At 39.9% G+C, this 118936-nt stretch overlaps 1 protein-coding gene across 1 annotated transcript; it reads right to left on the bottom strand.

The window, feature by feature from the left end:
• Positions 1 to 23405: 23405 nt before the first annotated feature.
• On the bottom strand, positions 23406 to 97779 carry suclg2 (succinate-CoA ligase GDP-forming subunit beta). The gene is made up of 11 exons (XM_068315334.1): positions 97690 to 97779; positions 81958 to 82099; positions 70486 to 70585; positions 69581 to 69671; positions 67450 to 67602; positions 65322 to 65411; positions 64381 to 64477; positions 60840 to 61001; positions 58354 to 58496; positions 31235 to 31355; positions 23406 to 24228 (listed from the first exon to the last, which is right to left on the bottom strand). Exons 1-11 carry the CDS (start codon positions 97771 to 97773, stop codon positions 24116 to 24118), a joined length of 1296 nt encoding a protein of 431 aa, XP_068171435.1. The 5' UTR covers positions 97774 to 97779; the 3' UTR covers positions 23406 to 24115.
• Between the last annotated feature and the right edge of the window lie 21157 nt (positions 97780 to 118936).

Genomic DNA, 118936 nt, shown 5'->3' with positions numbered 1-118936 from the left:
TTTCACTTCTTTCCATGCTTTTTTGGGGGGGGGGTGGGGGCAAAGGGTTACAAATTACATATATTGTGATATTGCATGATTTAAGGTAACACAAATCAACTTGACTAATTTGGGACATACAAAATGCAAATTGACCTTTAATCTCCACTGTCTGCACCACTACTGCTATTTAAGGGAAAGGCACCTGTGTTTTTTGGGGGGGGATTTTTGTGGACTGACTCTTTATGATCGGAGAGATTTCATTTTTTTCCCCTGCACTGTAATAATAAATACACTCCCGTGTTAAGCACCATTGAAGAGATCAAGTGGCCCTAATGGCCTGGAACCATCATCCATTTTGAAGCAATATTTAAAAACCACACGTACAATATTATATGCTGGGGTGTGTAGCTGTGTAAGTGTGTGAGTGAAAGCATGCATGCATTTCCCGTGGTGTGTGTGTGTGTGTGTGTGTGTGTTTGCCTGACGGTGGGGCAATGAGTCTTTGTCCTTCCCGCTCTGCCCCTGCAGATGAGATAACTGATTCTGGGATACGGGGGCTCTTCCCTCACTCTGTGTCATTTCCAGGCCAGCTTCCCCCCGGGGACCGTCCATGATGTTCCCAACCCAGCAACCCCTAGAGCCCCCAGGGCCGATGACACACACATAACACATTGGCTCTGTCACCACCACAGCTTATTTTAGAGCAGCCTCCTTGGCTGCTGGGAGAACTTTAACTTTATGTAAATCATATTAATAAATTTGCCGGAGCCAGGGGAGGGACGCTGGTGAAGAGGATTCAGCACACATGCCAGCGCCAGAAGGTGAGCGAGACGGTGACAGTAAGTCGACAGATGAAGGAAAAGGTGGAGGAGGAGGAGAGATTGCATACAATATGGTCCGATAAATATTGTGCCGCTACTGCTGCTGGAGAAACGGAGCGAAAGGAGGTCAAGGGAGAAATGATTTACTGTAACCTTCAGGTAGGGATTGTTATGAGCGGTGCATGTGAAGATTAAAAAAATAAAATTAAGCTGAACACCTACGCATACGCTGATTGTGGACTTTAATAGAAAATGGAACTAACTTTTGGAGCAAAACAGAAGAAAAAAATCTGATTTACAATAAATTTAGTGGATTGAATACAATGAAAGAGTGACATAATGTGCAACTTTCTGCTTCATACAGCTTAGTCAGGCTAATTCAGTGTGTATCTGTGCGTGTCTTTGCATATCGCCATTCATCCTGTGATAGAATTGCATTCAGTCTGGCAACGGGGGACTGAGATGCCACAGCGCTTCTGTGTGTTCAATTCACACGCCGCTGTTTGCTGTGTGTGAGCTCATCTCCTTCATTTCATCCAACACCCACCTCCTTGTTACACCCAAGGGGGAAACAAGATGGGGGCAAATTATTTCTCACCTGAGTTAGACGGTCACGATAACTCCTGACCTTGTTTGTGTCTCCCCTGAATGCTGAAGAAAATCAAGTTAAAACTATGTATATATATGTACAATATATATGGATATGATTCATATTTCCCTTTAGTACCAAGTGATTGCATGTTTATTAAAGGTATATCTGAAATAATGTTTAAAGGGATAATAAAAGCTGCACAGGTGTGGAATTCTGTGAGGCGAGGTGAAATCCTGCATGGCGAGCACAGTTCAGGACGACACAGCGAGCCATTGATCGGTCAGGAGAAGATACTGAACCAATCAATGCAACACAGTGATTGACAGTGTTTGCAGGAAGTCAAAGCCATCATCTTCCTCTCCCACGTTACTTGACATCGCATCAGGGAAGCAGGCTGGAGACCGAGGGGAGAAGAAGTCTGGATGAGCTGCTCTTAGCTTACCTCTGACAGACAGCTTAACTTTATTTACTCCGGCTGATATATAATGAGCACGGCGCGTGTTGTGCTGGCCCGACAGAGCATTAGTGTTCTGACAGTGGACACGCGTCAGAGGTAAGAAGAAGGCTGGAAAAAAAGGGATTCTGGGTGGTTTCACTTCTGCAAGATTCCAAGTTGGTGCAGTCTGTCACTATTTTCAGTTTGGTTTTGTTGGGTTTTTTTTACTTTTAAGCTCACATTTATACGAAAACGCTGCTGGAAAAAACATTTAACTTCCAATGATGACATACAGTATATTCTGATCACTATATTCAGGATTACTGGCAGTAAGGGTAAAAATAAAAAGTGATGACAACTCCATTCAAACGTGGGCTGTTCTGACACCTGATGGCGTAGACTCGAAATAAGCTGCAGAGCACATAATCATCACAATGAAGGAGCTCGTCATCCTCAGTGGTGCATCTTATGGCGCGTGATTTGTTAAACAATAAGAAAACTAAAAATAAAGCAGCGTCATAAAATAAGATGTCTGTGTATCAACGAGAAGGGAAGATTTTCCTGATTGTTTTTAGGTTTAATCTTCATCTTTATTATCTTTCTGGATAATACCCACTTATTGTGGACTATTTAAGACACACACACAGGCAGACACACACACACACACACACACACCCCTGTGCGGCTTTTAATTACATGCAGCCTTTGGCAGGGCGGGAATGAAGGCGGGCGGTGTGAGGAGGCGGAGGGGCCTGTGTGCACCCAGAGGGTCACTGTCACACTGCTTTCAGTTTCCTGACAACCACAGACGAATACTGATCACATCTTACTCATTGGAGGCATTAACACTGGCAGAGAAAAAAAGAGACATCGGGGTCGCCAGTGAAATTAATTAGCTTCAAAATGCTGTTTGGGTCAGCTCTATTCCAATGATAACTGTAGGATGGGATTTGTGTCGGTGGCGTCGAAGCTGAAAGGATAATTCAGACTTTGTTTTGTTTTTTTTCCTCCACATTACAAATCAGATTTCATTTATCTCCTTTGAAGGAACTTCCTAGTTTTCCTTCAATGTCTGACTCATTTGTCTTGATATGTGTTTGTGTGTGTGTGTGTGTGTGTGATTTGGACACACTTGTCATTGTATCCCTTGAACCACAGCGAACAGCAGTGCCTTCAGTGTAGCAACAGTCTCTCAGCCCATGTGTTGGTTTACGAGACCCAGGACAAATACATATGTTCGCTGTCCTTCTGGCTCGACTCGATACAGGCTGGTCACATGCTTTACTAATCATTTCAACGGCTCAGGCTCTCCAGGGACTCAAGCCAAACTTTGACACCGACTTGTCAACATGATGGCATCAACAGCCTTAGAAATGTGAGGATGATTGGAGAGGAAGACAAACAGTACAGTCTGCTGCCTGCCGTCAAAGGAGTGCGTCTAAACTAATTAATCATTTCATATATTTCTATAACACTGTGAATGGATTGGACTTTTATAGATATACTAAGGGACAAAGTAGATGTAATTACAGGATGACAACCTTTATTTCCTGAGCCACAGCCTCACCTTTTGAGGAATGTCCTTGAAAGTTTCCTGAAGGCCAGATCAGACGGTTAAATCGGTTGTTTTTATCATACAGTACTGGTAATGCTGTCAATCATGTTGCTTTACATACTTTTGAAATGTCTGGATTCTTTTTACAAGTTTTATGTACTGTTTTTTTTTTGTAAGTAGCTCCATTTGCTTACATCTAGTCACTACAGCTTTAATTTGTTTGGTGGTGTGAGGAGAAATCTTTTTTTTTCTCTACAGCTTCATGGGAATAAATATTTGTCTGCTGACTGATGAGCCCATGATGCTTTGTTTAAAATGAGAGATTCCTACTACTAAACTGTTTTCATTCTGCTCAGAGTTTCTTTGAATTTACCCATGCAGGGACACAATAATTCAGATTGCTGTGAAACCTTTTTGTTAAATCTTAAGAAAAATAGAAATGTATGTTTGATTTGCTTTGCTTGTTTCTTACCTGCAAATGAGAAGAAGAAAAAAAATTTGTTCTCATTGCTGTTTTATCTCTTTGTTACTGTGTGTAATCACTGTGTAATCACTGTCCCCACGCTAAGCATCGGGCGTAATTTCCTTAATTGAGAGAAATCACACAGCAAATATAAGATCAGCTGAAACCTCAAACCAAATTATTTTAAAGCACGTTAAAATCATGACTCCTTTAGTACATCTAGCGAGGCTCTCTCACGTAGATCTCTCTTAAATGTGTTCCAGCTGATGAATAAAACTAATAATAGTGTAACATTCATGTTACCCTTCTGGGTCGAGAGTAGAGCGAAACCACTGCTGCATTTCAATTACTGGATGGTAGCATTTTAGCACCACGGGCTCTTTTTGCACTTCTAATTTAGCCGTATTGTATGCAAGTGGAAAAGAACACGTCACATGTGATCATGTGCAGTAACAATCAAGGCTCAAGCGTGTGGTAGAAAACGTGTAAGTGTGTGTGTGTGTGTGTGTGTGTGTGTGTGTGTGTGTGTGTGTGTGTGTGTGTGTGTGTGTGTGTGTGTGTGTGTGACATTTCTGGCCTCTGTGGTGTAAAACTGAGGGGGCAAAGTGTTCAATCAAATTCACCCTGTCAGCACAAAGACAAAGATCTGCCTCCAAGCAACCAAAGCTGCTCTATCTTTCTCTCTCTCTCTCTCTGTCACACACACACACACACACACACACACACACACACACACACACACACACACACACACACACACACACACACACACACACACACACACACACGCATGCACTCAAGTGCAATCATGTCAACCAAAGGCAGAAATGAGAAAAGTATGAATACTTATTCAAGATCTGATCTGATGTCACCCGGAACACATGTGGGGCTGTTTAAAGGTTGGGTGATGCAGAACTGTTGCCATGGAAGCAAAGGAAAATAGCTAAAGTGACCAAAGATGTTAGTTCCAGACAGGTGGACATAGCGGTGGTTATAACAACTTGAATGGGACTCAGAGGAAGAACAGATCTGGTTTCTCAGCGGAACCTTCATGGAGGAATGAAAGAGGAATAAAACATGAAGCTCTGGGTGGGCCGGAGTGTTGGTTCTTCCTTCCGTGTCCCTTCGCTCCATTCGTCTTGCCTTCCCTGTGTGTTTTCACAGAATACAACACATGAATATCTGATGTTCTACCTTGTCATAAATGATACACGTACAAATACCAATACAACAAACACTACTACTAGAATTGCTAATACTACTACTCCTACTATTACTGGTTTTACCACTAGTACTAGTTCTACTCCTACTACTTCTACTCCTGCTATTGATACTACTACTACTACTATGATTAGAAGTAGTAGTACGAGAATATATACTACAACTACCACTACTAGTTCTTATATTGCTACTAGTATTACTACTACGATAATACTAGTTCAATGATTACTACTAATACCACTAGAATGTCTACTACAACAACCACTACTAGTTCATGTACTGCCACTACAACCGCAGCTACTACAAATACTATTACTACTACTACCACTGAAACTACAGTAGTAGGGAGAGCCTTACCCGAACCCTACTTCAAATAAGACAATCATCCATAAATGTCTCTAAATTGTCGATGCATCACTATGACTGGGAGTCCCTGATTATCCAATCGGAGGAGAAGAAAGTAGAAAATAATTTTTTGGACATGTTAACCTATTCTTTACAAAACACTAATTAACATGTGTTAGATATCTCACCTATGCTTGCAGAACAAAGGCAGACTATTTGAAACCACACCATCGATCTGGCCTTGTATTTTCCAGGGAACAAAGACCTCGTAGACAAGGGACAAACTTGGAAATTCAGAATCTGAGTGAATTTATAAACCAGTTCTGTCAGTTCTGTTGCGGTGGTTTGAGCTGAACCATTGTCCAGATAAGCCAATGGCACTACTTGAGTCACACACACACACACACAAATGACCAAATTGTCTTTAGGAATTGATTATTTTCAATCATCCTCGTACAAAAGTAATGTCTACTTTAAAAAAATAAAATTAATTTGAAATACTGATAAAGTCCATGTGTGTTGCCCTGGCAGTGCCCATATGTGTCCCACAGTGTGCTGATGAACCATTACCATAAACCTCAAACCTACTGAGGTCCTTCCAAGGTTACTGGCTTTTGCAAGCCCACACTTACTCCCTGCCAACTTCTTAAGATCCTCACCTCTGGGATAAGAAAAAGTAACGCAAATGGAGCAGTTTGAATTTAACACCAAAAGCCACAGAAATTCATGGCTTTACTGAGGTGCATAAAGCTGAGACAGAAAGAAAGATCAGGACTATCGAAGAATTGATTGAGCAACAATATAAGAGGAAACAACCATTCTCCCTTAGGCAGTTTAGGAAATCTCCAATTTCACCTCAAAACTTCTGAAGCTCCACACCACAAACTCACACTCTAGTATTAGTCCTGCACACACGCCTCAAATCTAATTACTGAAATATTTTCTCCAGTTGCAGTCAACTCAAGTCTTATTTTATTTTAATGTTGATGTCTAACTTTAGAGGATGAAAAGTGGACTTGAAGTTCTGTTGAGGGAAAAAATAAACCCCCACAGCTGTCACAGGTTTCCTGATGGAGCTGATATACTCCCAGTTTCAGATGCTGCTCCAATTTAATTGTTCCTGCAATTATATCCACAGGGCAGAAAGGTGGTGGTGCAGTAGTGCTGTCTTCTTACAACAGGAAGGTTATTAATGTAATACCACATTCAGAACAACAGAATAAACAGCACAGAAGCTGAAATGCTCTCAAAAGTTGTACCGCTTCATTTATTACATGTACGCTGCGTTTATACATTAAAAGTTTGAAAAAGCTACCCTTTTAATACATGACCTACCCTGTCCAGGTGATGACAAGTTTCTTTTCCTCCACAAATTCATTAACAGCCCTGGTGGAACCCTTGTCTCTTCCTCCAGCTAAATCATAGCAGCAAATCTTTGAACTCAGCAGAAAGTCAACTGAACTGCATGTTCTCTCTTGAAACAAAGCAACTAATTTCAGTGCTGCCTAATGTTCACTTCATATTCGCTAACACAGATGATATCACAATCTTGGTTACGTTGTGTCATCACGGCCTAACACCACTGGCTGCCATTGTCTTACCCTTTGGTTGTCTTCATCGAGTTGATCTTTTGCAACAAGCTGGTTTTCAACTTCCTGTTTCTGTAGGAGTAGAAAGTCAGTCTCACTCGGGGTACTCACCCCTCCCAGAGACAAACCCTGTAGCATCCCACAGCAACTCTTCCTCTGTCAGATGCAGGCAGCTGATGATCTTCCTTGTCAATGATTTTTGAGTGGGTTTCTTCCTCACCCAGAGACACGCTTCAGCTGAAATCAGAACTAGAACTGCATGAACCAGAAATCTGGAAGATGTCAGGTCAGGGCCAGTGAAAGTTGGCTTTCCTACTAAAATTCTGGATCTCTCCAATATTCAAACAATTCAAATGAATATGTGAGGAAAGATTATCTCTGATAATGTGAGCCAGGAGTCGGTATTTCATCTGCACCCCTGATCCTGTGGCAGTCTTGGCGGTCTATTGTCTGTGGGACAATAGTGTCCTGAGGAAGAAGCATCCTGGGTGGATCTACGTCCACAGCCATGTACACACGCCAGCTCCAGCAGAATAGACTGACATGACACAACTTCTTCAAACACACTCAGGATGCGTTCACACTTTTAGTTTGGTCCGGATCAGAATGTACTCCCCAGAAACATATTTCTATAAAAAAGACATTATTACATCCTGAAATATTAATATTGAGCAGTGCCTACATATACACACACATACACACGCACACACACACACACACACACACACACACACACACACACACACACACACACACACACATGCGCACACACACACGCACAGCATGACTGCGGCTGGTTGAGGTGCCCTTGGCTTGATCTTCAGGCCCGGCCACTGCTAATGGACACATTGGCTATACACCACACTCTTTAAACACACACACACACACACACACACACACACACACACACACACACACACACACACACACACACACACACACACACACACACACACACACACACACACACACACAAACACACTTTCATTGTGTCTCACCATTCGCTAACCTTTCTTGTCCATCCCAACCCCTACCTGGGGGGCTCCAATGCCCTGTCACACTGCTGTGACATCACCACCTGTCTCCTGCTGGGTAATTGGAGTTGGGGGCACCGGAGTGTTTGTGTTGAGGTGGTGGAAACCAGGTCGTGGATCATGTCACATCTCCCTCAGCAGCGTACAACCAATATAGTCTCCATTCCACTTCTCTTTTCTGTCTCTCATCCCTCTTTATATGCTCCTTTCCAAACAGATACTTGCAGGATTGAGGGGGGAGGGGGGGGTAAGAGTGTCAGACTGACCCGGTGACTTATATGTTGGTTTGGCTGCATAATTCATAAAGCTGCTGGGCAAGTAACATGATCACACACTACTACTCACTCGGAGGAGTAGCAGTGACGGCACAGCGAAGGGTATGAGGAGGAGGAGGAGCTGTTCAAAGGTGAGAAACAAACATGTCCTCACCTTTGAGGAGTCTTTACCTTTCCTGTGTGGTTTCACTGCATCTTGGCAGCAGTACCTTCTTCTCGTTTTCTATATTCATTTGTTGTATTCTCCTGTCAGCTCCTGACTGTTGTTGGATTGAATCTGTCTCTTATCCATGTCTTGTGTTTCTGGGAAGGGTTCTCACTGGGAACGTTGGGGTCGTGCCACATGACTGGGTCGTATCTGAAACCGTGCTGGTTCATATTTCTACTCCTGTGCGCATAAGGTCCACCCATATGCATCAACACGTGTGTGTGTGTGTAGTAAATAACCTGATTGTGTGTGCACGACCTCACCTCCCTCTACTTCCCACTATACTGAGGTATTTCTGGCCAAAGTAGAGCCCATCTAGAGTCGGGGGACCTGCCCTCTGCCCCCTCCTCCTGTTCCTGTTTGATTTCCAATATGTCCTCCCATCATCATAGATTGCTTCAAAGGAAACATTTCCTCAGTCGATGGTTCTTGTGGGGCCCTTGGGCTCCCCAGCCTGATAGGGAGAAGAAACAGGAGAATAAAGTAATAGAATATTTGATTGACTCTGATGGGGACACTGGGAAGACTGCCATAGTAATTTGTCGGTGCTTGGCTGAAAAGGTGCATTTTGTCCTTTCAAGCACTCCCACCCTCCTCGTATTTCTCATCTTCATCAAGCTGCGGCTTGTGTTTCATCAATATTTGCTACTTCGAGCCGCAGTCCACGGGTTCAGGGGTCCAGAAACAGGAGTCCAGCATTTCTTGTTGGCTTGCAAAAAAAAACAAAACAGTGACAAATGTTTGTCCGGTTTGTAAAAAAAATCTGAAAGACTATTAGTGTTGGTGTCTGTGATGAAATGAATGGTTTCACCTGGGCTGAAAATGGGACTGAATCTATTTAAAGAGTCTAGATGAAGGTATGTTATTATAAATTGGAACCGTATTAAAGTATGTTTACCTAGCGTGGGGTAGTAGATAGGATTTTTTTGCATTTTTATATCAAAAATCTACTATTTTATAGCTGGAAAAAAGAAAGACTGCAGGGAGAAGCAGGTGAAATCACAGGCGGATAATAAAGTGATGATAATTATACGGGTACAACAGGAACCATTTAACTACGAAAAAGAAAATCCAGACACAGTATTTTACAAGCGAGGGAGTCAAGCCTCCCTGAAGGTCTGATCATAGAATAACCCCCTGTTAAGGAGACCGTCAGCAGCTCTGGCTTCTCTTTACTGGATGTGAAATCTCCAGCAACCACAGCCAGCCTTACCCTGAGAAAGTGTTCATCTGCTAAACACATGGCTGATTGCTCATCATCTCCTTTGGTGATTTTTTTTAAACTCCCATAACATTAACAGTATTCGTATTTTCTTTTCTTTTTTTTCAGTTGAGCTTTTAAAGTTAGCGCTAATTGTGATAAATCTGTCAGCAGTCATTAAGAGTGTTAGCGCTGAATGCATAAAAATTGCTGAATTAGTCTTTTTGGCAATTCAACTGTTCTTCCTAGTTAAAGACAAGAAGATCCGGAAGACAGAAACTAGCGTAAGTGAAGCATTTTGAGTAAATAACTAAAAAAAAAATAAAATAAAAAAAATTACAAAAAGAAGAGATAAATGAGAGAAAAAGAAATCCCATAGCTACCCGCCATCATCTGCAACCTCTTCTGCAGAGACAGGTGCACAAAAGCCATCCGTGAGCAGGGACAGGTGTAACCAATCATGTCTTTTTAAACCGACCAGACATTTACCTTCATTTCCCAGGTGGACGAGTAGTAATTGCCAGGCGCAACTTTACCCACCTGGCGACCTGCCTTTGGAGGTGAAGAGGCAGGCAGGAGTCCCACCCAGGGGAGGCGAGGAATGCGATGCTTTGGTGGAGCTAACAGACGGTAGAGGACCAGCGTGGAGAGGTGTGGATGAGCAAACCAGATGACTCATCAGAGACGCGCAGTATGACGCACCTAATTCCATTGTTAAGTCGCTGTCTTGTCTTCACTCCACGCTGCGTTTGGCTCGTGGCACTCCCCCCCACCCCCTGTAAACATCCTGTTTTGTAGCTCTGCTATACCGGGCCACTCCAGTGATTGTCATTATGCTGCCTCAGCACTGCAGTGCCCCGAAGAGAAGAGCAATCATGCTGGTGGAAGATTTTAAATTTCACACTCGTTCTGTGGGAGGGAATGGGACATGGGGGGGCTTTGGACAAGGTGCTAATTGAGGAAGCGATACACCACCTGTGTGTGTGTTCCAAGGCGAGCATTCATCCAAATAGCTGATGCAGGGGCTTCAAACTAGGCGGTGAAGCGAGGCGTTGGCTTCACTTCTGTCCTCGCCCATGAGGATGCTGAGAGAAGCTATTCTGAATGGGGCCCCAGATATATTTCAAAATCCTTCTTAACTGCACTTGAATGTGGAAAACAACCGGTTTATTGTTTTTTTTTTTTTCCTGTCTGTGTGGGTGTAGAACACCAAAGGTATGATTGTTTTTCATTGCACAGGCATTACTTAAGCCTTCACTATTTTGAAAAAAACAAAAAAAAACAGACCAAGGTGAGCACTTTGAGCTGTAAGACCTGCCAATAGTTGTTGCGTTGAATGGCAGAGGGTCCGATTCAGATGTTCGCCCAGTTGTTGAGGCTGTCAGACAGGCTGGTTGGTTTAAAATGGAGCAAAGCTGAAAACTTGCTCCTCCTGTCATCAATCACCTGCCTGGAGCCTGTGTAGACGGTCCGCCCAGGCCTCCGGGCACCCAGGATTCATCATTGGGGACAAGGCCTGACATCCAGAAAAATGAGTTCAACCCTCCACACATCAGGACAGATCAGAGCCCAATGTCACCGGCTTGTGAAAATGAGAGATCTCCGTTCAAAAGAGATAGCAGATACCAGATATGACTGATATTTTAAAGGCATCATATTATACTCTTATGAATTAATTTAACACATCTGTCCAACTTCATACACTAGATGTGAAATGGGTTGTCCCAAACTGATCTGTAGTCTTTAATGTCTGCTATTGAAAAAAGTGCTGAAATGAGCTCCCTGGCGAATGCTTTGTTTGTCTGGGCTGGACATTAAATGTTAAATGCTCCCTCTGTCAACGCCTGCTACACACCCCCACTGACGTGGCGCGCACAAGCCACCGTGCATGCACACTTATGCGCCAACTCTAGTGCTTATACTTTTAGCAACTTTGTTACTACGTGTTTCTCTCTTAGTTGTCTCTTGTTTTTCCACTATTTTTTTTCTTTTTTACTACTGTTAATAAAATTTTTGTTGTAATCATGAGCTTCTTTCTCAGTCAGCCGAACGTAACTCGCTTGGTGGCGTTGTGTAGGAAGGACCACTATGTACATGTAGAGACCTGAAAAAAATGTGTTTTTTAATAATAGGCCCCCTAGGTTTAACCATACAATGTCTTCTCGTGTTTTTCTTCACATTCTGACAACTGGTCCCTCATGATTGGTCTTGTCATTCCTATAATGAGGAATTGTGGCCCTGCATATGTGCATGGGTGTGCATGTCGCTCACTCACTGCTCTCTCCTACACACTCACACACACACACACACACACACACGGTTGTGGGGATGAAGGGGATAGTCATCAGGCTGAAAATGATTAATACCCCTTTTTGTCCATCCTGGCATCTGCAGCACATCTGCCCCGCTGGGAGCAGAACAGATATGGTACCCTCTTCAGGGATTAAGCTGCCCTTCGCCCTCTCTCTTGAGAATTTGGGTAGGGTTTCCTTCTTTGCAGACAGCACTGGCCCCCGCCACACAAAAAAACCCCCCAAACCCTTAGGATAGCTTAGTGTCAGCCCACCTCAGAGCTCAACACATTAAGCAGGAATTATATTTATGATGTGGAAATGGCCTGCTATTTATTCAGCATGCAGAGGAGTCATAGTCACCCGGACTCAGAGTCAGTTTTCAATTCAATTCTTCTCTTCTGTATTTAATTTTCTTCTCTTCCTGTATTTCATCTTCAGGATTTTCTTTTCTCTTTATTTTGAAATAGTCCCCCCCGCACATTTAAATCTCAGGGATATGATATATGTTCAAAAACATGAAATGTGTATTTGTTTCATTTCATTTCATTTCGTTTCATTTCTGTTTAGAGAAATATATCACCCAAATATGGAATGACTTGATATAACATGCATCTAATTTATCATGGTGTGGAAAACATTTTCTTTTTGTCATTATTGCGGTACGATGTTGTTGTGTGACGCACAGTATGATGCAATATCCTGCAAGGAATGGATGTAAGAAGTGATGCATGAGGTCACCATGGAGCACTATTTTCCAGGAACTTATTGCCCCCTAATGGAGTCTAAATGATCTCGGTTCATATTTTCAGTGCAACCGGTGCCTGTGTGTGGATGGATATAAATACACCAAAATAAATAGAAACATAATGCAGAAGCCAAGCCCACAGGATACACAGGACACCAATAACACATCAATACCCCCAATACCACATCATGGGCTCTGTAACCACTTTGGATAGTATTTTTTATCCTGGTTGACACACACACACACACACACACACACACACACACACACACACGGACTACCCAGGCGGCGGAGGGGAAAAAAAAGGAAAGCCTGTGAGAGAGTGTGTGAGAGTATGACAGGGGATCAATAGTTGTGTTTGTGGCGGTGCTCCCCCAGGAGTGCAGCACTATATGAAAAGCTGTTGCTGATGGCTGAAGGTCCTCTCAGAACATTCCCTGTGTGTTTAGCCCTGAGCCAAGGTTAAACCCAGCACAAAGATGCCACAAAACCTCAGCTTGGCTCCCGGGACTACACACACTCACACAGGCCGGGGCTGATGGGAGCCTTTCTTCTTTCTGTCTGTGTGTGTGTGTGTGTTTACATGTTTTTGGTGATGCCAAATGTTGACTATCCTGACGCAACCACCAGCTCTTCACCTCGTCGATGCGATTGTTGGTGTGTTCTTCCAGTAACTGCGGCAACGTTAAAGCTGATAATAAATAGATGTAAAGATGCTTTCCTGTGGTTTTCGGTTAAATATGACAAGAGGAAAGGTCGCTCGGTTTGCCTGCTAAATTATCTCACTGACAAACATTCTCCTTGTTTTTGAGCACTGCTGCGAAAGAAAAATAGGAGGCTTGTCAAGCTGGCCACATTAATAATGGCACACTCTGTCAAGCAGCTCTCAAGGTGTTGGCGTTCCTTCAGTTTGGCCATCCCCGTCGCACACGGGGCAGTAACTATCTCCGATGTGCCTCGACAGGCCGTCACTGCCACAGGAGGACTGTCGGAATACTAATTAGTGTACCACTACTTGAATTATTCATACATCTTAATTAGGGGAAAGATTTCCCATTAGGCTTTAAGATGTGACTTAAGAGTTTTGCCTAGATGGGACGGATGAGCTGCCACGTGTTGCATACACGCGTAAGCTCGGAATTCAAATTGAATATCACTCAACGGAAAACGTAAAATGAACGCAAAGAAAAGTTCCCTGGCGGCCGATCAAATGCGCCGCGACCTATAATTTATCGCAGATGCAAAAATTTTTTTAACGAAGCTGTCAAATTTCCACAACCCCCCCCCCCCCCTCTTAAAAACTGCTTGAATAATAAATAACAGGCGCATCTCTGCAAAGCTGCCCTGCTCTCAGGTTCACAGATTGACTAATGCGCTACAGCGACGGTAGCATGCAGCGGCTAGTGGTGCGTGGCGATCCTCTCCATCTCTGCGCCTTGGCTCCAACGGCGAAGCGCTGAGCGCCGGCCGAGTCGAGCCGCAGCCACGTCCATCTGCTGCAATTTAGCGAGGAGATTAGGTACTCAATGTAGCACATTTGTTTAAGTAATTGGAAATTAATTAATAACCTGAAAATATTATAATGTGAACAGCAGTGGTTTTCTTTTTTTTCCCCCCAAATATTCAGGGCCTGCCTGTGCATGTGTGTGTGTGTGTGTGTGTGTGTGTGTGTGTGTGTGTGTGTGAGAGAGAGAGACAGAGAATTTAGGAGCGAGATAAATAGGAATGACATTTTCAAGGGGACAGGGGTAAGACAACAAATGTTGATACACAGGTGAGGCGTCAACAAGGTGTCCTACATGACATAGGCTTCCGACGCAGGGCTTTAATTGGCTGGCGACGGAGAAGCGTCGGTTCCCGTGACCACAGAGCGAGGACGACGGCGAAACAGGAGCCCAAGGATTAGCCTGACATTAAACCTCTAATTACACCGTTTGGAGATGTTTTTTTTTTATAATTTCATAAATATTTGATGAAATGTCATCTGGCGCTCCGAGGTGGTGGGAGAGGGGTGTGAAGAGGGCTGGTGTGGACTCAGGTTTCACACACACACACACACACGCACGCATGCACACACACACACACACACACACACACACACACACACTTTGGGATTGATGCCTGTATGACTGAACTTCACTACCGAGTTTGTTAGGTGTCCTTGAAGGTGTTTGTCAAGGGCGTTGGATGAACGTGGAAGAGGGGGGGGATCTCTCTGCGTCTTGTAGTTTCACCAAGACAGTAAATTGACAGCTGTTCCACTGCTTGAGAGAGAGAGAGAGAGAGAGAGAGAGAGAGAGAGAGAGAGAGAGAGATTCGTTTTCAAATTCCTATTTTCTGCCTCTGTTGAACCTCAGTTAAACGCCTCATGTGGGAGATGCAGATTTGTTGATTCAGAGATTTGATGAGGAAAATCAGGCGCTTTTCCTGTCTGGTCTGAGTGTCTGTAAAATCATTTAATGTGGGCTTTAGGGTGAACGCCAATGCACTTCGATGTACTGCATTATTTCATTTTGTAGTGTATCTAATTTAATGTAATCTATGCTGGACTAATTACCTCCTAACTGACATCTATTGGATTGAAGCTCAATATTCCATGACTGATTTCTTTGCAGTCTCTTCATGCATTTCTACAAGAAATAGACAAGAATAATAAAAAATAAATAAATAAAAAATTAAGAGATTATGGCCAACAATTAGACGTGTAAATGTAATACTTCGTTAAAGCGTCACATTTTCCTGATTCTTGCTTTAGGTATATAAATAGTTACACTGTATTTCAATAATTTCCCTTTTAACTGAAGTCCGAATGGTGAAAATGAGATCAAGTTGCATGAAACATTAACATCTTGTCCTTCATGTCACATTTTTATTAGTATTGAGCAAATGTTATTTGTCTTGTCCAGAGCTAAAGCCTTATTCACACAGCACTCAACACCAAAACATCAAAACTATGACCCTTTGGTAAATTGTGACATCATAACAGGCAAATCCACCAAATGAGTCAATACAGAAACAATGTGTTATGGGAGTACAGCCATGAACCTGTATTTATGCGTGTTTACCATTATGGATTATAGTAACCACGTTATTACTGGGTTACTGAGGATGTGGATCTAATCTGAAATGCACCATTTTGCATAATGCATACCTTTAAGTATAGATTATGCTCATACTTATGTCCTTTTGGTGAAGTACACACTCCATTGCAGGATGGCATGAGCATTTCTGCATTGTGGTTTTTCTGCTTTTACTGAAACACAGGAGCCGAGGACTTCATCCACTAAGCCACGTTAATGATTTACACAAAAACAAAAGCATGGGAACTGAATTTATTTAAGGTCAGCTAAGATTAATTTAGTTGTTTAAGGGAACAAATTGCATCGCTGTGAGGAAACACGCGCGTAGATGGAGGATGATTCTGTTACAGCCGAGCCGGGCCTGGCCAATTGTAGCGCTCGAAAAGCAACGCAAATCAAACATCTGCAAGAGAAGCTCTGGGATGCATTTTACATGCACACACACACACACACACTCACAGACACACACACACACACACACACAAACACACATACGCATTCTTCTCTAACTCCAACAAGCTTTATGAACCTCTGCCGGCCACAGTGGAGATCCCACAGAGTCATCTGATTTGACGTGAAATACTAATCCTCCCTATCGATCCAGATAAGATCATCGGTGGCAGGAGACGACATAAATATGTACACTTTATTATGAAGCCATATCCCGAGGCTGCAGTGGCGCCTGCACCTGATATTTGCCAGAGCAAGTAACTGAAGTCCCAGCGAGAGGAATCAGCGTTGTACAGAGAATTATGTGGGATGTGTGTCTGTTTACACCGACCTTGATAGCAGCAATGTGACTTTACTCGCCTTCACACACACACACGCACACACACACACACACACACACACACACACACACACACACACACACACACACACACACACACACACACACACACACACACACACACACACACACACACACACACACACACACACACACACACACTCAATCTCTAAAGATGAGCCTGCCAACACTTACATAAAGACTTTTTTCCTGTGTCTCAGTAAAATGACCTTTTCAGCTGACCAGAACTCATTACAGCGGAAAGCGGCAGTGGAATCTGTAGAAATGAAAAGCAGACATGACCCTCAGATTGTTGGAGCTGACATGAAAGGCAGCGTAGCTGTAAAGGTGGGGAACAGATCAATGCATAAAATTCAGATGCCAACTGGTTTGTAATGATTTAAGGTTAATGAGGAAACAACACGAGATAAAATCTCTCAGTTGTTTTTTTTATTTTTTATTTTTATTTTTTTTACGGCAGCCAGCTTTGCTGATGTGCCAGACCGCTTTTTCATTAAAAAGTCATCAGAAGCGGCTTTAATGACCTGAAAATTCATCAGAGTTTCATTTCATATTAAATCACAAACATGGAGAGGAGACTGTATTTCCTTTTTCAAAGAGATGTTGGGTCTTATATCACTCCGATGGATCAGATAAGCAAATGTGTTGTAACGTTTAAAAACCCTTTACCCATCCGATATTTTAAATGTTGTAAATCAAAGCTTGTGGTCTGAAACATTACACACACAAGTAATACTGACGTGATGATGGAAAAAAAGGACAAAGTTATTCCTGAATGGAAATTATTAGAAGATACAGAACTAGAATCCATCACTTGACAGGATGAGACAGAAAGTCCATAACAACATGTGTTCTTAACAAATCACCAAGCAGTAAAAACACACTCAGTGTGTGTACAGACGTGTGTGTTGTGTCATAAATAAAGGTGTGACTCAGCCGGAGACACAACCTTTTGTCGTCTTTCTGTCGGTTATCCTACCAAAGGTAATTGGACAGAGGAATACACCAATCCCCATCAAAACATGTCTCCTCAGCTCAACCCCCCAGCCCCCTCCGCCCCCCAGCGCCTAATCACACCTCCATTTGCATGAAGAGCCGCGGGAATCAGCCTCAATAACGCCGCGCTGCTTTGAAAGATGAGTTTTTAATCTGCGAGAGGAGATGAGTTTCTGACCCACACCTGTTTGTTTCCGAGTCTCCTTTCCTTGTCGTGCAGAAGTGACCTGAGGTAAATTTGCAGAGGCAGGATGGCTGCTCGGCTCCCTAAGTACTGTCATTGCGCATTCATTAATATCCCCCATATCTGACATGGCGGGGAAAATGGCTCTTGGCAAAAAGGGTACTTGTCGTGGTTGGTGAGACTCTCTAACAGGCAATCAGATGGACTGACAGCGAGTGTCAGCCACTGTACTGTGTGTGTGTGTGTGTGTGTGTGTGCGTGTGTGTATGTGTGTAGCGAAAGAGAAGGCTGCCATCTTTGGGAGAAGTGTGCGTGTTTATTCTTCTCCGATTGCCCTCTATTGACCCAGGTAATAGAGAATTTTACAAGACATACGTGTTTGAAATATCCTTTGGATGTAGCTAATGTTTGATCTCTCTGAACTCGCCTCGCTCTTCTTCTCTTTCATTCATGAAGCTTATGTAGCATTCATGTCGTCTGTATCAGTTCAGCATTATTATACCGTTGTCTAGAGATTAAGATTAATAAAAAATAAAATAAAGATGCGATTGTCTTTATGAGTTTTATTAAAGAAGAAATCATTTCTGCAGAAAGGTTAAAGGTCAAGACCAGCCTAGTTTTATTAACAGTGTGTTAATGTCATATGCAGTGCGTAACAGAACAGACTTGTTATTCCACATACAATAATCCCTTGCGCATTCGCGCATCAACACGCGTGACTTCACCTCATCGCGGATTTTTGGTAAGTAGTCACGTGATACCGTATGCGCATTCTATTGGTTGACGGCATCCGGAAGTGCGCAGAGGCAGAGCACTTCTGTGAGACACAAAAGTGCTTTAAACAGTCGATAAGAGTGTGGGAAAAGGTAACACAGATAGAAGGTGGTTTAATGTCAGTATAGGGAGAGTTCATGAAAGTTTAAATTACCGTAAATAATAAAATAAATAGCTTGTTGCTGTATCACAGAATTCGTTATTCGCGTGTGGTTCCTGGAACGCATTAACCGCGAGGAACGAGGGAGCACTGTACATCATCTCTAACAACACATGAGAAGCTGTACAGACCAACTATTAAACCATTAAACCCACTGAGAGCTTGTGATATTCACCCTCTCATGATGTGTGTGTGTGTGTGTGTGTGGGGGGGGTCCCAGTTGGCAGAGACCCTGCATCTTGAATAGAAATACTCTCGGTGTTGACACAGAGGAGGAGATGTGACGACTTTGCAGAGTTGTAAAATCCACGAGTAATAACTCTTGTTTAGTGTCGTTGGTGTCAGAGATCTTACAAACTCTTCGATTATCAATTCAGACTGATGAGATTCAAGGTGGCCCAGATAAACACCGACGCGACCCAATACCATCAGTGTGTGTGTGTGTTAAGAAGGCCTTTAATCCTCACCGTGGCTTCTCAACAGCCAGCAGAGGAAGAGGAGGGCTGTGTGTGTGCCTGTGTGTGTGTGTGTGTGTGTGTGTGCGTCTGCAGTATACTGAGGCTCCCACTAATGAATGTATGATACAGTCCAAACACAATGATTCTGTTTGCTCAGCAAAACTACTGCAGGCAAACAAAGGTAATACAAAGTTTCCAATTAGTCACTGTTCTGTCTGGTGTATTCATTCACGCGCCGCTCGGAATACAAACAAACCTTCAAGCGCATTTCACCACACAGAGAGATGATTGTACATCCTACAGAATCAACAGAACACACACTGAGATGCAGTGGCCTAAAATACACACACACCATCTCTGATTACCCACAGCTCCCACATGAAAAAAAATGAAAAAAAGATCTCCAACAAGGCAGATGTTAGCACAAATGCTAAACTTCATCACCTTGTTTATTTTTGTGTGTTTAGAGCTGTGATGTGCGGGGGGTCCTCCGACGCCACGGCAACCTTCATTTTGCCATTACTGTTCGGCTTTATATCGTTTCCAAAATCACAGGTGACAGACCACTTTTCCCTGGCGCCGGGGCTCAAACACTCCTCTCCACACACGCTGCAGGCAGTCATTTGACGGCAATGGTACCCGACACGCAGGTTTCATATATTCAGTATGAGAAGGGTAGAGGAAGAAAAGAAGGCAACAAAATCTACCTTCATCGCTGTCAAGTGTCAAAGTCACCTTCACCCCGAGGCTCAGGCCCAGAGGAAGACACAAAGCAAACACGTCCTCATTCATATGTCCCAGCCAGCACGAGTCATTATGTTAATGAATGAAGTCACGGAATGTATGTTAACTACAAGCCTGGTGTAAAAATAAAACATCATCCATGTGATAAAAAAAGAAATCATTTGTAAATGACAGAAGGAAAAAAAACCAAACGTGTGATTCCAACAGTTAATGGACTGTATCACAACCCCAAGAGGAAGAAGAAGAAGCTGCAGGATGAACAAAACACATCTGGAATCCTCCAAACAGAAAACGAATGGATTGATGAAAGAATGATTGGCAGAAAATTGGAGAGGTGATGAAGGAAGGAAGAGAAGGATGGAAAAGAAGCTTAGAGGAGAGATGGGAGAGAAGTTGACAGTGAAGCCCAAGGACACAAAGATTTGATTCTTAAAGATCGGAAGTGACAAAATCTTGGACTCATTCAGCAGCACTTTGGTTTTCATTAAATACTGCTTTTTTTATTTTAATTAAAACTGTTCAATAGCTGCTCACTCCGATGAGCTTTAAAGTTTCTAAAGAATGAGATAAGCAGAAAGGCAAAAAAGAAAACGAAAAAAGGAAATGACAAAAACAAATTTCATTTGTCATTATATATTATGATGTTCAGAAAGGAATCACCAAAGTCATGAGGATTCCTCTTCTGGGGACCATGAACATCTAAAGGACTTCAAACAGATGGACCAACATGAAATCCCTGAAGCCACGTTGCTAACAGCTAATATAGTTAAGAAAGTAAGAGGTGGGATGTGTGAAAGTGTCAGAAAAATGTTATAGGAATGATCACATCAGAAGAGCAAAGCATGATGGGAAGCTTTCACAGAATAGTTGTATTAGAAACATCCCACAATGCTTTTAGAATAAACTTCTGTTCAAACTTAACTCTGGAAACTGAGTGAGTCGTCAGTTCATATTGATCGCGGAGCTGCCTGGAGACGGACTGAAAGCAGGACGTCGCCGTGGATAAAGGAAGATTCGGGACGTCTCCTCTTTATTACAACTTTGTAAATCTGCCCCGTCTTCGCTCGGTTTCTGCAGACAGTCAAGGTAATTCAAATCGATTCAAAGTCCTTCAATTACTGACACAATAACAGTTTACTGAGAGGAAAATGGATTTTTATTTTCATTTTTTTTTCTCATGTGGGGCAAGGCCAAATCGGAGAACTCCAATGGAAGCACGGTAACAAAATGCTCCACCGACGGCCTCGGCTGCACCATCACGTTTTACCTTCCTCTCACACTGTGTTGCTTTTCCCCCATAAAAGCTGTCAGCAACTATTTTTTATGATTTGTGGTTGAGATGAGAGACAATAGCAGCAGTGAGGAGGTGAGGCTGGACCTGCTCTCACTTTTCATTCCTTTGGATGAGAAAAGGGAAGCGAACAATGCTTCAGTGTTTTGGATGATCCCACGGGGAGGGAATTGTTTCCCGTCCTCACATGAAACTCTCTAGAACTTAAGCATGAACACGCACACACACACACACACACACACACACACACGGCCCTTATCTATCCACCATCTATCTGACAGATGCACAGGAAGAAAATTGCAAATATTGAGCAAACCAACGTCACTGAAAGTTGGGGTAAAATAGCTTCCGGCAATCGTTGCCAATATAACTTTATTACCAACTAATATGTTCGTCGTCGTCACTTTAAAGTGGTTCAATAAATATCCAATACTTCCTGAGAGATAGGCTTGACCCTGTTGTCTGGAAGAGAGCTACTCTTCTGCTCCGGCTATTTCAAAATACTTAAACACTGAAGGCAGATTCCTAAAGTGGCAATTACTGTTTTGACATCCATTCAAAACCCTATAAAAAACCTGCCGTGTTCGGAAAAAGCAAAGTGGGCAATTACAGACAAATAAAGTGAGCCACCCGGGTGAAAAAATAAAACTCCCACGGCATAATAATTCAGCTTAATTAAAGGTGCAAACCTGCCCAGAGGATTGTCTTAAAACAACAGCCATCTCTCACCTCCAGGGGTATTAGCCGCATTAAAAGCAGCAGGTTACATGATAGAAGTCTTCAAGCTGACCTCCAAAGCCTCTTTCCTTGCCTCATCTATATTTATATGAAGGAGCGGCACTAATTTTGCCCAGTAAATCAGTGTGCACATTTCGTTGTGACCTCCAGCTTGACACTGAATTAAACAATATCAGGGCCTGAGAAGCCTGCTTTAACAAGCTTTAAATTCCTCTGTCCAATCCATCAGCGGGGATATTTCTGACACTCAGAGGGAAGAGCATGAAATAAGGCAATTATCGAACCCTTCAGCCCATTTCTACGGCTCGACTGGCTGACACGGTGCAGAGGCAGAGACCTCGTCTTCAGATGACTCTTTTGCGATTGGGACGCTTAAAAAATAGATAGCAAGCAACTTCACATGATATCTCTATACTTTGTGTCAAGGTTGGAAGATCAGCAATATGCCACTTTGCAAAGGAAGATATTTAGGAGCTGAAGTGTTAACCAAAAGGCCCCGTCTGGAGGCCCCTTGACTTTGCCTGATAAAAAAAACAGCTCCGATGAGAAAATATATTAAATACAGAATAAGCTGTCAGTCTCTATTTCCCTTTCTGGTGCACAGTGAAGGAAAAACTGCTTTGTGTATGTATATTTCCAGAAGGTAGAAGTCGATCCGGTGCGTCTGGGCGTCCTCTCAGATTGCCTGACAGATAATCCATCACACAGTCAGGGTGTCTGACAGGAAGAGGTCTCAGTCAACTTTCTGTCTTTCCAAACTGCTCACGCAGGACCTATAAAGGACAGTCGCTCCTCTAAAGTCTCTCCTGGGATGATGCACAATCGAGTTTCATTAGGAGGCTGAAGGTAATTTGAGTCTCTGCAGCGTGTGTGTGTGTGTGTGTGTGTCTTTGTGTGTACTGATGTACAGACAAAATGCTAGGCGGAGGGTGTAAATACATATTTTCTGTACACCGTTTTTGATTAAAATGTCTGGAGAGTGAAAGAGAAAAATCCATGGATGCATCGCTACCAAGTGCAAGAATGTACCAGACCAACCCCCCCACCCCCCCACGCATTCATCTTTGCTCATTTAACAGTTTCTGGCACCGTTTTTATTTTGCACATCTAATAAAGTTTGGTACAATGTGTGTGAGAGAAAGTGTGTTAATGAATATCTCACTCAAAAGGTGTCAGGAGTTGCCTCCTATTCCAACACGTAACATGATAAGCAGAAAAGTTTTATTTATCAATTAATTTAAAGTCTTATTCTAGGAAATTTTCAAAGTTTCCAAAAGAATGTTCTGTATTACTTTTCTACCGTGACAGGCTGTTAATTGTATAAATATAACAGACTTAATTAACAAACCTGATTTCTGATGTTTCATAGTTTGATCTTTCAAGAAACTAACATGAACAAACAAAACCGTAATATTTGAAATATTTGCCTTTATTTTCAGATAGCTTTCACACCCAAAGACATCCGGTCAATATACAATCATTCAGTCTACTTTTTGATTTGGCTTTCTTGACACATTTCTGTATGAAAATACAATTTACAAAAACTCTCGCTTTAGCATTCAAGAAAGGTACAGATCCAAACAATTCATATATTGATAATTTAAAGAGCACTTTACAAGACATATTATAAAAACTTCACAGTGAGAGAATTTTCACCTAATCTGAGGTACAGACAAGGTGATGGATGGATTAGCAGGATTATGTAATAATAATAATGACATGTTGAAATATGGGAGACCGTCATCGACTTCACTTTTGTACGCTTTTCTGGGGATGATGTCCTAAAGTCAAACCTAGAGGTACAAAAGGATGTTAAACCTAATTTTGGACACTAAAGTTTTAATAAGACTCCGCTGATGTTAGAAATAAAAAAACCAAACAAAAACAAAACAAATCTAAGTGATTTATCTCAATTATTATGTAATTAATAGTAGATTTGGAATGCACAGGTCAGGGTGTAATTTTACTTCCGTTTATAAAACCTGATTTAAACTGATTTGATAAATGATTTAGAAGAGTGTTTGATTACAAGCGCCTGATGTTTCTACAGGTATGAATCTGGTGGTGATGTTGTGGGGTGCCTATGAATGTGGTGGACGGCTGAACAGAATGTGTTTTCTATTTCTTGACAGAGGCGACCACTTTCATGGCAGCATCGTCCAGGTTTTCTGCCGCTGTGATTGGCAGGCCGCTCTCTCTCAGAATCCTCTTGGCTTCTTGAACGTTGGTTCCTAATAGACACAGAAAAACACTATTAAGGACGGTTGAAGTGAGAAAAAGGAAGTTGAGCCTGATCTGCCATCTGCACCAATGTAAAAACCACATCGTGTGAAAGGCAAAGAGTTCCTTTGGAGGAATCAATGTGCATGACGACAGATGGACGGAGTTGCAGGTGAGCAACGGCAAAATTCAACCACTGATCCGAATGCAGTTCTCTTTCGAACAATGTCAAGCAAGAGGGTAATTTGGTTGAAGAAAGGTCAGGGGGGAGCAGGTGCTGGATGTTACGACGGCGTCCATGCCCCGATAGACCCGTAACCAACCAGAGACACGGCAGCCCCCGGGGCTCTGCACACAGACCTGGCTGCCTCCCAGCGCCACACATGGCGCAACCAAACACCAGCCTGAAACGCCTGTCACAACACAGGGCAGGGGGACGCCTCGGTGGACGGAAGGACACGGAGAGGGGGGAGAACAAAGGTGGTGGGAGTGTGAGAAAGGGCAATGAAGGAAAAGGGTCAAAGGAAGCAGAGTCGCCCACGCTGCTGAAACAAAAGCCAGCTGTTAGTGTGACATTTACTGATTTCACACATGAAGACATGACGACAACAAAATGAGTATTTAAACAATTCTCTACGCAGACTCTGTATCTGTTTTTACGACATTTTAATTCTATTTTTAATTTTGTATTTTGTGTGATCAATCTATCTTTTTCATCTTATTAAATTTCTATTTCTTTTTTTTTTTTTATATATAACTTTTTTAACTTTGCTGTTCTCCTGCAAAAGAGAGAACAGCAATATGAAATAGGCCCAACCTATTTCATATAGTCAGCGGGGTCGTCACACACCACTGAAGAAGTCAGATGGTAAAATGTAATACAATTTACTTGGTGGTCTAATAACCTTACACAGGCCTGCATGCACAGTATGTGATGTATGTTTGTGATTAAAGATGTTTGATGTGACAATAACTGTGTCTCTGTGTTCCATCAAATCTGTGGTGTTATATGGGTGAAGCTCTATCTCTCTCTGTGTGCGTATGTTTGTGTGTCTGTGTGCACAAACACTTGCAGATTGACCTTAGCTCTTCTGGCCAGCTTGTAATTAAGACTGCATAATATGTGAATTCACTAGAGGCCTTGCAGCCCTGATCAATAGACCTTTCATGAGGAATTCTATTACTAGCTCCACTTAACGCCTAATATTTCATCTCTTTTGTCCAGCCAGATAATAAGTCATTCCAAACACTTTTCTGCAGGCTAACACTCCAAACAATCAATTTCTTGATGTAATTAATTAGAATAAGAGCAGGAAGAGACTTTCCGCCGGCACATAAACAGGGGATTGTGTATCCCAAGTCATCTTGTGATCAAATAGCATAGAACAGTCTCTCGCTGTGTCCATGGGCAACCGATAAGCACTACAACTCATCGCGAGGAAAAGGATGTACTGTAAGTTTCACATTCAGCCTGGTGAACTCTGAACCCCTTCGGGATTGACAGATCCATGTTGTCATATTGAAAGTCTTTCCTGACAGATGATTAAAAATAATAAGTTACTGCACAACAAACTTAAAACACTAGGAGATAAAACTGTGGGAGAAGCAGCCATATGTGCCCAGAGCAAATACATAATGCAGGAGGTAAACTGAACAAGAAATATATGCCTATAGATGCTGAAATAAACTAAACAACACATGCATTTTTGTTTTTATTACATACATATTCATGACTAGCGATGGTGTGTGCATCATTGGTTGGTTTAGACACTGTCTGTTTTATCCTTCGTGTAATGAGAGAGGAGGGGGTGTTCACACATCTGTGGAAGGGCCATGTGTTTACGTGGGTGTGTGTCTCTGCCTGTGTGAACGTGAGCTGCCTGCAGTTCCACTGTGAGCAGTAGGGAGCACTGATGGCTCACAGCAGCTGAGGCAAGGACAGAACCCAGCTGGATTCAGCACCACCAGGTCCGTGTGTGTGTGTATATGCAGAGTAGCGCAAGTCCTTGAATGTTTGTGCTCACCTGCAGCCACTAGGTGCTGCCAGAGATCTACTTACAGCCTGAACGCAGAGACAACCTGTATTGACTAGAATGCACAAACTCCTGGTTGGACTAAATGAAATATCGTGACTGGCTGTAAAAAATGGCACAAAAAGGAGTCAAATAACGTCTGATTACAATATATGTTCAGGAATTTAAAGTCTTATTCACCAGAGCTACTGCTGTCTGGCTTTCAAACCGTTTTCTAACAAGCATCTATCAGAATTCAACTTTGATCCCAAGCCACGCTCCTATCAATGTTACCCAGAATGCCACAGGGTTCCAAGCTGCTGAACAACTCACCGACCAATCAGCTCAGTAATACGTCTCTGAACACAAATCGAGGACCCGAAACAACAAGAACAACAAAGCAGAGATATGTATTTTTCCATGCAATATGTTTCTTCTTTGCGACACATTTCTATCACACCGCCACTCTAATGAGCAAGCCTGAAGGTGATAATTGTGCCAATGTATATTTAAAGTGTGAATCAATTAGAGGCCACCATATTTCAACAAGCTAATAAGAATCGAGACTCTGACATAGATTTCTGCCAGTTTTCCTAGCGTTATTGTCCTGAATAGAAATTTATTTTTTCCAGTTTGAGCCTTTCTGAAATTTGGAGCTCTGCAATCTGAGTCTAAATCTCTTTCTGATATTTAACTCAGAAGTCATTTGTCCCAAATATTGCTTTTAAATTTGAAGCAACACTATGCAACAAACAACGGCAAAAGGATGTGAACTCACAAGTTTTTAGATCCATTCTACTCAGTTCACAGCTGACATTACAAGCTTGTGTTGCAACAGCCTTACTCGCTCTTGTGTGCCTCTTAGCTAGCAGTGACAAATTAATGCTTTATTTTAAACATTGCTATGTAACTGACATTAGAATGTCAGCCTCCTAGCTTAAGAAGTCTTATCCATTTGTGCAACAATTATCAATAACATTAATTAAAAAGTTCCAGTCAGCCCTGCTGCGGCAGCCACATTCCAAATTCCATGGAAACATATGTGTTAACAAAAGTCAATAATACCATGAAATTCCAGCTAAGCAAAGATATTAAGAAAAAAATCAATATCTGATGATGCTTATATAAAGTACAAAGGCACACTTGACTATTGACCAAAGTGGAATTAGCAGCCAGTCTTCAACCTAAGTAAACTAAATGTGTGTGAACACAGTTATTGCACATTAAGTATTTAAGCACCAGTAGCAGCAGTTCTTGCTGTACTACGTAGAGCAGACCGCATTGGTGTCACTGTGTTATGGGATGTTTTTCAGTTTTTTTTATGTGTATTGAGAAGCCTGAAGGTCTGCTGATAAAAAAACAAAACAAAAAACAGTCCTTATGTCTGATGTTGTGCAGACTCCTGTGCATGTTACGCTTGCAGGGAACAGTCAGTGTGCTGGCCAGGGCCTCCATGATGATTCCATAAGCACCGCCGGAAAGTGTCTGGGAGCCTGATGCTGAAGAACAGCTCAGCCGTCTCCGCTGTTTAGTGTCGACATTTGCAGCTGCGAGCAAAACAGTTCCTGCACCAGACTGAGATGCAGCACCTTAGCTTAGAGGTTAGCGAGGATACTATTGTCATGCCATCAGCGCAAACTAGTGGTATGTTGTCTTGCTAGTCACTGACCTTGCATGAGAGGTGTCAAGCACTGAATGTCGTCATACTTGTGTTTTTGACTGCATAATCCATAATGGATGAGCCCCAGGGGTCCTTCCTTCATCCTGTATGTCAAACATCAAATAATTTTCACCCAAAAGCGGAACAGGACACCCCCGAACAGCACCGACACCTTTACTTTGATGTGGTCCTCATTTATTGATCAAAAAGTTTTTTGTTTTTTTTTCAGGTTGTGTCAACCCGTTTTTAATAGAAATATACAAAATGAAGTCTACTAGATGTAAAGAGCATATTCGGCATTGATGATTTTTAAACCCCATCTAGTGTTTTAGGTTTTCACCCATTTGACTGGGCTTTTGAAATTCTGATTTGATTAAATTGGGCTGGCAGTGATCAGGCCTGGGTATGTCTGGGTGCAGCCAGCGATCGATGCAGTTTGTCGGGTTTCCTCGGCTTAGTTGCGGGCAGATAGATTTTCACGCTGGTGATTTAGGTATCAGATAAACTTTTTAACTGTTTAAATTATTTAGAACTTGCATTTGCATTTACTTAAGCTGCCTTGGTTTTATGTTAAATAAAGACCCAAGATAGTCAAACAAATACTCAAAAATAGATATCTGTGTGTATCTATCTGTGTGTGTGCACATACACAAGTGATTGTGTGTACGGCTGCAGCAGATGGCTATTAAAGGTGTAAATGACACTGTCAGGAAAAGAAAGGTCATGTAATCTGTACCTGGGCATCACATCTCTATTTAATTGAATGGGAAAAAATGTCTGATTTCCTTTTGAACCTCGGCAGCATCAAGTGTTTTACAGACAGTTGGGGAATGGTTCTATAAATCAATGGATGGGGAAAAGGGTTAAACGAACACAGTCACCTTGTTCCCAGGTCTCTGAGGTGAGCAGCATCCTCATGGAGGAACATGTTTATGTTCATGTATGTGACAACAGGGGTCAGGACTGGTCTTCCTATAAATACCTTAAGTATTTGTATGTACAATGTAACTTTGTACACATTCCATGCTGTATAACACAAGTGCTAACAGTCCTACACATGGACTCGTCTTCTTTTAGCCGCGCAGACGATGCTTCACAGAATTCCAATTCCGTTCCACCTCTACTTAGACCACATGGTCCATCTCCTCCAGCTATGAGGACATCACCAATTAACTGCATGCCATTTAATCCATTCCGATCCTGCTCCATTCTCATTCGCAGCAGTTAGCCAAGCAAGATGGGTTTATTGATCCCGAACCAATCAAGTCCATGAGGCTGTAAGCCCTGGTCAAGAAGACCCACAACCCAAGTTTGGCTGAGAAAAACTGATGCAGGTGTAAACGTGTAACTGCACCTCTTTTGATCGAGAAGAAGTAGTTTATGTGTTAACATAAATTTAAATGAATTAATATTCCACACTGTACTGTGCTATGAGTTCTCCTTACAGGACATTACCTCTGTGGACAGACAGGTGGGTTCTATATTCATAGAACTGCTCCTACACCCTCACCTGCAAACCATATGAACACAGGGGTTGAGGACATACAGTATGCATTGACTTTTTTTCTCTCTTTCACACACACACACACACACACGCACACACACATTCCCTTGCTCTCTGCTCTGGACGCACCACTCAGCAGGATCTTGACAATTAAACTAACCACCAACTGGCCCCGTGCCTCCAAGAGTCACCGCTGCCTACTCAAATCCCAACACACACAGTAATACACACACACACGCACATGCATGCACACACACAGAACAATTTTCATTAGCATACACAGGTGAAAGGTGAGCCAATCAGTGCTGTCTCTACTGTTCTTCAGGCTGGCGCTAATGACGGGTGCGGCAAAATGTGACATGTGTGAGAAATGCACTGCTGTGCTTTCTGGGACATCGCGCCACAATGAAGATGGATGGGCTCCAGCGGGTACAGTAGAAATAATAAAACAGCTCCAAAGTTTACACCTTGAATTGCAGCACACATTCATACACTAAAAAAAAATCTGTTTAGTAAATAAATAAGTAATTTTTTGGTGAAACATGAAGTTATCTCTAATTTGAAACAGTGTCCAGTGAGTAATTTCCAAGGAGAAGTATTCCATTTTTGTTTTGGGAACATTTGTGCAGAGTACTGATAGAGAGCTTCCTCACATGGCCTTAAAACAATCACCTGAAGCTGAGCATCAACAAAACCAATGAGCTGTGGTGACGACTGCTGTTTGCCCATTAGTGTAAGCAAGTTCACAGACAGAAAGAAAAACTCCTACAAGTTCACAAAACAGATTCCGACAGAACATGAAGAAGCTACAAATTGCAAAACGTGGACGCTTCAAATACATCACCATCCTCGTGGCACGGAAGATTTATACAACCACCGCACTTTCAAGGTGGGCAGGATTATTGTCATCAATTCTGAATGTGGCCAAAACACATTCTCACCTACTGCTCCAGAGTTATGACACTGAAGAACGACTGGAAGTAGTTTTGCAGAACATTACGATGTCTTATCAAATGTGGCCTTTGACCTTTTGGACATAAAATGTCACCACTTTATCGTCTGATACTTTTATAAATACTTGTGTGAAAGTTTGTCATTATTATTTACTGTTACATTACATTCAAAAGAACAGGATGAATGAATACTCTGAGGACATCAGACTATATGTCCCTGCCCATAAGCTTGCCTCTGGCCTGAGCTATTACCAGCACAGAAGCATAAGGAGGTGCAATAAATCCTTCTGCCCATAGGCTATTAACCAATTACACTAAAAAGGCTATAAAGACATTTGTAACTATGAAAATTGTAAATGATTGAAATTAGATGGGGCTAATAACTATACATGATTCGATTAGTGGGCTGTTTTTGTATTCTATTTAAGCTGAAGATGTGAGTTGTGACTATGAGGCTAACAATAAGATCACATGAATAACAAGATATACAGTATAGGGGGAAAAAACAACATAGGGATTAAAAAAAGGTCTTAAAATTCTAACGGAGACGAGCCGAGTCACTCTTTCGCCACGATGCATTAGCTGATATTACAGATGCTGTTTGCCTCAGCCTCAAGATGTTTACCAAGGCAAACATCTCATCAACATGAGGGATGAGTGCTGGAGGTTTAAATCCAGTTTTACATCATAGCATTACAACCAGAGCCGTGGAATCCTCATTAAGGTCAAGCGCTATCAATGAGGGTGAGGTAGTTTGAACGGAATGATGTACATGATACACTATCAGGGTCTCAGTGGTATGTGAAGGGTCAGACAGTCCAAGCCTTGATTTTTGCGCGCGCCTGTGTGTGTGTTTGTCTTTGTAAAATCATGTGTGTTGGTTCCCACCTTCAAGCCTGACCACCAGCGGCACCCTCAGCTCGAGCTCTCTGCAAGCCTTGGTGATACCGTTGGCGATGATGGCACAGTTAACAATCCCTCCAAAGATGTTCACAAGGATGGCCTCAACCTGTGAAAGACGAGAATGAATTAAAGATTAAATGTGACCCTAGAGACATACCCGGGGTTACGACAGCCAATCAGCGCTGAGTGACTGGAGTCAGCAGAACGTCGCTCAAGTTGGGGATTTTTCTTCTTGGGCACGGAATGAATTTCCACCCTTTCCCTGGAGCGATTTTTTCAAGCAATTTCTCATATGAATTGAATTTGTATGTAAACTCGTAAAAAAAAAAAGAAGAAAAAAAAGAAAAAGGAAGTCCAATCTGAACACAGCTGTAGTTGAAAAACCATCCATCAGAACTCCATCAACAACCAGCTTTTAATCCTCCGTTACTGCTGAGCCATGAGGCGCACACACAGGGACAGTCTATGACTCAGTAACCATCATGATGAACACTTATAATTAAAAATAAATTGTGACCGCTTGCAATTTAAAATCACAGCATTTTAATGTTTCCCCGACGGGTATCAAGAACAAGTCATTGAGTTCTTAGCGTGTTAAAATTTACCAAACAATGCCACTCTCCGTTTCATCCTCACTTTAGCTGTCTTGCAGTTTTCTTTGCAAATGATATCTCCAACGTACAAAATAAGCATGAAACTGATACCACTAAGTAGTGAAGCAGGGCAGCTAGTGTGAATTGTGTGTGTGTGTGTGTGTGTGTGTGTGTGTGTGTGTGTGTGTGTGATTACACTAACAATCTAGAACTTGGTAATTACCCAGGCTAGCTCAGTGGAAAAGTAGACAGAGCACACAGGATTAATCCTCCGTGTTTGTTTATAATCACTGCTAATCTGTCAGTGCCGATTTGGATGAGCAGCTTGTATGTATGTGTGTTTGTGTCTCTCCGTTGTGGATGTGCATGTTTTCCTTGTGTGGTAATGATGTTTATAGGGGGAAAAGATCAAGGACTTGGATAGCTATCAGAGCAACAGCCATGGCATTGTCCTCTACGCGTTATCCAAATGAGCATCTCCTTCTAAACAGCAGAGGATGACACAAGACCAGCAGAGAGCTCCAAAACAAACACACGTATTCAGACACACAAAGACTTACACGCTTCGAAAAGACAGTGAGCAAGCTGTTTGGTCAACACAGTGCGCCATTTCACGCCAATGCAAAAGAGACAAACACAGTATAATGCATTTCATAATTGCTCTTCTATACACCTGAAATAAAAGACAACATCAGACTATGTTTGAAAGCTGTTTAGAGTGCTCCATCAACAATGTCACATTCGCCTCTGCTCACAAGTTTCTTCAAACATATAAGTGTCTCTCTCTATTTAAAGGGACAAGTCAAACTTCAGATTGTTATTTTCCGCCTTTAGGACTGCTACTTCACGACGTATTGGAATCTACTTCCCACTTTCGCCACACACTACTGTGGATGTGAACTAGTACATACTGAGAGATAGGTGTGAGTGTGGGCGTTTTAGCTTGCATTTGTGGTCAGATACACTTAGGGATGCATGGATTAGTACAGATATTCAATCACCAGTTATACATGTGTGGTTGTTCACAGACAATTTAAAGAAGCCTCCTATATTCAATGATTTCTGTGGATGTAAATGTGTGAAGAGTGGCTGACAGAGAAAAGCCTGCAGCGCAAGGAGGTCAGACGGACAGAAAAAGGTGCGAGGTGATACCAACTTGCCATTTCACAAACCTCAGCTGTGTATCAAACATTTCTTCCGACAGCCTGCAAAGTGTGACCTGCAGTTCACACGATGTATGTGTGTACGTGTGTATGTGTGTGTGTGTGTGTGTGTGTGTGTGTGTGTGTATGTGTCTATATTCTGTATTCAGTGTGTCCCCTTCTCTGCTGTGGCCCATGGCAAGGGCATGAGGTCAACATTGAGCTTGTCTCTAATTGTATACAGCCAATTAAAAAACAGCAGGAGAAATTCAGTCGCAAACAAATTGGTTCTGTGAATGTAAAATAAATGTAGGCCCTCATGAATTCATAGTGCCTTAAAGAGCGCCACACATTCAGAAATAAAAGCATGAAGCAAATATAGTGCGATGAAATGACCAGAAGTGTGTGTGTGTGTGTGAGTGTGTGTGTGAGAAATGACAGCTGGTGTCACACTCCTTGTGATGGATGGCACACGCTGAGCCAAAGCAGTGTGGAACATCACTTTATGATATCAATGTCTTTACATATCAGAGGCTTCGACACAGGGTCTGACATGCACGCACACGCATTCACACACGCACACACATACGGCTCTATCTGGCCCCACTGGGGGGCAGCAGAGATTAAGTGCCTTTTCTCTCCGTTTATGCAGCCCATTTTTCAACTCTGACTCTTTTGGGAAGAACCATATTTCTTCTATTCAGGCGTCCACTATTGACACACATGTATATTAATGATACATAAAAGATGATTTATGTAGCTCGAAACAAAAGTAAATGCAGTTCTGTAGAAAAATGGATGTGGTGAATATTGAGTTGCACTTTGCTGGGGGGGTTATTTATTTATTTATTTTGCATTTGCCTGTTTTTGTTTAAAAGTAGCTGTAAAGTGAATGAATGCTATTTCAACTGTACTAACACACAGGCACATTCAAGAAGAAATTTGATATATAACTTCTCTCACATTGTCAGGTCTGAGCTACAACACAAAACACACAACCATAATCACTGTCATTTCAACAGTTCGTTTGATAGGAGTTCCCAGCTATAAATTGAAAAAGCACTGGAGGCAAAGGAGCAAAAAAAAAAAACCCCAAGAAACCCCATAAAACCATAAAGTATAAATATAGTCCTTTATTTGACTCCTCCTTGCATATTGGGCTCGGTATCATTTGTGTGCATTGGATAAAAAATGTCAACAGTGATGAACTAATGAAGACGAATGGGAGTAAACCAAAGGATCAATCTCTTTGGTTGGATGTCCTCTCCAATCAAATATCTAACACTGGTCTGCTACAGCTAAAAATCTAAGCTGCGCAGCCCAATCGGTTTAAATTTTCCAAAATCACTGCAGTACTTTACACCCGCTGTCGCAGAACCAAGTACAGCCACTTTTTGCAAAGGCTTTCATTTAAGGTGAGGGAACTTGGAAGAGGGCTGGATTCCTTTCATCAGAACTCAGCATAAAGGCACCAGGTGAAATGTGCCAAGTTGCTCTTTTTAGGGAATCTCTGTGCTTTCTTTCAGGCAGTGTTCAGCACCTTCTACGGCGTTACGCTGAAACAATTCAGATTTGACAAAATAGGATCGTTTCCTTCTGGTATTACGATACCCTGCCAAGGCTTTTGTTGCGCCAAAGTCAAAGAAGGGCCTTCACAGGAGAAACAGGCTTTTCTGCCTCCTATTATACAACCCAGAAACTGTATTTAGGGTAAGTTAGAGGAGGAAAAAAACAATGTGTCATGCTTCAATGTCCTGTATTGATTTTTTCCTCATAAAATGTGCCTTGAAAGCATGAATGCAAAATACATGCGTGTTATAATTGACACAGTTATTTATTATTACATTATAGATCAACTATTTTCTGGACTAAACTGTGAAGACCGGATGAGAAGTCAACATCACATTTTCAGAAAGCCTTAATATTCCTTCCATGGATTGATAAATAGTAAGCAAACATGATGTACTTTCCTTCTCCGAGTTTCAACCCAGGGGGGAATAAAAAGCATTGTGTTCCTCCTCTTTTTGCAAGGCTGGTTGTCATAAGGTTTTTGTGCGTTGCTGAATTATCACTCAAATACACATTTTCATGCCCATATCCCTGTTAAGAACCACTAATCTCTCTGCAGGAAAGAAAAGAAATGGAAAGCATCTTGTTTCTTTTGTTAGCAGCAAGCAGATAGCAGTAGAAACAGGCAGGGTTGGAGATGGGTGTGTGTCTCTCTGTGGCCTATTAAGGCCCATTGTTCTGTCTTATCTACTGGAGACAGCCTGTACTGTCGCCGCCTTCGCTGGCATGCTATTTTTATTTGTTTCTGAGCTGCTTGGGTCCATTCTCGGCCCTGGGGCCACAGGTTAACATGAATGGCTTCTGCATCAAGACATGCTGGCTTGGTCTAATCACATCTTAGAATGATGAAGCCACTGCTGGTGAGAAGCAATTACTTAATTTCTGTCCACATATGAAGTAAAACAGGAATTAAAAAGGCAGTATAGCAGTTTCTTACAAGGTCATTTTGTTCTTCAGGATTAATTCAAATCTGCGTTATTTTGGAATCATGTCACGGCTTCTCACCTCTCATGTACATATAATGTAATGATGGTCTATACCATTGGAATAAGAACTGGCATAAAATATTTAAAATGTACAAACAACAGATTGAAGAGGTCAATAGTGAGTCACATGATTAGAGCTCTGAGAAACCATTTTCAACATTGAACAGAATTGCGTGAAAGGTTTTCCCAGGAGATGTGAATAATTCCATTTTTGTGTAGAGATATGGAAAAAGGTAACCTTATATGCCCCCAGCAGCAGAAGCATAAAAATGAAACCCTCCCCAACAGTGAAAATTACATCACCATCCAGCATTTGATTTTTAAAGTTGAATTCTTAAACCTGTTTCTCAGAATCTTTTCATTCCTTTAAATTCCCCAAAAACCATAATCTTGCTTCATGTTGCAGCAAAAGGTAAGTCTGTTAGAACGAATGGAACAGTGTGATTTCATGTGCTCATGTGCATAGAGAGCATCGAATAAATGTTTTAGTCTATGTTTACTAGCCTGAACATAAATTCTGTTGCAGTGGGGAGCTATCTTGTCTGTGCAAATCTATTCTTAGAGGGATCGAGAACAAGAAAGAGAGAATGACACAAAAGCAGAGTAAGGGAAAAGAGGGCCTGGAAGTCAAAGAGTGAGGCGAAGTGAAACAGATGGAGGAAGAGAGATGGAGAAGAAAAGAGACAGCGAGGTGATGGGAAGCGGTAAGGCCCCTGGCTTCTATTGAAGGCTAGGATTGGCTCTGGCAATGAAGGATAAGAAGGAAATAATTATCCGATCTGCTGGAGCATGACAGCCCCTTCTTGGGACCGTGGAGAGACAGTCTGAGCGTTATGTCAAAGATTGGCCATGTCACCGACGAGACACTCCTTGACAGACCATGGCATCTGAAATTTCACTTGACGGTAAGTAACCCACAGGAATCTGGAGATACCTGCCGAATCAATACCTGGTAGAGACATGGAACAGTTGAAGAGATGTACAAAAAAATATGCAAAGTGCCGGAAACACAAAGATGCTGCAGAAATACCTAGAATTTTTTTTTTCAGAGGAAGACTGAGTGTTGGAGCGTTTGGATTTCATGGTATGAAAAAGATTGAAATATATTAGTCTGCTCTTTCAACATGCAATCCATCAAAAATCTACAAATACATTGTAGATTTTTGTACTGATTTATACTGTGAAGCTCAAATAAGCAATAAAAAGTCCACCACAGGTACACTCTACAGATCCTATATTTTATCATCTCAACTAACTTTCTGTAAATGCAGATTCAAGTTCATGGCTTGTGCAAAGATGTGGATGTAAGAGGAAGGTGTGAAGCAAATGAGGAAAAGTGGACTCTCCTGTATGTTCCTATATATCCAGGGACTCCTGGAGAGGCCTGAATCAGCCAGGGGTTTACCATCTCTTGTAAATGAGCAGCTAGGTCATATACTACAGCTTTGCAGTCAGAGAATTATTCACTTTCAAACTAAATCTCTAGCTTAACCTAAAAACAAATGTAATTTAGAAGGTGAACAGACCTTATGATTTTTGGGACACCAGCAATGATGCTTTGAGTTTAATGACTGATTGCAATGAGGTCATATCTGTGTCAGTCAGAACCAGCTGGCGGACAGTTATGAAACAAAATTGTAAGGCATCTGGTGTTTAATGATTCCAATCATTCCCCCTGATCAGTCACATGATCAGCATAATTCACACTGGTGAATGAAAAATGTCTGTAAAAATAGCGTTAGACCATGCCTCTAATTTTATCCAAGCTAAATTTCTTCTCCCCCCAATTCTGTGACAAAGGCTCCATTGTATTAAATGCTTTACACACTATACTGATTATTTCATCAGATGGGCCAATAACTACTACAGTCTTATTTAGAGGCTGAAACCAGTTCCTTTTTCCAGTAATCCAAAGTTGAATTTTCAAACAATGCCACAGTTGCAAAAGTCAAGACATACAATTTGGCAAGAGGATCAAATTGTGACACTGAGATAAACTGACTTGAGTCTTCAGTTGAATTAAGCACAGTCACTATACTAGATTTAGAATTGCAGAAACTTTGTGGTTATCCCTGAAGTTTGGAGGTTGTTCAACTTTAAGTACCTGTACTTATTTGCATTTAACTGATGGCACTCTCACTGTTGGGTAGCAGAACCATAGGGAAGCTTTTATTATGAAGTAGTTAAATTAAATTACCGGTAAATACAGCAGCAAAAACAACAAACAATAGTGAACAAATTAGATAAGTGTACAACAGCTGCGGGTGACAGGCGGCATGTAGTTGTGTGAGCAGCAAATGTGCAGCACATCAAAAATATTACCATAACTTTATACCATTACATCTCACTGTACAGAACTATTAGCACACCACAATAGCTAATTGCAGCTGTTCACTGTATGCAAACATTAGTCACAAAGGGCTCAGTTAATGCTTTAGGAAAATTTGACAGTGTTGGGAATATCTTAATGCTACCAGTAGACAATGCTCAAGTAAACATGAATTCATGGTGCTCAATCTGCTATCATCGTGTCAACAATCCTGCACTTGTTTGGAAGGCATTTCCACCCATCATCATCATGGTTAATTTCCTCATTCAGCACTCAATCCCTTACTTCTACGGTCATGGATTTTTGATGTCACGGTTCATTTGTGTGGATTCTTTCTTTCTTTGGTATCGTCAAGCACAAAATGCCAAGTAAAAGTTCAGCAACTGATCACACTTGACATGACAAGATCAAAAACAAGAGCAATCTTCAGGAAAGAAAAATGCCCAAAACATTGTGCTGACAGTGAAATCAATAGGATTGACATTTTAAAATAAGCTTTCATTTTGACAAAGTTGTAATTTAAGACCAACTATTTGTTGCCTTGGGCCAAACTGAATATATTTATGAATTGTTTAGTAATGCAGTTCATTTTGCCCCTACTGTTGCCTTTAATTTTCATGGGGAACTCAAAGTTTTAGGCAATCCTTATGGTAAATGCTCTTACATCAGTCTTGGCACTTGACTGATAATGTACATATTTAACCAACATAAAAACTTTACACTGCTGTGATGTCACTGATGACAAACATTCACAATATAGCATATAAAGGCATGTATGGTTCATGAAACTCTGAAAGGTACATTTGAAGGCCAGCTCTAAGAAACATGATGATAAAGGCATGACAAATGCTAAACATGACTACTATCATGCTACTTATTACAGCTGGAGCACCAGAGAGAGAAAGTAATTACAATACAGATACATTTCCATTTTGCTTGCTTTTTGTTTTTCTTAAATAAAAAAAAAGCAGCAGAACCAGTACTTCTAATTCTATTAAACAAGCAACTGATTTGCATTGTATTTAGAATGTAGAAAACATGTTACAATCAACTCAAAACAATCAACACCTAGAAGTCTCAGAATAGAAATTCCAGAACCCTCGATATGAGGACCTACTTTTTAGCTTATACATTATTAACTTACCAATATTCTGTAATAATGTTATCTGTCAAACATACGCTGATGACATGATCAATTCTGTATTAGCTAAATCCCCTTGTGCAGCAGAGACATTCATAAATGAAATGGAGGGTGTATCCAAATGGTGCAAAAGGAAATAAAGATGAGTAAGTTTGGACATCTACAATTTGAAATCAACATGCAAACTATAAAAATTTAAATTAGTTTTTTAATTCCACTATGTAGAATAGGAAGGACGACCAGTACAAGTATTAGACAGACACTTTGCATGAGAAAGACTCTGAAGGACATACACCAACCACTGTGGTGAGTGGGAGGCTTGTCAGATGTCAGTGAGGGGTGTAAAACCCATATTCTGTTGCTCACCTCAGGGTACCAGAATGCCCCTGAACTTGCACATATTGCATACACACATTTAACAGCTATCACAAGACACATACACACACACACACACACACACACACACACACACACACACACACACACACACACACACACACACACACACACACACACACACACACACACACACACACCACATTGCAGCGAATTGAACTAAACAACTTGAGCCAGTGCAGGACAGGCATATTATTCATGCCTAGAGGATGTCATGTCACAACTGACAGGAAGACATAAATATTCCACAACCTCTCCACCAAGGGTTAATGGCTGTCGATCATGCAGCACTGAGATGTGCAGGGCAGCATAGGCTTGGGAACACACATATGTATGGCAATTGCAGTAGCAATCGCGATGGAATTTCATTTATTTGGGACAATTCATTGCTGCAAAATCTAAAGTTTCACACGAAATACTTATATGAAACATGAATGAAGATGAGAAGACATAAGCTCAGACGTAAGCTCAGAATATGCTTTATTTATTTATTCATTTTTGTACACTATGGTAATCCCCAAAGGGAAATAAAGTGCAAACTCTAGTTTCAAACAAACACATGTATGTACAGACCCCTGTAACACACACTAACACACAAAAGAGGGCCTGTAAGCATGCAGGTGGAGGTAGAGTGGCGGGCAGCTCCTACATGGTGCGCCCCAAATGAGCAACTTCAAAAGGGGGACGGCGCCTTGCTCAAGGGCGCATCGGCAGTGTTTGGGAGGTGAGCTGAAACCTCCCACTGTCAACTCACACTCCAGGCAGCTGGGCAGGAGCGTGAATCGATCCACCGATCTTGGAGCATCCAACAACCTACTCTACCGCTTTACCGCAGAGCCACTGTAGCCATATTTCACAAGTCTGTAGGTCGGATGATAGAAATGTACAATTTGTGTCATCTGCACCTGAATGGGAGAAAATCTTTGTCTGAATAATAATATCAAAGAAGAGCACACAGAGATTGAAGAATACTGGTCAGAGGACAGACTTTTGGAGGAAAATACCCATTGAAATGTGAAATTTCCTTCCGTTCATGTAGGATGAAAACCAGCTAAGCCGACTGATTCATGTAGTAATGATTTACAATGTCAAACAATACTATCAAAAGCAATCTATACTAAAATTGAGGTTTTTTTCTGATGTGGTTAGTTGCATAGCCCAGTTAATATGTACTGGAGTTGAACAATTTTCATCTATTACAACTACTGTATATGTTAAAGTATTTTGGATAAAAAGAGAAGGCAGGAAATTGTGATTTAATTATTGATTACTGGTGGATGTGTGGTGTTTTCATTTACAGAAGCAAGATTATGTCACACCTGTGGAAAGACAATGGGATCCTGAAGTGACCCATGAATAATATTTTCCAGGTCAATTGAAAAGCAATTAAAAAATTGATGAGAAAGTTTTTTTTGGAAATATCATCCAGAAAGGAGCAGTGGGCCTGTAGGTATGAAATGAACATTTGTAATATGGGAGACTATTTCCCGAAAGAAAACTGCAAATTCCTTACATCTCCTCTCAAACAGAACCTTTAGAAGGATACGCGCAGAGAATAATTACTTTATGAATTTAATAAATTAAGAATGATGCCCTGTATTGTTTGTTAATTAGTTTAAATCTTTCTACTATTTAAAAGCTTTTTAAAGATCTTGAAAATGTCTGTGTATGATCTGCATCTATTTTCATTCATCTTTACAGCAGACTGTTTTAGAAATCCTAACTTTTTCACTGTCTACAAAATAGTTTTAGTCATCATTGTTCATGACAGGCTTCTTTCATAGTACTGTACTAGCAAAGTCACTTATGAGCATGGAAAAAACGGAAGACTGTTTCAGCATATTTTTACATCACACAGATAAAGAGATTATATATAAAAGTCTACCCACACACCTGTAATCTCCACAGCAATTTCAATTAAAATACGCCCACACAGAATTTAAGAAGACCGATGCTATATCTAAAAAGTTCTGCATGGCTCCGTGTCTAAGTGTGCTGTGCTCTGCACTGCTCAAAGCGAGAATTATTTTACTAAACTGAGGAAATGCATGATAGTCGGGGAATGGCATACATAATCACCTCAGAGACCGGGTACAACAACCCAGTAACTGAATATAAAAGAGGCAACATTTCCCACTTTGTTCCTAATGCTCCATGGCCAATCAAAATTAATTTATTCTAATGTATGCACACAGAAGGTTAATTATCCAAATGATTCCAGTTGAGGTTGCACCTGGTCTTGGGAGCCAATGAGCCATCGAAGGGGCAGATGGGTGTGCTTTGCAAGGCAAATCATTGCCCTATCCCTGTTTTTAGTCACCTCCCCACCATTTGCACATCCAAATGTGCAGACCATCCACTCATCTTTAGACAAATGCATTCAACACAAATGGATACTTTTTTTTAACATTTATTATGCTTTATTAATCCCTCAGTGGAGAAATTCTTTCTCCAGTCTAGTATATCACACACAGACACAGACACAGACACAGACACAGACACAGACACACACACACACACACACACACACACACACACACACACACACACACACACACACACACACACACACACACACACACACGCCATAGTCCTGCAATTGTGAAGGAAGATGGAGTGAGGGGCAGCCACATGGTGACACCCTGATTGCCCATTGGTGCCTTGCTCAAGGGCACCTCTACAGGAACCAGTCCACACTCTGTACTGTGGTCCACGCTGGTCTTGACTCAGCCCTCTGGTTCCCAAGCCAAGTCCTTCCAACCTGAGCTACTATTGCCCCCTTATATTTAACTCGTATTTAACCTGTGAACAAGCAGTCACACATGAAGTAGCTACAGGGCATATTGATGTTTTATCTGGAATCCTCATGCCTCTCCAGTGACTTCCAGTGCAACCTGGGTGTGGTATTTCAGTTCTTTTACTCGTAAGGTTCTTTTAAACAGTCCCTTCAAGGCAGGACTATAACACCTTTATTATTCCATGTTATGTTATGGGATAATCTTTTTTGTCAAGGGAATACTGATGAATCAATATTTGTATAAAGATGTGATCTGGCAAAGGGACAGGATAAAGACATCGGGTCGAGGACAGTGTAGTGACTAATCAAGAAAGGGAGGACAAATGTTCATGTACAACAAAAAGACATTGGAGAAGTGAAAAAAAGTTACTGTATATAACAACCTCACAGATGAATAAGTTTTTACCTTCTTTTCTGTCGCTTTGAATTTATCGTTTCACAATCTCCTGAAACCCTAGAACATACGGAAGTATGTAGGCGCTGACAAAGACTGGTTGTGTACAGCTGTGTTGATTTACGTATATAGAGGGAGCACAAGTGGGCTGGATATTCAATGAGTGCAGTCTTCATTGTTAATTGCTTAATGTCACACCAGAGGCCAATGGTGCTATTGTTTCAAATTGTGCCCATCGTGTTTAGTGGTGGTATGTCAGCATGCTGTCTAAAATTACACAATGCGTCAGCACGATACCACCGTGTTCTTCGCGGTATTTCTACAGTACATGCTATCTGTGCAAACAAGTCTCAACTCTCTCCCTGCAAGCAACCCTTTGTTTCTTTGGTGTCATTAGTTCCTCCATTTTCCCTTTATTTTTTAGTAAAATTTTCAGCATTTCCAACTCTATGCTTGTGACACCACTGACTAACATCTCATTTCATTCAATACATGTACAGTAATGACAGTAAGTGTCAATGCAAAGAAAATCAGAGTTCTGAACATACAGTATGTTTGAACATACAGATGAGCTTTTTCCGAGCTGTGACAGAAGGCAGCTAACTAACCAAGAGCATGAACATAATACAGTAATGGTATGCGTCAGAGTTACCTGAAGTCAGCCACATTTATGGAACAATGATATACATCTTCATCGTTAACAGATATGGGGAAAAAAAACATTGTAATGGTAAACGAGTGTCAGTAGAAAAGCAATATGTCACCAAGATTTCACAACACCAAGACAAAATGAGAGTGGAAAGAATTAGTGGATGTTTTGCTTTATAGGAAATTTGGCAGGGTTGTAGTAACTTCAGAGAGCAGAAACCTTTGATGAATTAGAGTTTTCCATAATACGGCAGTCTCCACTTCTGGTGGCTCCTACTAGACCTTCCTATATTGGCCTCTACTCACAAAACCAGCAAATAGATTTCCGTTGTTCCGTTGTAAATGATCAAGTAACGGCAGGAGCTGATGCTACTTAGCTCGTGCAGAACAAGTCAACTAAAAAGTGATAGAATAGATATATTTCACTCTGCACTTTAGCAGTCTCTCCTTCCCTTGCATTGCCCCCTGGGGTTCCTGTGAGGTCTTGCTAAATTGCCAGAAACTGCCAAACCGAGTTGAAACAGATTGGGACAATCAGGAATTCATTTTCCAAGAGCAAGACATGGACACATACACTGATTGGGCGTGTTTGCATGCTTATCCCGTATGTTCATGCCATAAAAGACGCTGGGACATCAAATTTTCTCATGTCTCCAAGCCTCATCAAATAGAGAAATTGGCTACCTTTATATGCAAATGTGAAGGGTTTTTGTAGTCTTTATGAGGGGGGAGGCGGCCACTGGCCCCAAGCCTGACATTTTGGCCTGCAGACTTTTGATGGAGCTCTGGGGAACAGAGCAGCATATCAATTAGTCATTAAGGGTTTGCTCAGGTATTACAGGGATCAGAGTAACCAATAAAAAGAGAAAAAAAGATGAGGCAGAGTAGACGATCGATAAAGGTCTCATTCAAGGGCTTGCACCTTGTCAAGAAGGGCAAATAAGGTGGAGAGATAATGAGAGCCATGAACTACAGGCACAGGCTATTATCATAACAATAAAATCATAGACCTTTAGTTATTAAATGCTTCCTTCTAGAAATCTGACAGATGTTCATCTGAGAATGAATGAGACGAGAATGAAGACGGGACTATGTACAAACCAGTTTAGTCCCAGAGAGATAAGCCATCCTGTCATTTCTAAATCTATATCTCCGTACTTGGGCTGTTTTCACAAAACACATTCACCTACTATCAAAACAGACCATTTTGACAGTCAAAAATAGAATATCAAAAATAAAATATCTCAAGGTTTATCTAATTAACATATTTTCTCTTCAGGTTGGTTTGCAAAATTCTACCTAACCATGCCCTGTGTAATGAAATGAGGTGATATGAGTGATTTTTTTTGTTAAAGAAGCATGGAATTATATACTATCTTCAACTGGAAATAAAAAAGTTTAATCTACCACAAATGCTGGAAATTGTAAAAAAAACATTTACTGTGCATGGGCTGTGTCACACAGGAATTTGGAGGTCTGTGATGGATGTAAGTGGTTGTTCACAGCTGGATGAAAACATCTTAATATGGGCTTGATTTGAATTCCAAGCAACCAACTCTATATGATGTCTCACTCCTCTAACACACTCAATAATACTGCAAGAGTAAAAGTAGGGTTAAGGGAGTTTTCAGTCGTATATCTCATTCGTTCTGCCACCCGCCGTAGTAAAACTCCACTTAATTCATTTTTTCCAGTCCATAAACCACACCTCCAGCTAAAATCACCGGCATGTTCTCCACTCCTGCCTTCAGTGAACCAGGGAGTAAGGTCCCACAACCGCCTCCATTCCTTACCTCTGCAGATAAGATCTTTCAGTTCCATAACAATAAACAGGAACACCCCCATTTCACCACCCTGTCAACTCACTGTCCCAGATACCACTCATCGGATGGCTTTGACAAGCCTGATTTTGTGTGTGTGTGTGTGTGTGTGTGTGTGTGTGTGTGTGTGTGTGTGTGTGTGTGTGTGTGTGTGTGTGTGTGTGTACATGGATGCATGTGTGGCAGAGAGTGAATGGAAGTCTTCCTTGGCGAGATGAGCTTCAGTGATTACAGCCTGAGACAGTTTTCTAATTATTCTGTCAACCATCAATCCTGTAGGCTGATGCAGGCCATCCAGTGGACTGACGGACAATGTAATCACTGCTAGAAACACCTCCCTCCCCACTCATTTCAGTCATTTTAGCACTCTCTACAACCCTTTCCACCTTCTCATCCCTCCTCTTTCCTACCTTCATCATTTTTTTCTCAACACAACTCTTTCAGTATTTCTCTCCGTGTTTTCCTTCTTCACACATGTTTGAGCTATATTTGATTGTTGTAAACAACAATACAACTGCTTGTAGGAATGATGAAAAAACACAATACAGTACAAAAAGGAAAGCAAGATAACTAGAATAAGGAGAGGAAGAAATAAATAAATTAAAGTTTAAAGTGCTGCAAAAAGAGTCACATGGGAACCCTATGTTCAGAGTGATTGCAAACACCAAAACTATCAATGAACTCATTGCGACCACCTCTTGAGAGGACTAATTGTTTAACTAATCGAGTATTTCCATTTACAAATTGGAGGAAAAACAGTTTTACCTTGAGGTTGCTTGGTTAACAAGCTTAGTCCAAGCTTGTGTCTCTAATATTTATGCTGTATAAACATTTACTCTTTCTATCATTCTGCTGAAAAAAGGAATAGAGAATGTCTTCAAAAAAAAAAAAAGGCAAAACGTTTGTAAAATTAACAACACAGTAATGTGGTTTTCTGATTTGGGAAAGATAGCTACCTAGCAACATTGTAGCCTTGTCTAATTATTGAAAGATAGCTACTAAAAAAGTTGAGGAGAAATAAATCCTATTATTTCAACACCTTAAAAGTACAGAATCTAGACTTTCAGGGTGAATGTGAAGGTAAGATTACTCTTTTTGAAAGAGATGAGACAACTACCTGCCTCCTGAGTATCTGATTCTATAATGAATAAATAAGAAATGTACAATTTTGTTGAAAGAACATTTGGTCAACAAAACAATTTTAAAGAAACAGAAGCAACATCACTGCTTCTACAGTTATACTGGTTTCGGAAAGCTGAAACAGGACTGTCATGTACTTTGTTACTTCAAGAAAAATGTATTTGAAAGCACCATCATTTGGAATAATACATAACCCCTTATCAAAATCACGCCATCTTGTTGCAGTGTCAGATACTTGCTGTTCTGTCGAATCCAAATTGCTTTGCACCATCACGTTGCAGCAAAATAGGACTGAAGCAGTTTAAAAAAAACCCAAACTAGTACATTTTTGGTTTAACAAAAGCATCAACCAAGATCCACTAAAAGCTCGTCAAGTTGAAAGGTTTTAGCACATAGTCCACATTTCTGTCATGGCCATGGGAGTTCTTTAAGTGGATCATGAATTTTCTGATAATCATGAGTAGTAATATTGTTTCTTTCATTGTTTATAATTAGTCTCAGGCCAAATGCTACCTCCTTTTTATTGTGTTGACAAATTAGGATTTGTAAATATGCAAAATGTCTCATTATGAAAACTCCCTCTGCATCACCACCTTCTCCCTTCATTTACAGCACTTTTCAGTTTTGCCACAGCAAATCTCTTGCCCATCTGTGTCCTCTGGCAGTAGCTGATATTGACTGAGATAATAGTGTAGGAGAGCCATGTACTACATCGCCTCTGCTGCTCAGAGAACAAGGCAGACTTCGACAGCAACAGACAGTCATGTCAAACTGAACAGTGCGCTGAGGGCTGAACTGGATCAAGCAATCTGATACCAAATGCTTCCCTCCGGCTGTCAATTATCAAGAACGCAGGGACAATGAGATCTAAATAACGGAAATGTGAGCTGGTACATAATTCAGAAGTATTAACTGAAAAAAAATCTCTGCATGCTCATGAATGTTTAAAGTACAGAGTCCTGCATGCAGATCGTTAAAAAAAGCTGATGTTCATTTTCAGGATTAAAGAAAAGTATTCAAATTTTTCAGCAGTATATACGTGATGCACTTTATGTCTTTTCATGTGTATATACTTATGGTGTGAGGGCCCCATGTAAACACTGACTTGTGCTCTGATCTACTTTCATTGATCAAAGCTCTAGCTTTGACCTGTGGTCTTACTCACATAGGCCTTCTCCCTCGTCTTTCTATTTTATTCGGTTCCTGAGTGTACAAAAGTTGAAATTTGACCTTGACAGACGGACGAGCACTGACAATTCCAATACATCACCGCTTTGAAGCGGGATGTAAAAAAGAAATGGGTGTTTTCTCAGGAGACACAATAAGTCAAATGTTTCATGTGAGTCTCAACATCTATTCATTAGACTCCATAATATAGAAGTGCATGGATCAGGGAAAAGGCTCATATCAAATCAGGGCTGGAAAAGGCAATTACAATGACAATAATCTCTCACTGTACTGCTGCAGGCATGCCTCGCCATATGAAGTAACAAATACCTGAAACAAAATGAGCAAGGAGAGAGGGGGAACTGTGGACGGATACGAAATACGATAAAAAAAACACTAGCGAACGCATATTCATTAAGCTAAACAGTTGGTAGGGAAGTAGCGTCTGTCTATGATTTTAGATTTGTGGCGTTTGCCAACTGCCAGCTGAAGGATACAGAATTTGCTACTTTAAGTTACGGGATCTTAATTTGAATGTTAGGAAGTTTTTTGAAGGAAGTTATAGTATTAGATGAAGCCAAAAACTTCTGCTGTCCTTGCAAGTGTCATGCCGACTGTGTAGGCAGTGGATCGCAACGAGGGGCTGGGGGAGAGATGCTGGCATTTCAAACTACGACCCTGCCCAACACCCAGGAGGCATAAACAAACCAGGTCAAAAGGGCTGTTGGACTTGAGAGCTTGGGCTGACTAATATCAGGTCAATGTGAGTTGTTAGAAGCCGAGGGCCTTACTGGGATGAACAAACCCAGGTTCAGACAGTATGGGCCCAGTTCCACCTCTTCTTTTTAACCCCACCCCTCATTTCCCTGTGCTTCTCATGTTTTGACTTACCCTTAAGGCAGAATTACAAGGATTAGTCAGTAGGGGGAGGCTATGGGACCTCATTGTCACATTATCAGTAGATAGGTTACGCCATGACAAAGAAAATTATCACATACATGTATACATACATTACATTACATTACATTACTTTGTTCACAAACATTGCTGGGACTGACCACTATTACCTCCTGTGCAATGCTCAAGCAGTAAGACACTCAGTTCCTGACTTATTGTCATGTTCAAAATCCTAATCAATTCCAGACTTTCATGACAGTTTAGAAATTATAGCATAATAAAGAAGTTATAGCATACAACTGGCTGTTAAAAGCATTTATATTATTGGTCTGGATGTAATAATATGGTCAGATCTGTGCTGTAGTATCCACAAAGGACACAGTGAAGATTTATCTTGGAAGATATTAGCACTTTGCTGCAGCTTTCCATCTATTATTTGGGAGTGTCATCAACCACCACTAAGGCTGACTGACAGTCTGATTGTCTTTAATATTTTTCAATAAATACTTCACTGATTTTAAATGCAAAATTCAGTTCACCCAGACACTGAAAAACTTTGGTTGACTGTATATTTGCATTACTGGCAGGGGCTGTTATTAACGATTGTTTGATCCTGCCACACAAAATGCAAACCTTTAGTTTAATGTGATGCTCTGTTTCCTACAGAACAACAGTCCTGTTGTGAAATGCTTTTTATTCTTACAGCTTTTACAGATTCTATTTACATGTGAGCCAGAGGAAGCAAAGAGCTCAAAAGTTGTGATGTCATGTTTACGTACAGTGTAACTATCTGATAATATACAGCATGTCGGTATTACAGCCTGGTTCAATATAAGTCCTCAATGACTAATAAGTCTCACTGTCAGTTAAAACCAAGTGTAACCAAGTGATGCGTTTTGGAGACATCATCATAGCTGTGATTTCTTTTCCTGATATGTACAGTATAAAATCAGATAATTTTATTTTCATTTCATGCCACCCAGTCCATGATAAAAATATCTATTCAAATGGAAACAAATATACTGTATAAGCAAATTGATAAACATTTTTTTTCTTTTTTTAATTTGTCAGAAGGTTCATAAAATACTCTAGTTTAAAAAAATAGATTTAAAAATTCTTTCATTGTTCAGGCTTTACATGGATAAGTGTGAGATGCACTTTGACATCCTCCAGTTAAGCAGTGAAAAAAACAACAACAACAACACACTTTGGTCATGTAGTAAAGGAGGCTGTATATCATCTTTTACTCTGCTTGTTAATTTACAACAGCATTCAGCAGCTTTTACTGCAATTAATCTGTGTTCCAATGATGCAGGCCAAACACTGACAAACAAATTCAGAAATATTACTACCATTATTAGTCCTGGAGGACAGCAAAGGGCACAGTGTTTGTGGTGTCAGTACATGGCTCAGAGAGCACGAATTAGCTCATCAACTGGGTGTTTAAATGGCCTCCCATAATCCCCCAGCATGTGCACACATAAGAGCTAGGGGAGCATGAAATGAGGAAGGTCTAACAGTTCCGCTTCTGCTGCAATGTCTCCCAGCACTGGACATGACAGTCTGTGATGGTGATACTCCCCAAAGTTTTGAAACATTGACAGATGGAGAGACGGAGAACTGGAAGGGTGGTAAAGGGTGCAGCAGTGATAGCAGATGGTTTGGATAGAAGGAATCTTCTTTTAAATATTTCGGAATGCACAAAGCACTTTGTATGGATAGCATTGGCTAGCAAGACCAGGCCCATGTTCAATGTGAGGAATTAACATGGGTTATGGAGGCATGAGTGTTTTTAAACATTGGATGAAGTGTAAATTCAGCAGAACAGCCACTCTTAAAGTGCTCTATATTTGCAGTATAGCTGGAGAAAGTTGTGTGGTGATGATACCGCAATGGTTTGATTGAATTTGAATGTATTCTCTGGGCATCACCTAGTTAGCACTGAGATATGAAATAGATGTAAACAGATGTGACAACCATTATACGGTTTTCCACCAATATCCTACCTCAGGTAAAAAAAGTTAAATTACAGTTATGTAAAACCCAGAGAGATAATCGCTACATAAGCAGTTCTGACTTCCTAAAAAAAGTAAAAGATAAATTTCTAATCCTTCTATGGTTACGTGAAGAGCTCCTGTCGAGGCATATCAGAATAAATGAAGCTCTTCCTTGCTATGCCCTTGCTTTGAGTGCTCGACTTCACAAGGTCGCTCAATCACACGCAGCCGTCCTCCCTGTGGCATCCAAAGGCCCTATCTGATCACAGGCTGGCTCCCCCCCTTGCCCCATGGTGTGAACCAGGTGCTGCAATGACAAAACGCTCCTGGCAGCAATAAGAGAACAGAGAGAGCAGAGCTCAATTAGCCCAAGCTCCAATCCCAGATCCTCTATTGATTTCCCACGGATGAGGAATGGCAGACAGGAGAAAGCTCAATCAGACATACCCATGGGACCTGGTGTGTGTGTGTGTGTGTGTGTGTGTGTGTGTGTGTGTGTGTGTGTGTGTGTGTGTGTGTGTGTGTGTGCGTGTGCGTGTGTGTGTGTGTTTGAGAAAGAAAGAGACAGACTCAACAGGGGACAAAACTGTGCCCAGATAAGGTGCTGGGCTGAGGTGAATACATTAAAAACACAGTCTTAATGCGAACATGATGGTTAAGTAATAGTGTTGTCTCCTGACGGTGTGGTGCTAGAAAATGACATGTCTTAAAAGCATGCTGTGCTCTCTTAACCCAGATCAAATGCAGAAGGAGACAGATGAGGCATTAGATCCCTGAAGGGCAAATCAGTCTGACAGGTCATCAGCTCCATGGTGCATCCTGGGACAAATCTTTCACTTCCTCAAATTAATCATCAGAAGAGGAATGAGAGACAAAATATATGGAGTCTGATAACCTCATTTGTCCTTCACTTCATTCTTGAACCTTCTGCCTTATGGGCACAGCACATTTTTCTCTGAAGTCATAATTTGTGTACATTTGCTATTTGGCCCATGCCAGTGTATGATATAAGATGATGATGAATCCCCCATCAAATTATACAAAAAAATCTAGTCAGGGATCGGTGGGCACAAGGAGTCTATTATTGATTAATCATTATCTTTCTTCAGTACCTGCTTCCTCCGCTGTCGCAGGGTTACTGCAGCCTATTCCAGTGGACTTGGGGCATGAGGCAGGGTAGATTCCGGCTGCAACGCCAGTGCACCGCAGAGCCACATTATATAAGTGCATATCATAACTTGGTTTTCAGTTCAGATTTTAAGACAAAACAGGTATTTCTTAGCAAAGATTGATTTCCATCTCTATTAGAAAGCCAGTTGGAGTCCAACCTCAACTCAACCCTGGGTCAGGAGCAGTGTTGCCCTGGCAAAATAATAAAAAACAAATGTATGTTGACACCTGTAAATATGGCTTCAGGTTAATTGGCCTGTCCCAAATTGCCTGTAGGAGTGAGTGTGTGTGTGCGTGGTTGTCTGTGTCTCTGTGTGGCTCCGTGGTGCACTGGCGTCATGCCCGGAGTTTCCCCCGCCTCACGCCCTATGCCAGCTGAGATAGGCTCCAGCTCCCCGTGACCCGCTACGGCGGATAAATCAGCAAAAAAATGTGTAAATGTATGTTGACTAAATTGACATCTGTAAATATGGTATATTGTGTTTTTCCCTGTGACTCAGTTGCATATCTCAAAGCAAAATGAATTCCAGGGGGGGCAAACAAATAAAAATTGGCCAAAAACAACCTTGGCCAGACTGGAGAAATAGGAAATCCTCTAAAGATATACCTGGTAGGGGAGCCCAGCTCCTGGTTTTTAACCATGGCAGGTATAAGAGAAGGCACCACAACTAAAACAACAGTAGCAGGTGCTTCATATATAATGAAACATTAAAAAGGGGAGTTTAGTCAAATCTATTTTCAACCAGTACTATGCGTTGTATATGGGAATACAATAACCATGATCTCCTCTGGTTATTATAAAGACTTTCAGTAGGTCTGAACTCCTTGCTAAGACATGGGTGAGAGCAGTTATGTGGTCACACACACACACACACACACACACACACACACACACACACACACACACACACACACACACACACACACACACACACAATGTGAAAAAGCTTTAATACATAGTCGAACTATTCCCGCTATGTTTGTGGACAAAGGTCAATTACCCTGCATCTAGCTCATGGTGAATACATTTCAAGGAATAATACGAGGTCAATGCAATCCAGACATTGCTGCAGTGGCTCTAAAAGTGCTCGTGCTGAAGAGGCCCCATGGTAAACAAAAACCCAACACTATACTTTTCAGTGGAGTGGCATTTTAATGCACTGTAAGCAAATTTAGAGGAAAAACCATTATATGGAGGTAGAGTCTTTTTCTTATAATGGAAAACCAATACAATGACCTGCACACCATATAACTGAAAAAAGACGTACATCACCCTAAGAGCCACTGCTCCCTCCCTGCACTCAAACCTACACTTTGACTGCAACCAGCAATGTTAGCTCTTTCTGTGGTCTGGTCTCAGTATGGAAGCCCTCGTGTGTTGGCTGGACTGAGTACTCACTCTTCCATGGCAGGCCCTATGCTTAGTATTTGTGTAATATTCTTTGCACTGGGAATGAACTCCATTACAGTGTTGCCTTGGCTTCCCTCCTTTTCTCAATGGCTTTGCATCGCATGGTTTATAACACAGGGAACTTGCATTTCCCTGAAGGCACCAAGATTTCTTTCCTTCTAAAATAGCAACGTTGTGCTTTTGCATTACAGGTGAAACTTGTGATTAAAAGCTGTTGGGGTCTCTAGAAGGCGGCATGTGGACACATGTGTGTGCAGGTGTGTAAGATGTGGCCATCACACTAAAAGCATGTGTCTGCACCTATCTGAAGTTCTGCACCATCATTGAAAGCAAAGTGTGTATTAAACTTGGGCAGCAGCGCCCCGTGTCTGGGCTCCTGTATGATTTACCTTACAAGAATGGAACTTAGAAGGGTGAATATTACTCACATTAAGCTTAACAGGATTTGGTAGATGAAAGGTGTAGGAAATAAAGAGTGGTATAAAAAGAAGGGATAGACAGAGAACATCTAGAAATGGAACCATGATCTCTCTCTCTTTTTATAAATTATATAGGCTATAGAAGTACAAGTGTGCATCACCATGGATGTATAGCTGAATAACGCCAATATAGAATCTTTCACAGGAAAGAGGTGACAGAGTTGGAAAAGTATTGGTGTGTTAATTAAAGCAGCATCACTGAGCTGGAAAGACAGAAAACAGTATGGAGGTTTGCTTACAGGCAATTGGGGCTGCAGCTGAAAATGACATCAAATGCATGCCAGTGGGAGTTGTGATGGTTCAAGATCAAAAGTGTGATTATGCAACAACATTAGTACAGATATATGAACACACCTCCAAATTTGCCCCAAAGGTCGGCCACCCAGTTGAAATAATGCCTATGATTCGGCGTGTGCCTTTTTCAGCTCGGAGCAGACCGTTCTCGCTGCACATGGCTGATATCGCCTTAAAAAACAGGACAGCGTGACAAACCAGGGCATGATGCAACAAGCCCACAGGTAACAATCAAGGAATAAACATGCAAACTGTAAATGCAAGGTTTTACATCGATTTGTATATTGCATTCATACACAAAGAATAGCCCTGTCACAATGCACCATTTGTGATTATGAAACAATCACATCATCATGAATAAATGCTGAAGAGACAAACACGCACGCATGCCCGCACGCGCACGCAAACACACACACACACACACACACACTACTTGAGCTTCAGAATTACTTTTTCATTCATAACAACTACCAGCATAACTTTGTCATCATCAGCAAAACAAAATAAAACTGAGAAGGAAAAACTTCAGTGGAGACAAAATTCTTTAGATTCTGAAAAAATGGACAAATATTTTTTTTTACTGGAACAAGGAGAGAAAAGCTCATAACCAGGTGCAATGATAACAGTTCAAACATTAATTCATCCAAAAGTCCTTTTCCAAGTCCAGATCTCCCAAGTGCTTTGTCAGCAAACAGGTTAACTATATGCACATGGTAAAATTTGAAGTTTGGCAGTTTGGATGTTTAAAATATGATGTAAATTAAAAAAACATGATGACTTTGGAAATAGGAATTAAATGTTTTGCTATGATAATTTATAGTTTAATATAGTATAGTGGCCCTTATACGGACATACACGATCACCAACAAAGATCAAAGGAAATATAATCATTTACCATAGCAAAAAGAAAAGAAAGCACAGCCTTAAGCCTTGAGAACGAAATGGATGTGGAGTTGGACAAAACATCCATCTGCCACTTTCTTTAGAGCACTGGCACAATGCAATAACGAGGTTATTTGGCTGTCTGTATTTGCTGCCTGCTCTTGCTTTGTGCCTACAGGTGATGTGAGGGAAACCTCAATAAATTCAGCCATTCTGTCAACAAACTGTTCTATACATGGATATGAAGAAAGTGGAGCTATTTATTTTAGCATGAAAAATAAATATGTCCTCGCTTAAAAAGCCAGAGGCGAAAATTCAAACAACGCTGAATGGTCTAGTGCACCCAGCTGAGCTACATCTCACTTATTTAACACACAGACACACACACACACACACACTGGGGAACAATGTGCTTTATGATTCTTGTTTTGTCCCAATCATTTCATTTTGACTTTCTTTTCTAAAGTTGTTCACAACTCACATATAGTATTCCCATCTTATCTGTTCCTCTTCTCTGGTCTTTTAGAGAATAATAATGTCTGTAGTAATGAATGCTGTAACAAAAAAAGTATGCTTCATCATTTCAGACTTGTCTCAGCTATTGAGTGCCAGCAGTACGCTCACATCGCTTCCACTCCTCTGCTCAAAGAGCGCAATGAGACATCAAAGTAGAGACTGAGAGGAAGAGAAGGAGGGAGACGGAGAGAGGCGGACTGAAGTGTAAAAAAAAAGAAAAAAACAACTGAGGAAGAAAAACAGAAAAAGACAAACACCATAATACTTGTTTTTGTGGAAATGTATTCTGTCATTACAGTGGGATATTTATATCTATACAGGCTGCTTGACCGCTAAATGAATGTGTCTTTTCCACAGCATATAAACAATCTTGATCTTCCTGGTCAAAAGTCACGTCTGTCTCTCATAAGCATGCATTTAGATATTTGCAGTTGGACTTCAGTAGTTGTCCTATCGCTGCTTGTCTCCAATGGCAATATGAGTGGAATTAAGCACATACTGTACGTAGCTGCTGTTTTGTTAATTTGGATTTTGGTTCATAGTTTCACAAAGACAGAGGTATAATTATGTGAAGTCCGAGTAAAACAAATCATCAAGGTCTCAGAACTGTAAAACAATGATCAACAATGGGCTGAGTATTGGAAGACTACAACCAGTTCTCTCCATAGGTTACTGACATGTTAAATCAATAATGGTGCTTTGTCATATTTTTCTAACTGATGGTGTGATTTCAGATGGGATTTCTGCTCAGATTTTCCAGTTTAGAATTGGTGACTTGTTGATAAAAACCATTTTAAAAAATTACAAATGAGAAGCTCTACAGCTCAACACAACCAGGAAACGATTAAAATTCCCAGCACAGATCAAAGCAGGCTTCTTAGCTCCCCTGGTTGAAATGCTAATGGTGCTTCCAACATGACTTAATGTCAATCCTATTCTACTGTCCGCTCTTCGGTAGAAGCTTGCTGTCGTGGTTTCCATACACAACAGCAGGAGGGACCGACGGCCAATATTCTCCCCCATTTTAATCCAAGGAGAGAGTGACAAGAAGTGTATGGAGGAAGGTCATCTTGTCCATGTTAAGTGTGTTTGGAGGAGTTCAATAAATACAGAATACCACTGCATGATGGCCCCAAAGCAAAAGAGTGTTTTATTTCTTAATGCTTTTATCCACCATATTCATTTTCCCTTGCAGACCATGAAGTTAAATTCATGTGAGAACATTTAGAATTTGCAAACAGCCTGAGTGACGAGAAATGTTTCACATCCTCAAGTTTTAATGCAGAACAACAAAGACAAACAATAATGGTGTTCAGGGGATGAAGAGCATTAAATTGTAATTAATTTGCTCTTTGGCAATTAAACCGTGTCAATTATGGTCAGTATTGCTGCTAATGTAAACACAGATTACCCTAAGCAAACCCTGTGAAAATAGCAAGACCACAGTAAAATTCACCTACATCAGCTGAGCATGGCAGCACTAGGAGTCCAAGTCAAACTCATGTACTGAGTGCATTTTCAAATAGGGCAGTGTCTCAAGTCCTTTAATGCAAATTATAAACATATTCTTTTGGACCTTTTCATATATTGTCATAATTTCTGTTGCAAAATTCTTCAAAAAGAAATCAAACCTGTATTTTAATGCACTGCACAAACTATGTGAAAACTATACTGAAAACATCCACTGATCAGTAAGATGAATGAAAAACCAGTTTCAAGCAAATTAACTCTTTGCTGAAAGAAACTAAAACCCTGGAGAACTTTTAATGAGGCTTTAGAACAAACTGCAGCACTCAAACTGCTTACTAAAATAGTGGGTGACCTTAGACTAAATTGTAATGAAAATAAAGTTACAGTTCTTGACCTCTAAGGTTGCAGGATTTTCTAAATGTAACCCAAATCAAAAGGGACATACCTGTTTAATACATCTATCTATCTATCTATCTATCTATCTATCTATCTATCTATCTATCTATCTATCTATCTATCTATCTATCTATCTATCTATCTATCTATCAATCAATCTATCTATCTATCTATCTATCTATCTATCTATCTATCTATCTATCTATCTATCTATCTATCTATCTATATTTTATGTGCATCAGAAATGCAACATCTATAACGGGATTGCACAAGGGCAATGCCTTGGTGCACTACAATTCTCACCATACATGCGACCACTAGATGACATCATTAGAAAGCGTAATGAACTGTATGTTCCACAGTTATGACAGTGACAGTCAACAATATGATGCTGCAGCCACAGACTCAATTATTTTCTGTTCATTGGCAATAAATAATGAGTAGTAATTTACCAAAGTCAAACGAGGGCAAAACAGAAATAAAAATAGAAATGTTGTGTGAAATGAATTCCCATCTTTTGAATTTTCATAGGTCTGAAAAAAAGTCTTTTCCACCATCAAAATCATAGATAAAATATGATCATTTATAAATCAAAAACGTGCTGAAAAATTGATTCCACTACTGTATTATTGCAAGCTGACTTGATTATGGAAATGCACAGTCTGATTTAATAAAAAGGAAAAACAGATTACATTCAAAACCTCACATCTTAATACAAAGAAAAAAATGAAATTAATTCAAAACCTCACATCTATATACAGTATATGAATGTGATGGCAATTTTTACCATTACTTTCTTAAATTTTAATGTTTTTACATTTCTCAAACTAAAACCATAATTGTGACATGTTCTTCTGAATTAATGACATAATAGAAATCTGCACTGCCATTCCATTACAATGCTCACGTTGTTTATGTTGGAGTTATTAGTGTTCTGAACAAAGAGCTGGATCATTACCTAAACAGCCACATGATGAGCAGCAACACCACCAGGGACAAGGTTTGATTTATCTGTATCTGTAGTTCATGTTTCATGTTATGCATCATGTTAAGATGAGTACTTGAGTGAATCTAGAGAATTTTTAAAAGACTTACAACAGAAACTTTAAAAGACAACAGAGATAAGAATTTTTCAATGAAACTGAACCAGAAAAAAGATGACATGTAACCGCACAGCCCTCCAGACTCTTTTTCCCTTAGACATAAAGCAATGTTCCCCATCTAATGAGCCTCATTGTCTCTGTGACAAAGCACTAACCAAATAGATGGGCATTTATGACTATGGTGTCACAGGATGCATGTCTGGAATAGACACAGTTAGAATAATACTATTCAGTAGATGGTGAAATAGCTATTTTATTCTGACATTTCCTTTATGTGATATTATGTGCTTTAAAAAAAGGAACTAATCTGATTTATATATTCAGAGGTTTCAATTTCTAAGAAAAACTGGTTCTCTCGGAGTCTTACCTTCGGGTCAGCAGAAAGCAGCTTGAAGGCCTCATAAACTTGTCTCTCTTTGACACCTCCGCCCAGGTCTAGAAAGTTGGCTGGTTTTCCTCCATGTAGGTCAATGATGTCACATGTGGCCATGGCCAAACCAGCTCCATTCACTGTAAGAATGAAACATCAGGGTGATAAATATGTTTGTTTGTTTGATTCTTGAAGGAGAGTTTTGTTAACTGATTTTTATGCTCTTCTTCTTTTCCTGTCGGCTTTTCCCTTCAGGGGTCGCCACAGCGAATCAATTGCCTCCATCTAGCCCTGTCCTTTGCATCCTCTTCTCTCACACCAACTACTGTATCTTCATGTCCTCCCTCATTACATCCATAAACTTCCTCTTTGGTCTTCCTCTAGGCCTCCTGCCTGGCAGTTCAAAACTCAGCATCTTTCTACCAATATATTCACTATCTCTCCTCTGGACATGTCCAAACCATCTCAGTCTGGCCTCTCTGAATTTATCTCCAAAACCTCTAACATGTGCTGTCCCTCTGATGTACTCATTCCTGATCCTATCCTTCCTGGTCACTCCCAAAGAGAACCTCAGCATCTTCATCTCTGCTACCTCCAGCTCTGTCTCCTGTCTTTCCCTCAGTGACACTGTCTCTAGACCAAACAACATCGCTGGTCTCAACACAGTTTTGTACACCTTTCCTTCATTTTAGCTGAAACTCTTCTATCACACATCACACCTGACACTTTCCTCCACCCGTTCCATCCTGCCTGTACACGCTTCTTCACCTCTTTTCCACACTCTCCATTGCTCTGGACTGTTGATCCTAAGTACTTAAAATCCTCCACCTTCTTGATCTCTTCTCCCTGTAACCTCACTCTTCCACTTGGGTCCCTCTCATTCACACACATGTACTCTGTCTTACTGCGGCTAACCTTCATTCATCTCCTTTCCAGGACAAACCTCCACCTCTCTAGCTTCTCCTCCACCTGTTCCCTGCTCTCACTGCAGATCACAATGTCATCTGCAAACATCATAGTCCATGGAGATTCCTGTCAAACCTCATCTGTCAGCCTGTCCATCACCATAGCGAACAAGAAGGGGCTCAGAGCTGATCCCTGATGCAGTCCCACCTCCACCTTGAACTCCTCTGTCACACCTACAGCACACCTCACCACTGTCTTACAGTCCTCATACATGTCCCGCACCGCTCTAACTTACTTCTCTGCCACTCCAGACTTCTTCATACAATACCACAGTTCCTCTCTGGGCACCCTGTCATTAGCTTTCTCCAGATCTACAATAACACAATGCAGCTCCGTCTGGCCTTCTCTGTACTTCTCTATCAACATCCTCAAAGCAAATACTGCATCTACAGTACTCTTTTTTGGCATGAAACCATACTGCTGCTAATTGAGTCTTAATAGAGCTGTAGCCACATAATGACTGACCACTAAGTCCATGCTTTGGTCTAGCCATTGAAAAATAATTCCCTGAGTACAAAATGTGACAACAGCAGCTGTAAATAAATTCAAATTACACATCGGTTGAAAAAAAGTTTTGACAAAAATATAATTCAGCAGTGAATTATGTTCCAAAGATGCGCAAAGAGCTAAAAAAAGGAAATGTCATACTCAAAAGCTTGGCTGGAAATCATCTCATCAAGGGTATTCAATGCTTCAAGTAGACCAACACAAATGAAAATTGATTGTGATGTGACACTCAACATCAAAAAAACAAGTCTTGATTAAAAGAGGATCTGCGACAGGCCAGTGTCACCGTTTTACCAAATGCCAGCACTCTACCCTGCTGAGCCAAGTGCTAAAATTCTCCTCATTTAGTTTAGTCAAACTGAACTTGTGTCCTGGCAGACTCCCCCATTGAGGTCTCAACAGAGGGAAATTCACTTTAGCAGCTGTCACCTTGGTGACTTAGAGAGGAAGCTGCTGGTCTTAAAAGCTGTTGTTGCTCTAAGAGAGGTTCAGAGTTGTGGATGTAGAGTAGGAGTATTTGTGTGTGTGTGTGTGTGTGTGTGTGTGTGTGTGTGTGTGTGTATGCGCGTCAAAGCGCGTTTGTGCGGGGGGTGGGGGGGGTAAAGTAGTGCTAACAGACATCTATTGTGTTTATGAGGCTACGGGGTAAGACGCAAGAGCACCTGTTAGCGCTGCTGTACACTGTAAAAGCTTTGATTTATGACAAGAGAGGGGGCCTTTAATGAGAATGCTAACAATCTGGCTCACTGGAGACTTTCTGGGCGGATTATAGCTAATTAGAATGCATTGGTTACGGCAGCATTCCTTCTGGAGTCCTCAGAAGGATGCTTGTAACGTGGAGTGGAGGAGAGCCCAGGCTGCCTTTACTTTGACTAAGTTTTAACTGCGTCTGCGATTTTCACTTATGTGACTTAAGAGACACATTAAAGCTTTCTGCTAGGAGGGGGTTGCTTATGGGAGATTTCATTTAATGGTTAGTGTGTGTGTGTGTGTGTGTGTGTGTTAACTACCGAAGCAGGCAATGTTTCCATCCAGTCCGATATATTTGAGGTCCCACTTGGCTGCTTCCATCTCCGTGGGGTCGCTCTCAGACATGTCGTCCATGGCGAACACAGATTTCTGACGGAACTCGGCATTGTCGTCAAAGTTGATCTTGGCATCAAAGCAAACGACTGGAGAGATGGGGAGATAGTAGAGTTAGGAATAAAGACGGAAGCAGAGACATGAGAAAGACGAAGATGACAGGTGAGAGAAAAGGACAGTGAGGGAGAACTTTAGATTTAAAAAGCCAGCTAATTATCTCTAAAACGTGAAATTACTGATGTGAGCAGTGTCCCCTTGGCCTGGTGGCCTTAATTATTTCAGAGACTGGCGATGGGTTTTTGACACTGCCTCTAAGGAATAGATCATTACAGTGAATGGACATTTATTCTACACTTCAAACAGAGCGCATTTCAAAGAGATCATATTCACAAAGCTACCTGGGAAACAACATCCAAACATAACAATCAATCTGCGAAGAGGCTTTCTGTAAACACTATGATAAAAACGACTGTTACATGAAAGGCATACTTTGATATTTTAGGTAATTATGTTCATTCACTGCCAGTTTGCTGAAATTAGTAGACTATAGACAAGATGTGTCCAAAATTAACACCAGCCTGAAAGCACCTGGAGATATCCCCAATTAACACGTCAAATTAAATTTATTTAATCTGTACAAAACCTTTAAAGCAAAACCAGAAGAATTCAGTTTCACTGGAGGATATATGCTGAACCCTTTTTTCACTCAGTGCAATGAGTTTGTTTGTGCTGCAAAGTTGCCAAGCAACCAGCAAAAAGACACATGGAAATTACTGTTCAAGAAATAGTTTGTAACAATACCGCAAATACAATTTCTTCTCTTAGCACTGAATGTAGATAGCTGGTAAGATGCTGGCTATTGCTTTACTGCAAACATAAAAGAGTAAATACAATTTAAGAAATATTGACCATATGGTACTTTCTACAAATTTTGAAATATTCTTCGAAAGAGATTATTTTCCAAGGTTTTGTAAGCTGAAGTATGTTTTACTTTCCTTTTAAAGACATTAGAAAGCTGTTCAATTTAATAAACCATACTGAAGTAGTTTGAGTCTAGACAGTGTGATTTCTTTTTGAAATTGTTTAACTGTAACTGTAATTATATCTGTAATTATAACCACTACAAAATGTAATGTTTTGACTAAATTACAGTCTGTAAACATTCAACTGTTAAAAAATAACCAAGAGACACTCTGTGACCATGACTGAGAGATCTTCAGTCTTCTTGCATCAAGTGGATGATAATGTAAAAAAACTAACGAGCAGCACATTGCAGGTAAACAGACATGCACGTATAATGACGAGAAAAGAAAACAACATACAGAGTCAAGGTTTACGGACTACCGCACAAAGAAAAGCACAAAGTACTGAGGAGAAAATTTACTGTTTACTGCAGGTTAAACAAACCTCATCTACACAATTTGTTTTTGTGTTGCGATATTCATTGTTAATGTCAATGTACATACTGAATCGAGTTGGACTTAATACAACAAAAAACATCTACCATTGAGAACTTTTATGTTCATTTCAGATAAATGTATGCTGGAAAATAGTACACTGCCTTGTGACAAACGGAACAGACCGAAACACAATATGAGGTGATTTTAACATGTTTCGTCTACACAGTCATCTTTAATCACAAGCCCTGCTTATTCTTGCTCTAAGAAAAGCACGTTCATACCTCGCAGTAAATATTCACTACTTTAAAGGACTCATTTTTACTCATTAATATTCATAACACATCATAAAACAATATACCTCTCGTGTCAATCTTTGGTAAAGCATACTTTAAACAAGAATCTGCTTTTAAGAGGGATAAGTAACATTAAAGAAATGATGGATCCGCCGTGCATTAATGAGCCTTGATAGAACACGCCACGCTCAATCTGAGCTCAATATGGCAGCAATAAGTCAAATTTCTGTGTGGAAAACAAAGTCTCAAAAAAAGTCAAACAAGACAAGCATGCACTATAACTAAGCATGATTGTCTGAATGATGCTGACTTTCAATGTGGTTCTAGATTTCAGACTCACTGTGACATTTTTATACCATGTAAGGTAAACAGATGAACAACAGATGGATGATTCAAAACAGGAACCATTTATCTGGCAAAAACTCCATTTAAAAGTAACACAAAGACATTAATTATAGAGATTTTCAGATACTGAAAGAAAAAATCATGTCAGATATGTCGCATATGTACAGATATGCAACATGGGTTTGTTGTATATCTGTAAAGAACAACCAAAGAGACAAACATGAATACACAATAGATTTATCCAGAAACTACATTAGTTTATAAATAAGAGGTTCTTAAGAAGTAAGGCGTATGGACACTATAATCTTGACTTATGAGCACTGTTTTATTAAAAGTAAAAATGTACAGTACTTCACATGATTCACCTCTCAGCCAAGAAGCTCTAGAGGGAATTAGAAGTGAAATTTCTTCAGTTTTTCTTACAAGTCTATTAAGTCTATTAATTCAGCAAATACGGGGCAGCAGTGGCTCAGTGGTAGAGCGGGCGGTGAAGTGGGTCGTACAATGTTCCAAGATCGGCGGTTCGATTCCCGCTCCCACCCAAAAACACCCTGAGTGTGAGCTGACAGTGGGAGGTGTCAGCTCACCTCCAAGGCACTGCCGAGGCGCTCTTGAGCAAGGTGCCGTACCCCACGCAAGCTGCACATTTGGGCGCTTCACAAACGGGCTACTGTACCTCCCCCTGCATGCTTACAGGCCCCCTTGTGTGCAGTTGTGTGTATTACAGGGGCCTGTAAACACTAATATGCATGCGTGTGATTGACTGACTGACATACTAGAGTGTGCATTATTTATTGCCCTTGGGGGTTATAACAGTATGTAAAACTAAAAAAAAAAAAGCAAACTGAAGCAAATTCATTCTTTATGCCTGATACAAAAGGAATTCATTCATAGCTTATTCCTGAATGGATAAAGGATGATGTCTCTGTAACTGCTGCTGTAATTCCTTCTAATTAATAGTTGATGATAGACTGTACGCCTTAAGTTAATCATCAACAGCCAGGAATCATCAGCAAACATCAACATGTCGTTATTGTTGAAAATTACATTCCCTGAGGACATTTAGATTTTGATCCAGACAAAATCATGCTGACAACATTCTGACGTCAATGTGTTGCAATTACATTTCATATTTTTAAATGCATTCAGACCCTGAGGAAAGATGCTCCCTGTGTCCCAGTCACTGATTAATAGGATGTCTGTTCATCTGAAAACCAGAATTGCGGTTCTCAGATTAGAATTTTCTGGTTTCCTCCTGTGCATTGGTCTCGCAGATATTTAAAGTGAATTTGATGCAATTACTAGCAAGAACTGCTGCTGAAAACACAACCACAGACAAATTAACTGCAGTGACAAAGAGACTTCAGGTCAACACACACACACATATAAACACATACAAAAAAGACAACGTTTTGTATGATACAAGATACCTTGTCCTTCAGGAGTCTCTCCAAGTGGATTGACTTCGACTTGAGTGGCGTCGACTTTCAGGAACAGATCATAGAGCCTCTTAATCTGGTCTGCTGCCTGCAAAGCCCACAGACGACAGTAATTATGTGACGATTGGGCTCAGAGCAGTCAATCCCACCAAGACCATTCCCACACAGGCCACATAAAAAATGGCAAATCACCTTCAACATTGAGCTTTCTCTGCTTGTTTTGCATGAATATGTGTGTCTGTGATGAATAGAAAAGTGTTTTTTCTTATTTTTTCAAAAGGTTTGAGAACTGGCATATGGATTCCAGCATATATAAGTACCGTACATTCAATCTTATTCAGCTACACATATGATAGTATGATGCAAATTAAAATTAATTCCACCAAATAATAGTACCCAAACAATTCTCTTTTTTTTGGTATTGCTGTTGTTTTTTTAACTTATGAGTGATGGATACAAATAGAATATTCACAAAAAAAGGAGACAGCCAATGAAAACAGCACTGAAAATGCCACACATGAATCATCACTGTCAAAACATCCATTTTTAAAACCATCTTAATTGACATCCATATTGCAGCAAAGAATACTGAAAATGCAAACACTTTTTTCTTTCACCTTCCAAGGAGCAGTGCTCATATAGGTGAGTTCTGTCGGTTACAGCATGATTCAATGTACGGAATGTTCTATAAAATAATGATGTCATTAGTGGCGTTGGCTCGCCTCAGCCGGCACAGAACCATGTGTCACTGACGGATGTGACAATGGACTAAAGACGATTCACAAGCAGCTTCTGTGAAAGTAATAACAGCCACAGTTTGGTCTGTTTGTAAATATGGATAAATCTAGTCTGTGTGTGTGTGTTTTTGCGTGTCGTAGGTTTTTCTGCCCTCCTTTGAATCCTGACTTTAAAGCCATCAGTAAGCCCATTACCTGTCTCTGCAGCGGGCCTTTGAAACCCAAATTCTCTGCCATGCCAAGTGCCTGGTCGTCTCGCACACCTTCAAATATATCTATAACTTCCTGGAAGATGTGAAGTGAAAGCGAAGGACAGAGGAAGAGAAAGCAAAATAAATGACAAGACAGAGTGAGAGAGAACAATAAACTCAAATCCCAGAGCATAATTTGGCACAAAGTGGATGTTCATATTAAAACGCCGATGTCAAAAAATAAAATAAGCAGTAGAAGTGGTGGAAATGATCACGTCTTTGACTTTCACTCGTCACAGTCCGGACTGCAGTGTGGTGACAAAAAGTTAACTCCAATTGTCTTCAACATTGTGAAACAAATTTGGAGATGTAAACTAGCAGTACCACACTTTACAATTTGAGCTATGGCAGCATCCATGGACAAAAGTAAAACAAACATGATTAGCAGGAAATGCAGGAAAACTCCATTTTTTAATTAAAAAAAAAAAAAAGCAACTGACAGACACAGCAAAAGTTGTCGAGTGATGACAACGGAAAGGTTTCATTCGTAGAATCTAATTAATATTGTGGCAATGTGTTAAAATGCTGCAGTGTGCATATAGACAAGATAAAAAATTTAATCCAAATAGGAAATACTATGATCAGAACATAGCCTCCATCTGTTAAAACCAACTTTAGACAAGTAATTCATCCCTGCTCTGAAAAATACAATTTTCTGTCAGTCAAACAACAATATATTTGGGCAAAGATAATGAGTTTCACAAAGTTTAAAGGGTTTCACTGTGATAGATAACATCATTTTAAAACTCTTCATTGTTCAGGAGGCTGATATGGTTTTGATTCTTGTACTAGTTATCTCCAGAGGCCATGCATTTGTTTGTCTTGTTTGCATGTGTCTATATACATATTTGTCCGGAGTATCACTGGACCCATTGGCATGATATTTTCTTAGAAAAATTCATGCTTAAAAAAACATAGTTGTTGTTATACAGAATGTTTGAAAAAGAGATTTTATTGACTAATATGGAACACAAACTCCTCTTAGCCTGTCAGTAGTGAGCAATCAACACCTGGTTCAGTTTGTCCCTGGACACATTTGGCAGAAGTGACATGTGGATCAAGACTGATGTCATCTGAATTCACATGTGCTTATAAATCACCAACCCAACGCCCACTAAAAGTAATAATTTTCTCTGACCTGCCTGTGCATGGGTACCGGTCCCTGTAGGCAATGTTCCTTTTAAATTATTTCAAGCGTTCAGAGCTTTCCACGTGATTACTGTGTTGCGTGGTGAATTGATATGAGCATTCCTTCCTCAATGTAATGACTAGAGAAGCTGTGTTCAGCATTTTCAGACAGCAAATACAGTGTCACATTTAAAACAGTAGAACTAAGACCTGCTGTAAACACGACAGGAAAGCAGCATCTTTCAGGAGGAAGCTTGTAGCTTCAATAATACTTTGTTGACAGTTCTGAGAGATTAATCACAATGATGACTGTTTCCAGACAATTTCGTTGAAGATGAACACATGATTTTTTGTCTGGATGTGTGAAAGAAAGAAAGAAAGAAAGAAAGGGAGGAAGGAAGGAAGGAAGGAGGGAAGGACGGAAGGAAGGAAGGAAGGAAGGAAGGAAGGAAGGAAGGAAGGAAGGAAGGAAGGAAGGAAGGAAGGAAGGAAGGAAGGAAGGAAGGAAGGAAGGAAGGAAGGAAGGAAGGAAGGAAGGAAGGAAGGAAGGAAGGGAGGAAAGGAGGAAGGAAAGATGGAAGGACGGAAAGAAGGAAAGAAGGAAAGAAGGAAGGAAGGATGACTGGATGGATGGATGGATACTTTATTAATCCCAGAGGAAATTGTGACAGCATACAGAATACCAATTCAAATGAAACCCTGAATGATCTTGTTCATGAATGAGTTTTACCTGCTGCTTTTTTTTTTGACAAAAATGTTTCTGTTATCCTGTTACCATTCTTCCTCATTAATATTGTATTATTACAATAAATGGCAAATATTAGGATTCAGCCAGTTTGTTCTGCAGTTACCCAAATGTAGCTATAATCCTGAGAGCACTCTTTTGGTTTTATATTGTTGCTAAAAATGTAATAACAAACAAACAAAACAAACAAATTGCATACCTTAAATATGAGTTCCGGGTTATTGGCAGCTACTTCCTCAATATCCACACCTCCCTGTGGGCTTCCTACCATGACAGGGCCATTGCAGGCTCGGTCCATTAGGATCGCAAAGTAGGTTTCTCGGCTAATATCCAAAGCCTCCGCAACCATCACCTGGATGTGGCAAGAAAAAGAGGTGATCATTAGGAAATGATGGCAAAGTACTCTTGAAGCCTCATTAAAAAATCCTAATTGATTTGATAACCTTTTTCTACTAGAGTATATATTTTAAAAACAATATAAAATAGCACATTAAACACAACCACACAGGCAAATAGACAGGCTTCATAGACAGCAGAATTAATGAAGCTTTGCGCTGATAAAATCTCAAAGCACTGAATGAAGGAAAGAGGGGCAAACAGAAGACTACAATGTTTAGAGTCCTAGTAGATAAAAAAGAAGATGAATCAAACAAGAGACTCATTTGGAAACGAGGAGAAAACAAACAAACAAGCAAACAGGAGACTATCAGTCCTGTGGTGGTTAATAGGCTGCACGTTTTCTGGATGGATGGATCACAGCTGTTATGTTGTGCTTGTAGCATTTTGCCCAGAGAATGAGAATGGATAGCTTTCTCGACTCTCCACATGAACAGACAGCACTCCCATCTCCTTGACAAAAGATAGTCTTTTCCTGCTGTTCAAAAGCTGTCTTAAGTTCCCTGTTGTTTGACTGGTAGTCCAATTCAAACCAAATACTGTTCTCCTGTCTTTTGTGTTTCACCTCTGACCTCCTTTTGACCATCCTAATTATTTTCTCCTCCTATTCCTGCTATCAATGCCATGACAGCAAATCTATGTAGATGTAAAGTGCCCATCCATTTTTTCTATAGTGTTCTCTGGTATGTTGGACACTATGATGCTTGTACGTGTGTCAGCCCCATTCGTGGGTTGGCAGCAAAAGTCTGGCTGTCATCTGACAGACCAGGGTGCATCTATGCATTCACTCTACTCATTTTGGTCAGTTAACAGATGTTCCTGTCAAGTTCAATGTCAGTGGACGTTTTTACCAGGACAATTGTGTGGACGTTGGGGTCGCATCTATTCCAGCTCAAATCCAATTTAAGTTTTTTGATTTTTTAAGTTTTGTAATTTGTTTGTTGTTTCCTCTGCCTCTGAAACTAAGACCTAATTCTAATTCCTCTTTGTTACACCACCTCTCGTTTTCCAGTGCCCCTAACTTCTCTACTTGCTTCAACTGGCAGTTACAAAAGGTAGCATTTAAAAAAATAAATAAATGAATAAAATAAAAGAAGAACTGTTTATTGTCCAAACCTAAATGACAATATTGTTGGTGAAAAAATTGTTTTCATCCTGTATATTTAAATTCTTTAACCTTTTCATGGTTGTTTGTGAATATATATAATATTTATACACTTGTTTAACCAGTACGGTAGCCATTTTTCATTTACTCTGCCACTGTTGGGAAAGATTTCGGGGATTTTGTCTGTAGGGCTAGTTGACCACTTCTCTATCCCCTAAAGAAACAGGAAGCACTATCCAAATGATCAAAATGAAGGGCTAGGGCTAAGGGGGAGGATTTGGGATTGGGCCACAGTCTTGACAGATTGTATATGGCTTATTTTCACAAATATAACAAGTTAGATATTCACTGAATTCCACCTACACTCCGAAGAACAACACAGAACTTGGGTGTGATGGGGAGGAGGGAACAGATGGGGAAAGCCTAAGAACAGTGGGACACACACATAAGCCACTAAGAAGGCTTCATTACCTGAAAAAGTCTGTTTTAAGGAGGTACTGCATGAAGCATGCAAGTAGACAAAATGATATTCCTGCTTGTTAGCGGCGCATGGAAACAGCTGTTTACCATACACTTTAAATTCACAGTGGACCCGGTTCAATTTATGTAATGAGCCATAACACCAGCCAGCACAGACCCACTGTAAACAGCAGTGGACAGCTACAATTTGAACCTAGCAAAGAAACATACAGCCACATAGCTTTCACAGTTATTAATTTTTCAGTGCTGCATTACTGGACTCATATGCCTTAAAATGAAATGAGGGAAAAAAAACAAACAAAAAAGGAAAGGAACGTCTTTCTTTGAGTCAGTCCACACAGGGGCTCACCGTTTTAACTTTCACTCCATCTACTGGTGTCTGCTTCGTAGTCAAATTGAACCCCAGCATCTTATTGGCCAGTTCACCAACCACCACAGGGCTAAAAGAGAGAAGTTGATGGGTCAGCAGTCGGTCTTAGAAACGTTTAAAAAAAAAAAAATCATAGAAATAAAAAAAAATACTTACAACATGAAATATGAGAAAAGGATGTGGACTGAGTTAAAATCTGGTTATATGTATTTTTACGTTCAATTAAAAAGAAACCTGTGTCTTTCATTACTGGGTATTAAGATTGCATTCTGACACAGCAGAGCTTCTGACATTTGTGGGTAAATATTCCTGAAGCCAGGGTTTCCACTCAACCTTTGATGAATGGGGATGGGAAATCTCCATTCATATCAATGATAAACTTAACAATAACTCACTTTTCAACTTGCCAGCCAATAAAAAACCCTGAAATAAAGTAACAATCGCCACTGATTGCGACAATCGATCACTTTTGGCTAAAGTTTCCGCACATGGAAACTACAACGCCGAGCAAAGAAAAACTTTGTTTTGCATGTTTGTTTACCCTGTCAAACACAGTATGTATCAGAGTGAGCCTTCACTGGTGGAATACTCTAATCACTTTGCAATCCTAAACAAGAACAAAATAAAAGGCAGTGGCACACAAACAATCATCCTGAGAGGAAAACTGAGTGTGGTACATTTACCTAAAGATCACTTTTTCGACATTAAATTGAGTGGAGATGTTTGGAGGAAGAAAAACAATAACAGCATATGTGTTCCTGTGTTTCCGCAACAAAGGATCAACTTCAGAGAGGCTTCTGAAAGCCCTGTCGTTTGTGAGAAACAATATGGATCTATTTCTTATAGTAAATCTTAGTGTGAAATGCTCATGGGAGAATACTTACTCCTTAGTTAAGTGTACTCCACCTTTAAGGCCACTGTCAAACACTCCCTTGCCTCTGCCACCAGCCAGAATCTGAGCCTTCAGTACTATCTCCTTGGCATCTGTAAAACAACAAGAAATGGATTGAGAGAGATAAGCAAGGAAAGAAGAAGAGGGCCAGAGTACTTAAGATTCAGGCTTAGTACCCAAGATATCCTCTTGATCCTGCAGTTATCTGCCATTGCGAATGGACAGAGAAGGAAAAGAGAAACAGAATGAGAGCTACAGTAGTACCACGAAATACAAGCCACTCTACATACGAGCCGTCGGGTTGCTGCATATATTTGTTTGACATACTGTACATGCAAAATTCAAGATACAAGTCGAGCTTCGGGACACTACTGCTAGTTGGCGGATGGATACAACATCAGCTAAGACTGCATCTTATTTTCTTCTGCGGAGTAAAGACATAGCGCACCTGTGCTTGTGACTTTTGCGTTTCTTTTCAGATTTAGTCATTGTTTACCTAACTAACATATAATTAATTATGCACAGGCAAAATATGCACGTCTATTGGTTGATAAAAAAATATTTTTTCACAATTCAGAGCAGTTTGAGGTATTTTTATCGGGCTAGAATGGATTAAAATGACGTTTGTTATTATGAATGGGGACATGTTATTGACTCACGAGTTATTTGACTTGTGAGCTCAGTCATGGCTCAGTCATCTCGTGGTACTACTGTGTATGTAAAAAGAAAAAAACAATATCACAATGGGATCAATTAAATATTTATCGATCAAGATATGTCTCACAAATTATTCATAACAAAAATTATACTAGCATTTCTAATTATTTTTTTGCTGTTCTGTCCAAATAAGGTCAGATTTGTCACTGTTGATGATCATGGCATCCGGCTTGTTTAGAGCTATAACACTTTACTGATTTCAATGATTGCCTGAATAAACTCGACATCTAATTCCAATCTCCAGCAGAAAATAAATCTTCTGCCAAACTGCTGTGGCAGTGACCTGACTGCTGGATTCCTTTGCCAATACATAAAGGTCTGTGATTATTACCTCCATAACCTAACGTCTCTGTTGATCAGGTGAAGAGTGGCATCCCACTTTACCAGATACATTTTTTTGACTATGGTTCCTTATTTTGAAGGGCAAGTAAAAAAGTGAGGGCCACTAAAAAGCAGGGAATAGGGTTAAAAAGAAGACTTAGTATAGAGTCCTAAGCCTCTGAAGGTTAATTGTATATTACATGGGGATGTAAGCTTTTGCATCAACATAGCCACATCTGTGCAAAAGATAAAGTAGTAAGTACCAACTCAAATGTCAGGTCATTGATTGCACGTAGAGGTACTTCAATGGATGTTTACACATTCAACAGAACAAAAAAAATTCAAACCAATCAATCAGTCTCAGGCACAAGAGGAAAGCCAAACAGCTTTACTCTAAGGTACAAATCGGTTGTAAAAGTACCATCTAAATGTAGAATCCACTCTTTACTTTACTAGCACTTGGCATCCTCTTGTAGTTAGCAACTGCACAAATGTTTGTCCAATTATATAACACTCCCTCCTCTGGAATGCAATTTGTTTGTCTATTCACCTTCTTTCCAATGATTATCCATTGTTCAAATGTAGCAAGGACATTTGAAGAACATGTTGTCTGTCTAGGTTATTATTATCTGGGTGAGTGAAGTTCACAGACAGCCAGCTACCAACAAGATGGAAAGTGGAAAAGGTAAAAAGGGGAAATGGAGTGATCTACAATGTTACAGCAAGAAAGATACCTTTTTGACCTTGAGGGCTAGAAAAAAGCTCCAACTTTGACACAACTTCATTTGTTGCCTGGAAAACATACAGATACCCAATGATGACTCAAAAGAGTCAAAAAAAGAAGAAGAATGCTGGCAGTTCACTGTGTCACTGTAGTAAGAGAGAAGGGTTAAGGGGAGACAGGTTTTAACGGGGTGGTAGGGATTAAATCAACACCGCATTAGTGTGCGGAAAGCTAAGCAAAGGGAGAAAGAAGAGGAGAATGAGAGACTTAAGGTGGATTCATATGCAAAGTGCTTTGAGAGGAGTCATAAATGAATAAATATGTTAGTAAAAACTGCTACAGCTAAAAAAAGTTGTAAAGAGTTCAAAGCAAGATGAAATAGTTTGTCCTGCAGGCATGTGCAGGGGAGAAGGATGGCATAGCGGAAATGATTGTTGCTTTAAAGAAGAAAAAAGACACTAGAGAAAGAACAAAGTTATACGTACTGTGTTAAAGAGATTGTTTGTCGCATGGTAAAGGTAAGTAAGGTATCATCACATTGTTGGTACCATAATAAAGTACGATATCCCTTTAAAGCAGACACATTAAATATATTAAAAGGCATGTAATGTGCCAAGGAAAGTAATGGGGTGAGAACGAGGCAGGTGTTCATTCTTGCTGCACTAGTAATTGATAGCAGACCTACTTACTATGCACCACACGACAAGATATTGTAGCAGAATCAGCATTTATGATCAGGCACTAAAATAGCAATGTGTTAAGAAAAAAAAACTGAAATTAGAAAAAAAAAGTAGAAAGAAAAGAAAGAAGAATTTAAAAAAAATCTGTTGAATCATACTAAATTCTTTTGTTAACAATGTAATGCTCTTTGTGGATAACGGGGATAAGGATTTACTCAAAGATCCCAGTGAATATGGGGTATGGTAAAGAGCAAAGTGGCCATTATTTCAGTACTATGACAGACATGGAATGACCTCTAACTTTCAGCCAAAGGTTTTTCCCTAATGATTATAGAGAAAAAAGGGGAGTAGATGGAAAATGAGCAATGGTATGTCAAATGCGAGGCAAATCATGCTTTGTGTTTAACATGGATACAAGAATGCATAGAAGGAAAGAGGAGCTTATGTGTGAAGTTAATCGGTCAAGAAGACAGCAAACATTGTTGAAAGAGTCAGTGCTTAAAGCCTTGTTACAATGTAAAAAACGTTTTATATTTGTAAAGCGAGAGAGAATGTAATGCGGCACATACTGTATATGCTCTGAGACGCTTTGAATATATGTTTATCTACAAATGTGCGTAAGAAGGTATATATGCCTTGATATACAGTAAATAATTTCTTAACTTGTTGCAACTACAAAAACACCGAGTAGAAACGTGTTTTATTATGTGTTGGGTAGTCATTGTTGCACAACCAGTTCTCTGGTTCCATTTGTATGAGATGTGGCCCACTGTCAAGATGCAAGGAAAGATTTTAAACTCCATTTATTTTCTACATCTCGGGGATACGAAGGAGATTAACATTGCTCAACAGCTCCAATCACATTGCATGCAATCAGAGTAATGTGGTCAACATCCTCAGGCTTTACTAATTTCCCAGTAATGAGTACAAATCAACTCCCAGTCCGCTTGTCAGTGACAGCAGTTGGCAAAAGGGATGTTCTTAAACAGTGTCTTATTCACACACTTTCTTAATGTGTGCTGTAGAAAGAGCTATTTTCTAAAACCCTTCTGTCCATTCGTTATGGCTGGTGGGTGGACAGAAGCACAGCTTTGGTCTGATATTTGCTTAAGCCTTCAAGGGGTTTACCATAACGGAGAAGTGGCTGGTCAGCAACAGAGGCAGGCTGTTTGCCAATCCAGAGACAGTGAGATAAGGTTGCCATTACATGGATGGAGAACAATATCACTGGTCCTTCCCCAGTGTCCAAGTGTGCTGTAATGAATGTAATGTGGTGGCTAAATGAAGAGGAATAATCAACCTCTTGGGAAAGATGAAGTAAACAAGTGCACACATGCATGATCAAGCACAACAGACAGTGTGAGCTTTCTGAAGGATAAAAGCAATTAACACTAGAGGGAGGAAAGAAACAACCAGCAGACCTCTGAACTGTCAGCATCTGTACTCATCACGATGGAACACCTTGTTTTAACAAAGTCGGATTAATTCCAACCAGGCAGAATTTAGTCTTTGAAAAATAAAGACCTGAAATGTCATTTGAACAAGACCATGTGTTAGTCATTTCACAGTATTTTGTGGAATTATCTGAAGTACAATCTATAATTCATGGGTAAGAACAACAGCGTGTGCAGTGTTTGCTTCCATTTGTTTTAGTCTTAATGCATGCATTGAAATTATTTCAGTTAACTGTTAACTGCAAACTATTGACAGTGATAGAAAGCCATCTCACACAGTTGAAAATGGTTGTTTTTGGGGGGTGCATTAAAACAGCAGACCATTGACATTAGGAAAAACAAATGATTCACCTACAAAAAAAAGTAGCATAGCAAAGCATTATGCCAGGACTCTTCAAACAGAACAACTATTGACAAGCCTCACTAATTTTATATAAAGAAAGGGCTATGTGCATATTTATTATTGTCCGCTCCATGTGCATCAAGAAATCTAGGGAAGCCCACATTTATTTTGGAATGTTCAGCACTAAAACATTTTTTCATTAAACTTTGACAGAACCAAAAAAATCCAGCAGTTTGTGTATGATGTTCAATCTCTTGTGTGATGATTTCCTTTAACCATAACACTAATGTTGGCATTACCTTGGACAAGCTCAGCTTCCTATAATCACTTAATATTCCCAATTCTGCCAGAATATGAAAAGGTCAGACAGCAATTACTCTTCATTCATGCAGCAAAGGCAGCTGAACCTAAAGTAAAGATATGTAAATAAAACGTTCAGTTTTTCATCTAGCCTGGCATATAAATGACCTTTGGATTCTTGAAGCTGAATGCACTTTCCTGTTCAGTCGGGGTTCAAAAGTCAATAAACATTGAAAAATTCGAAACCACGCTCCTTAAAGTTCTCATTTTACTCCGAACTTGCATAACACAAGTCTTAGGCACAAACTAGGCAGGGACAATGACAATCTGACCTCTAGGTTTGCCGAAATTCAAAATGTATCATTACCAGCTCCTTCTTTCAGCTTTTTTAGCTTCATTCATGTGTCTGTCTCTGCCTCTAATGATGCCATCTCAGTGCTACTCAGTAAAGGAGAACATCAGTGTCCTGGACTGTGTCACATCTCCTCCGGTCACGGCTTGCATGAGGACCAAGTCTTCATTAGAGGATAAGTCCACCTGGCTTTCAGACAAAGACAACACTTTTAATGACACCCTGACACGTCCCTGCTCTCCTTTATGTGAGAGAGCTTTCCATTGTCATACAAGCACAGCTGGTGAGGATAATAACAATGGTATTGTGAACTGAAGGTTGCTGTGTATCTACATTATACGTCAGCAGGGAGAGTGATTCGTTCGAGACTAAAGGCCTTTAAAAGCATTTACTGATACCAAGTCACATCATGAGACACTTAACTAGAGTTGTACTACTTCTGGGCTCCAGTGTTACAGAGGACCACCAGAAAAATATCTGAAATAAATTATAAAGAGTCTACACAGAGGTTTTCTTCACCATACAGTGAACATTTTTAGTGGTTCAGCATGAGCAATAGCTGACAAAACTATTCCAAAAGCGACCAACATCTGCTGCTGCTGCAGCTGATGCACTGGTAGGGGGGAGGACCACTATGCTTTCTTACTGTACGAGTAATGAAATGTTCCTGATGGTTGGAAATCAAGAAAAGAAAGCACATTTTATACTATTGATGTAACTTAGTTTTTACATCTGAACTTGAATGAGATCAGCAGCAAAAGATAACACTTACACAAAGTATCCCAATAACAAAAAGCAGGTGACATACTGACTTTCACTGGCACATTAATATCCTGATGTCAAAAAAAGGATGTATGAAAAAGTAATTCCATGCCTCACACACAACACGAATAGGTTAGGGTGTGTAATGAGGAGGTGGAAACACTAAGCTGCTTATAGAAATCAGCTCTCTGAGAGACAGGCAGCTTTAGCAAGCAAAGCCTATTTAAAGCTGTTAAGACAATTTCAGATGGATGTTTTCTTACCAAGCAAGACACATAAGACCCAGCTAATGTACTATAGGATGACAACAGGTCCTTGAAGAAGCCAGAATAATTTGTATCTGGGCAATAAAGCTGGTGCAGTGTATGTCAGTGGGTCACTGTGCCCACATCAACAACTTCTAGTTTTAACCAACTCTTCCTTGTCTCCTCATTGGGTATGTAATCTTCGGACACCTAAATCTGTCTTCTGTGTAACAGAACAGCCCTTTGAAGGGACAGGAACTCTCGTGTCCTTCGGTAGGAGTCCTGCAGGGAGTAGAAGTGTTGAGATAGAGAACTGTAGCGCCTTCTGGTTAACTCTCAGCAGTCCAAGGAGGAGAGGAAGGTAATCTGTGTTTTTTGGCACTATGTACAGTGTATGAAATCATACAGTATTTTAACACGTTATTAGAATAATTGATTTCAACTGTAAAACTATCAGTAAGTTAATTTATGTACTGTAATCTAAAACACTAATACTCCACTCCAATAAACAAGGAGCAGCAATGTGATTTACAATTACGGAGCTCTGTCATTTGGAAACTGCACAGTATTGTGCCCTGCAAAATCCATAGAATGAAGAGCAATGTGCTTTTTAAATGCATGATGCACCAAACCTACTGTGATCTTTGAGCTAAGAACATGCATCAAAACAATAAAATAGTTAACCTATTATAACATCTGGATCTCCATGGCTCCTGGTCACTTACTTCCTGGTTACTTACTTAAAAATGTAAATTAATTTTATATTTACTTAGCTAAATGTGCTTTGCATAAAACTACATTTATGACAGTATTTTAATGCCAAGTAATCCCTTGAATGCCCAGAGACACATTTGAATACTTTCTGTCTAAATTCTGAACACTCTGTGATGTACTTAACAAAGCATACAGAATTTAGACAGAAATTCTGTATGCTTTAAAATGTATTTAACTTGAAAATACAAAACACATCTTCTCCTTTTCAGACAATATCATTGGAACTGCTGCAAGTAAAAGGTAACTTAAAAGTAAAGAGAGCTAGTTAATTTGCCTTGTACATTGCATATACACAAGTCCTTTAGCTTTCATGTTTCACGCCATAAAGTCATCCCATATAATAATCTGACGTTCAAGAACCCATTGCAAAAATCAGCTCCAACACATGAGAAGCTGCCTCTGCTATGTCCAGTAGAAAAACAAAAGGAGGACAGGGTGGGGAATACAGTTGGTGCACATACACACATAAAAACACAAACCTCAAATACGGTCATCCTATGCCTGAATACTTCAGATAAAGACAGAAGTGAAAGGTCTGTGGTTGAACAAACGCTCAGCACTAACTGCTACTGTCAGCGGTTTTCACCAGAGACTGCTTCGTTTTCTGAAGGAGGAAGATGAAAGCGGTCTTAAAAGGCTCTTGAAGTGTTGAAGTGCACAAGGTGGCTCTAGTGGGGACTGTGAATGAGAAGGGAGACGAGGTGCAGTGAGGAGAGGTCTTGCCATGTCCCATGTTTTAACCATGTTTGACAGCAAGATATATTTGTCAGTCCTCAGTTGAAAAGGAAGTTGATCCCATGTGTCCATAGCCTGTATAATAGAGTTCAGACTCTTTCCCATTGAACCAAAGTTTGGATTGCTCATACATTTTGTAGCTTTAACTGGTAAGACATGATTGGTATTGCAAAGAGAAAGTCAAGCATAATCGTACTTGATAAAAGTAGGAAAAGATTGGAACTGAACTGGAGTTAATACAAAGGCATACAGATGAAAAATGTTTAGAAATTAATATTGTTGCACTCCCTCTTACAAATCCACTGCTCAGTGAGCATGGGAATACTTTATATAACATGTAATTTATAACCAGTGTCATCCAGATAATGGCTTCATACATATGTATGCACTGGAATACCCTACATTAAAGAGTGCCACACACTACTTGTGTATTACATTAATTATGTCAAAGAACAAATCAGTCATGTTTGATTTTAAAAAATTTTAACCTCGTTAAAAATTTTATAGCACTAATCTTTTTTGGAAGAGTTTTATAGCTGAAAATATTTATCACTAATGACAACAATACATTGAACAGGGAGGTGTAGGGGTGGGGGTATATTGTAAGAGATATTTTTGTGTGTGTGATGACCACGGCACTTGTTGACCATTCAAATAGACCAGCCGGACGCCCCTTGGCAGGAGAGAAATACACTGATTGGGACCATTTCCATTTAGATTTCAGTGACGTCATTTCTGGTTAATATCTGGTTACAGGAAAATGAAATGGACAAAGTGGGACCCAGTTCAGTGGAAGGAATGAAACTGGTGTTTCCAAATCCTTTCAAAGACACCAATTATCAATTTTTATGAGTTTGACAAGCAAAAACTGAACTTTTAAAATAATTTTTTGCGTAGTAATATTTATAAAATAGGGAATCCAGGATGAGGACATCAGGGCTGTGAACATCCTGTCTGTCTTACTGTTTTTGTCTTACTGTTTTACCCTTGCTCACTATTGGGTCTAATTAAGATACTCTTCGTTCATTGTCTAGTGCATCCACCTCAGCCCCTCAAAACACAACAGAAAATGCAGGCCCTACATCAGATAATAGGTTTATGAAGTAGTTCCTGCATACTGTCAAATAAAGATTTTTTTCTACTTACAAAACAAGATTGTCATTGAGTCTCTGAAAACATTACAGAAATGATCCTCAGAGAGCTGCATCATTGAGGTAAAAAATAACCTAATCCAAAAACCCTAATCCCAATCCCAGTAAACAGAGGAGGAGAGAAAGGTACAAAGGCTCACATTAATTCACACTAACTAGCAAGTAAGCATATTTTTAGAAAGCACCTTTAGGCATACTTATTGTGAAATTGTCAAAGAATTTAACTGAAAATCTGAGCCTGTGAGCAGGAAAAAAAAAAAAAGTCCAGAGTGTGGTCATAACCCAAGTTTAAAATAATAATAGTATGAAAATAATTACGGTAGTAAATGCATCTGATTCATTTTTACAATATCTTGTAAATATTGTTCTCTGCACAGAATCACAAAAAATTTAAATATAATTCTATATGCTTTTACAATCACGCACCCCCAAACACAAACACACACACGCAGAGCACATGCATGCACGCAAGCACGCACACACACTAACATCATTCATGAGTTAATGTCAAGGTAGCTTGCAATTATTCAGTAAGCCAACACATCAAATTACTTAACCCTCTTATAAGCACACAGGAGATTTGACAGGCACGCATAACAACTCCTCTGTAACCACTAAATATTCATAATAATGTGACATAAATTAAAACAGTTCATACCATTGATAACTGTAATTGTGGCACTGAGGCTCTGCTAAACTTGAGGACGTGACGACACACAAAAAAAAGATAAAGTGAGGTGAATGAGAACAAAGAGAAATTAAGGTTTTAAAAAACTGTGAAAACCAAGGCTTACAAATGAAAGAAAGGCAAAGCAGAAAATGTGGTTGCAACACAATCTTTTAAAGGAAAGTCTGTCTACTCTGAAATAAGGTGGCCATAGACACAAGAATATGTTGCTCCCATTCATCACAGCAGCTTAACATGCAGCAAAGTTAAGAATCCACACCAATGTTTTCTTCCATCGCTGCTTTGTCAGTGATTGATTTCGGGGAAGGCAGGAGGTCTAACAGACATGACTAGTTCTTGTAAAAAAAAAGGGAGGTAAAATGTGGCTCGATTTAGAAATTCAGACTGAAAATCCATCAAGGTTTGCTCAACAGACGCATCTGTCTAAGCAGGTGGCAAAACACAAAGTGGACCATATGATTACATTCCCTTTGGCTGTAGAAGAACACAGGCATTTTATGTGTGCATCTAGGTGTATGTGCTTAGCTGTTTGCTTCAATGACAAACACAAAATCTATATTCATTACTGGATTGACTTTTGTATGTCAGAAGCATGGAGAGCAAATAGGTCTTTGTGAAAAAATGTGCATATATAGTTTGTATATATCCTTTGTGAAACACAATAAAGAATGATCGATCATGATATTGTGCTGTTACAATCAGTGACAGGTGATAGATTTACTTAACCATGCGTGAAGTTACAATGACACCTGTTAGTTGATGAGATATATTCGGGACTAAGTGCACATTTTTTCCTCAAAGGTGATAAATCAGGAGCATGAAAATGGACATGTGTAAGGATCCGAGCAGCTTCGACGAGGCCCAAAGTGTAACAGCTAGATAACCGAGTCAAAATATCTACAAAACAGCAGGTTTCTGTTGGGTTTTTGTTGGGACCCGATCAAAGGAAAGGCTCATCTGTTTCTTGATCTTACAGAAGACACGCTGTAAAATAATATGCCACAGGTTCTTGGTGTTTTTGATAAGATGATGCCAGACCACAAAGTTCACCACAGGTTGCTGGGAATGCAGCTACATAGCTGAAGACATAGCACTGACCTCAGTCCTCTGCCAAACCTCACCACTCTCTCGCGGATTCCATTCCTACTCATTGTCTTTCAATAAATGGAGCCATGAACACTGATTTGAATATGAGCAGCAAAAGGCCCTTTTTCATATGAGAACAGTCTATTTTGTGGTGCCCTGGTATATCGGTAAAGAGTTGAATTATTTTCTCTTTCTAGCATGCTGGTGCTGGATGTAAATAATCAACCAAGCAAGCAAGCAATGATCATAAACATAGTTGATTTAAAAGGAAAATACAATGCTAAACATGAGAAATTGAACACGAGAGGCTGTGAAACAAATTAGCGTGGATGAGTGCATGATGAAAACCCGAGTAGGCATATCCACTAAGCTAAAAAAACACAGGCTTCCGCACAGAAGCATACAGCATAAGAACCGGATTAAACTTGATAAAACTTCAACCCCGATTAGTCACAGTCTTTGCATGCCCTCTAGCAGGGCAAAAGAGCTGTGTAGCACAAACAGGACTGCTAAGGTTTCACAGGGTAAAATTGTGCAGTAAAAATAATTCAGTGATAGTTTGCCTATCTCTACAACTAATATTTAGTATCAGTTGTTACTAGTTAGTATCTGCTCATTGGCAGATACCATGGTAACAAACACAAGTATGGAACAGACTACGAGATAGATGGTCAGCATACCAAGGCTCCGACTGCCACAGCAGGGTGCAAGTGCCAGAACTGCGTATGTGCTTGGACAAAGGTTACTTCCACCCTTGGCCTTAAGATACACCAGAGCAAAAAAGGGTTGCGTCAACAAACAACCCGATTGACACGTCAATCCAGAAAGCGGGCATCTCAGGCTTCTCAGGATGTGTGGAACATGCTAGTGTCTTCTGGCATCAGCTCCAGGCAAAATGGCAACAACTGGAATTAGGAATCATGGCCCGCTGCACCATCTCTTCTCTGGCCTTCACCCAAGCCATGGAGGTCATCTATAAAATGTTTTTGTTATCATAGCCTTTACAAGGTTGTCAAAGACAAACATTTCAAACATCATCTAACCTGATTAGGGGAGCCTTTTTTTTTATCCTACTGACTTTCAAGTGGACATAAGTGAAGTGTATGGTTCTTTATCCATTTTCTTTACTTACTGAGTCTCTTCGCAGCCTCCAGGGCCTCAGAAGCTGTGTTGGCCACAAAGAAACGCTGGACAGCGACTCCACTGTCTTGCATCAGTTTCTTGCTCTGGTACTCTTGCAGATTCAGCCATCTTCTGGGACTAAACCAGTTGCCCTTGAGTGAAAGGAAGGAGGGAAGGTGAGAGAAAATGACTCAGTTTGACTTTTAAGTGAAAGACAGTTAACACAGTTCAATGAAAAATGTCCATTCATCCAAGGGTCAATCATTTCCAGAAATAACTCAGCTATGTGCCTCAATTGTTGCATCAGACATACCTGGACTTCTATCTGGCATGTGAAGATGGTTCACCTATCAATCAAGAGGCTTTCTCAGTTCTAAATGTATATAAGACAATTCAAAGTCAAATTAAATTGAAATTAATGCTGACGATTCACAGGATGCCCAAGTAGGAAAACAAACTGTGTGCATCTTCAATGACCCTGATGACCTGAGTGCTGGGTGATCAACTGTGACCTTAATGATGCTCAATGTGGTAACTGACTCACAGGAGTTGAAACATCTGAAAAAACCCACCAGCCACAACTCAAGCAGCTCCGTGCCTGACAGGTCAAACACATTCAAATATAAAGAAAAGATGTCTAGTTCCATCTGGTTCAGTCTTTAAGGATTACCATAGAGGGATGAGAATATACACAAAAAAAGGATTTCTCATGAAAAACACTACCCTACCAGGTATATCAAACCTGCTGAGGTACGGTTTGTAACAGCTTTAACATTTGTAAATGAAGAAAAATTATATTCAAGATCGATCATCCGAGGGTCAGTCTCCTCTCAGTTTATCCATATGAAGATTAACAGTGTTGAGAAACACACACACACACACACACACACACACACACACACACACACACACACACACACACACACACACACACACACACACACACACACACACAGAGTTGTAAAACATGCACAGAAACACAGACACACAAACACACACACAGTCAATCTGTCAAAAACACTGTGTGTGATCAAGAACAAAAGTAGACAGGATACATCCTTTTCCTCCCTCTTTGTCCTCCTGACATCCATCTCACTCCCATTTTTTTCAGTAATGATGCAGGAAGCTGCAGGCCCTATACAGCAGGATAGCTCTGGAGCTGCTCGCTACATCAGCAGACGTAGGGTCAGTCAATTCCAGCTGTTGTTAGTATTTAAGGGAAATTGCCTTTTGGATGTAACAGGGAGTTGCAAGCTGTGTTAGAGTTGAAACGCCTCCACAACAGCATGAATTTGTGTGTATGTGTGTGTGTGTGTGTGTGTGTGTGTGTGTGTGTGTGTGTGTGTGTGTGTGTGTGTGTGTGTGTGTGTGTGCGTGCGTGTGTGTGTGTATATGTGTGTGTTCACAAGTGTGTATGCAAATGTTTTCATGGTAAAGCTCATCAGGGAGTCAGAGAGAGGAAAGACAAGCCATTTAAGAAAAGGGAAAAAAGGACAATGAAGTAAATTATGGCTCGTATGCTTTGGTGTGTGAAACAAACTAACATGATTACCATATCATTGCAGTGTGTCATGTTACTAACAAAGTCTAACAAAGTCCAATTATGACCAAATGTTCCAAGATGAAGATAGCAGCACTGTGAACATTCTCAGACACAAGTATTATTATTATTGACGGAGAATGTGTTGGTTTACGAACAAAATGTGACGGCACTGAATCAGGAGAAAGGCGTTTCCTTTCAGGTCTAATTTTTGCATTTTAAACCCTATTTTAAATCCCAGTTGTGGTTGCCATTCCCACAACAACTATCGCTTCAGTCTGTGCCCGCCCCCACTAAAAAGATATCTGTGCAGGGCAGCTATATGGTCAAAAGATTCTAGTCAATGGGTCAAAAACATTTCTTAGGGTAAACTCTACTTTCAGGAGAATCATCATGTTTAACATCTTCTTTTTTGCCTGTTAAATGATAAAATGAGTGGGGTTTTTTCCAAGAAAGCAGGGCTGACTAAATCACAACTACAGGATACTTTTTTTTAAAAATTGAGGAAAAAAACATGACAAATTAGATTGTGATTATGTTTGAATAGATGGTGATGTTGTTTTCTGAGTCAGATTGCCATATGTGCTTGTGTGTGTCTTGGTGGAAAGAGAACACAATAGTGGGTGTTTGGAAGTGAGTGCATTTACTGAATATCTCTTCCCCTTGATGGAGAGAGTCACACATCGGCCTAAAGAACCCATAATGGCTATGTGATGAGGCAGTAATTAATTTGACACGGTCACTCTAAAAGGGCAAACCCAAGCCAAAACATTTTAAAATTAAACACAATCATCAATTGGTCTCAAATGAAAACAAAAACAACCCATTACAAAAGAAACTCTCTAACACATCACAATGTATTAGCATGCTTTCACCATTCCGCCTCTCATGAGGTTTCTTCGGTAGACTTCATTAGAGCCTGAAATGGTTGCTTTCGCTCAGAATAGTATCTTTTTCCATACTACCCTTTCTTGTTGCATAACTGAATATAGTAATGAGGGGCATCCGCAGGTCACCACTGCAGTCTCGTCTGCACTGACATAAAATTCATGTGTTTCAGTTACCGTTTCTATGTGCACATATGAAGGACTGTTTTCCATTCGTTCAACCACAGCATTATATAAAACCTAATACTGTGATTCTAATGTCCATATAGAAAAATAAATAAAGATTACATCTAGAAATAGCTATAGTAAAAATTATACGAGAATTTTAAAAAGACTTGGACAAATTGGATCTCTCTGTCCCTGTGTGCTGCTGCTGAGGCATAGCCCATATCCTTAACAAGCCAGAAGAGTGGGCGGACTGTGGACTTTTTTTAACTGCTGTCAGGTATCCTCAGAGCCTCCTCTCTTGAAACATGAACATCCCTCGCCACTCAAACCTTTTCCTTGAGATGATCAGCCCTCTATGTCAGCATCTGTCAAACTATCTTTCAGTCACCGTTTCATTGAAGAGGAAAAAAAAGGCATATGAGAGCTTGATACCGGACATTAACTAATGTCTCAATTCATATCCTGAATTGGAACTTAGCAAACCCCCCCCCCCAAAATAAAAATAAAAATAAAACAATGATTGAGCTTGTACTGCGATCGCATTTTGGCAAGGTGCAGCCAACACTGCTCTAATCTTAACATGGGCGTGCTGGCGATCACACCAGCTACACTACGTCTCGCATCTCCAAGCTTGTAATGCTCCTAAAGTAACTTAGTATAAGTGTTAACAATTCCATCAGTTACAACACATTTATTGCCACATTTTGTTTCAGTTCTGGAAAGCAGAGTGGCTCAAATAAACATATGCTGCATAAATTCCCCTGCTGGCTGCAGAATCCATCACATAGTCTTATAATATTTAAAAGCTTGCCTGGATAGACAAGATAAAAAACTTTAGAATTTCAATGACGTAAGCCAGGTAAATCATAGAAAGTCAGAAACATTAGATACCTGTTTGAACATCACCATTAATGTAGTACAGACACTACACATCATAATGTCCAAACACGCTCTGATAGATCCCAGAAAGTTGCAGACCAAAAGACCACTGATGTATCCTAAAAAGAATCTTTCTCAATTCCCTGCCAAAAAAAACCAGCGATGGATACATCCCACAGGAGAATCAGGATGATTTCAACCCAATGCACTCCTTCTTACAATATCTGTGAAAATTATTGTGAAACTTTGGTTGATGTTCATGTTCAGCACATATTTTGTGGCGATGCAATTCCTTTATAGATTGTGGCTAAAGGGAGCTGCCCAGATGATTTTCATACATGACCGATTTGTATAAATTAAAATCTGAATGGCTATGTCAGTCATTTCTGAGAAAGATCAGTATGTCAAATCATTCCAGAGCAAATGATGGTGCTGCCAGTTATTGAGAAACACTCCAGCCTTTGAAGCTAGAGTCACTGAGCACACCCCTCTTGAAAGACGGATGATCAAGGACCATGTGTTGTGTTTATTTTTTCTGTGTGATAGGCTTCCCATATCACGGAAAACGTCCTAAGCTCCTCGGTACCAACCGCCTATTGAATTCCTTTAATCGCCCAGCAGTAGCTTAGACTAATACACATCCATTAAAAGGCTTCTATTCAACCACCCAAAAATGGAGGACTGAGTATGGGGAGGGAGAGGAGCTCTGCAGAGCTCCCAAAATAACAGCTGTTGCTTACTAGAGAAGTCAAGTGGGGCTGGAGGTGTCGCTCTAGGCAGTGACAGTCACCTTGGGCAAAACACCAGAGAGCGGAAAGGCACCTAGGGCTCCTTCTTGTACGTACCAGACCCACAGACAATTTGTATCAAAGATGGGATCATTCTAGTAATGGTATGGTTCCAAACTTGATATGCATGATAGTCTTCAATTGATGTCTTTACATTTATTCTGACGCATGCTGCCATTTGATCATTTGCAAGTTAGCAAAAAAAAAAACCTCATTAGAGAGACGCTGACATATTTTTTTTGCATGATGGGACCACAATAATTGTGGTCAGTCACAGAATGCAGTGAACAGTAATCTCTCCATCAACACACAACTTTGACGTTATTGTTATCTCAAATCTAGGATTCATAAACAAAATAGTTTCTCACATTATTCAACTGCAGACATATGGAAATGTCACGTTGTTAAATAAAAGTTCATTTCAAACTATGAAAAGGTGCATCTGCTGCTTCTCTCATTAAAATACATCTTTCATGACTTACATGCAGCAAGTAAAATCTGGATTTGGTGCATTGCGTATAATACGGTCACAGCATCCCTATTCCTTAGCTACACAACTTCCTGTCATCCTGTCTCTCCAGTCACTACTTGACAATTCACTACAGTCCACAGTTAACATTAATTTCCCAGAAAATACATAAAAATAAAGACAATACAATGAGGGAATTTCAGATTCAAGTTTTAAATCCAGTTTTTATTAGAAGCCAATGGAAACATAAACTTTTATTTTCAGGTCAATGCCAGCCAATAATCATGTCTGACCTTGTAAGCTGCCTCACAAAACAGGACTTCTCACACCTAAAAACAAAATAAAACGGTCAAAACCTAAACCTATAGACATGTTGAATTATCAAAAGACTTAAATCAATGTTGTGGAAGTTGAATTCAAGGACAAGAAATCAATGTGAATTTAGAGAGTTAAACAGTAATTCTGTACCTAACAGTTCCTCCATTTGAGCAACTCTATACTTAAATGATTATAAAGTCTGCCCACAGTAATGGTTTCATTCTCTCCTATTTATACTCGGTGCTATTTGACAGCCAGGTTATGATACATCAATAATTTGAGAGCTTCATGTCTGCCCTGGAAGGAAGCAGTAAGTGGTGAATGGCAGTAAGGCAGCAAGGCAGGCAGACAGGCAAACAGGCAGCTGGGCTGTACTCCCCTGAGACATGCTTTCTATAGTAATTAACATCAGGAGCACTCCAGAGACAACCCTACCCCATACTTCTACCTAACTACTGTTGTACTTGTTCTTAATACACACCCACACAAAGAAGATGAGAGCAGACACAGAAGAGGTGAGCTGAGCGCACTGGTGAAGGCACACTATGACAATAGCAAAGTTTCGTTCTGTGACATGGGCACTGCATGACATAAATATTCACAGCAAATTCTTGTACACACAAAAGCACTCAGGGTCGTTCTCATGAATGCATCTAAATGACACAAAGTAGGTCAAAGTAGCGAGAGAGTGGTGACATTGGTAAACAACAATATTCTGTATTAATAGAGACAACACAGGGAAAAAAAAAACATTAACAGAACAGGCCGTATTCATTTTGCAAATGCTAAAAAGAACCAAACTATTTTTAAGTAGAATGCCAAAGAACACAAATACAAAGCTGCAAGGTGAAAATAGGAGTTAGTTCAGCTTTATAAATCAACAAGCAAAACTCTGTCTCCTTCAAGTTTAGCGTTGTCGTTGAGATAAGCTTTTCTGACAAAGCTCTTGGCGTACAATCAAAACACCAGAGACTGGTTCCAAAAAGTCCCACAAAGTACTTACCTGACTTTCATTTTCGGTCACGGACATGTTGATTTCTAAGAGATCATTAAAGAACAAATATGCCTCATCTAAACCCACGAACATGTGCATGAAAGTTCTCTCATATGAATAATGTCTGCTATGCTTTATGTCTCGGCTCCGCTTCAATAAAAGTACAGTGAAAACTTTGACGAGAAAACTGAAATTAGATGCTGAAGTCACACTGAGGTATCAATCAGTGAAACAGTTTTACTTTCAGAATGTCTTGACATTCAATGAGTGACCACAAAAAGTCATGTACATTAGTGGCAGAGGTGGACACTTACTTTGTTTCTGTCTTGAGCCATTCTCTCTCAGGTTTTAATAGCGATTTAACTGATTTAACATTTGTCACATTTTAATTGTCTAAGTTTCCATACAACCACATTGTAGTCATTCCAATTAAAAACACAAAATAAGGAAAATATACAATATCTCTGCAGAAGATATCAGTAGTCTATACATATTCATATTTTTATTTCCACATTAGTATAGACTTTATTTAGATTTTGTCTCTAACTTGCCAATTAGTGCCATAAATTGTCTCTTTAAACCTCTTAATGTTGCCCAGAGCAATTATGCTAGCAAAATTGAAAAGTAAAAGCTCTTGACAATTAGCAATAGTTGAAATAGTTCCCTAGATTCTTTTGTGCTCAATGAAAATCAACAGTAACTATAAAAGCACCACCCAGGTCACAATTTAAATCAATGTCTGTACAGACTTTTAATAGATGGAGGGACTGACAGAGAGCTTTTTCACACTGTGCAATGACAATTAGTCTTATGATATAAATTAACCACAAACTATTTGGTGGAACAATTTTAAGATAAACCTAAAAACAACAGACTAAACACAAAGCTAAAGGCAATGAATCACAAGACATTTCCTCAAATCAAATTGCTTTGACATCGTACAGAAACTGTGTCACCATGTTGCCTTTTTTTAAAGAGCACTCGGCATGGCTCTGCCCTCGCACAAAGGCAAGGAGAGGACAGACAGCACTATGGCAGCAGCTGCATCAGATTGCAAAGTCCTTGTCACAGCTGTGCTTATCCACGAGTGGCAGAGAAGGACAAATTCTTGGATTAGTTGACGCTACTCTCAATGCACTTTTTTTGTGAGTCCATATGGTATTCAGCACAGAACTGTGCTACATTGGGACTTCTCCTGTGAGATGTGAGACTGTGCCATCTCCATGTTTGGTGAAGAGCAGCCTGCACAATGTCAAACACTTGTTGTGAGAAGTGTCATCGCAGCTAGGGGATGTCTGATCTTGACACTGTGTAAAGTCATTTCAAGACATGCCACCACTTTGCAGTTTGCCCTTCTGTTAAACTTCAGCAGTCAATATCCTAAGGCTAATTCAAGGCAGTTGTCCTTATCACTATAAAAGTAAAACAATGTCAAAAACTCGTCATTTGTCAGAGCACTTATGGCTCGTTTGGAAATTTATGAGAGCTATGAGATTTAATTTACAGGGGGCAGGTTATGGACCAGGCATTTGCCTTTGTTCAGGGCCAATAAGCAGCAACCACTGCACTGCACTACTTGTAAATCTGTCACTCAGAAATTCAAAAGGCTGACACTGCAGGTCAAAAAACGCATTTGTTACTTGAACAGAAGTGAAGCCAGACATGGTCCAGCCAATGATGAGCGAAGATGTGATTTTTTGCTACTAGTAAGTAACTCTAAAGGAACATTATCTCTTTACACAGCGCCTTTGGAAGGAAGCCCTGTATTACCTGTCATCAATTAAACGGTTCAACTGTGGTTTTTTTGTTCCCCAAATCCCAGCTGTGTTTTTCTTTAAGAGGTAAAGGTACGAGAACCTGATGTACTCAGTAATGCTACGCTACATTGAGTACAGCAGTGAAACATGCTGGAGAGACCGCTCTGATTGATGATGTGAAAGACAAATGCAGAGTGGCTGCTGCTGCTGCATGGTCAGATCAATACCATATAGGACACCTGAACAAGAAGCTTCATCACTCACCACCCTTCAAAAGTCAATTAAAAAGTAATAAATTACTTCATGGAGGGATATTTTTTGTATATCTCATGAATTATTTAAGCACAGGAAGCACTATGAAGAGCTGCATTAAGACAGTAAACAACAACCTGGATCCAGAGGATATCTTGGGTACAAGACACTTTGCTCAAAGAGGAAATATTCATCAACTAGTCTTAATAGTCGGGCAAAGTGGAGGTCCAATAGTAAGTGTTAAAGAATGTAAGATTAAAGAAACTTGGGTTGCTTTTATAGCTGCCAAAGCTAAGGCATGATTTTGAGCATGCATATTCATGAGAAAAATTGTAAATCTGTATTGATATGGCCCACATGACTCTCCTTTAAGAAAAGGAGGAAAGGCTTACATGACTCTAATCAGTACAGGTTCAAAGAGACCTTTGAGATAATTTTAGGACTCTACATGCCCTCCAAGTGACTGTCCTTCTAATGACCACTGGGTATTCTCTCATCAAATCTGAGTTGGCCTGTCTTCATGGATTTTTCTGTCCAGAAAAAATGTCAAAAGCATCAGAAAAAACAAGAGAGGAGAGAGAGAGAGAGAGAGAGAGAGAGAGAGAGAGAGAGAGCGAGAGAGAGAGAGAGAGAGAGAGAGAGAGAGAGAGAGACAGAGACAGAGACAGAGACAGAGACAGAGACAGAGACAGAGACAGAGACAGAGAGAGGGAGACAAAGAGAGAAAGAACAAGACAAAACAAATCCTTCTTTGTGAAGCACTTTTCACCATTTGAAAGCCATGTGAAGTCAAATAAGATAATTTGTGTCAATTATACAGTTAAGTTTTTCACATGTTTGATAACCTAAAATTAAATACCTGCCAAGCAAAAACTCTCATCTGCCTCAGGTGAATTTAGAGTTGAGTAATTCCTACAAATTTTAGCATGAAGACAGGCTTTAACTCAGCCTATGCACTAAAATCAGCATGTCAGCAATGTCTTTGTGAGAACAGCATGCTTACGTAAAGCTTATCGCCTATCCATATTTTGCCAGGCAGAGTATTCATACTTACACTTGCTAACCTTCCGATCCAAAGTAACAATATGGACACTTAATAATTACAACAATAATATAGTTACTTTACTCTCAAAAAACTATATTGTATGTTACATATTCACTGCACATGTAGAATGAATGCCTGTAGAGTAAAATCTTTATCAATCGACCGTACAGCTAAAGCTGGTTGTAAGACGTTAGCAGGAATAATAAGAGGTACTTTGAAATGAGTTTTATTAATCATAAAACTCACAATGTAACAAACATAATGGAGAAGGAAAAGAAAAAGAACAAGAACAAAAAATATAGTAAGACATGCAATAGGAAGCCGTTGTCCTGTTGATGAGTTGTGCAGCAGTCTTTTATATGTTGCACTGACGGTTTGGTATCTCTGAGAAGACATGTAAATTCCATATCATGCACAGCAACAATACAAAAGCTGATCATCAAGAATATTTTGGGTCCCTCCTTTATTTTTGTGAACATTACTTTAAATATGCTTATGTGTGCTCAGGGACTATTCCTGTGCAAGCATGCAGTTTGCTAATAATGTAAAAGAAAAAAATATTTTGTATGCCAAGGACTTTTCTCTACTTTGCCATTAAGCAATATTTGTGAATTTCTCAGTTTGGGATCATTAAAGTATATCTATTTTTATATGGATATTGCATCAAAGTTTACAATTGAGGTGTCATGACAGGCAGTATTTATCAAAAACTGATTTGAAATTTTCGAAAGAAGTGACAAAAATGGAGTTTCCAGCAGCACTACATCTCTCTATTATACAGTGACTTACCAAGATGTCTTGTGTGGTTAAAATCCTCATTACTTGTCATGGCCAGACTTTAGCCTCTTTTAAATCACACTGTGATTCGTGACGACAAATGGCTGTACAGTTAATTAACCAGAATGCTCCTTAAGGGGCATTATCAAATGTTAAAGAAATTAACAGATTGCCAGTTCGCCAATTCTGCGTAATTGATTTGTTCTCATTCAGGTTATGAACTCATCCGTTTTCCCCATCCATTTAGCTAACCACCCGAGAAAGAAATTTAAAGGGGAATTTTACGGTGTCCACTTTCATGAGTGAGGCCTAAATCAGAGCGACTATCAAAATCATTGCATTACTGATTACACTAGAATGGTTTTCTGCTAATGAGGTGGCAGTTTTCTACTTTGGTGCTACTCATAAATACAGGTTGTCTTACAGTTAGACACCGTGCAGTAAGCACTAAGATAGGTGACACAGAAAAGAAAATGGAGCACGCAAAGAAACAGAGTTGATGTAGTTTTAATGCATAAAGCGGCCAGTGTGAATCACTGCATTTTTTCACTTGAGGCCAGCGATGTAACAAAAGCACGCCTCATGAAGCATTACTGGACTAACTCAGAAAGCCTGGTCCTCTTAAATGAATTAAGTACTTGAGTATTGATGGTAAAAGTTCTTCTTTCTGTTCTCAGCTTTTGCATTACCCGCATGGATTTAAATGAGGAGCGATGGCTAAGATTGTAGAACTTCAATCCATGTCGCCATTCGGTTTTAACAACAGCAGATTACTGGGTGTCACATTTGTATGGTGGATAGTGCTGCTGCCTCAAAGTAAGAAGGTCCTGGTTTTAAATCCGCCCGAGACTTTGCTTTGTGGATATTATACTTTTTACCATGTCTGTAGGGATTCCTTTCCTTTCTTATTGTAATGTCAGCAACCATACACTGGACTATGGGCGATTCACTACAAACTTACATTTAATCTTTGTCTTATTTAAGTCTGTTTGTCCTGAAGTTAATCTACAAAATGAGATAAAAGTACAGTATTTGTCTACTTTTGGCAATCTTAGCAGAGAAAAATGTGCTTCTTCTCATATGTGACACTTAATTACACAGTATTTCACAAAGAAAACCATTGCCAAATATTGGTTCATCATGTCCAGGATACCTTCTGATTATGGAAAAAAAAATTAATAAAAGCAAAATAAGCGATGAATCATGTAAGTTCGAATGAAAAGCAGGGAAGACGTAATTCTGGTTCTCTTTGCTGCTACCACCCACTTTTAGCTTTTTTATGTCCTCACCTCTCAAAGAATGAGGTTGTATCCAGCCCATTACAGTGTTGAAAGAGAAATGACATCTGTCTGTTACAGAGCTAAGGGAATAAAGCAGTGGTGCAAAGGGTGGAGGCGAGAGCAGCGGAGGATGGCTCAAGGATTTAGATCAGTGAGATTTGCATCATTGGCAAGTCTTTAAGCAGGGCAGGTCTAATCTCCTACAGACAGGCTTAAGGAAGACGAATCTGATGGTTGTGTCTCTACAGATAGGGATTTCAGTAATTAGCATAATTAATAAGAGACGGCGTTCAGAGACATGTTCAAAGGTGTTGGGTCTAAAGGAAAGATAACAGTAATGAAAGGAGAGCGAAATACACTGATGTCCAACTCCTGCATGCTTCATGTCCACTCTGCATGAAAAATGCAAATCTGCATGAGTGAGTTTGGTAGGAGGGACCCTAAAGTGACATTCATGAAGGGCTACCGCAGCAATGGCAATAACTATAGTAACTACAATATCTAAAATTACTATCAGAATTATATTTTCATATTATTTAATTAAGTCATGTTGGAGCTTCCAAACTAGGTAGCAAAGTCTGATCGGTTTAAAAACGATCGTGGCAACTGTGTCTAGGGTAAACAAACCAGCTGGTCAAATTCTGATACACAGGTAGGAGTAAAATACAGTACATCTGCCAACTATGTGGACACAGTTAGGTGCTTTCACAGAATTTCCTTTTTGCTATGTTTATTATGCCTATAAGGGGAAGGGGAGATATAAGGGGAGATAATCTTTCAGAACCACCTGTTGAAATGTTTTTGCTTTTAGTTTAGGAGTAGTTTTTTTCTTTTCTTCCATTCACTCTGTATAATGTTCGTAAGCACGTCAATTCAGTGAATTCTCCTATACGAGACTTTACTCCAAAATCTATACGGATGGATAAAAAATACAGAAAAGTTGGACAGCTGAAAGTAACAAAAATCAAACCCAAGACATATACGGAATACAAGCTCACATCCTGCACATGGAAATCCATCATCTTAACCACTAGACCTGCCCATATGTCACTGTGACATGAAAACACAAGTAGCAACTTTATTTTCTCACTAGAAAGCCCAAAGAATTTCCACAGGGACTACAAATTTCAGAAAATCTCAACAGTTAAGATGTAACAACGTGCACTCTCACTGCAAGATAGACTGTCGAGAAGTCCACGATGTACAAAGAAGTCCATCGGGAAGCCCCAGGCAAACTCAATTATGAAATCCAAATCACACTTACGATATGTATGAAGATCCAATTTCAAAGATGATGAATAAGTTAGTATGACAGCTCCAAACAATCTTCAACATGCTGCACTTTTAATGAATTTCAGCTATCAGTAATCACTGACATTGTTTTCTTAACTCATTTTCAGCTTCACTCCCATTTTTTCCTCATTATCTAAACAACACCAACAGCAGAAGTTAAGCTGATAGGAGTGCATTCACTCATTGCATTCCCCATTTTCTGAGGCTGACAACATTTCCTAATGACTGCAGCCCTTCTAAATTATTGAAAAAGACTAAGCACCTCACCAGCAACAGAAATGGCTATTAACCTTGGTGAAGTGATATTCAAATCCAGTTAGAGCTAACTTCGTCCTGCAGTATCCCTTGCGGGGAGGAAATGTAAATGTGTTCTTGCTGAGACAGATGGGGAAGCCGCCCGCCTTTTGAAGTTCCAGCAAAAGAAGCTATTGCAAGCAGGGGCTCTCCACCCCCTACTGTAAAATATTCAGGACCCATCTCATTGAGCCACCTCTCTTCCTACTGTTTCTCTTAAAAGCATGCTAGGCTTCGATACTGCTGGGTTATTGCTAAGCAGGTATACCTTGCGAAAAAAAAAAAAAAAACAAACATCTTAGCAAACGTTTACATATTCACCACTGTGCAGTGACAGTGAAAAACAGCCTAAGGATTATCTCGCTGTGCAGACAAGAATTCAGGAGATTTGATTTATGAGAGAGAAAAAAAGGGAGAGAGACAGAGAGAGAGAGAGAGAGAGAGAGAGAGAGAGAGAGAGAGAGAGAGAGAGAGAGAGAGAGAGAGAGAGAGAGAGAGAAATACAAGCAATACTCCCGCTCCCCCATTCAGAGTATCTCGAAGCCCAAACATATGGATATTGTGACGTCCCCTGCATTTTTTGCCAATATCATCAAATTGAATTTTTTCTACACTGAATACATTCTCAGTACTGATATGATTGGACTGAAGAGATACCTGGCTACCTGGCAGTCAATCAATTCAGGTTCTGATATTAAAACCATACAAACCAGATCCCTCATCTTTATTTTAACCTGGCCCTGAGAGAATGAAAGAGAGATGGGAGGGGAGGGGAGTATTTTTGATTTTTAAAATCACAAAGTAATTACATTGATACAAAATCCAAGAGATTCACGCAAAAAGGAATTCACAAAACAAATAATGGTAGGATTAACAGCACTATGTGTTTCCTGGACAAATAAAAAACACCCATCTTTTTAAAATTACCAAACTAAGAACAGAGGCTTTTTCTCCATGTGTCACCTGCACCACTCACATTCAATATGAGAGAGAGAGACAGACAAACAGAGAGAAACACAGAAAGAAAGAGTACATTCTAAGGGCATGTCCCCGAGCAAATAAATACATTTTGGAACACTTGCAGATTCCTAAATTGTTTCAGAATGGTATGCAGGCTTTCCTGTTATGAGTGAATATAACATAGAGCAGGGGGGAGTTGGGTTGCAAAGTTGGGCCATGGGGAGGCTTATCTAGAAGATGTTTGTTTAAATGAAGCACACTAAAGCAACATCAGGAACTGAGTTGAAAAACAAAGAGCAATTTATTTCGAAAGTGTGGGATCACTGCAGTCTAAAAAGAAAACAGTTTACTGTCACCATTGTGAAACAGAATTATTGTATTATAAAAATACTTCATAGCAGTAACACGTTAACCAAAAGCCTCCAGTGCTTTGGTTAATGAGTCACATTCCTTTAAGTTAAATGCTGTAGCATTTATCATAAAGAGTAAGTATAGAAAACAACATGAGTTAATTATGACAAACTTTAATAGCAGTTCACGAAAATAAATCAGTGTCATGGCTGATATAATGTGTTCCTAATTTTGCTCAATTATCTGCCATCTAGACCAGGACACATAGCACCAGAACTAAGGGCAATTATGTTTAAAGAATTAAAGACAATCTGTCATTTTTCTTTAACTTTCATGTATCCATAATTTTGTCATTTCAAATAATTTTTTATAAATGTTATTTCGTTTTAAATTTGAGGAAATTTTAGCAAATGTAACTTAAATGAACTACATCCATTTAATTAATGCAATTAATATGCTTGAATTATTTTAAAAGTACCGGTAAATATTTTAGCTTTTTTTTCTTAAAAGAATAAGAGGGGGTCTCTGTATTTCTCTTTTGCATATTATTTTCTCTTTTTATATGTTATCACAAGTAATTCATACAGTAAATCATTAGAATAATTGACAAACTATTTGTTAAAAAAATAATATATTAACACATCTGTTTAGATTAACCATTGTTCTCCAAACAAAACTTGGGCCAAACATCACAAGAAAAGGCTCTCATAAAAAATTTAAAAAAAGCTAGAACAGCATAAACAGAAACAAAGTCATACTGTCCTCTTTATTGCGATATTTACAGTATCAACAGGTTGTGCATGTGATGAGGATGTAGCTGAGGTCACTGGAGAAGGCCATGAGTGGAGAAGCAACCTCGGAATACATGTTCACAGCTGTATACACACAAAAACTTAAAGGTATACCTGCTGTTATATGGCATATAACACCAGGTATACCTTCAATTGTCTCATCTTTTAGTTACCATACAGTTCAATTCTCTCCTTTGCACTGCATAAATTAGAGCTCCCATGTAAAGTTTTATTCGGCTATTCTTCCAACTCAAATGGGGTGATTATAGAATAGTTATGGTTTAGACAGATAAATAGATACCACACATGGATATAAAAATGTTACTTATAAAATGGCACCTCTAAAGTCAGTGTTTGACATGATAACTATTGTGTTACTACTGTGTAGTTGCTGTTCACGGCTCACAATCTGGCCCTGGATGTCAAAGTCCAAGAGTTAACCTTTTCACTGTGATCTTATCTGAATGTAGCTTCAGTGGCAAACTTTGAGCTATGTTTTGGTGGTAGTCTCACACCGGATTCTCTTGATAAATAAGATGTGAACATGCACATGCATATACAACCCAGTGTATATATATAAACATGTTATAACAGAAAAAAAAAGTTTAAAATACAACCTTTTGTGCACAAACACACACACAATTCAGTACATGTACATGCCAGGTTATCATCAGCAACAAAAGTAACCAAAGCGCTATAACACAACGTGTATCAATTACAATATGCTGTATGTCACTGTTAAACTTAACTCAGACCTGTGTCTGCTCAAACATGCTGAAGTGTTAGCCACATAGCTCCAATTACAGCCCTCTAAAACTCCGCCAGCGGATAACCTGACAGCAGAAACCAAATGAAGCTGGTGAAAACAGCATTCACGACAACGTGAGGCGATGAAGTACCTTGAATTTGCCCAGAAGTACATGCTTTGAAGTTGCTGTCCTCAGTCCTCTTGCTGCAGCCTGGGATGCCATGGATGCCGCCATGTTGACCACGGAAGACCAAAGAGAGATGAGGTAAAAAAGATACGTCACTACGCATGTTCCCCGTCATTGGTCAAAAACTAACATGGGCGGTGCTTGTAGACGAAGCCCTCACGCACTGCTCAGATTCAGTGCGTACGTACTTAATTGTTCAGTGGTATTTATGAGCTTCACGTTGCTATTAAAGAGTACTGAAGTTTAAAATGTAATCTTTGTGTACGTCTTGAATTAAAGGAAAGTCATACAGCCAAATTAAGGATGTGATTGATTTCTTAAACATACACAAATATTTGATTACATCCGCAATGTTTCTATATATGCATGCATGTATGTACTGTAAAGTATTTAGTCAAACCTATCAGTGTCTACTGGAATATTCAATGACATCGCCCAAGTCTTGTTTTGATTTTCCACAAGACATCTAAAGCTTATGGTGGAATATGATAAAATTTTATCGAAGCTCAGATTCTGGACAGAGAAGTTGATTGTATTTCAAGATGAATTATTGGTGAAGGTTCGGGATCAGTTTCTAATGTTTGATCAACATTGTAGATAGTTTTTAAAAAACAAAAAGATGATCAATCATAAAATATAAACAAAACAAAAATGGATGAACAACTCATGACAGCCCATCATTATTCACAGCAGATTTGTATCAGAACGTTAGGAGTCACTCAAACAAATTTGATATATCTGTGCCGAAGTTACAAGAGGAAAAAATAGATTCACATCCACAATTATATTTTAAAAAAGCATGTCGTTAAATTGAAAAATAACGAAAGAAATTGTGTTATTACTTTATTTGGCAAAACAGAATCAAGTAAAGCAGTGTTGTCATGCTACATCAAGACAGCCTGTGCAATAAACTGAATGAAAGGATGCAGTGATTTATTGACACATAGTTGTTAATTTGCCAAAAGTGCTATTATATAAAATGCCTTTATATTGATTGTTCATGACAAAGGTTTTGGTTGAGTTATGCATGGTTTGAGTAGTTTGTAGTTTCCTTTTGAGTACTTTTGAAATCTTGATAGACATGAGAACAATAAATGAATTTGAACTTGAGAAAAGGCTGCGGAGCTTGGAACAAGAAGTTAGGATTTTTAACAAATACAAAAGTCAAATAATTAGCAGATTAGAATATAATTTATGACATAGATTATGCTTAGAAGCTGCTCTATGATGAAGTGCTGAGTCAAGGCTTTGCTTTTATATGTTTTGTCGCGGTTGTTGATTAATGTCTCAGTGGACTAATCAGAGATAATTAAAACTCTTTGTGATGCACATTTATTTATTTATTTACAAGCACAGTAAATAAATATTCTAAATTTAATATTCATTACTGTTTATGTACACTGTAAGTGAAATAACAATTTGCAGTAATTCCAGTGGATATTTGCTGCAGTACACATTTTTTGTACACAATGTCTCGTTTTGTTTGTGATGTGTTTCAATAAATGGATCTTTAATATCTATGCAGGAAGGGTCATATGCATGACATGTATTTTTTCTTTAATGCTTTTTATTTCTTTTATGCTTTTATTTCTTTTTATTTTTCATTTAATTTATTCATTTGAAAGTGAGGTCTGCACAGAAGAAACGTGTTTCTTATTATTAACTTATTTTCATTTACGAAAAACAAGCAGCTAAAGCCCCCTTTTCAGGTCATCATAATCCCATACACTTGAATCAAAGCAATCAAAAGGTGTGAATACCTGTGCCTCTCATTCAAGATCTCATCATCTCATTTCTACCTGCCTGGTGAGGAGTTTCAGGTATTTAACTTTCTGTGAAGTTGTTAACACAGAAAATCATTGGGGTCACATGCTTGCAGTTGACCCAGCATTTCTGTGGGTTTTTCTGCCGCATCATGAAATGATCAAACTGCTCATTTCAATCACGCAATTGACAGAAGCTGAGTATAAAGGACATAGATTTTAGATGTCTGTACTGCTCCGACTCTACTAAGTACATGACCTTGTGAGCGAGACAAACAACTACTGGGCTCAGCTAAGAGGTAGAGTTCAGATAAAGAGTGTGGGATGTGTGAGCTGATCTTGTCTGAATAGCTAAATAGCCCACTCACACAGTCCTCCAGAGCCCTCATTACATGCCGCATCTTGAAAGGGCAAAGAGGGCAAACCGATCATAAAGAGCAGTGATTATGACAGAGGCAGATAGAGAGGGATGAGATATTCACTTTGAAACCATCAGTGTCAGCATGCCTGGCCAGGCCAAGACAGAGGGGAGGAGACAAAAATAAAAAAACTACAACTGAGAGATATTTTTTTCCGAGCCCTGTCATGGTCAGATAACTTAATCTGCATTGTAAAGCTTTGAAAATGTGCAAATGGAAACCACCTTATTGTCAACTAGGCGAGAGGTTATCTCATGTTTACTTGACATTGTTGCTCTTAACCCCCTTCTTCTTTTGGATGAGAGCTTTTCTAAATCAGTGATCCATATTCTACACATGTGAAATATTCTTTTGACGTCTGCTGTCGTTTTTAAACTAACCAAAGAAAAAGTGAAAAGCGCTGCACTAGTATAATACTTCAGTGTGTCAACAAATCCTGCCGCATACATAAAATGCCTGCCCCGTCTCTTTGTGTCAGTGAAGAGTGGCACACTCAGTTTAAGAATTCAATCTGAGTGACTAAGAGAAGACTCAGTTGAACATTCTCAGCCTCTTTTTTTCCCTTTGTCTTACAGGAACATTTTCTCCTCTAAAGGGCATTGATACTCAGACAAGACTCGAGGAATATCAATGGCCTTCATTTCTCCTATTCAAAGTTTCTTATACTTTTCATAATGCTCTCTTAGAAAATGGTATTTAGCTCTCATGCTTGATTTATTAAAGAATCCCAATCAAAGAGTGGGAGCCAAATAGTAAATAATGGGCTGCACTAAATTATCTGAAACAATCATTCACCCATTCATACAGCAGTGGCAACACTACCAAACCAACTTATCTGTTTTCATCAAGCTTCCATTAATATTATTAATAATTATTGGATGTGATTTGTGTTCTTTTTTTCTTTTTTAAGCACTTTGTACTTGGAGATTACATAAGATTTTAATTTTATATGATGTTTTTGTTGGTTCTTTTTCCCATATTTCTAGGATTGTGATTTTTTTTTATAGCAGAGATATGAAAAAAAGTCACTGCAGATAAGAAACACTGCGGAAAAAAAAGAAGAGTAGTGATATGAAAGTAACACCGAGACATCAAATTCAAGCAAAAACAAAACAGTGAGTTGCAAGCATTCATACTACTGGAGACAGAAATGGGATGTGTGGTTGGCTCCAACTGTTACCTCACACATAAATAGCACCGCGGTGCTTGCTTAACAACTCACTGGGTTCACAGCTCAGAGTCGACCCGCCCAGAGACTGGACCACACAGTCGATATCTGTTTATTTACCAACCTAATCTCTTTTTCATTTTGGTCTCATGTTTCTCTCTGTTTCCACGTGCTGTGTTGCATTGCATCTGTCCTTCAAACCACGTCTCTCTCTCCACCCTCCCTGCACACCTTTTCTTCACTGCACATCTCATTCTCTGTGACCTGCCTGTTGACCACATTTCTCAAATGCAGTTTCTAATAAAAAGGAATCGGTCACAATTGTCCTGACTGCAGGGCCTCCTTCAAAAGTCAATGACGCAATGACATTAAGCTTTCGGCACATAGAATTAATGTGACTGGTTAGACAGCATAGAGGCTCACAGGAAAGTGGGAGACCAAAGGAATCAACCTTTAAACTTAAAGCCAGGACACGTCAATGACCCTTTCTCTGAACTAAAAGTGCACAGGTTCATGTAATTCTATTCTGCCTGCACTCACGCTGCGTGTCTCAGATGAGGCCAGGCAGCAACTCACTAGGTTTGACCTCTGTGAATAAATGCATATGATGTACTGAGGCTGAAAGAACAGGCAGTGCATACAAGAACTCATTAGCTCAAAGAACAATGGTGGTTCTTCTTTGTAATGTCACTTTGATTCTGTTCAAAGCAACAAGTTGAGACTTAGATATATGATATATTTACGTATAGATTCACTTAGCATTAGCTAGCAAGGGAGCAGCTTTGTCTTCTGTCTCCCACAACACCATCTGAGTGAGAGAGATGGGGAATTAATGCACTTAACTGCTGAATCAACAAGCAAGGAATCGAGCCGTTAAGTCACACAGACAGTGAGCAGACTGCCTGACAGGGAAGTTAAAGCAGAATAAGAATGATGATATGGAGACCTGACAGAGAGCAGACAAAGACAGAAAGTGAAAGAGATGGACAGAAGTGAGTCCGGTCATTGCTACCCTGTGTTCAGCACATCTTTTGATATGACAGATGGCAAACATAATTAGTCATCATTTTCTATGCTACCTCTCTGAGTTCGCAATGTCACAGCTATGCATATGTATGAGGCTGAACCCTTCCTTTTCATCCTCCTATTTGCTCGCATTTGCTGTCTGGACAGATTTTGACCTGGTGAACATTTTGTTTTTCCTCATGCCAGAAAAGTAAAGCTGACTTTCTCCCAGTGTGACTGCCAGACATCTGCATCATCCACAGTAAATTCCTCTTCTTTCCTTTAATATCTGCAACATCTCAAGACCATCTGATTGTTCAAGCTTTCCTGATGTGCGCTCTGAATGTCAGAAATGGAATGTGAATCAATAAAGTGACAGGTGTTGCCACATCTCGGCTATCTCTGTCCTCCAGATGTCTGTCACCCACAGTCAACTGGATGTTCTCCATTAACATGCATGTCCTACAATGTAGTCAGTGAGTTTCTATGCATGCAGACAGATGCATCAAAGTGTGCCTGTGAAGTGCTAGCGTCTTTTGAGTCTGTGATGTTTCTGCAGGTTTTGTAACAGTTCCCTAAATGGGAAAAACCAGCTGAGATCAAAGTGGAAGAGACACAGTATTATGATGTCACGTTAGAGAAGTGGTCATGTAGTTGATTGATCCTTTAATCATGCACTCAGTCACATTAGTTTAAAACTGTTGGTGGGCTTGTCAAAAGATCCAGATGGAAGAGATACAATGCAGACCATCTTCATTAAGGGTCTACTCTGCACAGCAGAGGAAAGAGGGATAAAAGGTATTCATGTATTCCTAAAATTGATCACAGACTCAGCTTGAATAGCAGGGACTGAGGTAATATCTGAAATTTTAGTTTTAAGTTACAATCCTTTTTTGTGTCATGATTCTCAGTGCATGCCCGACTGCAATGAGAAGCATGACACTCCTCACCCAAACAAAATTAACTATTGCTCATGCAAACGCACATGCTAACACACACACACACACACACACACACACACACACACACACACACATGCTCATTCACACATAAGCAAACAAACATAAATACAGGCACAGGTCGGCAGAAGCTGGGAAAGTGCTTAGATGTGCATATGAAAGAGCAAGAAGAGCCGCATTCCTTCACAAGCCGCTCAGCACACGCTGTGTCACCTTCGTCACCAAAGGAGAACTGGATCACGCTTCAAAACTTTTAGCTGATCCTCTGCAGCCTTTCATTCCCCTTACAAACCTCCAGCACACGAGCCTCCTCCTTCCCTGTGACCTCGAGGATGCAGCGGGATATCTCTCATCCCTTTTTCTCTGAAGGCTGATGTCTTCACATGGACAAGAAGATGTGAGACAAACAGACCCATATTGCCCAGCCTCTGAACCCACAGAATATTACATGACTACTGCTCAAAGAAGCTTCAGGCACAGATTGAGAGATATTGTCTTTTTTAGAGTGTTTTTCAAGTTTGTTGATGCATACTCACCTTTGCAGGTCAAGCGTGAAAAATACATGCAGGTGGCAGAGTCGAAAATGTCAATAGAGAAATCAAAGCAATCAGGATGGGGCTGAAGGGGATGTTGGTGTGATAAATCATGTTGTTCTTGACTGGTGTCACAGGGTCGGAAGAGGAGGAGGGTGGGGAAAGGTAGAGGAAGGTGGCTGCACATGGCAAGTTGCACTTTTCTCAAACCATATGTTTGAGGAAATGGTTGGAAGATAGACTTTATTCAAGGTTGCAATTCAGAGTGACTCCTGATGCAAAGTCATTTGTGACACAGTGACCTTTCACGGGCCCTCGTTCTCTTTGTGAATTATTTCTTTGATTTAAGCCATGTGTTACTGGCCTTTCTCTTGTGGGAAATGATGACAGATACACTGGGCTCAAGATTAGCTCAATAGGACATTATTGCCTACATCAGAAAAGCTGCTAGACTGCAAGATCATTGATGGATGATAGTTCCTAAAATGGTTTTCCAGGCGAAATGATATCGAAATGCATTTTTTAGTAGCGCAAATGTTTTCTGGCGTTGCTGTTTCTGCACACTGACACATGATGATTAAACTTCTCACTTTCCATCACACAATACAGCTGAAAATAGCACTTGGTTGTTTACCATACTGCCATTTCCCTTTGCCCACTGAAGTATTACTTAAATAATGCAATGACAGTAAGCAGATGAGAATGTCATCTGAATAGCCTATACCTACAGTTCAGCCTCCCGAGGCAGCCAGCCCTTCCACCTTAAAGCTTGATGAATAACTAAGACACAGTAACACTCCATGTGGATGCATGTGGATGAGGGAAGGAGGAGGGAGTTATCTGAGGCTCCATTAACCTTGTTTGTGTAGAAGCACCTCCACAATCCTAAACCCACATCGTGTGGGAAACCTCAGGAGGCCTTCCACTAATTAACCTTGTGGAGACACACGCGGTATAGGAAGACCGAGGCCAGAATAATAAGAAGGCCTTTGCTTGGGCCATTAGCAGGAAGATTAACACATCCAACTTTCAAGTAGCTTTTTGACACAAAACCAATATTTGTCTGTAAAGGTACGATCTGGGTTGTGACACAGCTGAATGGTAAGTGAAATATGTTTCAGACTCTTCACAGCTTTGCTCGTGACAGCTTTAGTATGAAAGGGTGATTATCTGAATGTTTATAATGTGCGACAGAAAATGTACATACATTTTCATTTTCAGCCCATATCCTTGAACAGATTTAATCTGTAAAATGTTTATTTCATAGTGGATTGTACTCACTATTACGCTGGAAAAAACAACGGAGAACCGTCATCAATCACAGTCCAACACGATCCAAACATAGAAGGCAATTTAGATTCATTAATCCTCCAGACATGCATGTCTGGATCAAGGGTCAAGGTAATTTACTTGTCCTGGTAAAACACTGGCACAAAAAGTGATAGAATTAAAGTCCATTTATCCATTTTTGTGTACATTCTTTTCCTACATATCGACTATGGCTAGTTATTCATCTTGCGGGTCATGGGTCTGCTGGAGCCTATCCCAGCTGGCTATGGGTGAGAGGTAGGGTACACCCAGGATGAGAAGCCAGCATATTGTGGGGTCACACAAAAGACAAACAAAAACACATCCACAGAGGCAACATACAAACTCCACACAGAAGAGAATTGAACCTGGAATTTTCTTGCTGTGAGGTGACGGTGCTACGCGCTGTGAAAATGTGCCACCCAGAATTAAAGATATCAATAAATTCTATTGCATGAAAACAAAATCTAATTGTATTCATTTTGTCCAAAAACAAGATTATATGATTTAAGTTGGTTGATTTAAATGAAAGTTTTTTTTCCATTTAATGTAACTGTGTTTGAGCACTGAATTGTAGACAGTGTCCACCTTCTGTCATTGCATGGAACACACTCCTGCACATCAACTGCAGCTTGCTCTGGGCTGTTAGAGAGGAGGCAGTCTCTACATAGATGTTGGCACACCAGTTGCTCGGCCAACCAAACTTCTTTGTCCATTTCATTTTCTTGCTAATGGACATTAAATAAGAGCAACATTATGTCCAGGCTGGGCTAGCATGGATCCTGCCCTGTATTTCTTTTCCTTTGGAGGTGGTCCCACTACTCGGCTTGAGTAGTCAGAAGATGTCAGAAGCAGTAACCATCTTCAGTAATATGAAGCAACACAGGGAGAGAATAAAAACACTATGCCAAAAAAAATCAAGTGTTACACTGTTATGATAGGACATTCTATACTGAAATATTTAACAAAATGAGGGAATTAATTTTTCTTAGTTTCCTCTTAAACCAGGGTCCTTGATTAGCTTTTTGAAATATTCTGTGACCACCAAGAGAAGGAGATTGATGTGAATTTGGCAAAATATAAAGTGGTTTGAAAGGTAATTAGTTACTTCCTTCAAACAGCAAAGACTTGCGAATATTTAAAGGCAAAAAAAAAGAGAGCAAATATTCACTAAAATCTGAATGGAAACTGGAAATGAAAGAGAAGCAGCCTGTTTTTTTCTTTTCCCAGAATAAGTTGTTTAAAATGCTTTTTTAAAATAAGAATATGTCATTACATATCTTATTCTACGTCTGAACTGATGATCTGATTCAGCCTCCATCCGTTCTTATTTCACCTCTCTTTAGATTTTTGCTTCATCTGCTAAACGTTGAGGTGTCAGTCACATCCCTATCATGCATCCTTTTAGAAAACCTTTGGTGTTGCTCTTTCTTTTTGCACCGTTCCCCAAAAGAAAATCCACAGAAATGAGAAAAATCCAAGACATCATTTTGAGACTTCAAAAGAAAGGGACACCGTGCATTTAAATATCTTTTATAACTCCCACATGCCACTTTTTTTTTTATTCCACCTCCACCAATGTAGAAGAAGATGTCATATCAGAAAGATGACTGACTATTAGTCACACTTGAATAGGAGCACTGAGGAGTTGGTCATGACTGAAAGCAGACAGAATTATCACCCCTTAACCCCTGATTGATTTGAATGTAGTTTTTTTTTTTTTTTGTCTGTGTTAGGCAGCAATGTGAATCTCTAAAGAAATGGTGTCGGAATGACTTTGTATTGCAGGGCTGGGTGACAGCACGGTGTGTGCTCGGAGACCTTCTGGGCTTCATGCATAATGCTCTTTGTGTTTCCTGGGAAGGATGGACGAGTGACAGGGAGGACTGAGTAACTTCCAGAATTTCAAATGCATTCTACTAACTTTCTCTCCCTTCTTGCCTCATTCTCTTTCTCCTTTTCTCTTTCATATCATTCGCAGTAAACAGGCAACATCACTGATGTGGCCTTTTCCTGTGTGTGGCAAAAGAACAAAAGAAACGAGCTTCCGTTGCATGCTTTTACTGTCTCTTTCCCTCTTTCTGGCTCTATTTATTCTGCTCCCTCTCTCATATTCTTTCCTCTACCTTCCTTTAATCTCTCAGTTTTAATGATTTATTTTGCAAGAATGTCTGACCTGTGCTCTCACACAGTTTTAAGTATCTCTTCAAAACAGATTCATTTCAATTACTTCAATTTTAGACTGGGACAATGATAAGACAAGACTGGAAATATCGCAATTTAGTTCAGCTATTCTGTTTATAATACTGGCTGGGTCTTTTTCGTGCTGCCGGTAGAATGTACATTCTTGATGAGTGCCTCATCTTGAACAGAGAGGGCACCGTCTCGGTTTATAATCAAATAAAGCTGACTTGACATGTGTGGCCACAACTTCAAAATTCATCCCCGAATCGTGGTTCCTATTACAGTTGTCATGCAATATTATTCCATTATGCTGTGTTTCGTTACATAACAGCAGAGAACCCATTAGCCCGTCGCACCCACATTTACAACTCCATGAATTATGAATCAGTTTCCTTTCATCACAGCTGGAACGAGCTCCCTGATGTGCAAATTACACTTAGGAAACCTTGCTAAGCTCCAGAAGAGTTGCTCCACAAATTTGCAATGTCCAAGTAAGTTTGAATGGACAAGAAAAACAATACAAAATGAATAATCAATGCTCCACATACACTTTAAAGTCCACAAACACAACTGCTCACATTCCATGAACTCCACCTCTTAAGTGTATTTAATGAAGTAGAGGATTTAAGACGCAATCTGGTTTTAAAGTCCTTTGGCTATGTTTTTCACTTACAATAAATTGTAACTGCAGCCCCTAACTTGTCCCAGAGGTTGTCCTCAGGACACAATGGACATGTTGTACACTCACTGCACTGCCCCTTCTCCCTAGTTTCTTAGAATTTGAGATTCTCTGTAGGGTTTTATAATGCTCTCGGATATCCAGGTCAACCACCAGCTCCATCCGCAAGCAGAGATTAGTGAAGCATAAATCAGAGAGAGGAGAGAGGAATGGGCCCCCAGCGTAATGCAGAGGCGATTATGAACTCAAATGTGCGCTCTTTTCAATAAAAACATGAAATATGATCTGGCTTCCAGTGACTGTAAAGACGCTTACAAGAACATTAACAAGAGGTGTTCACAGTGGTTAGAACACGGTCACAAGACCAGTTCTGGTTCAGTCCAATGTGTCAAGTTAAAATTTATATCATGAAAGTGCTGTGATGAATCCTGCATTCTTTTATGTCTGTGAGCCGGTGATTGATTTTATGCACTACAGAAGCAGAATCTCTTCTTTCCAACTAATAAACCTAAGATTAATCACTCCTTATGTGCAAAGAGAAGTCACTATGTGATTGATGGGATTGGCACAAGGACTGAGCCCAGAAATGAATGAGTTGATCATGTTTATGAGAGTTTGAAGATACATATCAAATCTAGCTACACAAATGCACTAACATATTTTTCATTTACTAAATTTACAAAGGAAATGCTAAAAAGATAGACGGAATGGGTACATTTGTCATTGATGTACATTAACAGACATAATGGTGCTCCTTTAGACCCAGATACAAACATTTTTATCCATGGAACAAGTACAAAGAAGTTTTGATAATTCAAAGAACAGATTTCTCACCGTTTCAACTTGAATGATACGCAGGAACTGTCATCCGTTAGAAACACAGATCAGGTCGGCTGGCTGGTGCAGAGACACAAGGTTCAAGGCTACTCATGGACAACATCTCTTATGGGATGGTTCTATCAAATACAATCAGTCAGATTGTCAGTGTACTTGATCTTCACCTCGACCGCATTGAGAAAAAGGGCAAAGGTACCGGATTATTCCATGGACCACAAAATTATAACCTGATTACAAAATTGTAAAAATGTTCTTTTTAATTCTCACTGCCTATGATTTCTGCATGTGACAGATATAGTGTTTTTTTTAATTTTTTTATTAAAAGCTGATAAAAGTAAATGAAATACAGAAAACTATGGTTTATGTATGGATTAAGTTTGTTAATTAAAACACTTTTGAATCTGTGTAGATTTGACTGATATGAAAAACATTATAAGTGGATACCAGTTCATCAGCAAATGCAAATCATCGAGGAACAGGGTTACAACAGGAAAGGTGAAAAGTTTGTATTAAGCCCCATTTTCTAATCAACCATGGAGATTGATGTTGGTCTTTCTCACATCACTTGTTTCACTTATGCTGTGCTTGTCTCTTATTTAGAGTCTTTAAATTGGAATCCAGTGTATTTCCATCATTTATATGTTGCTGAAGAACTTGAAGTCCATCTCCCTATACATGCTACTAGATATCAAGGCCATAAATATTACTTAGTTATTTATCATTTATTGAGTTGGATTTTTTTGAGCAATTAGGGAAAATGTTGAAAAATGTTTTTGCACTGGATTTGCACCAGTGCACAATCTATGCACCATATTTTAGAGCAATTTTTACTTATTTCTATTTTTAAAAAAAACAAGTAAAATATTTGAAAACGCTATACAGTATATTGGAATGTTATTGTGAAATATCCTTGCCCTCTACTGATTCAGAGCGATTTAATTAAAAATGTTTTGTGTAATTCTGCGAAAATAGAAAAACAAGAAGCTCAGACCCTAACAAATGTGTCATTGACAGTCAACACTTATTAGCAGAATGCTAATAAGTGTTGATTTTTTTTCTGATAAAGTCATTTCTTCATCAGAAAAATGAAAGGACATAAGCTTTTTTCTATTCGCTGTTGACGTACAATCAATGCTATATTCACAAAAACTAAAATAAAATTGTTTAGAAGTAGGTGAAAATAATTATTTTAGCCATTCCATTAACTCCCATTGATTTTCAACTTTACGTGCACCCTCAAGGTGAATTGCAGCCAATTCTAGTACTATTAATTAATAGGAGGGAACAAGATATGTATGTGTGTGTGTGTGTGTGTGTGTGTGTGTGTGTGTGTGTGTGTGTGTGTGTGTGTGTGTGTGTGTGTGTGTGTGTGTGTGTGTGTGTGACTGCGGTTGGTTTGTTATTGTTGTTTTTTATTTAATCCATATTTTTAATGCCAGAGAAAAAGCTCAATTCTTTGTGACGAGAACAAATGCAATAGATTGTCCGGAGCTTTTAAGTGTTTTGAGAAGTAAGGTGAAAACACAAGAGTACATCACTAACCTGCCTGTTGATGTGAAACATTTTTACCGTGTAAAGAACCAGCTGGTTTTATGCTTTTTGAAGTCATCGTGTACCGCGCCGTACAGACACAGAACAGGATCTCCATGAATTGATTTGCTCTAAACGTGATTGTGTTTTTTTTATTTGCCAACTACCTCCTGATTCACAAGTAAGCTATAGAGTTACCAGTGACATGGGCTTGTGAGGTGTTTCGGTCATTTTTAATATGCAGAGGTGCAGTGACTGATTTCAATAGAGGAAAACACCAGATTTTCTAATGCCTTCATCACAGTAAATATGAAACTGAGTGACTGATAAATAATGTGTGATACATAATGAGATGTTTTTTAGTTCATTACTTTCCATACCACGCAAATTTTCTTTCATTTTTATTTTATTTTATAAACTTTATTAATCCTCAAATGAAGAAATTCTTTTTACACTCCACATACACTTAAAGACCAGAGCGCGCACACACACAGAGATACAAGGGCTGTCTAGACATGAAAGTAAATGGAGACAAGTAAGAATGATGGGCAACCAAATAGCAGCGCCCTAGGAGCAGCTTGTGGGGTTCATGCTTTGCTCAAGAGCACCTTGGCAGTGCCTAGGCGGTGAACTGGCACCTCTCTATCTACCAGTTCACGATCCAGAATTTTGGGCCACCCTGGATATGAACTAAACAACCGTCAGCTACACAAACAGTGCAGCTGGCACAAACAGTGACATAAAGCTTACGCAACTCTGAATACTTCAAAAACATTGAAAACGCTATATGTGGTACTCCATGTTCAGGTCTCCCACATACAAATACTTTATTAATATTTAATATTTTGAGCAGCTGCCAATCCGCATCCTACTGCGTGGTAAGACAGAGTGAAAGATTCTATTGTTTTTCAAGTAGGAAGAGCCTGGAGGTGGGTGATGAGTGGGGTCACAACCTGAACAAGTCAAGCGTGCTGTGATATTGCCCTCATCTCTGTCACTGTGCTTCCAATGCACATCTCTCCTGTTCTCTTACAGAGCATTCACATGTACACAGCCACACAATCTTCAAAGTATATATCCATGTGAACCACACATATATAAATGTACATTATACATGTACAATTGTGACCCACAAGTGTGCATGGCCTTGCACATCCATGCACACTTAAAGAGCAAAACAGTAAATAAAGCTATCTGGGAGGTTCTAAACTCAGTGACATCATGAATTATTGATTATGTGCAGGCTCTTCTTGAATTTGATGATTTTCCAAGAGAGTAAAAGAAATTCTTTCTCTAACTGAAACTTCTTTAGACCTTTGTGTTGAGAGTTTATGTATCAGTTGTGATCTTATAACCACTGGGAAGTGATGAAAATAACATTGATTATTTTGTTACAATGGTACCTCACATTGTGTGGGCTGTATTAGTCAGCAAGTAAATATTTTTCCTTGAAGCTGATGTTGAGGGAGCAGAAACACATGAGGATCTGAGTGAACTTGACAGGGCTGAATTGTGATAGCCAGACGAGTCAGAACAGATCAAAAATGCAGGTCAATGTTCCTAGGCTGCATTGGTAGGTGCTTACTGTATTTTATGTACATTGTATGCTCACAGGCCAACCATAAGCATATATCCTGACATATGTAAATATGAGTGTAAACATGTGATTAAAAAAAAAAAATTGCAGAAGAAATGTACTTTAAAAGAAAAAGAAATACTTGATTCACTGTGAAATCACACAACCATCGTCAGTCTGGTTTATGCACCTGCCTGGGATTTTAAACTACGCGAGCTCAAAGGTCCACCTTGGTTGTCAGGTTTGTAAGGAGCTTCCATTGATTCGCTAGTGTGGCAAAGTCGTTTAAATATCTCATTCATTTCTGGACTGTGCTTCCCTGCAGCAGCAGATTCACGTGATTAAAATCTGTATCCTCGTGCATCGCTATAATTTAAATGACTCTACTTATGCCCTTGTTAAAATTAAAGCCCTCCCTCTCTCCAGAAAGAAACATGAGTTGAGTCTTGGCTTGTACCACCCCCTGCTTTAGCGGTCTGCTTAGATATACAGTATTTGACTTTGTGTTTCTTGTCAGCAGATGACAGAGTCTGATTCCAGTGCAACATTTTGCTACAACTTCTTTGACTCTTAAAATTCACCCTTGTCAGCTGGTGGCTGAGTCATAACGGCCAGTGGCAACGGGGTGGCATTTTAATGACGCAAACTTCCCTGGAGTTCAAGAGGGGAGGTTATATAAGTCCTCCTGCAGTAGGTGACCCCCTGCAACATCAAAATTCCTCCTATCAATGTCATGATTTCTATAAAGCTCCTTCCTTAAAAAAAATCCTTACTAACAAAAAAAGGAATGACCCGCAAAGCATTGCCTTGTAATGATTGCGTATTGCTCAAAAAGTCTATTGAATGTGAAAAGCCTAGGAGCTCTGCACTGTTAAGATGTGATACAAGAATATCCTGCCCCACCTGGTGCAGTGCGAGAGGCATGATGCTCAGTGCTATACAATCAAACATGTGACAACACATTTTTACCCCATCTGCTGTGTTTGTTGTTACCAAGCAGCAGCTGAATATGATGGTTGCTATGAGCCAAGTACACAGATTGTATACCTGAAGACACATTTACGGATGATTAAAAAAAAAAAAAAATCTGAACTATTCAGGGGTTTCAATCTCAGACATGCCAGACAACATTCGTATCAATACCATAGGCATTGAGAGAATGAACATTGCACGTAATCAAATAATATCTAATTATAATATTAATGATTTGAAATATTCCAACTAATTTCAGTCAGTTGATTAAAACACTTTAATTACACCAATTACTTTAATTTTTGTTATTACAGTGATCAACATCGCAATAATAATGATTGCGATTAATCATGAATCTCAAGTTTAAAAGGCTTCCATTGACTTGAATTGATTCATCAGTGTTTTTTAAAAGTCAAGCATTCTCTTCATGCTGACTTTTTTTGCACAAACTGTCTATTGTGAATCACATTATGAATCAGTAATCTGACACATAAAGAATAGAAAATTACAAAGCAATACTTGCAAGACTTGGTGTGTTTTAATAGATGACAACCTTGTTTCTGCAATACTGTACAGTATAGGAATTTATGTAAACCTCCTACTAGAGGAATTTTTTTTTTAAATGAAATTTGATTTTCAACAGCAAAGTGAAAACCAACTGGCTCATTTGCATTAAACAAAAAACTTTTCCAATTTTCCAAATTAATTGTAAGCGATGATGTGTCGACAGAGAAAGATCAAATACATTTTAAAAAGCATGAAACATGAATCATGAATGAGGTAGTGTTTGACCAGAATCCCACGTGTCTACCACAAGATTTGAGAAAAAAACCCCTAGTCAAACCTTTGTAATTGAGAGACAATGCCACTCTGTCGCTCCACTTCTGCTTCATTTTCACTTTTTCACAGTACTGTTTATCAGCTATTGGCCAGCGGTTGTGAAAACGGCACCTTTGTCCTCTCAGAGCACCTTTCCTGCTCATGACAGCTCCTCCCAGGGGGGCAACACTTATTTTAGTCTGGTGCAGTGAGCAGAGACAGTTTTCACACAGTAGTAAAACACACACCATGGCCACAGAGACTAGTGCTTCACCTTTACTTGACCTTGCATGGACTAAGTTGCTCTCAGCAGGCAGTGGCCAGTTGTTGTTGCTCTGAGAGGAAATACTCCGTGAAAGCCACCTCACAGCAAACATCATCATCGGAAAGCTCTTAAAGAGATGATGACACACACAGACACACACACACACACACACACACACACACACACACACACACACACACACACACACACACACACACACACACACACACACACACACACACACACACACACACACACACACACACACACCACTCACATCCTTAGGGCACCTGAATTATGGTACATTTTGGGTTCAGACACAGGTGACAGCCAGTTATGAATAAGAAACTCATAATACAGTGGTTGTGTAAGCACCTAGCTGTGGACAACAATATTACTTTGAGGTTCACATATTAACGGACTCATTAATCATAATTACATTGTTTTAATCAGATATAATCTAAATGAAAGCATAGCCAACAAAACAAGCAGTCAAATATTTGCCAATAGAACAAAGGCAGTCTTTTTTTTAATTTTGTAAGACATGAAATCCCATTGAAGGGTTTTGGCACACATAGATGTTTTGTCTGTCAAGGGAAGATGGGTCATCTCATACAAGCAATAAGCATTTATTTTATTTTATTTTTTGCTGCAGAGACAGATGACTAACTTGCTTTTAAGAAGAGAGAGTCTTCTTCCTCCCAAATGACACTACTTCATGATGATGTATTCACATATTTTCCTATTTATCACCCTGCTGGAAACAGGGCACAAGATAGAGCATGATAATTTTCTGTGGGAATGTTGGTCTTACAAAGGTAACTCATGTCAGAATAGAACAGAGAGAAACCTTTGCATCAGCAGAAGAAAAACATTTGTAGCCTGTTTTCCACCTTGTTCCTCAAGTAAGACTTATTCTACCGGAGTACAAATAGTAGTAGTAGTAGAAGTTTATGGATCCCTTAAGGAGCTTCCATCAGGGAAATTGACAAATCACTGAAGAATATCACTACTGCATGATTGACTCATGACAAACAAGCACTACATTATGACTGACTGATCGGTCAAAACATGAGACAAACGATTAGTCCTCATCTGGAGAATCTTGTCCCTTGATTCACCTTTTCAAGTTCATCGGAGTTCTTTATTAGCATGCTTTGGCCGAAAGGACAATTGAACGGTTGTCAGCAGATCATAATGCAGATATTCACACTGAATGTCACAACTCTTGGTAGATAGATGTAGCTTAAGCGACAGAATTACAGGCAATGTCACTGTGACAGAATAGCAGTCATGTGGATGTCAGTCATTACATGGTTACTCTTTAGTGCTGAGCATTGAGCTTGATTGTTTTGCTCTGAACAAGACTAACAGTCTTTCACACACTTGTGCCTGTGGTGCCCCAGCGACTAAAAGAATGAGCGGTGAAACATTTCTCAAGTCTGGAGAAGAGAGCTGGGATCCTCAATTCATTTGGTAATTTTCCGACCCCAATGTGAATCCATCAGTGCCATTTTGTTAATGAACCGATCTGTGATTTACATTGTCAGTAAAGCTTGTTTCTTGCCCTTGCCTCTCGCAAAGTGCTGACAGCGTGGCTCTGTTCGCCAAAGCTCTTGTGTTGTTGTGGCATAAGCTGATTTGAGCTATTCGTCTTAAATTCCTGATCCAGTCTGGTTGTCAGTTGATAACTTTGGGTCAGAGCATCCGCAACAAGAAGAATTGCTATGAGAGAAAAGTTTTATTACGTAAAATCAGTGACTGAGCCACAGTGTGTATTTGGTGCTTACTTGCAGATCTTAATCTACTGTACAAAATGAATGATGCATTGTAGGGATCCCATCTGCAGCACACATTTATAGCAATGAAAAAAGCACATGGCACTATCTCACACTTAAACAGTAATACTACTGGAGTCAATTGAATGACCTTTAATACTAAACGCAGTAAAAGAATGTCTAGATGTAGAGAGAATTTAGTCTTTATTGCTTGAAGCAAAACAAATCCATGTGAGCTTTTCCGCCTTCGCTCAGGTGATCACAAGCTGCGTTGGGAAAAGTGAAGGGCTCTGAGACATTTGTGGCATAAACTGAACATCATGAAGTTTAATGAGGCTTAAATGTTGCAGATGCACTTCTCCAGCTGAGTGGTGCCCATCTCACACAACCTGGCAATTGTGATGAAGAAAAAATGCCTCACAAAAACATTAATTTCAGCTTCAATCCGAACAAAACCCAGAAGGAAACCCCAATTAAAATATCAGGCGTATTTACATTAGATTAGATTAGATTAGAAGTTACTTCACGTAACTGACACTGGTATTAGCATGTTTAACATATTATGAACACACACAACATCCATTGCAGCTTGGATTTCACCAGGTGATGAAATGAATTGAGAACATCTTGAGGTGAAATGGCCTGGGAGACAATGTTTTTCTTCTCTAAAGGCAGCTCACCCTGTTGTGCCAAAAATGCTCAAGGTTCACTCATGTCTTGGACTGCAGTTTACTGGGTAACACTGTTAAAAATGCTAACCAGTAGAAAGAAAGTCCTGGTTCAATTTCACCTGAGAACCTGGACAGTTTGTACTCTCTTTTGTATGTTTTACATGTGTTTGCGAGATTTCCTTCCAGGTGCTCCAGCTTCCTCTCACAGTCCACGAACCCGCACAAGAGGTGAGGTGGTGACTCTAGACAGCTGGTAGGTATTAATGTGAGTGTGCATGGTTGTCCTTCTGTGTGTGTTGGCTCCATTATAAATTGCAGGATTGTCCAGGGTGTACTCCCAACAACAGAGTCAGGTGAGGTAGACTCAGGACACTCTCGCAACCCTGTATGGTAGTTATCCCCAAACAAAGGCCTGCCCACCTTCACATTTGGCATGGCCCCCTGAACAGTACCACAAAAATTAGTGCTGGTTTTGGAGAAAAAGCACAACTTCGTCCATCTTCCTGCTACTCAAAATCTCTCTGCAGAGAACCCAGCGGTCTTTGTCCCGGCTGAAATGTGTGTGTAAGCACTGGAAACGCTGAAGGCAGAGTTTGGTGTGCATGTAGTTCATTAGCTGTGAACTACATGCTAACGTAAAATAAGTCTGTCTTTTTAGAACCCCCTTTGTTGCCGACATTGATGAACGGAACTGGCATGTTGTGAATGATGCATTCAAGCCTGACAGTCTCATTGACTTCTATGCCGCTCTCCCAAATCACACACTATACTATACTCTATGTGTATATTGGTGTGGCAATTGCATGACTCACAATAACAGATCAGTGACAAAGGACAAGGAAATCTTAACTAAATTTGGAGATAATGGCAGATGCTCTGCTGTCTGCCAAATGTCTCAGGAGAGAACTCTGGTGTAGGTGGAAGAAGGGCCTAGGTGAGAGTTGTGACATTGTGTCAGATGACATGTATTTTGCATTTATGAGAGTTATTCAGAAAGCCTTTCTCACCTTCACAGTGCCTTGCTGTCCCAACATGTCAGTGTACTGTACTTTCAGCTGAAACACCATCACTTCCACACAAAGTCAGACGGGGATCCATGTTACTTGTGACAAAGCCTGAGGGATAAATAGAGCTTTGACAATGACTGCATTTTTACAAAGAGGCCGAGGAACTGTGTCTCTTTATTCAGCTAACCTGATTACAGACCTTCCCATTGCCTGTGCGAGTATACAGTGTAATCTAAAAGCAACACCTGGGCCACTCGGTGACGCAAAGACGGGATGCCTAAGTACTGGCACAGCCCCAAAATGAATTAAGGTAGGCTATTAAGGTCTGTCCTGACCTTGAGGAGATGTGTACATTGGTTTATGCTTTTAAAAGAACAAGCTGAATACAGTCTTTTATTTCGGAGTCACTGTAAAATGTGTAATATATGTTAATCCATCTGGGATTGGAAGGAATAAAGCCAAGCCAAGAGAAGAGGAGAGAGAGAGGATGGGATAGCGAGAGCAGAGCAGGAAATGATATTGGTTCAAAAAGGACAGTGAAGGAGACCATTGAGAAAATGATAGAAAGGTGACAGATAGAGGTGAGATCAGCCAGACAGACAACAGAGGGAAGAGACCGAGAAAGTCAGTAAAGACAGATGGAAAAACAAGGTTACATTCACACTGCGGCTGAAAAACCGTTCTGATGGTGGTTCTCCTGGTATTTGTCACGTGTCACTTCTGATACTGATTACTTATTTTTCCATCAAGTTAATGTAGATAATGATCAGATGTTTATTTTCTGTATGGTGTGAAACTGTGGACAACAGATAACCTTGTTCTTATGCATGTGAGAGGTATGTATTGTGACAGCACTGCAAATGTAATTATGTATGTAACTCACATGAGACAACTGACATAATTTTTTTTCCATGCTGACGCTTTCAAAGAATGTTCCATTAAAACCACAAGGATGCACAAAAGCACTGACTTAATGTCGTGCCAGAGTCACGGTAGACTGAAACATGTTCGAGCACTTAGCTTAATTATGGCAGTCAATCAGATGTCATGAAAGCAACGGACACTTTTTAAATACAGACAGTCTTGCTGCTATAAACCTGACTGTTCAAGTAAAGCAATCAGTGATAAACATATTCATTTCTTTCACTGACCAATAGCAAACGCTGATCTTTGGCTAAACAAGGGCCAAGATGTCCAATAAACAACGCAGTAAATCAGCACCGTCCACTTTTTGCGTGTCTGTCCTCTGTTGAGCATAAACTGCGCCTCAAAGACGGGATAGTTAGGAGAAATCTGTTGAATTAACTGGAGGACATTATTCAAGTCTGAGCTAATCCTTTAGTCAGTAAGTAAGCTTCACTACATCCTCTTGGTGAGGTGCATATATATAATATCGCTGTCCCACATTCAGGTGTACAAAGACAGTGCAAAGATTAACATAACGCTGCAGTTTTTTGCACATGAGACAGAAGGCAATACAGAAGTTATCATCTGTGACACATCAGTTACATAGCTATTTTTAGGAACATCAATCTGTTGTCTTGTCTAAACATTAAACACAGAGCAGTCTTAAAACACAGAAGCAAACTAACTTGAAGAGATTTAGAATGTTGAAATGTGAGATGCAGAAAAATGTACTTGACTGATACAATCATTTTGTAGGGGCACTTGGTCTAACTAGTGTCTTCTAAATAATGTAAGGTTTTAAGGGGCTTTTTTATGATTCAGTCTTAAACTG

The sequence above is a fragment of the Antennarius striatus genome, chromosome 5 (assembly GCF_040054535.1).
Source record: "Antennarius striatus isolate MH-2024 chromosome 5, ASM4005453v1, whole genome shotgun sequence".
Taxonomy (NCBI): Eukaryota; Metazoa; Chordata; class Actinopteri; order Lophiiformes; family Antennariidae; genus Antennarius; species Antennarius striatus.
Note: the sequence above shows the minus strand (reverse complement) of the source record. Positions and strands in the feature narration are given on the sequence as shown.

Coding starts and splice junctions, on each gene's coding strand:
- suclg2 (XM_068315334.1), bottom strand. CDS start 97,773: ATGGCGGCATCCATGGCATCCCAGGCTGCAGCAAGAGGACTGAGGACA. Junction 67,603..69,580: donor ATGGAGTGAAAGTTAAAACG/GTGAGCCCCTGT, acceptor TGCCACATCCAG/GTGATGGTTGCGGAGGCTTT. Junction 64,478..65,321: donor AAGGCCCGCTGCAGAGACAG/GTAATGGGCTTA, acceptor TGGGCTTTGCAG/GCAGCAGACCAGATTAAGAG.